Consider the following 144179-nt stretch of genomic DNA (forward strand, 5'->3'; position numbering starts at 1 on the left):
CAAAACATCATGATTCTAACAGAAAAGCACATACAGGTGCATGGAACAGAATTGAGATCCTAGAAATACAACCACACATCTATGGACAGCTAATATTTGACAGAGGAACCAAGAACATACAATGGAGAAAGGAAAGTCTCTTCAATAAATGCTGTTGGGAAGCTGGACAGCCACATGCAGAAGAATGAAAGTGGACCATACACAAAAATTAATTCAAAATGGATTAAAGTCTTGCATGTAAGAACTGAAATCATAAAACTCCTAGAAGGAAACATAGGCAGTATGCTCTTAGACATTGGTCTAGCAGTATCTTTTTGAATACCATGTCTCACCAGGCAAGGGAAACAAAAGAAAAAATAAACAAATGGGACCACATCAGACTAAAAAGCTTCTATATGGCAAATGAAACCATCAACAAAACAAAAAGACAACCCACCAACTGGCAGAAAATATTTGCAAATCATATATCTGATAAGGGTTAATTTCCAAAATAGATAGAGAACTCATTCAATTCAACAACAGAAAAATGAACACCCCAATCAAAAATGGGCAGAGGATCTGAACAGACATCTTTCCAAACAAGATATACAGACAGCCAACAGGCACATGAAAAGATGCTTTAACATCACGAATTATTAGCAAAATGCAAGTCAAAACTACACTGAGAAATCATCTCACATTTGTCAGAATGGCTATCATAGAAAAGACAAGAAATAACATGTGTTGGAGAGGATGTGGAGAAAAGAGAACTCTCATATGCTGCTGGTGGGAATGCAAAGTGGTGTAGCCACTATGGAAACCAGTATGGATAGTTCTCAAAAAATTAAAAATAGGACTACCATATGATCCAGCTACCCACTGCTGGGTATTTTTCCAAAGAATGTGAGAACACTACTACGAAAAGATATATGCACCCCTGTGTTCATTGCAGCATTATTCACAATAACCATGACTTGGAAGCAACACAACTGCCCATCAACGGATGAATGGATAAAGAAGATGTGGTATATATATGTATATATATACACACACACACACACACAATGGAAAACTACTCAGCCATAAAAAAGATGAAATCATGCCATTTGCCACAACATGAATGGACTCAAGGGTATTATGTTAAGTGAAATGTCCAATAGAGAGAGACAAATACTGTATGATTTCACTCATATGTGGAAGATAAACAAACATACAAACACACAGACAAGGAAGATAGATTGGTGGTTACCAGACGATAAGGGGGTGGGGGAGGGCAAAATGGGTAAAGGGGTACATATGTATGGCGATGGATGGAAACTAGACTTTTGGTGGTGAACACGATGCAGTCTATACAGAAGCCAAAATATCATGATGTATACCTAAAGTTAACACAATGTATAAACCAATGTGACCTCAATAAAATAATCCAAAAAAAACCCCCAAAACCCTGCAAATAGTTGTAAGCCCAGACACTCTCCTTTCTTTTCAACCTTCAAGAAACATCTATGAAATCAAGACTATTCTCAAAACATAATGAAAATAAATATATGTTTCAAAAACAATAGCAGACATTGGGCTTAATGGCAAAACAATCAAAACATTTACAATAAAATGAGCAAGAAGACAAGGGTGCTATTATTTAACGTTTAACAAAATTTAAAAAGCTTCTCCTGGATTTTCTCGGTGAAATAGATAAAGAAGTATCCTTCTTTAACACGACTAAGAGATATGTCTATCTCAAATGATAGACAGCATCAGATGAGATACTAAAAACATTCTTTAAAATCAGTAACACAATAAGTATGTACGCAATCATTGCTGTTATTTAATATAATTCTGGAATTGTTAGGCAATGTAATTAGATAGGAAAATGACATGAGAATAAAAGTCAAAAAGGAAGCAGTATACATCATTGTTTGCGGAGGATATTATTGTGTGCCTGAAAAGCCTAAGAGAATCAACTCAAAAACTGTGAGTATTGAGCACTTGATTAAAGAAATATTTGTTGAGTACATACCTCATGCCTGGCATTGAAGGTACAGCGAAGAGCAGGAGAGAGTCCCTGCCCTCATGGAGCATATATTCCAGCTGGGGAGATGGACAATAAATAACGTATAAAACCAACAAGTGTATCAAAGAATGTCAGGTATTGACAGAGCCCACAGAGAAAACCAACCGGGGGAAGAACATGAACGATGGGGAGGCCATGCTAGGTAAGGAAGGCAGGGAAGGCTACTCCCTTAAACGACTTTCAACACGAACACAATGCCAGTCAAAACGGATGCAATTCCTTCCTTTCCCCACCTCTCCCCTCCTTACTTCCTTTTTGAAATTGACAAAATAATGAAAGTTTATCTGGAAAAACAGAAGTGGAAGGATAAAACCTAAACTCTGAACAAAGACAAATGGGGGTAGGACATGAGGGAAGCAAATGTATTGTATTGACATATTTTATGAATCATATTATTGAGTGACAAATATCAAAATGGTGTGGTACTCTTTCTATAAATACAAAGTGAGACCAATGAGATTGACTATGAGGTCCAAGTTTATAAACGAGCCGAATATATAAAAATCTTGGTGTATTAGTGGTAGCAGGGGTAACATAGTCTATGTCATTTCAGCAGACTTAAAGGTGTTAATATATATTAAGCATTTTATTTATCCATATGTTTCATTTTGTACAATTGGCAATTTCATGTTTCTCAGGTACTGCACTTAATGAATCCAGTGATCAAATCCTTGAATGAACAACATAGAGCTCTTTGAATTTAAATACAAGTTTTAGGAGGTGTGAACAGATTTTTAAGATACCTGTACTCAGAAGAACATGTACTTCTCATGAACAGTATTGTGTATTATTTTAAGGTAAAAATTGATGACACATGCTTAATAATACATGTTGTGGAAATTGTGAATTTGGTTGAAAAATTCTCAGTAAATAATTGCAGAGAAATTGTGATAATTCTTATAAAAAGAAACCTTATATGTTGCACCATGTTATCATTAACATGTGTTAATGAACAGACAGAATTTTTAAGAACTCACTGGAGTTTTGTGGTTTCTTTGGTTGAAATTATTAAATTAAAACTATACTGAGCTAAATCTTGGGAGTGGGGGAGTACATAAATGTTTTCTATGGATAAGGTTGATAGATTTGACCACCTAAAGGTTTTAGAAATATACATCAAATTGCACTTAAAATTAAAACATAAATGACAAATCATGAAAAAAATGTTTTCACAATATACCATAAAGCATTAGTAAAATTACTATATTTTTAATCAATAAGAAAAAGACAACATTAATACAAAAATGGGCCAAGGGCATAAACAAGTTGTACTGAACCATCTTCAGTTCTCTTCTTTTGCTTTGGTTAATTAAATGTTTGAAAGCAGAGGATTAGAAATATTGACTGGTAGTCTGTTTATATTCTTTGTCTTATGTTGCAAAATCTTCATAACTAGTCATTTTTAAAACTTAATTCATGGTGTCATTTGCTGTAAAGAAATTTTTATTTATTTTTTAAAATTTTTATATATTTAGTTATTTTTGCTGAGGAAGATTGGCCCTGGTCTAACATCCGTGCCTGTCTTCCTCTACTTTATATGGGATGCCACCACAGCATGGCTTGACAAGTGGTGCGTTGGTGCGTGCTCAGGATCTGAACCTGCAAACCATGGGCCGCCAAAGTGGACGGCACACATTTAAACACTACACCACCGGCTGGCCCCCAAGAAATTTTTATTTTTTATGTGGTTAAAACTATCATTATTTTGTGATCTGCTAATTTTAATTGTATGTATTTTTCTATATTAAATTTACTTACAAAATGTCATTACTTTTATTTAGAAAAAATAAAATTAAATAATTAAAATAGGAGAAAATGTTGGTTATGTAATTTTTGGTGTTTTAAAAGTTTTCTTTGTAAATGTGGATCAAAATTACAGTAATCAGAATCTAAAATAATGACAAAGAGATCACTGAGAGGCAAAACTCATGGGATGCTATCAAGGCTGAACTTAGGAAAATTCAGTTTGTACACTTTCATTATGAAGTCTAAAAGGATAAATATAAAGGAACTAAGTATTAAATGCAAGATATTAGAAAAGAAACTGAAAATTTAGGGTACAAAGAAAAGGAAAGAATATAATAAAGGTAAAAGCCTTAATTTGTATTAAACATTTAATATATATAATCAATATTTGATATATTTAATTAAAAGCTTTTACATATATGATATATGTGTATATATACAAATATAATATTATATGTTATATATGCTAAAAATTTGTATATCTATAAATATACACTTAGAAAAATAAAGGATATAAAGAGACCACAAATCAATATACTATATTATTAATTCTTTGTTTTAAATATTAAATTAACCAAAGTAAAACACGCTATATTTATTTATTTATTTATTTTGCAGGGAAAGATTTACCCTAAGCTAACATCTGTTGCCAATATCCTCCTTTTTTCCTTCCTTTTCCCCCACAAAGCCCCAGTACATAGTTGTGTATAGTTGTAAGTTGCCCTGGTTCTTCTATGTGAGCTGCTACCACAGTGTGGCAACTGAGAGACGAGTGGTATGGTTCCACACCCCGGAACAGAACCTGGGCCACCGAAGCAGAACACGCTGAACTTTTAACCACTAGGCCATCAGGGCTGGCTCAAATTATTTTTGAGAGCAAAAATAAATAAGTAGCAGGATTAATAAATCTAAGTCCAGCTTCTTTACAACTATAGGTAAATTTCTGATATATTTAGCAAGAAAATGAGGAGAAAATTCCCTCTCAAACATGTAAAACAAATTATGAGAAAAATGAGTAATCAAATCCTTTTAAAAATAGTATTTTTACAATTAATAAGTTAACAGAATGTACATATGAATTGGTTGTTTTTTAATAAGAAAAAGTATTACAAAAATCAACTCAATACTATAAGAATCTTGCACAACTAATGTTTAAAAGTTATCCAAAGGTTACTTTCAACAAAAGAGCAAATACAAGATGCTTTTATCAAAAGTGTATTTTTTTATATAAATGGTTTTATAGCACAGGTAACCCCGAAAATACTACCCAATTCATTTTTTTGTTTATTTTATTTATTTGTTTTTTATTGAAGTAACATTGGTTTATAATATTATGTAAGTTTCAGGAGTACATCATTATATTTCAGCTTCTGTATACACTACACCGTGTTCACCGCCAAAAGTCTAGTTTCCATCCAGCACAAAATACATAACTCATACAACTCAACAACAAATAAACAATCCGATTAAAAAATGGCCAGAAGATCTGAACAGACATTTTTCCAAACAAGATACACAGATAGCCAACAGGCCCATGAAAAATGTTCAATATCACTAATTATTAGGGAAATGCAAATCAAAACCACAATGAGATATCACCTCATGCCCAACGTAATGATTATTGTCGAAAATTAGGAAATAGGAGCCGACCCAGTGGCGTAGTGGTTAAGTTCATGTGCTCCGTTTTGGCGGCCCGGGGTTCACTGTTTCAGATCCTGGGCACAGACCTACGCACCGCTCATCAAGCCATGCTGAGGCGGCATCCCACATAGATCAACTAGAAGGATGTACAACTATGACATACAACTATCTACTGGGGCTTTGGTGGGAAAAGAGGAAAAAAGTAGGGAGATTGGCAACAGATGTTAGCTCAGGGCCAATCTTCCTCAAAAAAAAAAAAGGAAATAACAAGTGTTGGAGAGGATGTAGAGAAAAGGGAACCCTCGTACACTGCTGGTGGGAAGGCAAACTGGTGCAGCACTATGGAAACCAGTATGGAGATTCCTCAAAAAATTAAAAATAGAAATATCATATGATCCAGCTATTCCACTTCTGAGTATTTTTCCAAAGAACATGAAAGAACTAATATGAAAATGTCTAGGCACTCCTATGTTCATTGCAGCATTATTTACAAAAACCCAGACTTGGAAGCAACACAAATGCCCATCAACAGGTGAATAGATAAAGATGTCATATACATATATATATATATATATATATATATACACACACACATATATGTATATATACACACACAATGGAGTACTATCCAGCCATAGAAAAGATGAAATTGTGCAATTTGTGACAACATCGATGGACCTTGAAGGTCTTGTGCTGAGCTAAATAAGTCAGACAGAGAAAGACAAATACTGTGTGATTTCACTTATATGTGGAAAATAGAAAAAGAAAACTACCCAATTCATTTCATGAAGCTATGGTAACTCCACTACTATAGCTGGGCAAAGATAGTTCAAAAAAGAGTAGCTCACTTGTGAACATAACATGAAAATATTAAATAAAATATGAAGAAAAAAAATCTGGCAGGAGAATAAAAGAATAATATTATCTGGCTAAATAAGTTTTTTTCCATTAAGGGATTCAAGGATAATTAATATATTTAAATATATTAATATATCAAGAGAGAAAATTTCCACACATCTCCTATTGAAATGGTTTATAATAAAATTCAACACCCGTTCTGATGAAACGAAATCCAAAACTTGACACCTATTTGTATGACAGAAATTAAACTCTCTTTATCAAGAAGGATGCTCTCACTTCCAAAACAATAGCTGAACCACACTTTAGAATGAAACATTAGAGGCATTTCTATTAAAATAAGAAAGGATTCTCACAATCTCTGCCATATTTAACATGATTCTTTAAATTCTGGCCGCTGGAATAAAACAAGAATAAAAAATAAGAAGGGTGACTATTTGAAAGTAGATGACACAGTTATTTTCCTTTACATGTGATAGAGTTGTCTACCTGGAGAACCCAAGGGAATAAACTGAAAAATAAGTATGCTCTTAAGTGAGTTCAGAAATAAAGTTTGGTCAAAATAAACACATAAATAAAAAGTTATAGTTTTTCTACATGCCAGTCATGTAATGATATCAAAAAATACCATTGCAGCATTATTCACAATAGCCAAGACTTGGAAGCAACCTAAGTGCCCATCAGTGGATGAATGGGTAAAGAAGATGTGGTCTATATATATACAATGGAATACCACTCAGCCATAAAAAAGATGAAATCTTGCCATTTATGACAACATGAATGGACCTTGAGGGCATTATGCTAAACAAAATAAGTCAGACAGAGAAAGACAAATGCCGTATGACTTCACTCAATGTGGAAGATAGGCAAAGAAACACAGAGATACAGAGAACAGATTGGTGGTTACCAGAGGGGACAAGGGTGGGAGAGAGTGAAAGGGGTAAAGGGGAGTATGTGTATAGTGACAGATGGAAACTAGACTTTTGGTGGTGAAAATGATATAGTCTATACAGAAGCCTAAATATAATGATGTACACCTGAAATTTATATAGTGTTATAAACCAATGTGACCTCAATTTAAAAAGTACCATTCACAGAAGCAACAGAAACTTAAAATGTCTAGGATAAAGTTCACAAAAAAATGTGTAGAAATGTGATGAAGAAAAGAATAAGGAGTGTAAATGGGAAAATGTGCCATGTTATTGAATGAAAAGAAAAACGAAATATAAGGTTATCAATGCCCTCTATAGTATCTAGAAGTTTAATGGGATCTAAATCAAAATACCAGTGGCGGGGCCGGCCCGGTGTTGTAGCAGTTAAGTGTGCGCGCTCTGCTGCGGTGGCCCGCCATTCAGACCCTGGGTGTGCACTGGTGCACCGCTTATCAAGCCATGCTGTGGCGGTGACCCGTATAAAGTGGAGGAAGATGGGCACGGATGTTTAGCCAGGGCCAGTCTTCCTCAGCAAAAAAAGAGGAGGATTGGTGACAGATGTTAGCTCAGAGCTGATCTTCCTCACCAAAAAAAAAAAAAAAAAGAAAAAACCAGTGGGACTTTGGAGAGAGTAGCGTTTTATAAAATTATTCTAAAATTCATTAGGAACTTTAGAATTTCCATGAACATTTTGGAATAATAGAAAGATGAGGAGGGACTTGCACTATCGAGGAAGCAATGTGCAATGATGTACTTGTAGCTTTGTATATACTTAAGCAGTTTGGTGTAATTGCAGGAATAGACAGCTAAATCAATGAAACTGTACAAAGAGAGCAGAAGCAGGCTCCTGTAAATATGAATTGTATGTAAGATAAATGTGGCATTTCAAATCAGTGGGGAAAAGATGAAGAATTCAGTACGTCAATTGTGTCAATCTGCTGACCACGTGAAAAAAAAAGATCTTTACAGCACAACGTGCACTAACAAATTTCAGATTGATAAAATATTTAAATATGAAATTTGAAAACATAGAAAGATTTTAAGAAAAATACATGAATATTTATCTATGTTATGGTGTGCAAGTACTTTCTAAGAGTATATGTAAAGGCATAATCCATAAAATAAAAGACTGATAGATTTGACTATTTACAAAATGACACAATTCTTTATGTCAAAATGATCATAAACAAAACTAAACGTTAGACCACAAACTGGGGGAAAACATTTTTACAATAAAACTGTTAATATCCTTATTATATATGAGTGCTCACAAATCAATAGTTGAATGACAATCATATAAGAGAAAATGGGCAAAGAAAATTAGCAGGACATTCTATAATGAAGGATAACAGTGGCCAACGAATGAAAGGAAAAAAAAATTCATCCTCGCTGGAAATTAAAGAGTTACCATTAAAAGGAATAATATATGTAATGCATTTAGCTCAGTGCCAGGAACATAGAAAGTTCTTAATAGGTAGTAACTTTTTGTAGCATGATGATGATGATGATGATGATGATAATGGAGATGATGATGAAAGAGGTAATAATGATGATGTTTCCTTCAAACGATAATACTAACTATTGGCATATGGAATAGTGCTATAGGGATTATTTTGTTGGTGGAAGAATAAAATAATACATTTCTAAAGTGTGATTTTGCAATGTAGAACCAATGAAAAAGCAAATTTCTTTTGATAAGTTATTCTCATTCATGTATTTATTGTAATGACACCTAATGAAATCTTCCTCAAGGATTTATTTCGAGGATGTCCATTACAGTATTTATTATAATAATTGCTGTAAAATTGGGTACAATAGAAGATTGGTTGAAGGACAGAACATGCACGTGGCAGAAGATTATGTGGTGGTTAACAGAGATGTTGCAGAAAACTTACTGACATGAACTCAGTCCCAGTACATTAGGTGAAAATGCATATTATAGTTAAAGCATGTGTGTTTATACCCAGAAGAAACCTGCATATGCATTTAAAAGTTATCAGTGTTTATGTCTGAATGGGGGGATCATGGGTGATTTTGATTTTTTTCTGTGTGTGTGTTTTTCAACATTTCCTAACGAGCAGGTAGTAATTTTGTAGGCAGAAAGATAAAAACCCCACTGGTAAATACTACTTTTCAATATTCAGAAGAAGGCTCCTGAGAATTTGAGAGCTGAGATTTGGGGCAAGTATTTAGGATTTGCTCAGCAACCTCCCCCTGCCATAGTCTTTAATTAACAGAGGTGATGGAAAGCAGCTCGTGGGTGGAGTGGTGGGAGCCAGGCAGCTGCCAAGTGCTGAAGAGTGTCGGGAAGCTTAATCCATCTGGGACACATGACGTGCTGCGTGGTGGAGGAGACTGATGCATCCCTCTTCATTGGCATTGTGTCAATAGGGGCAGAGCCATTTAGCAGTACAAACACAGAGTTTGAGCGGCAGCTCCCTAAATGCTTAGCTGACAGATCAGGAATTAAATATAGACCCAGAGACTAGAGCTAGAACACTCTCTAGGGAGCACGTGGTCCAGCTTCCCACATGTGCAGAGTCTTCATTGTGCTTCAAAGTTTGTGCTGCCCTCCTACAGACCTACCTTCCCTGCTATCCAGTGATCCGCACTTGGGTAGGAGGCATGGAGCCCAACACACTCCTTTCTGCTCGGAGATGTTGCTGTCTTAGAGGGCAGGGAAGGTGCACGGAGATATCTGAAGGAAATGGATTCTCTTTGAAGGCTGTCCAGAGAGGTGGCACACAAGACAGCTGCCTGCCGGATTGAACACGTGTGTTTTGGGTAATAGGGTGAGGAAAACCCTGGAAGGTAGCACCCGGGCACCTGCCCATTTTTCTTCTATCTCCCTTAGCTTAGTTCAACCAGGAGCAACTGTGATGTGCCAGGATCTGTGCTCAGGTTGGGCACACCCAGCCCCTGAGTCCTGACTCCAGCCCTGCTCCGCTGCATCCTCTGGCTTAAAGCCTTCAGTGACTTTATGTTGCCTCTAAGATAAAAGTCCTGCAAAACCCCTCATAAATCAGCTTGTTTCTCCTGCCGCTGTTGAATTCTTCCTCCATCATATCCCCCTCTCCACGAGACAATTAATTTTTAACGTCTTTAACACATACTCATACTTTTTTTTTTTTGTGAGGAAGATTAGCCCTGAGCTAACATCCGACGGCAATCCTCCTCTTTTTGCTGAGGAAGACTGGCCCTGGGCTAACATCCGTGCCCAACTTCCTCTACTTTACATGGGACCCCGCCACAGCATGGCTTGACAAGTGGTGCGTCGGTGTGCACCCGGGACCCGAACCTGTGAACCCCGGGCCACAAAAGCGGAGCATGCACACTTAACACACTTAACCACTGTGCAACCGGGCCGGCCCTCTACTCATACTTTTTTCAGGAAGCCTTCCTTGATTTCTTAAGACTTGATGGGTCTCCTTGCCACATGTTATGGCACTTTGCTTCTGGCCTAAACCCCAATGTTTTGCTTTGTAATTTCTCATTTAGTTGTCGCTTTCTCTTAGTTGACTCAGTCCTGGGATGGTGTGTCCATCTTGGCCAGTACCTAGTATGGTTCATGGCCTATGGGAAGTACTCAGTTTATTGGACCAATGAATGCATGATTGAACTTAAAATGAGGAAGATACAGCCCCTCTATGCAAGAAGCTATAGAGGACACGAACCTATGAAAGTGCATTCAAAGGGTGGCCTTGAATAGATGTGCATTCAAGGGACAGTCATAGGAGAGATGTGATTGACTAATGCGGTCTGAGTGCAGGCGATTCTGGGTCATTTTCAGGGAGGAGGAGGCTAGTCAGCAGGTCTCTGGAGAGATGACTAGAGAGTGCTCTGTTAGCAGGGGCCTAGTGTGGAGGGCCTGGGAGTCAGAACACACCCGGCAGACGTGAGTTCTGGATTGCATCGCTGCCATTTCAGACTGAGCTGGCAATTGTGGCGCTCCTACTGTGTCTGGTCCCGGGCACCGTGAAGCCGTGTGGCGGGGGGCAGCCCTCCCCGCACCTGCGCCTGCATCCTCGGTCCACAGTGATCTCTTTCACGGCCTACTGACAGTTGGGAGTGAGGATGTGGGCTGAACTTGGGCAGCCGGGGAGGGAAGGGCGGGCTGGCCTTGCCCACCAGCAGCGCCATATGCCCACGCCTTAGCCTATTCCAGTCATGTCCCTGGGCTGCCCAGCTGTCACTGTCATAATTACCGCAGCCACGGCCGGGGGACGTGTGTGGTTGTGGAGACCCTCTGGTCTCCTTAGAACTTTACTACTATTGTTATAGCTTATCAGGACACGGCCTGCCTTCTGCTGGTCTCTTGAAAACGGCTGTAATTCCCATCCATCACGGGGGCGAGCCAGCTGCTGCAGGGCCAGCTGTCGGGGAGGGGCTCTGTGTGCTCCCTGACATGCTGAGCCTGACCTTGGGGAACTGCAGCTCCAAGCCAAGTGTCTTTCTTGGCCTGGCATTTGGGCCATCTCTTTTCTCTGAACATGAGGGTGATCGCTTCGTGCCGTGGCCCTGAACTGCTTGTCCATTACCTTGTGTGTGCCCTGGACCGTGGACTTCCCAAGTAAAGGGACACTGCATAGGCAACAGGCAATCTTCTGCTATTAAAGGCTTTATCTTAGATTTTAAAATATCATTCTTTCCCACATTATAAAAATGAATATACAATTATAATTGCAACAAAATTAGATCACGTTTATTGGGTGTTTACCATGCTTCAGGCATTATGCTTATAACTTTATGAGCATCTTGTAATTTATTACTCAGAACACCACCATGAGATAAGCATATGATTTCCATTTTTCAGATAAAGAACACTGTCCAGACAGGTTATGTAACTTGTCCAGTGTCACACAGCTAAGGAGTAGGGGGCTGGGATTCAAGACTAGAGAAGTCTCCTCTCAGGGTCCACACATGTGCCTCATTTTAGGAAATTTGGAAAACAAAACCAGAAAAAAATCAACCATGGTTTTACTTTCCAAAAGCAACTCATGATCTTGATATATTTCCTTTCATGATTTTTCTATTCATGATTTTTCCATAATTGTGATTATATGGTGTAATCAATTTCGTCTTATTCTATTAGAGTTAAAATTTATTATCCCATGATCATTTTCTCATAATTATGTAATATCTGTTTTGTGGGTTTGCTATCCTTTACTATTCCCTTTTGTTGCTCATTGGGTTGTATCCAATTTTCCACTAGTGTAGCTAACAAAGTGACGTTGTCATTGTGTGTGTGCATGTGTGTTACTTATTATATGCTTAACCTCCTGTTAAAGTTTGTACATATGGTATCTAATTTATCCTTGAGGTAACCCTTCCTTGAGGTGAGGAAATATTAAGTCCCCCACGTTACAGATCAAGAAACTAAGGTTTAGACACTTAAACGAATCACCCAAGGTTGCAATGGCAAGGGGCAATGCCAGAATTCAAACTGATGTCAGTTTGACAAAGGCCATGCTATTCACCATTAGTCTATACTTTGACTATAAAACTTTTTCCATATTATGTTTTTATTTTTTTGGATATAATACATAAGTGGAATTATTGAGTCAAAGGGGTAACCATTCTTTAATGAGTCGGAGGAATTTACATTCTGTTCTTGTTCTGTCTTTCTCTTGCCAGCATTGAGTGTTATCGTTGAACCCATTGGTAGGGTTATTAACAACCCCAATTCTTAATCGCTTGTGATGACCCAGGTTTACTTCCTGCTCGTGCTCCTTGTCCGTCCTGTGTCAGCTGGGCTCTGCTCCAGGTGTCCTCACTCTGGGACGACTGATCAAGCAGTCACCATCTGGAATGCTGCTTGGTTACTGTTGCAGATGGAAAGAGAGCTCTGGGCGTCTCCCACTGGCAGCTCAGCGATCTGGTCTGGAAGCGACAAATATCCCTCCTGCTCGTAACTCATTGGCCCAAACTGGTCACATGGCTCCACCTACAGGGAGCCAGGAAGTGCAGCCCTTCACGTGTCCTTAAGGACTAGAGGGCTGGAATTATCTGGTGGAGGCCCTAATGACTCACACAGTCGTAAAAATTGCTCATTTGATAGTCGAAAATAGTAACACGCTGTTGCTTTATTTGACAGTATTTTTCTTGGTAAGTCTTAGTATTTCTTCATATTTCCTTGGCCAGTTGGACCTCCTCTTTTGTAACTTGTTTGTCTTGTTCTTAGCCCATTTATCTGCAACATCTTAATGCTTTTCACAAATAGTTTCCTGATGTGGTGATGTCCCTAAATGAGTCTTTGATGAGTGAAAACAAATGGTGTCTCAAAAACCAATTTCCCCCAGATATTTTTTAAACCTATATACATAAATTACCCTATTAATTTACTTCTGTTTCCCCAAAGAAGTGGTCCAGAATTTCTCTTAATTCAGGTAGAGCTAATTTATGTTAAGTTTGGCTTTTCAGTTAACTACGAAAACTGAGGGAGTTTCCTGAATTGCAAGAGGTTTTGACATCTGTGTTTCAAAAACCTTCATATCTGTTTGGGCTCCTTCCTGTCCCTGGCCCCCCACACCCCGCTAGGCACCCGGCTTTGAGTGTCCATTCTATGCCATATTGATCAATGAGTCCACCTTCTCCTCCCCATTCCCACTTCTCTGTCCCCAGTTTCGGGAGGACACTTGGACAATTGTATAGCTTCCTAACTGGTATCATAGATGGTCTACTAGAGGACAGGCCATTCTAACTATATCATCCCTCCCCTCGAAACCCTTCACAGTGGCCCCCTTGCCCCATAGGACCCATTTACCATGGTCATGCAGATTCTTACATGGTCAACGGATTCTTAGGTAGGATGAAAAGGAATAGTTTTTATAGATATAAATAAATTTTCATGTGTATTAGAAAAGTAATTACCTAGCATAGTAAACTTGTGTGTTGACAGATGTTATTGCTTATGATAAGGCTATGAGTAAAAGTGAGTAAAATGTAAACATTGAAAGGAAATATTAAGTTGGTAATATAATAGGAAGTGCATAGATTTGGCAAAGATAATGGGGTAGTGTATGAATAACAGAAATTTGGGAAGACCTCTCTACAGTCTAACATCCCAACTTTATAGTGTCGTGAATCAGCCCCCCTAGCCTGCCCCTCCTCCCCACCATTTCCAGTTCCTAGATACACAAACACTGACCATCCCCCAAGGCTCCTCGACCTTTGTTCCCGGCAAGGGTAGAGTTCTTCTATTTGTCCTTTTTTGGGTCCTGGCTCACTTTTTACCTTGTATTTCCCTTAATTGTTCAATGTCTTACTTACCCTTCTAGATATTTATTTGGAAGCACAGCCTAGGCTTTCTTTTAGTGGCTAGCTTTAGCCCACAGAAGGTGCGTTACTATACAGAAAGTTTCTTTGCATTTATGATCTAATGGCTCCTCACAACAGACCCTTGAGGTAAGCATCTCCTTTTACAGAAGAATTAACCAAAGCTTAGACACTGTCCAGTACCATTCTACTCATCATTGCGGGGATTCAGACTCAGGAGGATGACCTAACTGCCATGCTACGCCGCTCATCATATGGTGCCCCTGCTCCCCCAGTGCTTGGTGTCCTCCCTGGAGAAGCTTGTGTTACTATTAGCATGGGGTCTGCATATGGTAGGTGCTCAGTAAAGGTTTGTGGAGCAAATGAAGGAAGAGCACCTTCTTATTTCTATGACTCCTGTTCACTTTACACTGTGACAACACTTCCACAGACTAATTTTTGAGACACGTTACGTATTGAGGACTGGGAGTTCTTGGGCTATCTCCTCAAGGCGTAAAATCCATGTATTTTCTGGTGTCCTCCCTGGAGAAGCTTGTGTTACTATTAAGAAGTGAGGCTCTTTTCTCCTCCCCAAGTCCTTGTTGGAGAGTGGCTCTTTGGAGACACACGCATCTCTGTCATAGTAAGTATGGCTTGATTGGAGATGCAGGTGGGAGCAGAATAATGCTTTAAGGACAATATTGTGAACTATGGTTTGAGAACCTTTTGAATGAGTTCAGCTATGTCCTCAGAGATACCCAAAAGCACCTTTTATACTTATGTGGAAGACAGAAAGTTGAAGAATTAACCACTGTTTATTTTTATATCTAAAAATTTTTTTCTTTATTGTGACATTTTTGTTGTACATTATTGTTTGTCAGTCAGTATATAAATGCCTCCCTTCACCCCTTGTGCTCACTCCCCACCCCACTTGCCCCTTGTAACCACCGAGCAGTTCTCTCTGTCCATGTGTTAGTTTATCTTCCACTTATTTAACCAATGTTTTTGATGTGAATATCATTACCACTGATGCCTTCCAAACCAACAGAGGCATGCCAAGTGCATAGAATCAGTGAATTGGGGCACAGTCTTTCTGAGCAGCAATGATATACTAGAGAGAGCATGGATGCAGGTGAACTGGATTCTCCTCTGGGCTTTGCTGCTTACTCCTGTGAAGTCTTGCATAAGTAACCCAGTTGGAATGTGCTGGCCTGATGAAAGGAGGAAAGGGATTATGTGCCTCACAACCTAGGCAGCATGTACTCATGGGGACTGGAGGAGCATAACAGGGCTTAGATTCTGAGGGGGTTAAGGAGGCCAGATTAGTGGGTTTGATGAGGGAGAGTTTTTTCAATATTGGAGCACTCTCCTAGGCATGCCAAAATGCCTCTCCCTGACAAAGACCCCAGGAGATGGAAAAAGTGAGATCGAAATGCCAGAATTTTCATGGAAAGTGGTGACAGAAAGAATTAAAAACTTCAGAGAAGTGGGCATGCTTAAAGCATGGACCATGAAGGACTGATCCCCTCCAGGGGGTTATGTTCCATAGGAAGACCCAGAAAGCACACAATTTCCCAAGGCCATCAGGAAGGTGCTAGTGGGAAGGGTACCAGCATCACCAAGAAGTTCAGTGGTGGCATATCTCTATTGGCCAGGGCTGACTTTAGGAGAGGCATTATAAAACTAGTCTCATTGTTAGCAATGGAGGTAATAAGATCCCTTAAAACAAGAGAGGCCAGATGGCAGTGCTTAACCACCAGAAGCCATGTAGATGCAATGATCTTAATGGGTAGCCACGATGGTGGGGCAGCAAGATTGGCCTGCCCGAGGAGAGATATGGAGATGGTCAAGGAACAGAGCTGTTCCTAGGAGCAGCCAACATAGGTACTACTCAATAGTACTACTCAGTTTTTCTTGATTTCAAAATAAATCAAGAATGATTGATCAAGAGACTGGAGGAAATTACCCCCAATAAAATGACACAATACCATACCCAGTTTTTGGACCTGAGCTATTTTTTTGGACCTGGACCCTTGGACTGGAGAAAAGACCATATACCAAGGAGGAAGGACCCTGCAGCACTATGGCAAGTGTCCATGGTTATGAGTCCCCAGTCATTCCCCAAAGAGAATTTTAGCCATACACTTGGGTCACTATGTCCTAGGAAAAGGGATATCGCTAAACATTTCAAGGAATGTGGGACACAAGGTCTGTGGTGACACTGATATTTGGAGGCTTAAGGTGTCATCATGGCCTTTCTATAAGAGTAGGGGTACAAGGGACTAGATAATAAATGGATTCCTAGTCAAAGACCACCCACCCAGGGTTATTTCCCTATCCCTTGATGTGTAATCAGAATAGATGTACCTGGTAGTTGGCAAAACTCTCATGCTGGACCCTTGGACTATAGAGTAAGAGCAATTGATGTGGGAAAACCAAGGGGAGACTCTGAAACTGGCCCTCACCCCAGCTGCTGCCAAGATACTAAAAATAGTATTATTCCAGGGGGAAGGAGATGGTGAAGATTAGTTCCACTCTTAAAGATCTAAAGGATGTTGTAGGGGTGGTGGTTTTTGTCATATCTCCATCTAATTCACCAGTATAGCCTCTGTTAAAAACCAGATGGATCCTGAAAAATGACAGTGACTACCACAAACTCAACCATGTAGTAACTCTGCTCACAGCTGCCAGGCCAGATGTGGTATTTTCTCTAGAACTGATGAACATGGCCTCACATTCTTGGTTTGCAGCATCGATTTGGCAAATGTGTTCTTTTCCATCTCTATGAGAAATGCTCAGAAATAGTTGGCACTCACATGGAATAGACAACAGTATATATCTACACTTTTTCCCTAGGGCTGTGTTAACTTTCTCACCCTCTGTCATAATGTGGTCCAAAATAATCTACCCCACGTGATCATCCAGCAGAACATCACATTGATTCATTTTATCTGGAACAAGCTCATTGGACCAAATGAGCAAGATGTATCTAGCATGCTGGAGGTCTTGATAAGACATATGTGTTCCAGAGGTTGGGAGATAAACCCTATGAAGACTTGGGAGACTGCATGGTCAGGGGAATGTCCATCCAAACAACATTCCACCCAGAGCAAAGAGAAATTACTGCACCTTGCAACTCCCATCACGAAAAACCCTGGTCCCAGAATGTCTGATAGGCTCTTTGGGTTCTGTAGGCAGCACAATCTGTATCTAGAATTACTACTCTGACCCGTATACAGGGCGACATGAAAGGTTGCCAGATCTCAATTGAGCGTAGAAAAAAAGAAAAGACTCTGCAACAGGTCCTGGCTACAGTGCAAGTGGTCTTGCCGTTTGGGCTGTAAAACCCTGCAGACACAATGGTATCAGAGATATATCCCAGTGCTCACAATCATGCCATGTGGAGTTTATGGCAAGCTCCCGTGAGAGAATCACAAGTGTCCTCTACGGTTCTGGGTCAAGGCCGTGTCACCTGCCGAGGAGAATTATACATCATCTGAAAAATGACTTCTGGTTGTGCTATGAGCACAGGTGGAGATGAAGCACCTGACCCTGGGGTACCAGATAACCATGTGGCCAGAGCTGCCCATCATAAGCTCATCTGGCAGACTCACCAACTCATAAGGCTAGTCATGCTTGGAAATAAACCACCATCAGCTGGAAATGGCATACCTGGAGTCAAGTATAAATAGGACCGGAGGGCACAAGTAATTTACATGAGCAGGTGCTTCAAACTCACATGTCATCCTCCACTGTTGTACCAACTCCTCTCCCTTACATTGCTCCTCTGGCTGTATAGGACATCCCTGGTGACCAGCCGATGGAGGATAATAAAGCCTGAGATTGGTTCCTGGAAAGGCTGGTTCTGCCTGAGGGTACAGGCTGAAAATAGATGGCAGCCACAGTACAGTCCCTCTCGGAGATGGCCTTGAAAGACAGTGATAAGGGAACATCTTCCCAGAGGGCAGACCTTCAGGCAATGCTGGTCATCCACTTTGTTTGGAAAGAGATGTTGCCCAAGTTTGGGCTATATATGGTCTCATGAGCTGAACGGTGAATGGCTTGGCTGGCTGGTCAGGGACTAAAAGTAGCAAGAGTGAAAAATGGGAATGGGAGGTCCAGGGTAGAGTCAAGTGGATGGGCATATTGGAGGGGGCACAAAGTGTGAAGATCTTTGTATTGCATTTTAATGCCCAAGGGAAAGCTTTCATCACAATAGAGGTACTTAATGATCATGTAGACAAACTGACTCAACCAGCTGATGCTAGCCGCCCTCTATCATCAAACGCTCCAGTGCTGGCGTGATGGAACATGAGCAAAGTAGTCATGGTGGCAGGGATGGTGGTCATGCATGGGCTCAACAGCATGGGCTACCACTTACCAAGGCTGATCTAGTTGCTGCTGTCATTGAATGTCCAACATGCTAGCAACAGACACCAATGCTGAGTCTCTGATATGGCACCATCCCTGAGAAGACCACCCGGATACATGTTGGCAAGTTGATTACCTGGATCCCTTCCCCCCTAAAAGGACCAGTGATTCCTTCAGGCAGGAGGAGGCTCATATTCCAAGTATGGGTTTGCCTTTACTGCATACAGAGCCTCAGCCTCAGCCACTATCTGAGGGCTTACAGGGTGCTTGATCCCCTGGGAGAGGATCCCGTCTAATATCACACTGGATGAGGACACCTACTTTACAACAAAGGAAGTATGAGATTGGGCCCATGCCGATGGGATCCGCTGGTTACGCCACATAGTGCATCATGCAGAAGTTGCTAGACTAACAGAGGGTTGGAATGGCCTGTAAAAGGCACAGCTAAGGTATCAGCTCCGAGGTGATAATTTATGAGGATGGGGCACCAACCATCCTCCAGGATGCAAAATACACTTAGACTTAAAGATGTTTATTTGATGCTTTCTCCCCATATATAATTGTATTTACTCAACACACAAAAAACTCATGCACCTAGGAAGCAAGGGGTGGAAGCAGGAATGTCCTGCTTACTATCACTCCCATTAACCACCTGGGGCAATTTCTGCTTCCTGTCCCCACAGCTCTGAGTTCTGCAGGGTTAGAAGTCCTGGTTCCCAAAGAGGAAACACATCTGCCGACAGACAGAGCAAGAATAAGCCATAAGTACTGCCTGAACCCTTTGGGTTCTTGGGGCCAGAGGACCAGCAGACAAGAAGAGTCACTACATCAACAATGGGTGGGTTGTGTTGGATATTGTGATGTGCTCCCAGATCCCCCTTCAATGGAGAACAGATTTCTTTGCCTCCTGGGAGTGCAGTTGGCAGGGATTCTTCAGCTGTGACTTTTTTAAGGGATTGCCTCAGCCGCAGATGAGTGGCTCAACCAAGGTCGTGTCCCTTCCCACGGTGGCCCACATCCAGTGACTGACGGATTTAGGATTATAAAGGCCTGGCCAACCTGGGAAAACTCTGAAGGGCCGTTCTAGCTCCAGAGGTCTGTGAGGAGTCAGCCGTGGCCATCGTTGGCCTGCACTGTGTATCGACTTTGCCTGCTGTCCACACCAGCTTCCGTCTCCCCCATTCCCCAGGGCAGTCCCTCACACACCTCCTGAACACTAAACTCCATCACAGAGTCTCTCTGTTTCCCAAGGACCCCCACCTGCAGTAGGTGCCATTCTGAACATTCGAGGTGGGGTCCAGGTATCTTGTGATTTTGTTTGTTTCGTCTAGACTTCCGCAAGTGATTCTAATATCCAGCCAGGCTTGGGAACAATAGCACAGCCTCCCCACTGCCTCCTGCCAGAATTTGTTAGCAAACCCCTTCCCACCTCCCTTCCACGTGGCACAGGCTGTGAGGGTGACTCTGAGGAAGGCCTGATCCTCCCAGTGCTTCCAGGCATAAACCATAGAAGAGATGATCGGAAAACCAGGTGGTGGCTACTCAGGGGCACATGAAGGAGGATGAGGGAAGGCTGGAGACGGTTAGAGGAGAGGCCCTCTGAGCAGTGGAGCATGGAGAGCCATGTGGGCATCTCTGATCCCATCTAGAAAGGGTTGGCAGCTCATCATGTCCTAACTTTCCTAGCCATAAAGAAATAACTTCTTCCCTGAAGCCAGCAAGAGTGTGGTGCACGTTCCAGGTTTGTCTTTGCATGGAAATCCTGGTCTTGGGTAGACTTGGCAGGTAGGTTTCTCTGCTCGCTTAACCCGCTTTGTTCTGCCACAACCCTGGCTCCCGTCTTCCTTCTGTTGGCCTCATTCTCACCCCTGGTGGAGAGGAGGTCTGTGGGGATAAGACTACACTGAGGTTACTCAATGAGAGGAGATGGACATGGACCAGAAAGAAGTTTCACTGTCCAGAAAAGCTTCCATCCTGAGGACCTAGGGTTGAGAAAGATGAGTAGCCCGGATTATAATGGTAGGGGCATAACATGAGCCCTGGGTTATGCTAATGAAATGTTGAAAGGCCGTAGCATGACCCAGCTAGGGCTGGGGCAGGATGACGCTGAGTGCCTTAGAGGAGAGGGATAGGAAAGAGAAGTGGGAGAGAGATAAGGCAAGGGGCCTTCCAAAGGGCTGTGGGGGCAGCCTTGGCCGGAAGGTGAGTGTGCAGAAAGGCATATCTGGACAGATTTGCCACTTTTGGCTAAAAGAAGTCCAATTCATGGAAGATTAACATGATTGAAGTTGAGTATAAAAATTTGTTGAAAGTCTCATGAATTTAGATTAAATAGGAATCATGCTATTGATATAATGAATCTGATATATTTGATGTGGTTATGTAGAACTGCTTGGAGGGCAGCCATACCATCACCCGATGAGTAGAAATGACATAATTCCTACTCCTTCTCACCCAATGAAAAGTTGGAAGAGGTTGTTGGCGGTGACTAAGATTATTCTAGTAATAAGGAATATAAGTAAGTATTTGAAAAATTGGTTAATGTTGGGACCTATAATTGACCACCTAATAAAAAATGCTATTGGTAGAAATATTATTGAGAAGTAGTCCAGTTTGAAGCTGAGTGATAGTTTTAGGGTTTGAACAGTTATTCAGTGTCAGTTTGAAATAGTTATTTCTTGGCCTGAGTAAATGAATATGGTTGTGGGAATTAGGCTGGTGATGTAAGCACATGAAATGAGAGTTTTTACATAGTAGATATATGTAGACGTTAGAGGCAGTTATTATGATTAGCAAAATTAACGTGAATAGTGAAATTAGTATAGACGAGGTGAATAGATTTATTACTTTATTTGGAATTGCACCAATTTTTTGCATTACTTTTATATGGATTTGTGCACAGTCATATTATGGCCAAGTGTGGATAAGATCGGGTCCTTGGTGTGATGGGCAGGGGCCGGGGATCTTTCTAGTTCCTGCTGAGTCACCCACACTGCTGCACCCCACTTTTGTTCTCAGCACCTTGTAAACTGTCGGTTTTGGAAGTGGACCAGCTGGCCTGTGCCAGGACTATATTTATGTACGTCCTGAAGGTTCTGAGTTTGAATAATTGATTATGCTTTGCAAAGTAACACTGCTGCTACGGCATGTAAGAAATTCACACAAGACTGTATTCAACCAACTCGGCTCAGCATTCGCCCACCTCAGGAAAGTCTGCTCTTTTAATTAGTGGTGTGCATGAATATATCTGCTGTGTGGATGCAGTTAATAACAGAGCCAGTTCAGACTACTGGGTGAGACTTCTATAAGGCGCTTAAAATATGGAATGTTGCCGCTGAAGACCTTCCCAGATCTTGGGTGAGTGAGGACCGAGATTGGGCTGTGCTCACAATGTGTGGTGATGCATAAATATTAGCCTTAAATAACTGTGAATACCTTGTTTCCTAAAAAGATTAGTGGCTCTTCTCCGTGTGATAAATTGTGTGAGTTACAGAGCAGACCTGTCTTCCCACTGTATTATCCCAGAGCCCTTTAAATAACCAAGTCCAAATTATGCTCAGCAGGCTGTGGGGAACGCTTGGGCAAGCTTTAGGTGGAAAAGTGTAAATTGGGTTCATTCTTCTTCTGTTTCTACCTCTTCCGCTCAGACCTTCATTTCACCCTCACCTTGGTCTTTTTCTCTAAATCATTCTCTCTCTTACTCTCTCTGTCCCTCTGAATCTCTGCCTTCTCTATCCTCATTTCCGTGGAATACTAATAATGGCTAACTATTGTGAATCGTACCGTACATTGTAAAGTTAATAAAGTTCTAAGCTCTTTACTGCCACTACATCATTTCCCTCCAACAACAGCCTTCAGAGGTGGACGCTTGGAGTCTGTCCATTATGGAGATGAGGTAACTGAGGTGCAGAGAGGTTAAGAAATTTGCTCAAGATCACACAGCTGATAAGGGGGTGGAGCCAGCACTAGCACCCAGGGCTGCCTGAGCCAGTGCTCTTAGCCTCTGTGGTCTCTGCTGCTGCCAAGCAGGAAGATGTCTGGGCCCCAGACGGTACCGTGGAGGGCAGTGCATCTTGCTCCTTGCTGTTCCTCTAAGGCATTCCTTGTGGTGTTGCTTCATTCTGAAGGCACATTTTTAGGGATGTGCTAAGATGTCTAGGGTCCTCAAATGCGGTGATGGGGTAACAGATGCCTCCCCCTCCCCACAGGGCAGGAGAAGTGGAGGGATCACTGCCAAGGTAGGGGGCATCACCTTAGAGTGGACCCTGGTTGCTGCCTTTGGGAGCCATCTGCAGGGTCCTCCCCTCTCTGCTCTCTATTTGCATTAACTGATTCTCTTGGGGCTTGAACAGTAGACAGGATTGAAGCAGACCTGACTGCTTGGTTGTGGGGTGTACCCAGGGGAGAAAGGGGCCATGGGCTTGGTCTTAAAGAGATATTTCATTGAGCTCTTAACACTGTGGGCCCAGCCTGCCATGGGACACCCTTTCCCCAACGGAGCATCATCCAAAGTGTGGAGGGATATTCTGTTATTTTTTTTCTTTTATAATCAACTTTATTAAAATAAATTTACATACAAAAATGCACAGATTTTAAGTGTACAATTGAATGAGTTTTAACTAGTATACACATTCGTGTAGCCAACCCGCCCCGTGAGATCTAGACCATTTCTGCCACCCCAGAAAGATCTGCCAGCTCCTCTCTGTGTCAGTCGCTACTCTTCACTGAGGTGCCCGCTGATCTGATTTCTGTCCTCATGACTTACTCCTGCCTGTTCCGGGCACTTCATATAAAGGGAATCATGCATTGTGCATCCTTTTGTGTCTGTCCTAACTTGATATTTTTGAAATTCTCCCATGTTGTTGCATATATCAGTAGTTTCTTTTTTTCGTTTTTATTTCTGAGTAGTATCTTATTGTATGACTATAAAACAACATGTTTATTCATTCCTCGGTTAGTGCATATTGGATTGTTTCCAGTTTTTGGCTCTTATGGGAATAATACTGCTACGAGCATTTGTGTACAAGGCTTTTGTAAACAAAAAAATTTTTTTTGATGAGTAGCTAGGAATGGCATTTTCTGGGTCAAATTGTGTTTGTTGAACTTTATAGCGGTTTTCCAAAGTGGCTGTTCCATTTTGCATTCCCACCAGCATGTCTGGGGCTCCTAGTTTCTCCACATCCCTGTCTTCGTGTGGGGTTGTTAGTCTTTTCCATTTTTGCCATGATACTAAGTATGAATTGGCATCTCACTGCGGTTCTAGTTTGCACTTCACTGATGATCAGTGAACATCTGGTCACTGATGAAAGTTGAACATCTTTTCATGTGCATATTGTCCATTCCTGCATCTTTTTTGTGAAGTATCCCTTTAAGATTTTGCCCATTTTGTACATTGGGTTGTTTGTTTTCTATTGTTGGTTTGTAGAAATTCTGTACCTATAATGGAATCAAGTCCTTTGTCACATACGTGTACCATACGTATTTTCCCAAGGTTTTGTCCTGCCTTTTCATTTTCGTAATGGTGTTTTTTGGGGAGGGAAACTTTAATTCCTGGCCTTCCAAGAGCTGTTCCTAAAGCATGAGTATCGAGAACTTCAGTAACTGGGATGAATGTCTAGGGTGACTTCCATTTGTTGGAACTGGGACCTGGGCCTGAGTGGACTCAAGTGAGCAAAGCCAGCAGCGGCAGGCTGATGATTCTTCGGGACAGGGAAGATAGCCCCTTGGCGAGTCTCTGATGTATTTGAGGGAATGGGGCAGGGAATGGTTCAGTTCTGCAAGAGACTAGAGTTACAGCATGAGCTGGTGAGGAATTAATAGTTGAGCTATTCTGTAATTAGTCTCAATGGAACCTCACTATTGCCCACAAATATAGGGCTTGGGGAATGTTTATTTTCCTAAACCCCTCTCTTTAACATTTGAAGGCTAGGTGCTTTGCAAACATTTCACTGACTCCTCCCCGCAGGGGATTGAGTTGAGTCATAGCAAAAGTGAGGAACTGCCCAGAATGCCACAAGGTAGCAAGTGATGGAGCTGGGATGGAGCCCTGGCTGTTTGCTCTGGGGCCCAGCTCCTTCCACCATCCTGCACTGCCTACCTCCTTCCAAGCCCTAAGTGTGCTCTCTGCAGCTCTACAGAGCAATTTAAATCCTTCTTCCTCCAGACTCTCTTTCAAATAATTGCTGTAATACCATTCAGTCATCTTTTCCCTCCAGGATCAGTATTTTTAGTCCCTTAACCCAAGCCCTGGATGGCTTACTCTCCGGAGTCCTTGCTGTTCTCACAGTCCTTCTCTGCTCCAGCACGTTTCTCTCTCTGTTGAGGTGTCCAGAGACGAACGCTATATACCGATACTCTGTCTGCACGGCCATGGTGTGGGGCCCCGGGAGGAGGTGCAGGCCCCTAGGTCATCAAGAGCAGACACTGAAGCTGTGGGCTCTGTATGTCTGGGAGATCTGGGCTGGAGATTGCAATTTAGAGTCTCCAGCACAGAGCTGGTGTTTAGCGTTGCGGGATTGGGTGAAATCTCAGGGTGCTGGTGTGGAGAAGAAAGAAGGAAAGGGCCTGGACAGAGCTCTGAGGGGCATCAGCGTTTCTTTAGAGGTTGAGCAGACAAGGAGGCAGTGCAGGCAGCAGCGAAGAGCAGCGCCGAAGCAGGAGGAGAGGCAGAAGCGAGCATTGTCACGGCAGCAAGAGATGCACCCAGCCAAGTGCTGAGGGCTCAGAAAGAATGCTCCCTGGGTCCCCTGCGCTCATGTCTTTAGCCGAAGAGTGAACTTTTACTTTTCACAGCACTCCTTGACCTGGCCCCACACCCGCATGCCCACCACGCAGACCTTCGCAGTTGCGCGGTCCACCCTTGGTCAAATGTTTTCTGAGCAACATGAGGCGGGATTCCAGAGAGCTCTTTGTTTTCAACTTCAGAGGAAGAGGCAACCAATGGCCCATCTCTTCAGTCCTTCAGTGGTCACTTTTCTGAGCTGGTCCCTTGAGGGTGGACAGAGGACTGAGCTGCTGTTCCTCTGACCCTCAATCCTCCTTTGCTTTGCTAAAGCACCCCCCACCCCCTGCCCTCCTTCCCAGCTCTCTCCAAGCGCATCTCCATGAAGAGCTTCCTCGTGAGAGCCAAGTGTCAGATTCCCTCCATCTGGAAACTTCTCTCCCTGTCCTTGCACTTAGGAGTTTCTAAGAATCCATTATATACAGAATCTGCCTACCACTTTCATTAACAAGATGTGAGAGGTTTTCATCAGCAGGTAGAAGGAGAGACCTAAGCATTAAGCATGCAAATCAGTCACATTGTTCCCAACATCACAGGGAAATTGCTACAAGAGCCAGAAGCGTGTGCCAAATGATGAAGGGAGGCGACAAAGAAACTGGCCGACCGCTCGGGTCCCTCCACAGCCAGCACCTCGTCAGGACCTGTGGAAGGCCGTCTCCCTCTCCACACACGGGTCCTGGCTGTCTGGACTTGGAGACAAGAGCTTTAACCTTGAAAGATTAAAATATTTTTATGCAATCAGTAAATTCTGTTATTAAATGTTACAGCAGCTAAATTAAAGGATAAGAATAACTAGTATTTTGAAATTCTGAACATCTTATAATTAGACCAGCCTTTAAAAAATATTCCAAGTTAAGGCACATTAGAATGTATTCCACAACATGGAGACAGCCTGACAAAGAAACATTATTCTTAGATTTACAATTAATTACCCTTATGTCTATACCTTGCATTCAATTTGCATATCTTAAAAGTGCTATAAATTTCATAGGACTCTTTGTTATTTAAGATCAGACCGCTTAGTAAAAGTTTCTTCCATGATAACTTTCTCTTGATTATATAGTTGGGAGGTCAGTAAATCTGGATCTACTTTGCTCTCCAATATGTTATAATTTTTCTTTTTTTGTGTGTTTTTCATTATTTGGCTCCTTGTTCCTTCTGCCCTCTCATTTATTATTCCCCAAAGAACCAACAGATAGAGAAGCCGGCTGGAAGACTAAGTGAGTGGTCAGAGTCTGAGATGTTATCTTTCCCCCACTACGCGTTGGTACTGGGTGTCTGACACGTTCTATACATCTTTCTGGTGCCAACCTCATTAAACAAATACAACTTGATGTATAGCTCTCAAGAAATGAAATTTTATGCAACAGATTTGTTCTTGGCCCGATTGGTGCGCTCTGCCCCTTCACGTGTCCCTCCATCTCTCCTTCTTCCCCTTCTTTGCCGAGTCCCTCACCCCCAAAGTGAGCTGGTGTGTTGTGATTTCTTGTCGCAATTTGTATGGTCATCACTAATTTCCTAACCTTGTTTGACTGAATTTTTCTGCTCACTGTGGATGTTATATTTTAAAAGGACTGCGTTGGATTTCCGCAGTTATTCATAAGGAGCCATGAGCACTGTATAAAATATTGCATATTTTGTAGAATGCCATTAAACATGTTTACCGTGAGCTGACACACATGTAGCACATGCTTTAATCCACACTTACCTGCTGTCACGTGTTGCGCTCTCAGACGTGACCCCGTATACAAGTGCTCTGTGACGGGCGCCATCTATGAGGGGCTGTACCAGCCTCTGAGGAGAGAGGCACGGAGCACTTTTGCACAATTGTGAATAACCATTGGAGGCTGTTACAAATAATTTAAAGGATTGAAAAAGGAAATAAATGTTTCAACAAAAAGCAACCAGTAGTTTAATAAGACCATTTTTTTTTTTTTTTACTGTAAAAAGAGTCACAAACACAAACGGAACAGGTATCACCACTGGGTGGAATTTTGAGTTGCTTTTTTGTTGTTCTGTTTTGCTTTTTCAACATATTTTATTGCAATCATTCGCCCACCCTAGGTTAAGATTTCACTTTGAAACTGAATGAATTGTATCGCAGATGAGTATGTGGTGCCACGCAGTAAAGATTTTGTCTCAGGAGGGTTCTGTTCAGAAAATTGCAACCTGGTGTATGAGAGCACCATCCTTGTGCTTTTGGAGAAATGAAGAGAAAAAACGTCGCCCTCCTCCTTTAATTTTATTTTAAGCACAACCAGGTAATTTCCCATGTCTGCGTCTTCTCACTTATTAATTGGAGGTTTATTAAAGGAATTTTTAAAAAGTTAATACTGTTGTCATTTCTCCATTACAGCTAACAGAGGACTGAGTGGTGAGAAATGTCAGGGCAGGGAGAAAGCAGCTGGCCAGAAGAGAGAGGTCCAGGCAACCTCGCCGGGCACGGAGGGTGACAAGGACGCCCAGCCTTGCTCCACCCACCTCCCCAGGAGAGTGCGACATTGGTGGAGAAACCAGAGCCTCACCTCCCTCTCAACAGTCTTCCTTTCCCTCCCTTTGCCTACCCTCTCTCCCTTCCTGCATCCCCAGGTACCTTCTTAACTGCTTCTGGGAGGTGGGTGAATGAAGACTTGGTACATATTTGTTAATTTCTGACTGACGTTCTTCCTGACAATTCGATATGTAAGTGAGTGCCTGTGATTTCAGAAAGCCCATTTATCCTGGCTTTTGATGGGCTGAATGCAAGTGAATGTGAAAGTGGTTCTCTTCTCGTTGATTATAATATAATATTTCTATTAAAGTCATTTTTAAAAGCCCTCCGAAAATTTGAATAATACTTTTTCAAAGACTATAAGGCTACACCTCAGATTAGCTGTCCTAGAATACCTTGGCAAAAGTACCCAAGAAGCAAGAGTTTTCCTAGTCTTATGTCCTATATACATCTGTTAAATTACTCTGAGATCTCATTAAATAAAGCTAATGTACTTGTAAAACAGTAGGGAGAGACAGTTTATCATTGTAACTGTTCGAGAGAGCCATTCGGGTAGGGAGGGAGCCAAGAAGACTAGGTATATGCTGGTCAGTGTAGATGTTTCTAAGTCATAAATCTTGGCTCTTTCCCGCCTAGTTATTGTGTATTTCTTTAGGTGAGAGATTGATTGTAGCAGCCGAAGATGAATTTGCCCATAGTCCCTTTCTTCTTCTTCTTCTGCTTTTTTTTTATAGTCCTGATGCTTCGCCAAGGTGATAATGCTTTTTTCTCCCCCCTGCAATCATTTGTTTCAGATTAAAAGCATGAAGTGGCACAAAGAAACATGGGGAGGTCGGTCTCTGTGGTCGGGCAAACAGGAGGGCATGAAGATGTATAATGTCCCAGGCGGGAGGAGGCCCTCGCTGAGCCCCTCAGGATTTATCACAGGCTCACCTGAAGGAGGAAAGGGGGGACTCAGACCTTCAGATACCTGGGAAGGCACTGTCATTTCCTCACTGAGGAGTTTGCAAGCAGATGGTAAAAGGGGTTTAATTTGAAAACACTGAAACATTGTGTACGCTCAAAACCATGACAATTGCGGTTTTATTGTCTCCACTCAGGGAAATGTGTGTCTGGATCATCTTGGGGCCCGAATGGGGAGAAAAGGTACTTTTCATGAATATATATAGATGCTGAATTTATAAGGATCAATATAGTCACCAAATGTTGTACAACATGTCAGGATATCATAAAAAGCAGGCAGTTCTACATAAAATACCAGCTTAATCTTGGAGATTTTAAAGCCTCATTAAAATGTGGATAAAGTCCATATATGGAAAGGCAGCCTTCAAAAGGTTGAAGTTATATATCTGCAGGGCAGGAATTGTAACCGCCACTTCTGAATGTCAGTGGTCTTGTGGTTGCAGTGGGTGGTGGTCAGATGCTTCAGACTTGGGAGTGTCCAGGTCTGGGGGGTGGCACTGTGGCACTGGGGCCGAGTGCCTTTCCATGCTTTGGGATTCCTCACCCTCCCCTGCAGGCCGACAGATTTAGTTAGAGAAGCCACAGCGGACAGGTCAAGCCTTGCTATCTTTGGCAAGCTGGCACATTTGTGGATTTAATTATTTGTTCGATTGGAGGTTGGCTCCCTCTGCCGCAAACTGAAGGTGAAGAGGGCTACTTCAGGGTTTGGGTGATGTTGCAGCGAGACATGGAGACTATATGATCATCTGGGGGCCAGGTAGAGAATTGCTCGCTGAGCTGCTCCCTCAATGTCCCCCACAGCCCGGGGGTGAGGTCACTCACTGGGAACTGTTCATGCAGAGAAAACAAGGCTCCTGCTCCTAGCATCTGGCTTTCTATCCTCGGCTAACCCACGACTTCTGATTGATGCTGCTCCTTTTTCTGGGACTGAGAATGAGCCAGTCCTCCCAGAGCAAAGCTGGAGTTTGCACCCTGGTTGGAAGTCTGAGTGGTTTTGGCTTGTTTGCTTGTTTTTCTGTAGAAACTTTGAAAGTCAAGCAAATACTTTTATCCTGACCTTTCTGCAACACTGGCCCATATTCACCGCTTGTCAGCAGCGCAAGTGGCCAGGAGTCATCTGTCACTGCCAGCCGTCACTCTCTCGCCAGTCCCATCAGCCCCATTACTCGGGATCAGCAGAGAGCAGAGCCTTGCGTCGGAAGGATCATTAAACTTGAAGCTCCCAGGTAGCACAGGTAGTCCAGGTGGGCTGTTGTTATTTATAATAAAGGAAAGCACGGCAGAAGCGCCTGACGGTGGCCCAGGAGGCCGGCAGAGGACGCCTGAACAGTGTCATCTCTGAAGGACAGTTAAAAGTGGACTCTCCCCCCTCACTGTAAGCAAAGAGGATTTATTGAACATCTGTTCTGTACATGGCTGGGAAGATTGATTAATTTAATTGCTCACACTTTGCTTAAGTAACATTTGAATACTTAATGTCAAGTTTGAAGGATATTCCACCGTTTGCCTGCACACTTTCTCCTTAAGGTTGCACAGGCAGCTTTGGAAGGGGGTGGGAGAGTGGTCGTCTGGAGCCCCTTCTAAATTCTTCTTCTGTGAGAGCCTGCAGGAGTTGCCAGTGGGAAAAGCTGCCTCTTTTCATAAAAGCAACTAGTTACTTTTCACATTTTCCCATTGTGATAAATCATTAATGTAATGAGGTTGGATCTTCTTCACTGAGTGGTGGTAATTTTCCCTCTGGTATCAACTGTAGAGACAGTTGAGCATATTATATATTTCCGTACCCTTTAACATAATATCGTAATCATATGAAAGTACCAGATGAGTTAAAGCTGTAATAATTTATTGCGGGTTACAGTCAGGCAGCATATTTAGAAGGAACTCCTGAAAGTTCTACAGAAAACCAGCCTCTAAAACAGTTCTCTTCTCATCAGCACTTGCCCTTCCCATCGTTGGTTGGTTCTTCCTCATCTCAGGTGTCAATCTTATCCAATTTAGAGGAAGAGGTGCCTTGGAAACGGGAGACGTTCCTTTAATGAAACTTTGTTTCGGGAGGGCTAGGAAAACCTGTGTATCTGATGAATCAAAACTGTAACATCTAAACCTCATGTTGAAAATCAGTCTGAATTACACACACCAGGACCAGAGCATGGACGTTAACATTGTAAATGTCTTCCACAAAGACCTTCTTTCCTCCCCCAACAGTTCTTACACATCTAAAGTGGGATTCCCTTTACAAAAAAAAAAAGAATTATACCCAAGTTTTCATGAACACATCTGCAATAGCAATGAGGCTGGCTGAGGTCTAGAACAATGGATAGATAGCCTTTGAACTTGGCTTGAAAAATGACTAGGTAGGACTTTTATTTATTTGTAAAAACAAAATATGCCTCTCTATGTTTCATTCTTTTTTGGAGTTCCAATTATTCATTTATCCATTCATTTATCCTTGCATGCATTCAACAATCATTTCTTGGACTCTCAACTCCTGAAGCAGAGAACATTGTTGTTTGTGGGAGATTTCTTTTAGGATTTGATATTAAGGGAGGCTTTTTAGTTTTATTTTTAAAAAATATATAATGATTTTTTTGAGATGGGGGAAGATGAGCCAGAGGTGGGTAATGAGGAGGAGGGAGGTAAATATTCAACTCCAAGTAGAAAATGGTGCCAGCCTTGCATTTCCTGTTGTCAGAGATGCTGTTCACAAAAAGGCTTACATCTCGGGGGGCTGGGACCTTGCAGGCTGCACTCCTAATTTACTACCCAGAACCAGAGAAAGGAAGGAAATCAGAGAGCTGAAGGGCTGGGAAGGACTCCACCAACCATCTCGGCTCTGGGTTCCGGGAGAGTCCTTAACAGGAGCCTGGCATGTCGTTAGGGAGTCTACGAGCAGCGATGGTTCTCAGCGAAGGATGGTCTTGGGCCTCAGCTGATTGAAGGCTGGTGTGGCATGGCCGATTCTTTGAGAGATGCCCGTCTGTCCCCTGCTCTGACCGCACACAATACATCCCACGCGGGGCCTCCGACTGTCAAGGCCAGAGCCAGGTGCCTGGGCTACGCGTATCCTTCTCCATCAGTCATACTGCGGGGAGCAGACAATTAATTCTGGAGCAAAATTGAAAGTCAGAGGCAGAGTCTGAAAGAACAGAATGACAATAATAAAGTGCCCCAGCCTCGCATTAATCTCCCTCACTTCAGGCCTGTCACAGCCGGCCTGGCTGTGACTAATGCCAAGCTTTGCATACAGTGGTCACAGACACAAGCAGCACGCTCCCTTTACGGCGCCCGCGATGCGCTTTGTTGGGTCTTTGACTCCTGTGGAATCGCTGAGAAAACATCGCCGCTGGTCATAGGTAAGGGGGCAGAGTGGCTCTGTCGTGCACCTGGTGATGGATGCCTGGGTCTGGGACCCACTGCAGGAGCAACGGAAAGCTTCTCTCTCTCTCTCAATATGTATTTCCCTCCTTCTCTTTTCTACTTTTCTATCTCCTCTCTCATTCCTACCATCTTGGACTCAATTCTCAACATCTTACCTGAGTCTTCCACCTCTTCCTGTTGGTCCTTGTGGGCTCTCTCTTTGCTTTTCTCAAAGAGCCTCCCTCATCCAGTTACCACGTGAGGAGGCCAGGTTGGAGGGATTGGCTGAAGTGTGGCTGAGTGTGTGGGTTGTGGGGGGCCGTGTTCACCGAGGAGTCTGCAACAAGCACCTGGGATCGGCTCATCCTTACCTGGAAGCTTTGAAGAAGTTCAAATGGGAGATGGTGGCATGTCGGCCCAAAGGTGCAGCACGTCCCCCAGGGCCACGGGACTGGAGGACTCCAGCAGCTCTCTGGAGCCCAGGGAGTCTCATGGTCCCGCTGGTGAGCTGGGAGAATCAGCAGGGGGTGATCAGTCAAGTGCAGGGTCAGTGAGCCCCTAAACAAATCCAGCCCACCGGAGGAAAGGAAAAATGAGTCCTCTAAAGCAGAATCGTGCCTCCCAGATGCAACTGAGTCTTTCTGAGTAAAAGCAAAGGGGATCCAGGGAGCAGGTATAGTGGCAGATTTCAGCCAGCTGTGTGAAGTGTTCCCTCCAAAAGCTGTTAAACACTCTAGCTTTGGGGACATTCGCATCCATATACATTTTTTGGGGGGCAGAAAGCAAAAGTTAAGATTCAACAGTTATTTCTTAGGTGCAGAATTACATTTCCTCAGGGAGTGTCCTGCTGAGCTTATCAGAAAGGCTGCAGGAAAACCCCACAACCAACGTGAGTGACAGAAAAACGGTGGGAGGACTTCAGGGCCGGAAAAGGTCTGGGGGTGGGGTAAGGGACACGGCCCGGTAAAGAGGCTCTTTCCGAAAGTCATCAGCTTATTCTCTTGATGCAGCCACAAGAGGTAACAAAGGACTGGGGTGGAAAACAGACCAGAAGCATGATGTCACCTCTGCAAGACACCAGGCGTGTCCATCTTCCCAAGGGCTTGCCTTCTGTGGATGAATTTGGTACCTAGAGAGGGGTCATTCCATTTGCTGCTGCACAGCCTGCTGCAGAAGGGCCACCCCACGTAGCCCCAGTGACCACTGCGGTCATGCCAGGGGCAGTTCAGGCCTCCGCATTTACAGAGACACCCCAGAGCCCGCCCTGAGGGGACAGCTAAGACTGGCCGGAGCACCAGCGCAAGGGCGGGGCTTGTCCTTTCCAAATGGCCTTTTGTATCCCGTCCTGTACCTTCCACTGTCCCTTGACGCCCCGTCAGTCAGAAGTGGTCTTAGGCTGGACATCTGTGGGCTGCTCCGCCACAGCTATATTTTGCATCTCTCTGGACTCTATCTGTACCTCCTCTCCTGGCTTCCATCCAGCCCACCCATGCCCCACACACATGCCGGGATAAGGAGACAGCCCGGCTGGCCTGGCCCACATGGTGGCCTGCGACAACACAGTGCAGTCTGTTGGCACCACTCTCCTCCTGTTTCTTGCCCTCACTTGGCTTTGTTCCCGCGAGCCTTTCCCACCCTGTTCCTGCCTCTCCAGCCATTGACATCGCAGTGTGATGCTGGTGAATATGTTAAAGGGTGTGTTTGCCACAGTGAATTCTCCAACTGATACTCTGTACCTCTCCCCCCACCAAAATGCCTTGTTCACAGACCTAGAAATGCTGGGCCAGCAAAGTCAACACACTGCTTGTCGTGAGACTTCTCAGGACCTGTAAGTTGCCAGTATACACTGTGGCTGCACAGAATGGAAATTTTTGTGGAGCCCTCCCCAAACTTCTCTGAACATGGAAGCCTTGCAGGCATCTGTGTCGGCCACATGACTGGGAGACACAGTAGAGCCTGCCCTCCTGGCTGAAGGTGTCACTTTGCTCTAGACACATCTATGTCCTAAGAGGGAATGCCACAAGAGAAAAAAAAAATCATCCAATTCCAAAAGCAGAGTGGTGGATGTAATTTTAGACCAGGAACCAGAGGATATAGTTCTGGGTCTGGCTTCACCACTTATTAGCTGTAGGGCCTGGGTGGATCCCTCCCCCTCTCTGGACCTGCGTCCTTGTCTCTAGATGGTGGGGTTGGACCTGTCAGTCCCTATAAGTACCTGCCAGCTCACAGGGTTTATGATTTCATGTACGTATCAATCTGGTCTCCCTCCGCCTCCCCCCATCCACCTGTTTCCTCACCCCAGAGACTGATCCAACTCTTTAGAGTGAATGAGTTTGGCAGACAGGGGTTAGCAGTCTGATGAGAGAAAGAATGTTCTCTTGCTAGAGCTGGGCATCCACTCAGGCCAGCATGAGCTCACACCTCTTAGACCCGCCGGTCCATTAATGTTGTAAAAGACTTTGATGGACTTGGGGGAATTGTGCAACATTGATTTTATTGTCATCTTTTTGCACAAGTAGTAAATAGACTAACATTTTAGGTACAGAGTAATTATTCCCGAAAAGCAAGACATCAAAATAAAGTTTATAGTTAGTGGCCCGACATTTTGACAGGAGCTGTATGGAAGTCCCAAGATGTCTCTGGGCTGCTGAAAAGGTTGAAGATCAGTATGCTGCATGGGCAGGAGGGAGACGCAGAGGTGGCCCTCCTGTGGGGCATGCCTTGGGGTGCAGAGATCCTGGGCTGGCCCCCACACAGGCTCACGTTGGGGGTGTCACTTCATGTCCACAATGGAGCTTGTCCCTTCCATTAACGCTGCACGTCTTCTAAGGACAAGATGTGGCAGGCACACACCTATTGTTGTTCCAACCTTGGGGTTTTGCTCACCCGGAAGCAGAATGCAGAGGTACAGGAAGTGTGTCCACTCCACCCAGGAACTGGGGTTGGGGCGAGCACTACAGTAGATTCTATAGGCCAGGAGGGGATGGCTAGGCTTGTATCCCTGGCATCCAAGGAGGGCTCTTTTTGGACATCTGAGACTATTTAGGCTTTGACTAAAGGTTGTCATGGCTTTGCCTTCCTGGACGCCATCCTTGCCAGTGGGGCCACGTCTTGGGCTTGGTGGTTGGCTGGTGCTACTCCTCTGCTATGCCGACAAGGAAGGGCTTATGGGTCAGACCTTTACATGGCAGATTGTGTGAGGGTGGGCCCTGCATCCTGGGGAGACCGCTGTCTCTGGCCTCTGGACAGCTCTTGGTCTGACTGCCCTTCGTGGCTACAGTGACCCCAAATTCCCTGCCTGTTCTTCTAGATAGATGCTGAACTTGTGTGTTTGCGTGTAGTGGGAGATGTCGAAGGCTTATCTGAGTGGACTTGAACACAATCCCCAAGCACAGTTCTTAAGTGTGGCATCCTTCTCCCTCCTAGAGATGGGAGGGGTAATTGTTAGAGGATTATTTGTTTTTCCTGGGCTCCTTTCAGTGTTCTTCCCCTGTGCACTTGTGTTGGTTGCAGGTCTATGCAGTGTCTGGGCTCCTTGCTGTCCAAATATAGAAAAAAGTGCATCCATATAGTAGCTGGTAGCATCATTTCTAGTTGAATCTTGGCATGGGGCAAATATTCATTTAATGTCGTATTAAGTGAAGGAGTCATTCCAAGAGCACATGTAAAGAAAGCTTCTTCTCTAGCTTCCTGCGTCTGAGTGAACCAGCTCAGAATCTTCCTTCCCTTTGCCCAACTCCTTCAATGAGCTCAACGAAGAAATGGCTACAGATTTATTCTCAAGGAAGAGTGGAAAAAGACTTCCTCTGCAGGCATCCTAAAACTTTGCTTTTTGGAAAGGGCCTTCTCGAATGGCAGAAAGGAGCCCAGGAACTCTGGGCTTGCCCTTGGCCCTGCGATGGTCCGGGGCTGGCCTCCGCAACTCAGAGATGCTCCAGTTCCCTGGAAGACTCCAGGTACACACTCGTCTCTGCACCTTTGCACCTGCTCCTCCTTCTGCCTGGAAGGTCCTCTCAGCCCTGGCCCTGTTCTTCATGTCTCTGCTCAGGCGTCTTTTCCTCCAGGGAGTCTTCCGTTTGACGCAGACTCATGTACGCTCACCAGTTCGTCCTAACCAAGGACTTGCCTCATTGCCTCGTGGAGCCACTTTCCTTGTGCCTCAGCACCCTTTTGCTCTGCCATAGCTTGGTTGACCTTGCTCCCCTCTTGTCCCAGCTCCATCACAGGTCATGGCACTTGACAGGTGAGCATTTTTTGAAGGAATGTCAGTCATGTGCATCAAACGAATTATTCTAGACTGCATTCATGGGTGTGAAGAGAGCACGGTTTTGTCAATTGTCCAGGTATCCTTGTGATTTCTCTAGATCCTGCTTTGAAGATCCTCTTAGATAATCTTTTGTTTCTACCTCAAGGAATTCTAAGGGGAAGCTGCAAAAGTAGAGGCTTTGACTATTTATAATAATAATTTATAATAATGATTATTTAAAATCTCAGCTAGAGGCTTTTTTTCCACATATTTCTTGAGATATAATTGATATATAATATTGTGTAAGTTTCAGGTGTACATTGTGTTTATCTGATACATTAGTATATTGCAAAATGATCACCAGCATAGCATTAGCTAAGACCTCCATCCTGTCATATAATTATGATGTCTTTTTTGTGATGAGAACATTTACGATCTACTCTCTTAGCCACTTTCAAGTACATAATGCAGTATTATTACCTATAATCACCATGCTGTACATTAGATCCCTGGAGCTTGTTAATCTTATAACTGGAAGTTTGTACCCTTTGACCAACATCTCCCCATCTCCCCCACCTCCAGCCCCTGGTAACCACCACTCTCCTCTCTGTTTTTCTGAGTTAGGCTTTTACAGATTCCATATATAAGTGAGATCATACAGTATTTGTCTTTCTCTGTCTGACTTATTTCACTTAGCATAATGCCTTCAAGACTCATCCAAGTTGTTGCAAAAGACAGGATTTCCTTCTTTCTCATGGCTCAATAATATTCCATTGCATGTGTGTGTGTGTGTATATATATATGGAATATATATGTCACATTTTCTTTATCTAGTCATCCATTGACAGACACTTAGGTTTTCCCATATCGTGGCTATTGTGAATAATGCTGCAATAAACATGGAGGTACAGATATCTCTTCAATATCCTGTTTTCATTTCCTTAGGATATATACCAGAAGTGGGATTGCTGGATAATATGGTGGTTCTATTTTTAATTTTTTGAGGGGTCTCCATAGTGTTTAACTTGGAGTTTTTTTTATCAATGCAAAGTGGTTCTTCAGGGATGCCAAGGAGAATTGGAGTGACACACCGTGAGATCCTTCTGCCCCTGAGCGACCTGTGAGGTTCAGGAGTTCTAACCAGGGGAGCCTTTTAGCCGACTGCCTTCTGGGCTGAGGAGGTCCCAACAACTGCGCCTGCGCCCTGAGGTGGCTTCTACTTCCTCTCACCCTGCACACAGGGAGAAAGGCGAGCCCCGACCCCAGCATCACTTCTGACTCTGCTTGGACTCCAGAGGTGTCGTCCCTCCTGCCGGTGAGGTTACCTCAGTTCTTCGTTCTGGTTGGACCACTGTGGGTGGCTTCTGAGGTGATGAGGAGGCAGGGAGAGTCTGAAGGCCTCGTCCTCAGGGTGTACGTGCAGCACGTTGCCAAAGCAACACAACCAACATCCGCCTAGACGTTTTGTCTCCACAAGGCCACGCTATCAAGTGACATGCAATTATTAGATATTATTTCCCTTTTATGACATTACTTTTTGTTCATATTTCATTTCATAATTTTTATCATCATCGTTATTATTTTTACTACCTATTTTTCATATTTAGAGGGTCAACTAGGCCATGAAATATCATTGGTTGGCTTTTAATTCCTGCTCTGCCACTTGTCTCTCAGCCTCAGTTTGACCATTTGTAAATAAGGGAAACATGGAGCCGTGCTTCCTTGGCTGGCTGCTAGCATTAAAGGGGCTGGTGCATGCAGAGTGCTGGGGTAACGCTGCGTCCCTCAGCAGGAGGCATGGGCTTGAGAGGACTCTGGTTTTTCTTTGCACAGCCTGACTTGAGAGTCCTATTTCTGGGAGTTGAATACTGGGATTCTGGCCCTTTTATGTGTCTTGATTTTCTTGAAAAGTCTTGAAGAAGGCCTGGACGAGCAGTATCCCTGGGTGTGAGCACCATCCCAGTTGTCTTCCCAGGCTACGAGAAATCACAGCTAGGACATTCAAAATGAAACACCCCATGGTTTTTCTTCTTCCTTTGGGGAAAAAAAAGAAAAGAAACACATCGCTCTCCTTTTGTGCCACTGAAAACATTACGACATTTTTGGCGGGAAGGGGAAGTTATTTTGTGTATGTGTGAACTAGAATTTTGATAGACAGGGTAAGTTGCAATCCAATTCTAAACTATAGATTTTCAAGCAGATTGATGCAACAAATTGTTAGCAAATAGCAGTTTGCAATTTGATGCTAATTAGACATAAGGCAAATATGTGCCATGACAAATTAGCAGCGAACCATACTGCAGAGGATTAGCGAGAGCTGGCACAGCTCGCGCCCGGCTTCGCACACCTCCCTGTCGCCGTCATCGGCGTCACCATTGGGGCCTGAGCCAGCCTCGCCTTTCTGTGAGCAGGAAGCTGGAGAGGAGACCAGGAGCATCCCAGGCCAACTCTCAGATTGATGCCCTGCATCTTCGCTTTCCACCTGTGCCTGCTCACTGGTCAGCGTGTCCCTTCTGAGAGCCGCAGAGAGTCCTGGGAAGCTCATATGATATACATATATTTATGTTATAAATATAAAAATAATCCTGGAAACATTAGAAAATACACACAAGCAAAAAAGAAAAGAAAAGCAAATAAAAGAAAAAAAAAAGAGACAGAAAAAATATATATCTAATGTGCAATATATTATATACATAATTATTATTTAAAACAAAAAAATGCTCATACATATGTTGTTTGCAACTTCTTTTCTCACTTAATTTTACATTATGTATATATTTCAAAGTCCATGGACACAGATCCACATTTTCTTAAATAGTTACACTGTGTTTCCTTCTATTAATTCACTCAGTAGTTTAGTACCCCCATCCTCTGCTGTTGGACCCCTGAATTGCTTATAGCTTTCTGCTACTGTAAGGACTATGGCATTAGATGGGCTTGGAAATTCATTTTTGTACACATGTGTGATTATTCCTAAGGCAGCCTTCCTAGATGAGGGATGGCTGAGTTACAGCTGAAAGTTTCTATGAAATTTTCTCTCCCTTCAGAGTAGCCGTTTCCCAAGCCCTGACCAACCCTGGTTATTTTCTTAAATCTTTGTTAATTAGACATGCCCCCAAATCTTACCCTGTTGACACTCGCTTGTCTTTGTCTATTAATGAGGTCGATCATTCTCAGGGATCTTACATCACTCACTACTGGCTGGCCTCCTCAGGGTGTGTCTCAGGTCCTCACACTCCCTACACATAATCATTGGACATTGAATTCATGGTCAAAATTACTTTGCTAAGTTTCTCTGTTACACAGCTTTCCATGAGATTTTAAAATCTTGGATACTATGGAGATAATGCTAATAGTGTGGCTATGAGGATAGAATGAAGCATGCAATGTTTCTCAATCCTCATCAGAGTGCCTGCGAGAGTCTTCAAAACCAAGGTTCCCCTTCTTGCTCTGAGGTTCCAGTTAAGCTGGGCTTTGGAGTTGACTGGATGTTCCCCAGTTCGTTCTCATCATTGAGGCATCTTTGGTAAACACTGCTGGAAGGGTGGAATGTGTGTCCTTCCTGCCACTGTGGTAACTGTTACCCTTGGGAGGTGAGGGGGCCGGATCCTGAGCCCATGGGGTACAAGGGAGACTTGCCAGCCTGGCCTTACAGTGGGGAGAAGAGCAGGAACTCCCGTTCCAGGCCCTGGGGCTGTCCCTCCTTATGTGCAATCTAGAGACCTGGGTTCAAGTTCCAGATCTGGATGCTGCTATTGTGAACTTGGGAACATCCCTTCGCTTCTCAGAGCCTTTGTTGCCTTGTCTGCAAAACAGGACAAAAGAGGCATCAATAGTGCACTACCAGGAATAAAAATTAGTAGTACTTATACGCACTTCCCATTCCAATGAGCATGGCACATGGACGTGTGTGATGAAGTTCCATGAGAAGCTATAACGTGATCTGGAGTTCCATCAGGTACTGTAGCGAGTTGTATGGAAATTGAAGATCTCACTATTTTCCATAGTAAGTTTGGAAGCTGTGTTGTTTTGGTTCATATATGTATAACTATGTGCGCCTGTGTCAGTGTTTCTGCACAGACACATTCAAAGCCCATATACGAGTAAGCATAATCCATGTGAGGGTGAGTGTTACCTCTTTAGAGGCCTTACAATTTTTTTTAATTTTAAAATTTTTGTTGAGATATAATTAATGTATCATAAATTTACCCTTGTAAAATGCATAATTTATTTATTTAAAATCTGACATCCACCTTAAAGCAGCTAAATTTAAGTAACTGCTTAATGATTATTCTTATCAGAATGGACTACCTTATTGTAAAACTATATGTGAATCTCCTTGACTATTTATTGCATTTTTAAATTAAAAAAATCATACTGATGATTTAAATAAATAAATAGGGAAATAATCATGGTATGAATATCTTTGTATCTTAGTATGTGGGTGATTGTATATATGTGTATATGTGTATATATGTATATATATAGTATATAGGTATGCATGTTTGTGTCTGGAACTTTCTTTTTACTCTAACTGATCCTAATCATTTTGGTTATATTATTAGTTATGTTTTCTAACAGATCATTGCTTTACTTCAGGAAAGTGATTAATTTTTAATGTTTCTTATTTGGCCACCTCACTAAACTCTATTATTAGCTCTAATAGGTTTGTAGATAGTTTTTGTTTTTTATTTTTTTAGGTAGATAATCATAAATTATGTAAATAATGACACTTTTTCCTTCTCCTTTCTTAAATTTCTATTTGGTATATCTTTTTCTTATCTTATTGCTTTGGATGGAACTTTCAGAAAAATGTTAATAATGGTGGCAATAATGAGCATCCTTGTAAAGATTTTCCCTTTAAAGTGATGTTTGAATGTTTTATTCCTAGGTATAATGGGTGATGACTGGTTTGAAATAGTTTGTTTTTAATCATGTAAAAGAGTTAGTATTTTATTTTTAGTATTCTATGCATTAAAAAGATCAGAAATGACTATTTAATTTTGCCAAATGTCTTTTCCTCAATTATGGGCAATATTATATGTTTCCTTAGTCATATTTGATATCCTGAATTATGTTAATATTATATTTCCTAATGTTGAACCATCCTTACTTTCCTTAAATAAAAGAGGCTTGATAATGGATCACTTGCTATTTTTAATACACTGCTGGGTATGATCTGTTGAAGCACATTAGGCAGAAGGACTAGAAAGTCAAAGCTATGGATATAAGAAAGCATCCGGAATGTTAGCTGAACCTTGAGTAGTGTAGTTGGTTTGGAACATAAGGTATGTGAGGAAGTAGTGGGACATAACACAGGAAAAATAAACTGGGATATAGGGACATAACACCTTAAATCCTGCATCAAAGATCTAAATTATAGATCTGTAGATTGATGATGGCATTTTAAACCATGAGAGGAGGTGAGAGGGTCAGGAGAGCATTTGGAATGAAATAAGAAAACTCTGATTAGAACTTCTTTGAGAAATGTCCAATTTTCAGATCTCATGAAAATGGTGACAAGGGCCTATGAAGTCAGAGAAATAGGAAAAGAACCCGAAGAGAGCAGCAGTAAGGAGAGAAAAGGGGGAAAGAGCTTCAGAAAAGATGAGTGGTCAGCTGTGATCATGTGTGATAAGCAAGAAGTAAATTTAAAGGTGAGTATTTGAAGATTTTGATGGAGTGGGTTTAGGTCATATTAAAAGGAATTAAAGCATTAAGAGATGTTGGTAAAAAGGAGACAGTAATGATATCTTCTTATCAAGATTATTATTATTATAACATATTATTATAGTTATTTGCCCTCAAATTGTTGGCATATGATCCAGAATTTGTACGAAATAATTCAGCGTTATTAAAACATTATGTGGCTATAGGAACACACACAATTATGGGAGCAAAACCAATGAAGTGGAAAGACAGCAGGAAGCAACTCAGGAAAACAATGTTTAATTTCTTTCTTAAGCCCTCTGGGGGAATTCTCCAGACAGTTTTGAGAATGATCAATAATGAATGTTGCTGTGAATTTATCTTCCTTGCAAATCTTTATTTAAACAATATGTAATAGGCTGTAGCCTGCCAGTCGTCTGGCCTGCCTGGGCCACTGGGAAGCCCTGGGGTTTGAGGAGTTGGTTACGAGAGAGAATATCCTCCTGTGCACACCAGATAGGCCAGTCTCTGGCTGCCGTGAGCTCTCAACAAGGTTATCATGATCAGCTAGTGCTTCATTGTTTCTGGAGTTTTGAGAATCATTGCTCACTAATGAGAGTCAAGTAGGTTTGTGAGTGATTTACTTAAAAGATATTAAGCAGATTTATATTTAGCTCTATCGTAATATTGTTTTAAGTTCTTGCTTTCAATTGTTTTCTAGGTAGCAAGGAAAGGGTTGGTGGTATAGCTAGAAACCTAGAAATTAGGCAGAACTCAAAAAATATCCTAGGGACAGTTATTACTAGAATGTGTCATTGTGGTATTTGCAGATGATTTTACTTTTTCACTTTGGGATAGGCATATGGCAGGGTGCCACCTTTTTGACCTTCACCCTCAACATATGTGTCAAGTACAGAAAAAATGGAGGGAATCTTGAATTTGTGGGTATGTCTTTGTTCCTTACAACAGCTGCCCCTTTACAAAATGCCTATCAAGTTTTTTTTTTTTTTTTTTTCGGAGTACAAATGTGGACTCCTTACATCAGTCAGTAATGCACAACTTCCTTTTTGTGTGTTTTCTTCCCTCCAGTCATAAAGCTTGGAGACTAGCTAACCCTCCTCTAAGGCAATGTACCTTGGGCTCCACTTTGCATCAGTCATCTGAATTGTTTGCAAAAAGACAAAACCCAAGCATCCCTCCCCCACATATTAACCCTGAGATTCTGGTTCATTGTGATTGGGATGGGGCCTAGGAATTAAATTATTGACTAGCTCCCTGTGGATTCAGATGTCAATGATTCTCAGATTACTCTTTATTTATCCTTTTAATTTCTACAGGGTCTGAAGTGATGTCCCTTCTCATTCCTGATATAGGTGATTTGTTTCCTCTCTCTCTCTTTTTCTTGGTACATCTGGTGAGAGGTTTATTGGCTTTACTGATATTTACAACAAACTAGGTTTGGTTCCATTAATTTTCTCCATTATTGTCCTGTTTTCAATTTCAGTGATTTCTGTACTTATTATTTCTTTCCTTCTATTTCCCTTGGGTTTAATTTGTTCCTCTTTTTTCTACTTTCTTAGAGTTGAAGCTTAGGTTATTAATTTCAGACATTTCTTCTTTTCTGCACAGGCATTTAATGCTATAAATTTTCCTCTAAGCACTGCTTTAGCTGTACCTCACAAATTTCAGTATGCTGTATTTACATTTTAATTCAGTTCAAAATATTTTCTAATTTCCCTTGACTGTTGTTTAACTTTTAACTGACTTGTGTTTTAAAATTTAGAGTAGGGTTTTTTGAGACAGAATGTAGTTGGATATTGTTTTATTTTATTTTATTTTTTTGTGAAAAGATCAGCCCTGTGCTAACATCTGCCAATCCTCCTCTTTTTTTGCTGAGGAAGACTGGCCCTGGGCTAACATCCATGCCCATCTTCCTCCACTTTATATGTGATGCCGCCACAGCATAGCCTGCCAAGCAGTGCGTCGGTGCGTGCCCAGGATCTGAACCGGCAAACCCTGGGCCGCCGTGGCGGAGTGCATGCACTCAACTGCCTGTGCCACCTGGCCAGCCCCTTGTTTTATTTTTTAAATCTACTCTGACAGAGTATATTTTTTAAATTTACTCTGATTTTTAAATCTACTCTATTTTTTAAATCTACTCTCTGCCTTCTAATTGTGGTGGTTAGGCCATTTATGATTAATGTAATTATTAATACTGTCATGTTTAAATTTACCATCTTGATGATTGTTTTCTATTAGTCTCATCTGTTCTTTCTTGCTTTTCCTCTCTTTTTCTGCCTTCATTTAGAGTAATTGAATACGTATTATGGTTCCATTTCATCTCTTTTGTCGGCACACTAGCTATAACTCTTTGTTGTGTTATTTTAGAGGCTGCATTGGGGTTTAGTAAATAGTATATAGTTTTAGTATATATCTGTCATCAAGGACGTTACACCACTTCTCATATGGTAAAGAACCTTACAACAACTTACTTCCGTTCCTCCCTCTCTTGGCCTTTTTGCTATTGTCATAACACATTTTACTCCTACATATGTTATAGATACCACAATATATTGTTATTGTTTTGCTTCAACCAGTCAATTATATTTTAAAGAGATTACAAAATACCAACAATGTACTTTATTTTTACCTACATATTTACCATTCCCTTCTTCTTTCCTTTGTGTTGGTTCGGATTTCTATTTGGTGTCATTTTACTTCTTCCTGAAGGATTTCCTTTAACTTTTCTTATAGTGCTGGTCTGCTGGTGATGAATTCTTTCAGCTTTTGTATGTCTGAAAGGCCTTTATTTCACCTTCATTTTTCAAAAAGAGTTTTGCTTGGCATAGAAATATAGATGAGATTTTATTTTTCAGTTCTTCAAAGATGTTCCACTCTCTTCTGGCTTGTGTTTTTGTTTCTTCTTTTTTTTTAAATGGTTATGTTCTGCATTTTATTTTTTGAATTATTTTTGAATGTAACTCTGCTATCATTCTATTTATTTTTCTGTATGTAACGTGTCTTCTGTTCTTTGGCTGGTTTTAAGATTCTCTCTTTATCAATGGTTTTAAGCAGTTTGATTATGTTGTATCTTGTAGTTTTCCTCATGCTTCTTGTGCGCAGGTTTTGTTGAACTTATTTGATCTGTGAGTTCACAGTTTTCATGAAAGTTTGAAAAGTTTCAGTCGCCATGTATTCAAATATTTTTCTGCCCTCCCTCCTTCTGGGACTCCAATATTAGTCCACTTAACGTTTTCCCATATCTCAATGTTCATTTTAAAAATATTTTTATTGTTCTGTGTTTTATTTTGGACAGTACACTTATTTTTCTTCTTCAGTCTAAGCTGCTGTTAACATATCCTGTATATTTTTCATCTCACATATTGTGTTTTTCACCTCTAGATGTTCAATTTGGGTCTTTAATAAAATATCTTCCACGTCTCTCCTTACCATACTCATTTATTCTTTTACCTTATTAAACATATGGCATATATTTATAACAGCTGTTTTTATACCCTTTCACTTAAACTTTGTTATGGCAGGAGCAGCTTTTAGTCTGGGGCTACAATTGCTCCAATATTGAGGTAACACTCTCCTGAGCACTCAACCCTTGTCCTGTGTATTATGAAGCTTCTCCACTCTGACTGTGTGATGTGAATTGTTCTTAAATATATGTGACCTTTGACAATTTTTATGCCTGCTCCTTTCTGGTGGTTTTCTCCTGGCTTTGGGCAATTTCCTCACAAATGTGAGGATTGGCCCTGAATTGAAGAATTGAGGGGAACCCTCTCCAGATCTCAAGAGCTCTCTCTGTGGAGAAATCTTTTCCCCTGTCTTCTGCCCTCTGAATTCTGGCTTCCTTGGCTTTCTTAAATTCAAAATGTTGTCTTCTTAACTCAGGGAGCTCACTGGGCTCTGTTTGGATTCCCCTTCCTTGAACTATAGTCTGGAAACTCTCCAGGAAGAAACCTCAAGATGTTGTAGGAGTCATCTCACTTGTTTTTATTCTCTTTGGGATTACTGTGTTGAGCTGCCTATGGTCCAGTGTCTGAAATCCATAGTTTCACACAAGTTTTCCAGTTTAAAAAATTTTTAGGCAGGAGCATAAATTTGGTTCTTATTACTCCATCATGGTCATAAGTGGAAGCTACCTTCACTTTTAAAAGATATTTTCAGTAGTTACATAATTCTAGGTCAATAATTATTTCCTTTCTGACATTTAAATAGCACTTTCTATTTTCTCCTGGCCTCCATTATTTCTCTATAGAGTTATTTGGAAGTCCTTACTATTGCTGCTTTTAAGGTACTATTTCTTTTCTTCTCTGCATATTTTTAAGACTTTTCTTTTTCTTTGTTACTAGCAGTTGGGCTCTGAAGTTCTGACGTAATTTTCTTTGTATTTATCGTGCCTAATGTTTGCAGAGCTTCTTGAATCTTGCCTGGATATCTTTTTGTCAGTTTTTGTTGTCATTTTGAAAATTATTTTCTCAAATTATCCCTGGCCCTTATGTCTTCAAATATTGCTCTTAACCTTTTCCCTTTCTTCTCCCTCCATTATCTTCAATTACACGTATGTTAAACCTTTTCACTATCTCCATGTGTCCCTTACATTTTCTTCTGTATTTTCCACACATTTTTCTCTATGTGCTTCTTTTTGCATATTTTCTATTGATTTTTTTTCCAGCTCACTTATTCTCTCTTTAGCTGTGTTTAATTTGCTACTTAATACTTCCGTTGAGTTCTAATATCAGTTATTTAATTTTTTCAGATCTAGAATTTACATTTTATTCTTCAAAATAAGTTCCCTTGGGAGAACTTCACCTTGTCTATTTTCCTGAACTTGCTTATCATGGTTATTTTAAAACCAATGTCAAATGGTCCTAAACCTAAGGGGATGTCTCTGTCTGAATGCTTTTTTCTCCTACTTGGTCTTGTTTCTTTCTGTGCTTGATATTTTTTTATTGTATAAGTGACATACTCTCTGAAATATTGTAGAGACTTTGGATGGTTATCTTCTTCTAGAAGACATTCACCCTATCCTCTGGAAGGCAGTCAGAGTATAAGCATATCACTTTTGATGTGGTTCAGAACTGAGTTAGTTCCTGTCTGGATTTCAGTCTTTGAAAGGTTGATTTTATTTTTGATTCTATTTTGGTTCTCCAGGTGTACCAACTGAAAACCTGGATATTTACCAGTGTTCTGCCTCATTGGTCAGTTTGAACTTCAATTTTTGTATTTCCAGTGTGATAAGGTTATCAAAGGCTCCTCTCAGCTTTTCTCCCACTTTCTGCTTGGCTTTAGGGAATCTAGCCCCACAAAGCTTTGGAATCAGCAAACTTCTCAAGGAGAAAACTGGTGCAGAGAGCCAGGCACGTGTCTCTGCGACTCCCGACTCTCTGGGAACTTGGCCCCTTGTGTGTAGATGCAGTGGCAGTCATGAATTCCAATTTTTGTCTCTAATCCCTGTGACATCAAGAGGGAATTAAGGTCTGGCTTCTCAGGTCTTTGTAGCTTAGCACTGGTAAGTGCTCCGAGGGGAAATTCCCTAGGTGGAATGTTAGGCTCACTTTTATGGCTGTCCCTTCTTTCCAAGATCATGACCCCACAATCCTAACTGCTTCAGTAGCTCTTTGATTCTTTAAACAGATATTTCTTTTTGTATTTTGTCTGGATTTTCTAGTTCAGTGGGGGAATTTGTGTGCCATAAGCTACTACATCAAAATCAAAAGGGGTCATCTTCTTGAAACTCCGTGGTACACTTTAGACTATAATTTCTTACCAGTTGAAACGATGGGTATGATATTGTGTTGTAAACTCTCAGGAGATGGACCTATGTGAGGAAAGGTCACTAAATCAATCATATTCATCTTTATAAGCAGGATCTGTGTCCATCATCCACCTGAGATTGAATTGTAGGTAATTTAAAACTACAAGAAAACAGAGGTGGCAGCTATTTGGGAAGCTACATCTCTCTTCCATTATTGTACCTAGATTATCTCCTGAAATTCTTATCAAAGTTTGCTCAAATATGCTGATTTGTTGTGACTAAACAGCTTGCTTGCGATTGCCTAAAAAGCAATTTTTGTTTCACTTTTTTCTTTCAGAATTTTATAAATATTGCTCTGTTGTCTTCTGGGATAGAATGATACTTTAATAATATTTGGGGACAATTTCATCCATCCCTTTGCCACTAACTACCATAAATGTCCTTTTTCTTGATGACTAACAACTGTACACTATTATATCCCAGAATCAATCATTATGCATCAATAGTCCCTGCAACATTTAAGCCCTTCTGAAATGTAACTTCACTTCTTATTTCCTTGCCTCAAATAAGTCCTCTAAGCCAAGTATTTCCCTACCCAGAATCCCTAAATCCATAGATATCTTTAAAAATAGAAATGGGTATTTTCCAACTATTTTGAGTATTTAAACATCTTTAATGGAAAATAGTGAATTCTCTTAAGAGGTATCTTAAGGATAAAGGAACCATCAAGTGGATAGTTCTTGTCTTGAAGTGTATCAGTTAAGCTAATCATGGTCATCCAGGATGATCTGCAGATCTGATTGGCAACCACATGTCTTTGATTATAAAATGAGTAAGAAATGAGTTAATTGTTATTTTGCTTTGTGTGATAGACACAGTGTTTCAAAGCATAGGATTCATTGAAAAAATAAAAATAATTAAGAGGTTGCTGATGATGTAAAGTTTGGCAACAGCAGCTCTTTCCAAAGGGAATGGCCTTTTGTCTCATTCTGAAATATATCCATTGATGGGCATTATCCTGAATCCACAGTGATGCTGAGAAAGGCCTCCATTCTTCCCACAACACAGATGTTCTAATTGATATGTACCACTTGGCCACATGGTTCTACTTCAGGATTATCAGATTAACTTTGTAAAGCTCCTTGGTCTCTGAGGGTAAAAGATGATAATGAAGCACATATTTTATTTATTAATAACACATCGTACCTGTCTTGGCATCAAGAAGTTCTCTGTATGAAGCAGTCTCCTTTTGTTGTGGACACATTGGCATAATAATACCCATAGGACTCAGGCATTTAAACAAAGAGCTGGAAAGGGCTGCTGTTGCCAAACTTTACATCATCAGCAACCTCTTAATTATTTTTATTTTTTCAATGAATCCCATGCTTTGAAACACTGTGTCTATGACACAAAGCAAAACAACGATTACTTAGGCCTTGGTTTCAAACTCATTTTGTATTCTTTATACCAGAAAATCCTGTTGGATATCTATGGTGGTTCCCCATGTATAAGAGAAAATAAAGGGTTTGAGATCAGCATTTTTAACACCCTCTACTGGAATTTGTCTTATGTTTATGGCATGATTAGACTGAATAGATTTTTATCATGACTGTCTTGGGTTTTTGGGTAAAGTACAATTTTCAATTTTCATCGCACCCTGTCAAGGGGACATACTATCAACATGTTCACTGTGGATATTGACCTCCATCACCTGGTTAGATAGTGTCTCAGGTTTCTCCACTGTAAAGTTACTTTTTTTTCCCACTTTGCATACCATACTCGTCAGAAGGAAGTCACTATGCATATTACGTCTATGTTTAAGAAATGGGGAGTTATGCTCCCTTTCCCTGATGGTTTAGTATATACATAAATTATTTGGAATTCCTCTGCACGAGAGATTTGTCTTTTTTCCTCATTTATTTATTTATTAAATCATTACTTGTTTCAGTATTCCACTGTATGAATGTACCACAGTTTGTTTATCCATTCATCTATTGAAGGACACCTTGGCTGCTTTGAGTTTTTGGTGATTATGAATAAAGTCACTATAAACATTCATGCGCAGGTTTTTGCATGGATGTAAGTTTTCAGATCAGTTGGGTAGATACCTAGGAGTGCAATTGCTGGATTGCATGATAAGACCATGCTTTGCTTTGTGCAAAACTGCCAAACTCTCTTCCAAAGTGGCTGTATTATTTTACATTCCTACTAGAAATGAATGAGAGTTTCTGTTGCTCTGCATCCTCATCAGCTTTGGTGGTGTCAGGCTTTTGTTTTGTTTTGTTTTGTTTTGGTTATTCTAATAGGTATGAAGTAGTATCTTGTTGTTGTTTTACTGTTCAATTCCCTAATGATAATTGGTGTTGAACATCATTTCATGTGCTTATTTGCCATTTGTATATCTTCTTTTGTGAGTCATCTGTTCAGATCTTTTGCCCATTTTCAACCTGAGTTTTTTGTTTTCTTCTTGTTGAGTTTTAAGAGTTCTTTGTATATTTTAGATACAATTCTTTTACCAGATATGTGTTTTGCACATCTTCTCCCAGTCTATGGCTCATCTTTTTATTCTCTTCAAAGTGTCTTTCACAAAGCAGGAGTTTCTAATTTGAATTAAGCCCAACTTATCAATTTTTTTCATTTTTGGATCACGCATTTGGTGTTGTATTTAAACACTCGTTGCCAAACCCAGGGTAGCCTAGATTTTCTCCTATCTTGTCTTCCAGAAGTTTTATATTTTTTCATTTTTTATTTTGGTCTATAATCCATTTTGAGTTAATTTTGGAAAAAAGTGTAAGGTCTGTGCTTAGATTCTTTTTTTTTTTTTGTATATGGGCATCCAATTGATTCAGCACCACTTGTTGGAAAGAGTATTTTTTTGTCCATTGAATTTCTTTTGCTTTTTTGTCAAAGATCAGTTGGTTATATTTGTGTGGGTCTATTTCTGGGCCCTCTAGTCTGTTTTATTGGTCTATGTATCTATTCTTTCGCCAATACCATGCTGTCTTGATTTATGCATCTTCATAATAAGTTTTGAAATCAGGTAATATGAGTCTTCCAACTTTGTTATTGTTCAGTACTGTGTTGGCTATTGTAGGTATTTTGCCTCTCTATACAAATGTTAGAATCAGTTTGTCAATATCTGCAAAATAGCTTCCTGTGATTTTTATTGAGATTGCATTGATTCAAGTTGTGAAGAACAGATATTTTAACCATATTGAGTCTTCCAGTCTGTGAATATGGAATATCTTTCCATTTATTTAGATCTTCTTTAATTTCTTTCATCAGTTTTGTAGTTTTCTGCGCATAGATTCTATACATATTTTACTAAATTTATGCCTAAGTATTTCATCTTTTGGGTGCTATTGTAAGTGGCATTTAAAAAAAATTCCAATTCCAATTGTTTATTACTGGTATATAGGAAAGCAATTGACTTTTGTATATTAACTTTGTATTTTGTGAACTTCTATACTCACTTATTAGTTCCAGGAGTTTTTTTGGTCATTTTCTGGGGATTTTCTGCATAGATATTCATGTCATCTGTGAACAAAGACAGTTTTACTTCTTCCTTCTCAATCTTATACATTTTATTTCCATTTCATTTCTTACTGCACCACATTGGACTTCCAGTACAATGTTGAATAACAATGGTGAGAAGGCATTTCCCTTTTTTTTTGGCCAATCAAGGGGAAAGCATCCAGTTTCTCACCATTGAGTATGATGTTAGCTGTTGCTTTTTTGTAGACGTTCCTTATCACATTGAGGAAGTTCGTAGTTTAGTGAGAGTTTTTACTGTGACTACGTGTTGGGTTTTGTCAGTGCTATGCTGGCCTCAGCATGATTCAGAAAGTCTTCTTTCTGTTTCTATTTTCTGGAAGGGATTATAAAAAATAGGTATAATTTCTACCTTAAATGTTTTGTAAAATTCACCAGTGAAGCCATCTGGGTCTGATATTTCCTTTTTTTTTTGAAGGTTGTTAATTATTGATTCAATTTCTTTATTAGATATAGGCCTATTTATAGTATCTATTTCTCTGTGTATGAGTTCTGGTAACTTGTGTCTTTGAAGGAGTTGGTCCATTTCATCTAAGTTATCAAATTTATGGGCATAGAGTGGTTCATAGTATTTCTTAATTATCCTTTTAATGTCCATGGGATCAGTAGCGATGAGCCCTATTTCACTTCACTCTCTTTTTTCTTGGTTAGCCTGGCTAGAGGTTTATTAATTTTATTGATTTTTTTTCAAAGAACCAGCTTTTTGTTTCATTAATCACCTTCGTTTTGCTTCTCTTTCATTGATTTCTGTTTTTACTTCCTTATTTTCTTCATTCAGCTTGCTTTATGTTTATTTTGTTCTTCTTTTGCTGGTTTCTTGAAGTAGGAACTTAGATTATTTATTTGATTTTTTTTCTTTTCTAATGTAAGTATTTACTGATATAAATATCTCTCTCAGCACTACTTCAACCTCTTCCCACAAATTTTGGTATTGGCTGCTTTTATTTGTATTATGTTCTATGTATTTTTATTTACAATGAGGCTTCCTCTTTGACTCTGGATTATTTGGAAGTGTGTTGTTTAATTTCCAAGTATTTGGAGTTTTTCCGTTGTTGTCTTTCTGTTACGGATTTCTAGTTCGATTCCATTATGGTCAGAGAACATAGTCTGTATGGTTTCAATTCTTTTAGCTTTGTTGAGGTTTATTTTATGACTCAGGATATGGTTTACATTAGTGAATTATTCAAGGGTGCTTGAAAGGGGCAAATGTTCTATAAATGTCAGTTAGATTCTGTTGGTTGATCAGTTCTTCTATATCCTTGCTGATTTTCTGTCTAGTAGTTCTATCATTTCCAATACTGGGATGTTGAAGTCCCAACTATAATTGTGGATTTATCTTTTATTTCTTTCAGCTCTACCACTTTTTATTTCACATATTTTGATGCTTTGTTATTGGTACATGCACATTTAGGATTGCTAGATCTTGTGAATTGATTCATTTATTATTATGAAATGTCTCTCTTTGTCCTAAATAATTTTATTTGCTCTGAAGTCTACTTTATCTAATATTAGTGTAGCTACATTTTCTTTTTTTGATTAATGTTTCCATGATATATGTTTTTCAAACATTTTACATTCAACATACCTAGTTGCTATGTTTGAAGTAAGTTTCTTATAAACAGCATACAGTTGGGTTGTGTTTCTTTATTTACTCTGCTAATACCTATCTTTTAGCTGTTGTATTTAGACCATTTACATTTAAAGTAATTCTTGATACAGTAAGACTTAATCCTGCCATTTTATTATTTATTTTCTATTTTTTCCCTTTGTTTCTTTTTTCTTGCTTTCCTATAGGTCAATTGAACATTTTTAGAGTTTCACTTTTATTTATTTATAATGTTTTTGAGTATATCATTTTCCATAATTTTCTTGGTGGTTAATCTAAATCTTACTGTATACCTAATGCTTTATCATTTCAAATGAAGTGTAATGACCTTACTTACATTTAGGTCTCTTTGCTCTCCCTGCCTCTTAAATATAATCGTTTAAAGTAATTCCTCCACATGCACTGAGTGCCACATCACATGGTGTTAAACTTTTGCCTCAACCATAAAGAAACTTATGAGGTGAAGAATAATCAATCATGTTTACTGCTATTTTTTACCTATTCCATTATTTTTCTTTCCTTTCTGAAGGCCCTAGCCTTCCTCTTTTATCTTTTTTGTTCTGTTTGGAGAGCTTTCTTTATCCATTCTCAAAGGGTAAGTATGCTAACAACAAATTCTGTTAGTTTTAATTTGTCCACAGATGTCTTTATTTTTTCTTCATTTATGAAAGATAGTTTTGCCAGATATAGGATTTAAGATCGACAGTTCTTTTATTTTCCAGCACTTGAAAAATATTGTGCCACTTCCTTCTGGCCTCCATAGTTTCATTCAAATTGGTGTTTCTTTATAGGTAATGCATTCTTCCTACCCCATTTTAAGGTTATTTTTATTGCCTTTAGTTTTCAGTATTTTAATTGTTATGTGTCTTGGTGTGGATTTGTTTGGATTTATCTCTATTTGGGATTTACTTAGCTTCATAAATCTGCAGGTTTATACATTTCACCAAATTTGGGAAGTTTTCAGCTACTATTTCTTTGAATACTTTTTCAGTTCCTCTATCTCTTTCTTTTTCTTCTGAAATTCTGGCAATATGAATGTTAAGTCTTTTGTTATTGTCCCACAGATCCCTGAGGCTCTGTTAATTTTTTCTCTCTGTTGTTCCAATTGAGTAAATTCTATTGATTTGACTTCAAGTTCATTACTTCTATCCCGTCATCTCCAATCTACTATTGAGCCCATCAGTGGATTTGTATTTTTGTTATTGTATTTTTCAGTTCTATAATTTCCATTTGGTACTTTTTTATAACCTCTATTTCTTTGCTAATATTTTCTATTTTTTCATTTGTTTCATGAGAATTTGTAATTGATTGTTGAAGCATTTTTATGATAGTTACTCTAAAATCCTTTTCAAATAAATTCAACATCTGATTCATCTTGGTATTGGCATCAGTTGATTGTATTCTTTCATTCAAATTATAGTTTTCCTGGTTCTTGGTATGAGGAGTGGATTTAGATTGTATCCTATACATTTTGATTTTTATGTTAGAGGACTCTTGATCCTATTTATTTATTTTTTTTTTTGTGAGGAAGATCAGTCCTGAGCTAATATCCATGCCAATCCTCCTCTTTTTGCTGAAGAAGACTGGCCCTGGGCTAACATCTGTGGCCATCTTCCTCTACTTTATATGGTATGCCCCCACAGCATGGCTTGATAAGTGGTGTGTTGGTCCATGCCCCAGATCTGAACCTGTGAACCTGGGGCTGCCGAAGTGGAGTGCACGAACTTAACCACCACGCCACTGGGCCAGATCCACTTGATCCTATTTAAATCTTCTACTTTAGCCTCTGTTTGGGTTAGTGTGCAGCTTCTGGCCTACTTTTGTTGGCTTTAGTTCTGATGATGGCTTAGTTTTCTGAGACCTTGCAATGCTGCTCTGGTCTGCTTTATTCTTCTGGAGCTGCTGGGTCTCCCAATCAATCTCTGCTGGTGTCCTGTGGGGGCAGAAGGTGCTTCCTTGGGATGCCTGCTGTTGTGGGTGACCTTCTGAGAGGAGAGGCAGAAGCTAGTCATCTTGGGTCTCCTTCTTCCCCTGGCTGGAGGCCGGGGAGGTACAGGACTTTGCTACAGCTGCTGCTTCTTGCAGACTGGACCGTCCATTGATGCCTGGTTCTGGAGCGTGCTCTGGAATGTCCTGGAGCCTTGCTGCTGACATTGAGGACAGATCAGACCATCCTTCAGGACTCTGGTTGTAAAGCAAGCTTTGGGACAGCTGGGCTTTGCTGCTGCCACTGCTGCCTACACACAAGGCTGTTCTTTGGGGCCTGAGTGGTGAAGCAGGGTTGGGATTTCCCACCAGGTCTTTGTTGGTCTCCCCCTTTCCCAATTTTGGCTTCACATGTGTGTTTGTGTGTGTGTGTGTGTGTGTGTGTGTGCGTGTGCCCGTAGGCAGTTCCAGATTGCAGACTTCTCTGAAACCTAGTCTGGGAGTATATTAAAGATAGAAAGAAAACCTGGGGGGACTCATGACATTGTCAATCAAGTTCTGAGGTTCTTGGCTGTTCCACTTTCCTCTTTTCAGCTTTTAGAGTCTTTTTATCATTTCTTTTGAATAGTTTCCATGGCGTTTATTTGTATTTGGAAGGCAAAGGTGGGGAAAAGTGAGTGTGTGCATCTTGTTCCTGACCTGGAAATCTGGTCTACATTTATTTTTATTGAGGTATAATTGACATGTAGCATGATATTAGTTTCAGGTATACAGCATAACGATTTGATATTTCTATATATTGGGAAAGGATCACCATAATAAGTCTAGTTAACAGCCATCATCATACAGAGTTCCAAAATTTTTTTTTTCTTGCTATGAGAACTTGTAAGATTTACTCTCTTAGCAATTTTCAAATATGCAATACAGTATTATTGACTATAGTCACCCAGCTGTACATTACATCCCCATGACTTATTTATTTTATAACGGGAAGTTTATACCTTTTGACCCCCTTCACCCATCTTGCCCCCCCACCCCCCTACCTCTGGCGACCACCAATCTGTTCTTTGTATCTATGAGCTTCCTTTCTCTGTATGACTTATTTCACATAGCATAAGGCCCTCAAGGTCCATCCATGTTGTTGCAGATGGAAAGATTTTATTCTTTTTTATGGCTGAATAATATTCCGTTGTACATATATGCCGTATGTTCTTTATCCATTTATCTATTGATGGGCACTTAGATTGTTTCCATATCTTGGGTATTGTGAATAATGCTGCAATGAACATGGGAGTGCATACATATTTTGAATTAGTATTTTCATTTTCTTTGGATAAATACCCAGAAGGGGAATTGCTGAATGTAGAGCAGTTCTATTTTTAATTTTTTGAGGAGCCTCCATAATGTTTTCCATAGTAACCGCACCAATTTACATTCCCACCAACTGTGCACAAGGGTTCCCTTTTCTCCACATCTTCACCAACACTTATTTCTTGTCTTTTTTGATAATAGCCTTTCTAACAGAGGTGAGGTGATATCTCATTGCAGTTTTGATTTGCATTTCTCTGATGGTTAGTGATGTTGAGCACTTTTTCATGTGCTTTTTGGCCATCTGTATATCTTCTTTGAAAAAATGTCTATTCAGGTCTTCTGCCCATTTTTTAATAGGATTATTTGTTTTATTGCTATTGATTTGTGTGAGTTCTTTATATATTTTGAATATTAACCCCTTACCAGATATATGATTTGCAAATATTTTCTCCCATTCAGTAGGTTGCCTTTTTATTTTGTTGATGGTTTCCTTCCTGTGCAGAGGGTTTTCAGTTTGATGTAGTCCTACTTGTTTATTTTTGTTTCTGTTGCCTTTGCTTTTGGTGTCAGAGCCAAAAAAAAAATCACTGCCAAGACAGATGTCAAGGAGCTTACTGCCTATGTTTTCTTCTAGGAGTTTTATGGTTTCGGGTCTTACATTCAACTTTTTAATCCATTTTCATTAATTTTTGTGTATGGTGTAAGATAATGGTCTAATTTCATTCTTTTGCATGTGGCTGTCCAGTTTTACCAACACCATTTATTGAAGAGACTGTCCTTTCCCCATTGTATATTCTTGGCTCCTTTGTCTACATTTTTAATATCAAAATTAAATAAAAGAATGATCATCTTTTGTCTTTTAATCCAATGGATATGGCTCTTCTTTGCATAAGGAAGGCTTTGGGATCCAAATGGAAGAATTGTTCTCAGCTTACATAAGGCCCTCTTTCTCTACTTCTTGATCCCACTAGAATCTTCTGACCCTTCTGCTTGCATTTAATGCAAATACTTTGTAACTTTGCCTCTTGGCTTAATGCCTGCCTTAACTAGCTCATTGGCTTTATTACTGTCTGTCCCTGGTGAACCCTCACCTCTGCAATGGGGACCTTTTGTGTGCTTAACTCACTCTGTCCAAGCCTAAATTGGAGCTCTATGCAGATGGAGTGCTTCATGAATGGTTTTGATGATGGTGTGGTGGGGACTAGAAATGACAGCAGCAGAAAGACATTTGCTAAATCCTGCAGTACTTCTGTTTGGCCACAGTCCCTGTCTTGATAGTTTTTGACAGTAAAATCTGCCCTCGTCCTGCTGCTGGTTGGCTCCATGGGGTGCAGGCCGGTGTCTAAGTTCACCCTTAGAAGGAACTAGGGCTGCCAGCCCGTCTGAAGGAGGAATATTTATGGGCAGTTCCTTACTCTCGAGAACTTTCCTTCAAGATGGTTGCCCTCTACTGTGAGCCACTTAAGGGAACTCTCCAGGGAATGCATTGATGGCCCCACTTTCAGGTCAGGCACCTCACCTGTTACATTCTCATTTCCCTAGAGATGGTGAGGTGCCAGGATTAGGATGGATATGGGGCAGCAGGCCAGGGCATGCGTGGTTGGGAGCAACACATCAGCCCCTGATTTGGGGCAGGGAGACAATCCGGGCTCCTTGGTGCCTGGATCTCAAAGTGACAGTGAACACTGAAACCCCCCTCCAAGCTCCGTCCCTGGTGGTGGCATCCGGGACCCACCTAGAGCTGGATCACATTTGCAGGGGGCTGGCCAAGCTCCAAGCAGAGTGGCCTTTACTCTGTTAAGGTGTCATGTGAAGTGAGATCTTGTGGGTAGAGGCTTGTGCAGAGACCCCAAGTGTAGCAGAAGGAAACACCTCTTTTCACCAAATGGTCCACAGGGTAGAATCATGCCTACACAGAGGAGCCAGTTCTCCACCTGCTGCCCCTTTGTCTTCTCTCATCTACTCCTATGCCCTCCCTCACACTCAACAGGCTGCTCCAGCCTCAGGACCTTTGCACCTGCCGTCTCCTCTGCCTCGAACACCCCCTCCCTAGATCTTTGCATGCTGGCTCCTTCTGGTCTCCCAGGGCCGACTCAAATATCACCTCCTCCTGGAGGCTTCCTCTCAGCATCCGGCACACCTATCACTCTACAGCCCATTGTCCTGCATTGTTTCACACAACATGATCTCAAGTCAATTTCCTTATCTTTCTTCACTCTCTGCCCACCCCCCGCCCCAGGAATGTAAGCCCTGGAGGTGGAAACTTGGTCCTTCCCTCCCTGTCTCCCCAGGATCTAGACCCATGTTGGGCATCCTTGGTTGAATGAATGAATGTGCCCACTGTATGCCAGGTTATTTTTTTTCCCAAGACATTTTTTGACACAGTAGAAACACTGCGGATAAGACTCTCAACCCTGTCAGAAAGCAGAAGGATTTGTTTGGGAAAATGAAACAAAATATATTTTTAAGCTCCATAAACATATGATGGACGCTAACAAGGTATTTTCAAAATAAGAAGCACATAGAAACAGCTTATGTTTCTGGTCAAATGAAGTTGTAATCAAATCGTTATCAAAGCAGAAAAAAAAATCAAAATGAGTCAGAGGAGATTTTTGGAAAGATTCAGCAACTTAACTGACGTAAAGAGGTTTTCCTTGCTTAAGTCTTGTTCCTTCTTCTAGGGGGACACGATTACTCAGGGGACGCAGGGTGAGGTCCCAGCCCATGGCACTCTGCAAGAAGTCAACATCGCTCGGGATTCACCACGATTGCTCTCTCAGGCCAAAAGAACTTTCACACAAAGGTTTGTCTGCGAGGCCGTGCTTTCCTGTCCAGACCAGCAGAAACAGCTTACCAGCAGAAATGCTTAATGACTGAGCCCAGACTGGTGGAGTCACGTGGCTGCGGCTTTGTTCCTAAGAAGCCAGCCAATTAGCAGGCCTGGTTATTATTTACATTTCATGCAATATATCACTAAAACTGTGTTGATGATTTATCATTTATATTATGGTATTGTCAGCATAATTTATTCAGATCATGCTGAGATACCTGGAAAATTAAGTAAAAGAAAAAGAAATGGCATTGAATCCAAAGATATTTCTTAGCTTCTTTCTTTCTCTCTCTCTCTCTTTTAATGAGGATATATGTTAAGAAAAATCATGGATCACTTAGCTATTAAATTGTTCCAGGATCATCTGCATTAAAAGTTTACTTGGTATTCTTTTTCAGAGGATGACTGGGCTTTCATTTGATTTTCTTCTGTATCATTTGCTTTCAGTCTACTGTTTCAAAGCAAAGAAAAAAACAGTAAATGCAATTGTCTTTGGAGTAAAGTTGTGTAGATTAATATGAGACTGGAGGCTTCTCTTCCAATTTATAAAACATCCTTATCTTCTGCCTTATATTCTATTTGCCCCACCCTCTGGGAAATAATTGTTGCTTATCAGAATTAGAAATAAAATATTCTGGTTGTTGAAGCCATTAATCATCTAGGCATTATAGAAGAGTAGTCATGGAGCGAGAGGCAGGGTTTGGGCGTCGGAGCCCTGGGTTCCAGCCCTGGTTCTGCCCAGGATGCATGTCACACTAGAGTTGCTGAAGCTCTCATGGCCTCCCTCCTTTGCAGTGGGCACGGTGTTTCTCAAAGGGTGATTCGTGGACCTCCAGCATCATGCTCATCGGGTCTGCGCCGGGCCTGTGGGATTGGAACATCTGGGGAAGGTACATGGGGTCTTTCTGACAAGTGTCACAGGTGATACTTCTGCACACTTGGGTTTGAAAATCACTGGGCTAAGATATTCCTATGGTTACTTCCCATTTCAATTTTCCTAGATTTCTAAATACTCTAATTATATGGTGTGTTTTGCATATTCCTGAAACTTTGTATGTGAAACAAACTTTTGGTAATTGGTTCTATTTAAAATGCTTCACGGGATTTCATATTAAAGAGAACTCTGAAATGAATATTTATGGTGTGACTCGTCCTTCATAATATTCTCCCCCACTTGCCACTGATTAATTAATTTGGGGTTTTCTAAAAGTAAGGTCCGTGTCTGTCTCCCAGAACACCTGGCAGGTGTGTGCAAGGAGAAGGATGATTTTCACAAAGTAGCCATTTCAATTTCCCCATGTTGAGCAGGTGATTTGCACCCTGGGCAAATCTGTGGGCTGCAGAGATGATGGTGTGAAACCTCAGGAGTCCCCAGCTGTGACTTTGGACAGGAATGTTTGCTTCTCTGAACCTCCTGAAATTCCAAGTCCAGATTGAACCATCTCCCTGGGAAGTTATATGGGGAATTCTCCTAGGTCTCAGGGGAAATAGCACTACATAGGCTTGCTGGAAGATTCCTATAGGGACAGTACCTTTCATCAGGGGTTTTAGGGGACATGTGGCCTCAGGCTTTGGAGGTGGACTCATTCGCTGCTCCATAAACTCCAGGCGATCTGCAGGCAGGAACTACCCTCTACCCCTTCCCTTTGACTCTGCCATAGCCCCTCCTCTGAGAGCTGCCTATACAAATCCCTTTTCATGCCATCTGCTATCTCCCCACCCTCCTGACTCAGTTACTTGGCTCAGTTACTTGGCAGTTACACCAACTGACACCACAAAGCTTGCCCATTAAATCCATCCTGTCTCCAGCAGAGCTAGGTGTGAATCTCTCTCTCTACCCTGAGACTCCAAGCTCCATGAGGTCAGGGCCATGTCATCCCTTTCTCTCCTGCTGGTCCGTGTTGCAAGGGCTTCACCACTGCTTGCTGATTGTATGAAACCCTGGTTTAGGCTGTCTCTGTGGCTGCTCACCTACTATACCCGGTCATGGGTAACTGAGAGATGCTCACGATTACTGGCAGTGGATGTCTTGCCTGCGTGGAGAGAACACTCTTTGTTTTCTCTGCTTATCCCACCCTTCCTCCCTCCTCTTTTACAATCCACTCCATCCTTTCCCTTCCTGACATTCCTACGGTCCTGGCAGTCAGCTATGATTCTAATGATCATACTGTTGACAGGTCCGGTGGTGGGTACTTGACAGTTGGAATTTGTTGGGTTTGGGACCCAGGGAGACGAGTTTGTTTCTCTCCAGCAGTGGAGACGAGGAGGCATTTGGCAGCCATGGTGCCCACCTCGGCAGAGAGAGGGAGCAGGAAGCAGTGAGCAGAGGGAGTAGTGATGAGAGGGGGAGGGTCCTGAAGGCCCTGCCTCCCCGGGCTCCCGAGAACCCAACCATTCCTGTACTTGTTTACCTGAGACACCCAGAGGGTGTTCTTAATAAATCCGTATATTTTAACTTAAGCTATCTTGATATTGGTTTCTCACTTGCAATGACCTTTTCCAGTTAGCAAGACCCCCTCCTCTTTTCTCCAAATCTCCAAATTTTGGTGGAACCATCTGAATAGATTTGAGCACCTAAAGTTGCTAGACAGGAGAGATGTGTCCTTTATCCCTTATGTTGAAAAAAGAGGACCATCTAGTGTGAAATGCACTTTATTATGTTACGGTTTCAGATGCTTTTCCTAGTGGAATGATAGATGTCGTAATCTCATCTAAATTAGTCCCTTGTATATTTTCTTTTTTGTCTCCTAGACTGAGCTTACTTATTTTCTTTTGCCCTTAAAAGTATTTTAGAATGATCACTGACCATTAATACTTTACACTTATCAGATAGAAGAGGAAAACATTCTGGAGGTGGGGGAATATGCATATAGATAGCAAGAGGCTAAACTCAAGTTCCAGGAGCCGGCACTTCAAAGGCCAGAGGACCTCCAGCATTTTGTTGTCACTGAGCAAGTGGAAGGGACAGCTTCTGCACTGGTCACACAGGGGCCACATGCTCCCATTAGAGAACATCTGGGACATTTTTCCTGCATCCCTGAGAAAGATTTTCTCCCAGAATGCTTAAAGACTAGGGTCTCTGGGCAATTAAACTTTCTGGTTATTCTAAGGATACCCTGCCAAACCTTTGTTTTTCTGACTTTAAATTTTGAAAATGCTTTTTAATATCTGCGTTTATTTTCCTGCTCTGGTGCACAGTAGAGGGTTGTGTGTCTGTGGATCAAGTCCTTGTTCACAGTTGGGAAGGTACATCTTATTTTCTAAGACAAATGGACGTAGACACAGAAGGAGGGGGCAACTGGAAGGGATCACCATGGGCTCTTCTTTAGTACCTAACCCAGAAGTTGACTTTTCGTATAAACCTCCAATACCAACTTCAAAAAAAATGCAGAAAAGGTAATCCTTTTTCTTTGGTATGTTCAGGAAGTCTATTTAATTGTGAACTCCTTTTAGTGGTGTCCGCTTAGTTAAGCAAGATTTTGGAAGGTATACATTAAAATGAGCGTGAGCTGGGGTTTGCTTGATGGATGAATGCTCTCTTTGGATTCAGTGGCTTGTGAAGATCAGTTGTGTTTCTTTTGTACGTTCTGTGCTGGGCAGAGGTGATGACTGGATGGACGTTTTCCTGGCAGTTCATTTGTGAGGTGAGCCTGGTGCCCAGTGGACTGTGGGGCTAGCCTTAGTTGTGGAGGACAGCCTTGCTGGTTTGGGGCAGAACACCGCTTCTGTGTCTACTCAAGATACCAACTCAATCTGATCACTGGTAGGTGTCATGAGTTGTCTCTAAAGAGTGACCAAGACTCTTTTTTTCTCCAGTTCTGAATGTACTGTGAACACCTGACATGCAAAGGAGCCCATTCTGGCTGACACCTAGGTCAGGGACTGGCTGGCCCAAGCAATGAAGGGTGTGAAGTGGTCCAAGGAAGAGTAGGAAGGAAAAATGGGAACCAGATGGGACAATGAAGGGGCTTCAGGGGTCTGGGGCTCAGAGAACACGTGGCTGAGGGAGCTTAGAGAGAAGCGAACGTCATAAGCAGGGAATCATCACTTTGATCCAAGGAGCCACCAGTGGACCCCCGCTGACTTAGGGCAGCCCTTGCCCATCTCATGCCTCAGTTTACCCCAAATGCACATGCAAAATATGGCACTGGGAAGCGATTAAGACGGCTTCCAAAAAGACTATGTGCCCACAGGAGTTTCAGTTCACAAACACAAAGCCCTAATTACAAGGAGACAATGAATCTCATGAATCTGCCTCCAGTCCCTGGGAGATTTGTTCTGCACACACCCTAGCGTCTGAGTCCATTCTCAAGATCACTAGCTACGATCTACAAAAGGAAAAGGCCTTGTGGAACACACTATGTCTTAAAAAGTTGGTCTTTCCAAGTCATGGACTTTTCCTTCTTTTGTAAATTAGCATTATGTTTTTCAAAGCAGAACTTTCAGGTACATAGGAATAATTGCTTCTTATCTTTATAAATATGAAGTGAGATAATTGACAAATGCACGTACCTGTAGCTCCCCTCTACACACACACATACACGCATATACACACATGCACATGCACACACACGTGCAGATGTGGTTAATGGCTATAACTTGGTCAGGTTGGAACAAAAGCAACAAGACGTCTCCCTGTCACCGAGCAGACACCCAGGGCTTGTGCCTGCCCATCAGCCCCGCTAGCAGCAATTACACAGTCCATGGGTGTGATGAGCTGCAAACTAAACATTTGTAAAAAGGCTGTAATTAATGCAATTAGCTATTTACACGATAGCCTATAATGAATCCAAAGGCATCGTTATTGACTATTGAGTAAATAATCTGACATTAAAAAGTCAATGATGTGCAAATGAAAAATTCTCTCTTTTTTTTTAAAAGAGGAAAGATGAAGGAAAGAAAATTAAGGAAAAGAGGAAAACAAGCAAAAAAAACTCGGCAAAGATGTCATTGTGTAATAGTCCATTATGCCTCCAATTGAGCCGTCATGAACTATCAAAGAAATAATTGCACAATAGACCATAATGGCTTAATCGTGTCAACATCTTTGCATTTACATATTTTTTTAATCAATGGAAATTAAGTACAAAAGTGGGTCTTTGGGTTTCCATCCTGATATTACCTTTGTGATTGGGGATAGGGCAAGGGTTGGGCTCCCTCTGCCACCTTCAAGGGAGGCACCAATGCCTGGAAGTCTCCAGATGTGTCTGTTGCCGGCTTCCTTGGGGCACTGGAGGGGTGTTGGAGGGGCCCAATCGTGGCGCTGGGGCAGGAGGACACTCTACAGTGCCTTGCTGGCTGTTGCAGGAGGATCCAAGAGTGGTGAGCTTTGGTGTTGCTCCAGCGCCTGGCATGGACTGACCTCTGACCTTTTGCAGGAACACAGGCTCATTCTCTCTCCCGCACGTGTGCCTTTCTGGTCCCAGCTATTTGTCATGCGTGGGTAAAGGCCTGTAAGCAATGTGCTTCTCTCTGAAGCGAGACCAACCGCTTAAGTAGCTTGACCCTGAGCCGTTCACAGTTACCCTGGCCCACCTTGACTTTCTCATGGCCCTTCCTACTCTGGGTTTGACTAGTATAGCTCAATGGCCTGCTGGGGCTACAACCAGCAGTACCAACTGACCCTCCTCTTCCCCCTTTATCCTCTTCTCTGCAGCCTCTTTTGGGGGCAGGATTGGTTCAGTTCAGTTTTGTAGAGCACCAACCCCCTGGGGCTTTCCTTAAAGAGACTTTACTGTAGGTAGGCAGTCGTGGATCCATCTTTCTCTCTCTTTATCTATATCTATCTATCTATCTATTTATCTATCTATCTATCATCTATCATTCTATCAATCATCTATCATCTATCTATCTATAATCTATCGATCTTCTATCTGTTTATTGTCTATCATTCTGTAAATTATCTATCTATCATCTATCTATCATTCTATAAATCATCTATCTATCTATCTACCTATCTATCTATCATCACCTATCTATACATGAACATGCACATACAAATATATACAATTTTAAATCCTGAAATTTATGTTCAAAGCTGAAGTGGGCAGAGAAATGAAAGGCCAAAGAGGCACCTTGGGACTTGAGGGAGAGAAAGGTCGAGGTCCCCCTCTGCCTGTTCAGGGCATGAATCCTAAGCTGGCTGTGTGGCGTTAGGCAGGAGATGTAGCGGGAACTGGTGGCAGCTGTCTTGGATCCCTGAAAGAGGCTGAGGGTAACCGATTGCCCTTCTCCTAGAGTTTGACCCATAGAAGAAATAGTATTAGCTATTGTCTGCAGAGAGCTTTATACTTATAAAGCCACTAACGTACTTTAATTCCAGTTGCTTTGCATGACAGACTCATTAGCAGTAGTAAGAGTAACAGCACCGTTATTGCTTAGCCCCTCTATACTGAGCCGCACCCTACATAGTTCATACATTTGGTCCCTCCATCGCCAGCACCTAGAACACTGCCTGGAGCTCAGTAAGAGTAAATAAGTATTTCCTGAATGACTAAGTGGCTGAATGAATACATCTTGAGATGTCAATCTCCATTTTACAGATAAGGAATCAAGCTCAGAAAAGTGTATTAACTTGCCCAGAGTTGCACAGCAAGTCAATGGTGGAGATGGGCTTCCAAATCAGATTTTGCTGTCTCTCAGGCCTGGGCCCCCTCTCAATCTATTTCATAGAGGAGGCAACAGATTCAGAGAATTTCCAAGCCCAAGGATGTCGGGCCAGAGTTGTGTTGTGCCTGTACATGTTTGCCTCTGCCGGGGCCCGGGAACAGGAGACTGAACAGCTCTGTGGGCCTCATCTCTGCGCACAGCCTCCCTCCTGGAAAAACTGTCCTTTCCTTCATTCCTGTGGAGTGACAAGGACTGACGGGCAAGATTCCTAGTCTGCGGGGGCGAGGGAGGGGTCTGAAGTTATTAGTGGGGTGCCGCATGTGTCTAGCAGCCCTGGATGGTGGGGGCCTGAGCAGATCTCAACTGTGCACTAGCAGTTTTAGAAAACCTTTTGGCTTTTCCAATGCTTTTTCCCTTGTGAATAGGCACACATTGCTTGCTCTCTGTTAGGTTACCACAGCTTCTTCATTTGGGTGATTCTGATTCATGGGGGGTGTGTGCGTGAAGGACGGGCCGGATGCCGTGAGCGAGATGAGGGCAGAGTTGTGCTTCCACCCATGTGAGGGTGATGGGTAGGCTTTGTCCCTTTCTGAGGAGTAGCCAGGGCTGCTGTGCCACTTGCTCCGGGTACTGGTGGACCAAAGCCAGGTGAGGCGTGTCCAGCCAAGGGGCGGCTCTGGTGATACTGGGCATTTGTGCAGGGGCCCAGGGGCCTCCTATGGTCCACCGTAGGATGCCACCTTTTTCCTGTTCAAATACCCAAGGTGGAGGTAGACGAGCTGTGTCAGCTGGGCACTGGGGCTTCTGAGCAGGGCTGTGAGTTTTTGTACTTTTCTGCCTCCCAGTCCCCTTCAGCATGGGACTATCTCTGCCATCTCTCACTGGCGTGATAGCTTTCAAGCATTGTTGCCTGTGCTGTTGATTAAACACAACGAAGCTGATTGCAGCAGGTGGCTCAGAGGAGACAGGAGCAGGTATTGCTACCAGTGCACTAAGAAACCATTTATCAAAGTTTTATCTGATCTAAAGCTCTGGATTTATCAGTCACTGCTTACAAATGGCATCAAGCCAAGCCCTGTCTGAGTGTCTGGAGCCAGCCACGCTCCTCTCCAGAGCTGCGCCCAGTGGGAACGTGGCCTTGAGTAGCATGGCTAATGAAGCACAATGGGGGCGGGGTGCACAGGGGATTTTGCCCCAAGAGGTAGGAGCATGTAGTGATTTTGGGGTGGGTGTTCTCTTGGTGAGGACTCAGCAGGCATCCTGCCTAAGGAAGTGCATTTCTGATTGGGGAAGAGGAAGCATAAGTCCCAAGAATTAATTACCAGGGGGTCCCCACCTGGTGGAATGAAGGTTCTCAGGGAAGGGGGTGGGAGGACTTTCAGAGTTCTGGCTTTGTTTATTAAGAACAAGTGTTGCCCGGAGGCTGCCTCGAACCCTAAACGAGTGGTGACTAGAAAGCATGATCCCAAGGGCTTCCCTTACAAGATTTCAAACTCAGTAGACAAGAAGATTGACAGATTTGTCTACATAAAAATCAAAAGAAAACTCTGTCTAGGGGGACACCATACACAGAGGCAAGGAAGGAAATGTAATGACCATTTATACACAGCTCCACTGTGAACAGCATTTACATGGTCATAACAACATAACCAGATATTGAACTAATCAACATTATGATACATTACTGCGGGGGGGAGGGAATGAAAAGAGGGTATGTGTGCGATGGGGCTGGGATAAGAAAGAATTAAATTCTCATCTTCCAAAGAGAAAAGTTCATAGATAATGCCTAACTGAAAAAAATCAAGAAGCAGAGATACAGACCTGTTATTTAGAGTCATGGAGGTAAATACCAGAATAATCATCTAGAATAGGTGAAAGTGATCGTCTTTGTGGAAGGGAAAAGAGAGAGAGTGTGTTTCCAGAGAATGCTGCTTTCTATAACAGGCCTATTGTGTTTAAAACTATTATACTTTTTTTTTTTTTTGTGAGGAAGATCGGCCCTGAGCTAACATCTGCCCATCCTCCTCATTTTTGCTGAGGAAGACTGGCCCTGGGCTAACATCCATGCCCATCCTCCTCCACTTTATATGCGATGCCACCACAGCATGGCTTGACAAGCAGTGCGTCGGTGCGTGCCCGCGATCTGAACCGGTGAACCCCGGGCCGTGCAGCATAGCACACGCACTTAACAGCTTGCGCCACGGGCCCGGCCCCTAAAACGATTATACTTTTTAAATGAGGGGGTTGAGCTATAGAAGCTTGAGTTGTTCGTAGGCCAAAAATGATCAAAATATCAGCAATTATGTATGATTCAACCTAATACATGCATCTAAAACTTGGAAAAAAATACACAAAAGAGGTACTAAGTTTGTTTGTTTATTTATTTATTTTTCCAGCTTTATTGAGATCTAATTGACATATAACATTGTGTAAGTTTAAGGCATATAACGTGTTGATTTGATGCACTTATATATTGCAAAATGATTACACCATAGTGTTAGCTAACATGACCATCACATCACATCGTTAGCATATCTTTTTTTGTAGTGAGAACATAGAAGACTTACCATCTTAGCAACTTTCAAGTATGTAATACAGTATTATTAGCTATAATAACCATGTTGTACATTAGATCCCCAGAACTTATTCATCTTATAACTGGAAGATTGTACCCTTTAACCAACATCTCCCCATTTCCCCCACCCCTCAGTCCCTGGTAACCACCACTCTACTGTTTGTTTCTATGAGTTTGGCTTTTTTAGATTCCACATATAAGTGATATCATACAGTATTCATCTTTCTTTCACTTATATCACTTAGCATAATGCCCTCAAGTTTCATCCATGCGGATGCAAATGGCAGGATTTCCTTCTTTCTCATGGCTGAATTATATATGTATATGCACATCATCTTTATCCATTCCTTGGCTGATGAACATTTAGGTTGTTCTATCTTGGCTGTTGTAAATAATGCTGCATTGAATATGGGGATGCAGGTATCTCATCAAGATCCTGTGTTCATTTCCTTTACATATATATACATATATATACATATATATATATATATATATATAATCAGAAGTGGGATTGCTGGATTATATGGTAGTTCTATTTTTAATTTTTTGAGGAAACCTTTGTTTTCCATATGGAAAAGAATTTATATTTACATTTCCACCAATACTGTACAAGGGTTCCCTTTTCTCCACATCTCTGCCAACACTTATTTCCTGTGGTTTTGATGATAGCCATTCTAACAAGTTTGAGGTGATATCTCATTGTGGTTTTGATTTGCATTTCTCTGACGATTAGTAGAGGACCTTTTTGTGTACCTGTTGGCGTTTGTATGTTTTCTTTGGAAAAATATCTATTCAGTTCCTCTGCCCATTTTTTAATCAGATTGTTTGTTTGTTTTTTGCTATTGTGTTGTATGAGGATATTATTGTTGTATTGTATTTTGGATATTAACCCCTTATCAGATGATTTGCAAATATTTTCTCCCATTCCAAAGGTTGCCTTTTCATTTTCTTGATCATTTCTTTTGCCGTGCAGAAGCTTTTTAGTTTGATGTAGTCTCACTTAGTAATTTTTACTTTTGTTGCTTGTGCTTTTGATGTTATATCCAAAAAATCATTGCCAAGAAGGAGCTTTTCCCCTATGTTTTCTTCTAGGAGCTTTATGGTTTCAGTTCTGATTTTTATTGTGGTGTAAGAGAAGGGTCCAATTACATTTTTCTGCATGTGGTTATCCAGTTTTCCCAACACCATTTATTGAAGAGACTATCCTTTCTCCATTGAGTATTCTTGGCTTCCTTGCCAAATATTAGTTGACTGTACATGCATGGGTTTATTTCTAGGCTTTCAATTATTCTGTTTCATTGGTCTGTGTGTCTATTTATATCCCACAACCATACTCTTTTGATTACTGTAGCTTTGTTGTATAGTTTGAAATCAGGTTGTATGATGCCTCTAGTTTTGTTCTTCTTTTTCAGGATTGCTTTGGCTATTTGGAGTCTTTTGTGCTTCCATACAAATTTCAGGATTATTTTTTCTATTTCTGTGAAAAATATCATTAGAATTTTGATAGGGATTGCATTGAATCTATAGATGACTTTGGGTAGTCATTTTAACAATATCAATATTAATTCCTCTGATCCATGAACATGGGATATATTTCCTATAGTTCTTCAATTTTTTCATCAAAATCTTGTAGTTTTCAATGTAGAACTTTCACCACCTTGGTTAAATTTATTTCTAAGTATTTTATTGTTTTTGATGCTATTGTGAGAGGAATTGTTTTCCTTATTTATTTTTCAGGTGTTTTGTTGTTAATGTATAAAAATGCAAATGATTTCTGTATGTTAATTTTGTATCCTGCAACTTTACTTAATTTGTTCATTAGTTCCAACAGTTTTTTTTGGTGGAGTCTTTAGGATCTTCTCTATGTAAGATCATATCATCTGCAAACAAAAACAATTTTACTTCTTCATTTCCCATTTTGATGCCTTTTTCTTTTTCTTGCCTGATTTCTCTGGCTAGGATTTCTAGTACTATGTTGAATTGGAGTGGTGAGAGTGGGCACACTTGTCTGGTTCCTGATCTTAGAGGAAAAGCTTTCAAGCTTTCACCATTGACTATGAGGTGGGCTGTGGCTTTGTCATATGTGGCCTTTATTGTGTTGAGATGTGTTCCTTCTATACCAAATTTGTTGAGTATTTTTATCATGAAAGTATGTTGTTTGTCAAATGTTTTTTCTGCATCTACTGAGATGATCATATGATTTTAATCTTTCGTTCTATTAATGTGGCATATGTTGAACCATATTTTCATTTCATAATTTACATCTTTTTATATTGTGTATCCATTAACACATTGTTGTAGCTATAGCTATTTTTAATACTTTTGTCCTTTAACCTTTATGCTAATGTTAAGTAGTTAACGCACCACCATATTACAGTATTAGAGCATTCTAAATCTGATTATATGCTTGCCTTTGCCAGTGTATTGTATATTTTCATACGTTTTCATGTTGCTAATTAGCATCCTTTCATTTTAGCTTGAGGAACTCCTTTCAGTATTTCTTGTGATGCAGAGGTGATGAATTTCCTCAGCCTTTGTTTGTTAGGGAAAATCTCTTTCTAGCGTTTGTTTCTGAAGGACAATTTTGCTGGGTAAAATATTCTCAGATGGCAGTGTCTTCCTTTCAGCACTTTGAATATATCATCCCACTTTCTCCTGGCCACAGAGGTCTCTACTGAGAAATCTACTGATAGCCTCATGGAGTTTCCCTTGTATGAGAGAATTTTTTTTCTCTTGTTGCTTTTAAAATTCTCTCTTTATCTCTTATTTTAGATGGTTTTATTATAATATGTCTTGGAGAAGATCTTTTGGTTTGAGATTTTGGATTGAGCTGTTAGCTTCATGAACTTGGATGTCCAAATCTCTCCCCAGGTTTGGGAAGCTCTCAGCCATTATTTCTTTAAATAAGCTTTCTACCTGCTTCTCCCAAAGAGGTACTATGTTTAAAAAATACAAGTAAATAAAAAGAGAGATCCTGGTTTAAAAAAAGTTTTCACTTTAACTTCCATAGTTGGGTAAATGCTCAAACAAACTGTTAATTTGGAGTCACCTGAGGAAATTCAAGATATTGGGAAACAACATCTGATTTTGCAACTGCTTAAGGATGCCAGAAAGGAGGGGTAGGGCCTCAAGCAGGAAATAACACAAGGGCTTCGTTGAACAGTCTCCACTATCAGTGGGCTATGTATTGTAGGGCTTGTGCTGGAGTATTGATAACGGGAAACCACATTAATCCTGTCTTTTGATCCATAAGTTGACAAAATTCAGCCTGGGCTGGCTTAAAGTTTCCTTTTTCATGAGGTATGAAGAAGAGATAAGGAGTTACATTTGAACTAGGCTTTACAGAGACATATTTCTTTTATCTAAGTGGAATGCTTCAATGCTACTCTTTGCTTACAAACATTATGAGTTCCTTGAACAGAGGCCCTGTCTATATTGTTCACTGACATTCTTTAAATATTTGGTGAATGAGCTTGTTGAAAAGCACAGGCCCAGAAAGAGCTGAAATAGATGTCATTCTGTCAGTTTCTAGTTTGTGGCTTTCTATTCTAATTGACAACAGTCTATAATCCATTCTTGTCTTCACCTCCACTTGTATGAGTTAGTTAGCTGATATTAGCCTAGACTCGGGTCCCCCAGAGCTTGCTCTCACAGGGCAGAGAAGTACGTTTCTTCAGAGAGGAGTGTGGGGTGTAGAAGCAGCTTGGTGAGTGTATTAGGGAAGGAGATGTGGCTGCTGCTGACTCTTAATAGAGAAAATGTGCAAGCTGTTCCCTTGGGAATTCAAAAGGAATGTTCCCTGCACAGGATGAAGAAATGGAGAGAAAAAGTTTGAATTATCAGAGACTGTAGCTATCATACCAACTAGAACATGAAAAGGGGTGGGAATATTTTCCCTTAAGCATGGAAGCAAAAATTCAAAACTCATACTATATTCCAAACCTCTTTTAAGGGTTCACATTAGGATTCATCTCTCTCTAAAAATTTCCTTATTTTCATATTATAGTGTTCTCCATTCTCTCATTCACTGACTCCTTCCTTCCTAAATATTTTCTGAATGCCCACTAAGTGGGGCATTGGGGATAGGTCCTAGCCCACAAGGGGTTACCTTCTAACAACACCTATGGCGTCGATGCCGGTGTCCTCGCCTGGAAGACGTGTTCAGGTGAGGACGCTGAAGCCAGAGATCAAAGACACACAACTAGTGTGGTGGCACCAGCATTTTGACCCTCAGCTCCCACACCTCTGCTCCAGCAGGTAGCTTTCAACTGGACCATGCTGGTACCTGCTGATTTTTATGTCCCTTGAAATCACTTCTTAGGATTGTCCTGTTAGACTCTGAACTGCCAGGGGCAGCAGCAGGTCCTTTCCTGCGTCTTGTGGAGTGATCAGCACAGTATGATATAGCTCCTTGAGTTGACCTGTATTGATTATGATGGGGATCACTGGGAAAGAGTTCTCCTTTTTGCCTGGCACCAGGCACGACCCTGTTAGACTTTGATCCTAATTCTGGCCATTGCACGCTGACCATAAACAGAGGAAAAGGAGACACTTTTCAATGAGTAGAGTAGCATCTGCTCTGGGCCAAGAGTCAGGCCAGGCCTGGACTGCAGGAATGAGGGAGGCACTGCCAGTGCCAGGCCCTTAGCAGCTTGCTGTGGAACTGGCAGGAGTCCCATGAGCATCTCCCTGGGAGTCACTGGGAAGAGGGCACAGGGCCTGAGGAGTACAGGTGGAGGAGCGGCTGATTCGGGCTGTTCCCCCAAGAGAGGCTTTTCAGCTAGGCCCTGAAGGAGGGAGAAAGAAAGTTGTCCAAGCACTGGACTCATGAGCAAGCAAGAAGAACAAGAATGCAGGGACCGCTTGGGAGGATAGCGTGTCTTATAGTGCAGTCGTAATCTAGGCTTCATGCAAACGTCTAAATGTCAACAAGGGTGCACGCTTACAGAGAGCACGGCGGCCTGTGTGCATACTGGGAAAACGTTTGGACTTTACTCTGTAGGCCATCCACAGCCATTTTGGTAGGGGCAGTGACAAGATCCAAGGTCTGTTTCAGAAAGATCACCCTGAGGACAGGAGAGATGGGGTGGGATTGTAGCAATGGGTGAGAAAGAGGCTAAGGACCTGCACTAGGGCATTTCCCGGAGGGACAGATGGAGGGGACGGAGATGCTTCACAGATGACTAATTGTCTGTTAGGTGAGGAAGAATCAAAAGAGACTCTGAAGACTGCTGGGTGCCTGGTTGCGTGGTGGTGCTGCGGTGACAAATCAGGTAGAAGGCTCCAAGATTCCAGAGAGAGGTTTGGGCCCAAGATGTAATTTTGTAATTACTAGAGTGTAAGTGTCCTAGAAGAGTGGGCATGGATGAGATCAGCCAGGGAGAGTGGAGAGATGGACTCAAGAGTAGAAATGTAGGCGACACCCACATTAAGGCCCTGGGAAGAGGAGCCGCCAAAGTAGGCAGAGAAGATGGAGAGAAAGAGGATTATCTCAGAAGCCAGGGTGGCAGTCTAGAAGGTAGAGGAGAGCAAAACTTCTGATAGAAGTCTCATGCTAGAGCTTGATCCATTTTCAAGAATTTTCTGTTGTGTTTCATGCTGTGACCCCCACTGTAAAAGAGGTGTCTCTTATTAAATGTCCTCTCAGGCTCCCCCAAATCCATGTTCCTGGGCACTACTGGGGTTGCCCCTCAGTGTGCTGAATGGACTTCTCTTTATTGGCAACTGAGGTCATGTCACTTAATAAAAGACAGCAGTCCCTGAGAAGATGGAATCTACTTGGCTGTGCTCAGAGTTGTTAGAAAAAGAAAGGCTGAGAGTCTGTGGCTGGCTCTCAAGGATGGATCCTACTTTTGGGCACCCCATTCTCTGTTGAAAAAATTAATCTGTAAATAGTTTATTAAGGTCAGAAATGCTGCCAATGACCCTTTGAAAACGGATACAACATCTTTAAGAGATTGTAAAGGTGAATCTTATTGTCTGGGGAAATGACTTCTGCACAGTTATTTCTTTTATTGCTCTGCTGAATGTGACGACATTACTCAGTTTAATAAATCCTGGTGTATCTCTCAGTCCATGTAGGCTGATATAAATATCTCCAGTTATGTCACATTGCCACCTTTGTACAGCTATACTGGGCCCTGATGACTGGGGGCTGATAAATGCAAAACCTCATTTGGTTTGTGAGTGATTGAGCGCTAACACTGTTTAGATTTCTTAATATACTTGTATTAGCATGAATAAGTAATGAGCATGCCAGGCATTTTTGAATATTTGATTGTATCTTTGTAATGGATTTGTGTCTCTCTCTTTGTGCTAATGTCATTGTAACTTTGTTGGTGTCATAACTCCAAGCCCCAGCAATTGATCTTTATCACCCCATCTTGAGTCAATCACCCTCTCCTTGCCAAATTGTAGCATGCTTGTGCCTTTATTTCCCGCACAGTTCTGCATATTGTCTTTTCAAGGAGAGGTACTAGTCACCATCCCATCCTCAGGGATTGCCTCTCCTGCTTTGTGTAGAGCAGATTTCAGATTTCCAAAAGAGGTGGAGGGAGCCAAGCCTTGAAAGTTGACAGTGCCCTCATGTAAAACCACCAAATCTGAGCCATGTCCAGACCTTAGCTCCAGCAAAGTCCTGTCAACCTGTTCATTACTGCGAGGTTGATGGGTCTACCACTGTACAAGCAGTTTCGATAAGCTGGAGGCCCTGAGGCAGAGACGACCCCTTTCCTATGTCTAGAAAGGATCTACAGCATTCGTAAAAGCCTCCAACTTTAAAAGGGCTTTCTTGCCTGATGTGAATAGAGCACAAAAATATTGTCCTCACATGCGATGGCCAAATCTTTTACACTTGTGGGAGTTACCCTCTAATGGAAGACTACTTAATATATTAGACCCGTTAGCAACTGATATCCCGGTTCAAACACCTAGCAAGCCAGTTCACATGTTACAAGCCTAAATCCATAGGCAAATGTGGCTACCAGGATTAACGATTCCCTGGGTGCCCACCTAAAACGTCAGTGATACGGCAGCACCACTTGCTCATGAGACAGGGAAAGTGGCACAGAGGTACCACTTTGAATTTGGGAAGAACCATGAGCACATTTAAAGCTCAGGGACCTGCTTTTATTTCCGTTGTCCTGCCAAGTTACATAGTTAAGTAGGAGCTATGGCTTGAACTGAATCCATTAGTGATGATGAGGACATACAAATGTGTTTGGGGTATTGCCATCTTCCATGTCACAGCTGAAATCCAGGCAGGAATGGTACTGTCATGAAATGATAACTATAACGTGTTCATCGGATTTCTGATAAAGAAATCCATAATTATTATTATTATAGTGATCATTATCATAGACCTTGTTTGAACTTTTAATTGCTTTCCTCTGTGCTAATGTTTTTGAGTTTTAGACATAGTGTATACAAGTTGAATAAACAATGTTAGTTTGGCTTTTTGTTTTGTTTCTTCTACAACAATTGTCCTCCCTTGCCCCAACTCTCAGGATCCTCGACCTGGCCCTCTCCATTGGCCTCTTTCTTTATGATCACTCAGCTTCTCACAGGACTCTTTGATGTGCCCTCGGCCTCTGCTTTCCTGCCTCCTGTTAGCTGCTGAGACCACGGGAATCTGGCTTCTGCGCCCAGCACCACCGATGCCATTTTGCAAAGGCACCAGGACAGCCTGATGGCTGGGTCTCAGGACTTTCTCCCTGCTCTCACTCATCTGCCTGCCCCGCAGTGCTCATCTTTCAGGATCAGCCTCTCCCGCTTGGACTCCTCCAATCTTGCCCTTTAGGACCCGATCTCCTCCTCTTCCCCCCCCAGACTGCCTGGGCTGCCCAGGAGCGTGACCTGCCACCTTCCTGTCCTCACTGGGTGCACACCGTTTGGATGATCTCACCTGTAGGTGTGGGCTGAGTTGTTTTCTCCCCAAATTCATATGTTGAGGTCCTAACTGCTAGAACCTTAGATTGTGACTATATTTGGAGAAAGGGCCTTTACAGAGGTAGTTACGTTAAATGAGGCCATTACAGTGGGCCCTAATCCAATATGACTGGTGTCCTTATAAAAAGGGGAGATTTGGACACAAACTGGCACCAGCGATGCATGCTCACAGACGGAGGAAAGACCATGTGAGGACAGAGGAGATGACCACCATCTGCAAACTGAGGAGAGAGGCCTCGGGAGGAATCAAACCTGCCGACACCTGGAACTTGAACTTCCAGCCTCCAGAACTGTGAGAAAATAAATGTCTGTTGTTTAAGCTCCCCAGTCTGTGTACTTTGTTTTGGCAGCCTGAGCAGATTGATACACCTGCCCTCAGAACTCTCAGGTTCTGGGAGGCATGGGAATGAACTGCAGGTGTCTCTCTTGGACCCCCGACTTGAGTATCCAGTGGCCCACTGGGCACCTAGGATGCTGAGTCCAGGGAAATTTTTATGCCTCTTCAAGACAGGGTTAATCTGGGCTTGCCAGGAGACAGGAGAAGGAACCAGTGGGAGGGAGGAGATTGAAGCTGCTGGGGTGAAGGACATGTTGAGATCTGGAGAAAGAGTGAGAGAGGGGATTGAGTATAAGGTAAGAGATTTAGACTGGGAAGGTGGAAAACACCTCTTCTTTGGGATGGCAGCTTCTGCTTGGACTGAATCTGTTAGTGATGAAGAGGACATAAAAATGTGTTTGGAATTTTCTCAAGTCTTCCACTTTATAGCAGAAATCCACGCAGAGATGGTACGCCTACGGAGAGTATAGACGACAGGTGATGGCTCAGATAATTGTGGGAAGGTGGAAGACATTAAGCCTGCTGTCTTTGCTCTTTCCAGGAAGTAGGGTGGGGCTCTTGGGAAGCACAGGGAAAATGTATGTGGTCACCTGGGCTCTGCCTAGGGGATTGACCCTGCTGGAAGGAGGGTCTGAACAGTGTTGTACAGCATGGATGTGCAGAGGACTTGAGTTAGACCCGAGACCTGACAAAACGCTCTGTGGCTCAAGGCAGGACTTGAGGCAGAAATGGGGTGGGGGTGCGTTGGGGTCAAGGAAGCACCACTAACCCTGGTGCAAGGCTGGGTCCCAGAGGGGGCCTCTGGGATGAGAGGAAACCAGCTTTAACTTCCCTGATGGACAAAGGGAGTTAATGGGACCCTGACCTAGAGTCGGGCGAGTCATTGGAGGTCCCAGGGGAATGAACAAGAAGTAGATTGGTCTTGGGCAGGGGCAGAGGTGAATAGTAGTGAGACTTTAGGCAGAGAAGAGGCAAATAATCTGAACCTCTGAGGAGAAGCCACAGAATGACAAAGGCCAAGGAGACAAATCAGTGCAGGAAGAAAGAGAACTTTCCCGAGTGGATCAGGAGTTCCAGGGAAAGAATAGCTGAGGACAGGGGCTCAGCAGGGCAACTTACTTCACGCCTTCAAGTTTTCAAGCAATGGAGGTGATGAGAAGCCCCCACCTTCTAGTCAGATGGTCGGTAGACCCCAGAGGCTGCTGTCTGAAGCCTGAATGCTGCTTTCCCAAAAGAGGCAGGGCCTGGAATCCATCCCTTATTTCTCCTTCAAACCACAGGCTGAATATGTTAGTAAAAGATTCAAGGATCTTTTGAGGCCAATGGGATAGTGTACACGCATATTACATTAAAAAGAAAGCATATAATGACATGACACAAGTCCCATAGTCCTGCTTTGGCATTCCTGCTTTGCATGGAGTAGGAATACCTTTCCCTGTTATTTTAGTTTTTATCATGTAAATGAAAGAGTCACTCTGAACCTTGGTGTCACTCTTTTCTCTTTTTCTAAATAGTCTTTTCCTCTGGTGCAGTTGTGTAGCGGAAACACACACACACACACACACACACACACACACACACACACACACACCATAGCCAGATGCGTTCTGATTTCCTCCATTGTGTTGAAATCAGGCCTCTCCCACTATCTGCCACATGATGATGGGGAAAAAAATGTGTTAAAAAAATCCACCATTTGTGTGTGTCTCCTTCTCCACAAACCACCAGTAGAGTTGAATGCCTATAGCAAGCCAACTGCTCTGTAGATTTTGTCCTGATTATCAAACACTGAATGTGATAAGCTAAGCATATAGAAGGAAGAGTTATCCCCTGGTTTATGTAAAGTCAGCAGTGAAAGTAAAAATTGTGGCATGTACATAGATGTTTATTTGCTTTACCTTACAGTCATACCGCAGAGCTTTGTCTGCTGTGCCAAAGTTTTTTTTTTTTCCCAGCGATGACAATGGATTATTTCTGTAAGCAAGTGCTCTATCCATTATTAAATTGATTATTCAAATCTCATTTAAAAAAGAAGCCAGATGGCAATTTTCCATTATTTGTTGCTACTGACAACCACCAACCCCAAACTGAAAGATTTTCCTTTTTTTTCTTCTCCTGGCTGAAGAGCCTGCTGCATTTCCATGCAGACCAAACCTAGATCCCATATTGGAAACAAATAGCCAATTACCAAACAAGATTGTCATTATTGATTATTTTAGAATCATCTTTGCATTGACAGAGCTGTTGTTCTTTTGATGATTCCATAATTAACTTATCTATATTCAGGCACAATAACTTTGTTCCCTGTAGTCATTCGGATGTGAGCATTATTGTTGTTATTTAGTTGTCATGACAGCAAGAAACATGTTTTTACATGTCCAGCATCCTGGTTATTTTAAGATCCTAATAAGTATGACTTGCTAATGAATCAGAATAATGGCGATCCTGCAAAATAATGATTTTTAAAATTCTGAGGCAGGCTTAAAATCTAAATGTGAGATAATTGCTCGCACTTGTGATAATCATGAAGTATGTGTCTTTCACTACGGGGACTCACGTGCACTCTCACACATGTGACCTCTTCCTCTTCTCTATGTGAATGCATTTGTATATTTCTGTTTTGGAGTTAGCATGCTCTGTGGCGATGGGATTTCCACTGGTGTACGTTTCAAGACCAGCATTTGTCAGATTATCTCATGGCTGGGGCCGTCCTCAGAATCTTTGTGCTCTTAGAAACCTACTATGGGAATCCATCTTCAAATTCTTGGGTAGCTAATTTATAACACTTTTTTGTGTGTGTATCAATCCAGCCCTTTAGACGTTTTCTGCCTGTGTATAAGTGGGATTTGTTTTAAGTAACCGAAACAAGGAAGATCATACTTCTAATTGATGGCATTCTTGCACTTCAGCGTGTTTTCCTTTTTGTGACTCCCGCTTCACCCAATGTTTTGGGTCCGTTGATCTTGCCAGGATGAAGGCATTCCAGTTACATAAAAGAGCCTCACTTGCCTTCTCTATGAAATACAGGGAGACAAAAGTCTTTGGAGGCATCCCCAGAAGATTAAAATTGTGGCCTCTGTAAGTTCAAGGGCATTTTTGAATCTTTCTGATTAAGAGTCAGCTAATTCCCTTGGCCTGGGTAGGAACCTAATACACATTTTGGCCGGTGGTGCAAAATTCAAATTCTGGCCAAAAGAATTTGAAAATTCTGGCTCTTTCTGCCTTTGTAAAATTTGGATTGTTTCCGCTTTCAAAGAATGCCTGGTTGTTAGGGGAGGGCCAGGGTGGGAGATGGGCTAGCCGTTTCTGGAGAACTCCCAAATAATTTAATAGCTAATAACCAGCTCCATGATGAATGGACCTCATGGGCGACTTCCCTCCACCCATCAAAAGAGAAATACCTCTGTAGCATCAAGAGGTACTTCCTGGTAGAAAGACTGTTTACTTATTGTTAACCAGAAATATATTTTGGTTCTGCATTTCAGAATACCTATTCTGGCAACTGTAAAAAACAAACTATTAACATATAAATGCTGTAATGGTAAAAACGTGCTAGCATACATGTTAAGTTTCTAATCAAACATTGCAAAAATGCATTAATCAGTATTTCATAGTTCATTACAGTCTGACTAATTTTGAAATCCCTCATGTAAATTGATTAAATGTCTTCTGCAGGCAGATAAATGGGCTTTTGTTTTAAGCAACCTTTACTGAGAAAACCATAATTCTCTGGAACTCAGTTCTTGCACATTTGTGACTAGGCTAGCTCTAGATAATCTAGAATTTTCCTGTTTGTAACTGGACCTATAAGCAGATTGTAACCTACTCAGTGGGCCTAAGTATTTAGTGTGTATCTACTTTGTTCCAAAGATTGTGCTAAATGCTGAGAGAGAAGGGAGGGAAGCACGAGACACGATCTCCCTGATAGAGATGTGAACAGCTCAAAGCAAAACATATGCACACTTAATCAAGACTGGAATATGGAGCACATCCTATAAGCTTTCTTGACTTTCCAAAAATATAAACCAACTCTGGATAGCCTGTAAAAAAGGCAGGATGGTTATTTATTGGCAGGATTCTGAAGTTGTTTTTATGTTAAACCACGGAGAGGGCAGAGGCATCTGGAACCAGAGACTCAATATTCTCAGGACTTTCTGTCTTGACCTCTCTGACTTGCTTCGGTGAGTGGCAGCCTCCCCACAAGACTGGCACTTCTTTCTAGGTAGCTCTGAGCTTGTCTCCCCACTGGAAAGAAACTTTCCCCACCAGCTTCAGTTAGAAACTCCTCAGGAATGACGGATTGGCACAGCTGGTCACTTGGACCAATCACTGTGGCCTCCAGAAGGATTCTGATTGGCTCACATGGACCAATCACTGTAACCTCCAGAAGGATTCTGATTGGCTCACTTGACTCACTCGGACCAATCACTGTGGCCTCCCAAAGACTGTGATTGGCTTAGCTGGGTCATTTCCTCACAACTTCAGACAACAGGGCATGGGGGATAAATGAGCCCAGGTTCTCCTGCTAACTCCCTGGGGCCTACGGGCAACAATGGGAGTCAGACGTGCTACCAGAAGAGGGGCACTTGGTCATATAACTTTTAAGGGGGTGATCAGGGATTACTCCCTTGAGGAGCTGGGCCTTTAGGGCAGGGATGGGAGAGAGCACTGGGAAATGTACAGAGGTGGCCTGAGCATAGCCCATTGGGGAGTGGTGGAAAGATCCGACCCAGGAGGACAGTGGATGTAGAGACATTAGGAGATACAGATGACAGAACTGTGTGAGGCCAAATATGGTGAGACTTGGAAGTCTGTCAGAAAGCTTGTTCTCGAGTGGCCAGGAAATAGGGAAATGTTGGCTGTTCCAGTATTTCAGGAGCAGAAAGTTGATCTAGGCCAAGTTGGATGGATGAAGGTGAGGTCTGAGAGATGCAGGTTACTGGAGGCTGGTGCTGTGAGCTGGGAATGAAGTGAATAGAGATTGGTCCCAGAGTGGCAGTATGGTGGAAAAGAGAGGGTGGACCCAATGACCTCCTTCCAGGAAGAGACAGCAGAGCTGGGTGGAGGAGAAGGAGGCTGGGGACTGAACTTGAGACTTTTGAAGAATGGGGTGTTTGGAAGGAGATCTATTTATTGGAATCTGATAATAAATAATAACTATGATGATAGCTCACACATATCAAGGATTTTTATGGTCCAGGCACTGTTTATAAGTGTTAACTCATTTACTCGGCCTGACTACTCTATCAGGTGGATAGTATTACCATCCCCATTTTACAGATAATGAAAATAGGGCACAAGAAGAGAAGAGAAGCTAAGCACCGTGCTTTCAGTCACACAGGTGGCAAGCGGTGGGGCTGGCTTGTGAGCCCAGCAGTCTGGCTCCATAGTCTACTCAGAATGCATTCAGTTGTTGCTTCAGGAGAAGTTGGCCCACCCCACCCATGGTGTCCAGGTTAGTAGAGAGAGGTTGGAAGAAGTTGAGGGGAGATGGGAGAATAGATTCAAAGAATGAACACAATTTGGGACTAAGCGGGATTGAGACATGAAAAGTCAAAATGGATTCTAAGTCTCAAACTTGGAGAGCTGAGTGAAGACATCCCAATTCATTAATGCTGATTTGTTTGCCAAAAAAGTGGCTTCATTCAAGTCAATAGCTTTGTCATGGTCTTGCTTTTTGACAAGAGAACGACTGAGGAGTGATTCCCAGTGTGGAACCTGGCTCCTTGGATCAGTGGGTTAAATACTTTGAGGTGGGAACAGACAGACGTGTTTGGTAATATTTTTATTTTAATGTATATCAGAGGAAACATAACTAGCTCATGAAAATCAGGAATTTGATAGAGCTCATTGCTTAGGATGAGGATGACTTTTTTTTTAAGTTAGGCAAATTTTTTAAAAAGTAAATTTTAGAATAGATGGTATGCAGATACAACAAAAATTGCCAAGATGGAGTGAGAATGATAGTTTTGGGAAACATTGGGCAAAGGTCAGATTTCTGCTGTCCTGGCCCCAGAGAGCTGGTCCCATCCTGCCTCTATTTATAATCAGACTCTCAGCTCCCATTTGCGCATGTTCTTTCCATTATGGCAGCCGAAGCTGACTTCTCCCCATTCCCAAACACCCCAGACAGCGCCCCCATCGATCCTTTCAGTCCTGCTTTCCTACTGTCTGCACTGTCTCCATATCCATTTCTTCTATCAGAAGCCTACCTTTCATTTCAGAATCCTGTGCTTTCATTCACTTATTCCACGGGTAGCAAATGCCAATACCTACAAGCCCCATTCAGGTTCCCTACAGGAATAAAGTGGGCCAGCAATACGACTGTAGGGCGTGTAGGATTCTGGGAAACTTGAGAGGGAGACCTCACAAAAAGGCAGTCAAATGTAATTTCTAAAAGTGCTAGCTCTCCAGGGAGAATACAAAGTCAGGCTAGATTTGGTTTTCAAGCTGCTGTTGGCCACTTCTATCTTATGACTATGGGGCACGTGATAAGTGTCAGACACAGGTGACAAAGGAAGTGCATTTGAGCTGGAGAGGGTCACTGTCTGCTGGCGCGGTGGGCACAGACTCTGTAGAGGGATGCAGCCTTTGTGGACATGGGTACCTGTGCCTGGGAACATGTGCAGACAAGCTCTGCCCCTCCTCCGTGAAGCCTTCCCTGATTGCCATTCTTTCCCTCCACTTGGAGCTGGTTTCTGTCTCCTCTATGCACTCAGGTCCAGACGAAGAGGGCCTGGGGTGTGATAGCATCTGAGCTAGTCGGAGAGACTCCCAGGGGGACCTACAGCTACCATGTCGCATGCTGAGACAGAGGGGATCTCCCAGTTTGGATGTCAAGGAACGATCTGGGAGAATCAGGTCTCACAGTTAGGTCTGAATTGGCCCTGTGTTCGAGCCAAAACCACCATAGGACCCCACGAGGTGGCCCAGACCTGTCTGTGGAGCACCCTCCTTCTTGCCCAGGCTGGAGTCTCCTGGCCTTCTCACACAGCCCGTATTGGCTGGCCCACCTGGGATAACACCTGAAAATGGCTGGTAACTGTTCTCCTCGGCCTCTTCTCCCCCCGGGTGGGCTCTGTCCCTGGCCTGTGGGCTGATCCCACTGGGCAGCTTAATTCACTCACCTACCAATGTTCCTGGAATGCAGGAGTCCTGGGCCAGGTGCGGGATGGAGATGAAGACCCCAGGGCTCCAGCACACAGGAGCTCGCAGCCTTGTCGGGGAAGTAGGTGTCCACCCAGCGTGGACAATGAGGAGAGCCACAGTAGATGTCTGTTCCAAGGGTGGAGTCCACACTGGGGGGCAACAGATTGAAAGGGGAGAAAAGGGTGGAAGGGGTTGGAGAGGGAGGTCTGTCCAGAAGAGGCCTCCCTGACCCAGGCTCTCCAGGGGGTAGGACTGTCCTCAGAGACAGATCTGGAGAAAGAAGCACCTGGGGGCTCGGTGACCCCAGGACTAAGGTCCAGACCAAACTATAAAATGCAATTGGAATGTGTCTATGAAATGCAGAGTCTAAGTATGAAATACGGTGTCGGATGTTCTCTTTAACTTATTATCCTTCACGAGGCCCCTCTTTTCAGCCTCCAGTCTGGCAGTAGATGGTCTTTGAAGGCCCTCAAGGATCTTAAATGGTTCTGCTAAAGTCAGATAAACAGTTAGTTAAGAAAAAAGGCATACTGATTCTTAGACTGACTGACTGTGTGCCTGAGTTTTCACTCCTTTCGGCTAAAATTATTGAAGTGTTGATGATTTTTTTTTCTTCTGGTTGTCATGACTGGTCTCTTCAGTATTCAGCATGAGACTCAAGTCACTGGTGGGGCTGCAAGCCACAGCCTATGTGACTTTTGTTCTTGTCACCTGAATTGACTGATGTGGTGGGGACCAGCAGGACAGCCATCTCTGGAAGGGGCATGTGGAAGGGACTGGCTTCCTCTGAACAAATCACAGAGAATCCTGGAGCTGGAATCTGCCCACAAAATGGCCTCTGATTATTTTTTATTTTATTTTTATTTCTGTTTCAGATTCATCTGAGCATATAAAGCCCTGTGTGGAGAACAGGGTCCCAAGTTTACTTTTTTCTTTTCTTTTTTTTCCTTTAGCCTTTCAGTCTGATCTCTTCACTGCCAAGTTCTGAGTCTATGGAAAAATTGATCCAATCCTCCATGTGTCATTAAGAAAATTATGATTTAAGTTTTGTCTGTGAGGATGTTATGGAGAAACCACAGATAATAGTTAAGCCCTTTCATCCTTTGTCTGCAACATACTACTTAGATCTGAATAATTAGCTCATCATCGTAATCTGATGAGGGAACAAACTGCAAAGGTGAGGTTTTTGTTTTTAATGATGTTGTGAATTTGTTGACCTGGAATCTTCCCCAGCAAGCAATGAGTAAGCCCTGGAATGTGTGCCTTCCACATTTAAAATATTCATAAATCCTGGGTGCCAAGTTACTCTCTCTGCGTGTCTCACATTTCCCTTATCCTGCCATCGAAGGGAAGCTTTCATGCCATGCTTCAGTGCCAAGAGCACCTTCCGGGAAAAATGGTCACCTCAGCAGAAAGGATCCTCTCAGGTTGTCTTTCAGGAGCTGACGAATCAATACCTCCCAACCTGCCGGCCCTCATCTCAGCTGGCTCGACGTTTTGCTTTAGCCCCACGGAGGCCATGTTCATTCCTGCGCATCTCCGTGGGTTTATTTTGTAAAGGAGACTTTGGATTATTAAGGTCCAGGGACTTATTTCCAGGTATGGCTTCAACAAGCTCATCTTCGTATTTGGAGGTGAGAATCAAATATGTATGGGGATGGAGTGGGGGGGGAGAAGGCTGAGTTGAGAGGCCAGACTATGTTCTTCTGGGGCAAAGTGAGGAAGTGAGGACAGGAGGGGACCTAGGGGCACAGGTCTCAGAGCATGGAGGATGGAATGATGCTGAGCAGTGTGTGGGGGAGAGACCGCAGTGCCCCAACCTTCTCAGCCAGGAGGAAAGGAAAGCCTTCTCTGACTATGGCCTTCTCCTTTTGTTGGGATGTCAGACCTGTCTAAAGGACAGGTTCTTGTCTGGAAGGCTGTGATGAAGTGGAGAGTGAATCCTGATCTGGTGGACTATTTCTGCTTTCTCTGCTAAAGGATCACACAGCCACTGCCCCAGCGAAGGGCAGACGAGTGAATTCTGGGGCATGGAGTGTGGTGAGCATTTGCCCACTCAGTCCCCAGTGTCCTGTGACTTTTTTGGGGATACCAATACTCCAATTTCCTTTTAGAAAAGACCTCTTCCCTGTCCTCCATTGTATACAGCCTGAATATTCCTGTCTGCCAAAGTGCCCTGCCATTCCACTCAGGCCAGGGGTAAACATGTGGCCCCAGCCCAGCCAATCACTTTCTCTCCTGGGACTTTGAATCTTAGTGGGGTGATGCAAGAACAGGAAAAAAAAAAAAAAAAAAAAAAAGATTGGCACCATTATTTCCAGAGGCCGTGCTCAGACAGGAGCATGGATTGGTCCCCATTACCAAACCCCCCAGATTTGCTCTGGTTCTGCCCTTTGCTGAGCCTGGTTCCACAGTCTTCCTTTTTAATTCTGGAATCTAGAGATGCCTGACAGCATTCTAGAATATTCCTCTTCTTTTTAAGAGTTGATTCCAGTTGCCTACATCCAACCATGGCAAGTAGAAGTAGTTTAAGAGTCTGGAGCAGGCATTTCTGGAATATCTCTTACTTTGGTGGGGAGGGCTTGTTATTAATAATCAGTCTCCACAGAGCAAAGCCTTCTGGTGATGGAGGAGGACTGGTTAGAGGGGTCGGGGCGTGTGTTAGGTTGTGACCAAGGCTGCTTTGCATATGCTGATAACAATAATTACAATAATAGTAGGTGATGTTTGATTACTTATTGTGTGGTAAATTTTGTGCTAAGGACGTTACATTAGTAATATTTTAACTCTCAAAAACCTCTATGTGGTTGACATAGTGAATATCAACCCCTTTTTTAGATGAGAAAATTGAGACCCAGGTGTGAAGGAATTTGACCAAGGTCACCCTGGAAGTGGTGGGGCTGGGACTTGAAGCCAGGTCGGCTGTCTCTGAGGCTCTTGATTACTACTATTTCTTCTGCAGATTTTCAAGTTCGTCTCTATGTCTAATCCAGTCGTTCTCAACCAGGGGCGATTCTGCTCCCCAGGAGACATTTGTCAATGACTGCAGACACTTTGGTTGGTTCCCCAGGAGAGGGGGCTGCTACTGGCATTAGTGAGTAGAGGCCAGGGATGCTGCAAAGCATCGTACGATACACAGGACAGTCCCCGACAACAAAGAATTTTCTGGGCCCCAAATATCAATAGTGCTGGGGCTGAGAAAGCCTTCCTCCACAGAGTTTATGCCAAGCAAAGCGTGCGATGCCTGGGCTAGAAATCAAGGCAGGTGAAACTCAAGAGGGAAAGAATTGTTTCCTTCATAATCACTTGTCTCCATCTCATTGTTCCTCTTTTCTTTTCCTTTCACTTTTTTTTCCTGCTGATTTGAGAAAACCACAACAGTTTCCTCCTCCCTCCTTTCCGCCCCTTTCCTTTAGCCATTAGCCGCTTTAGAAATGTTTTTGCTGGCTTGGAGTCATCCAGCCACTGCTTATTAATAATTTCCCCTTGGCATCTGCTGCTGCCTCGGTGTTAATGGCTCGGATCGGAGCGAGGCCCACCATGAGCAGGAGCATAACGTCAGGAACCGGCTTGTCCAAGGGGTTAAACTCTGTTTTTGCTGCCCAGAAAGAGGCCTAACTAGGTGAAAGGGAGCTAAGTGCTTGAAGATCACACCGCAGGGCTCAAGGCACCGAAGGAGCCGTTATGATCTATCAGATAAATAAATATGCTTTTCTGAAGTTGTCTAAAGCTTTATTTATAGAAGGGGCCCAAATGGCTCGGAAGGAATCAGCTTAAGAAGCTCTTAGCTCTTCTGGCAATCCTCACGGAGTCGAATGAAACACTTTATGGTTGTTTTCTTTGCCTTAATGATGCTGTGAGGAAAGCCGAGATGGCCTCACCTGCAGCGGATGGGAGCATGAGGAGGAAGCCTTGTCTCCTCCTGGGAGATGAGGAGCAAGATGGCCCCAGCTTCTCTCCAGCCTGTGGCATCTTCCCACCCCTGGGCCACAGCCCAAGGATGTAGGAGAGATGGGCACCTGCCACCCTCAGGGAGCTGCTCTCCATCTCCCAGGAGGGAACATATATCCTACAGGCCAAGGGCTGGGTTGGTCACCAACAGACTCTAGTTGTCCAACTCATGCTTACAACTGCTACAGGAGTGGTTGCCAACCCTAGGAGATTTCACCCCAAAATCCTAATTTCTGGCTTTAATTTTTTTTGGTAAAAGAGAACACTTGGAAGCATTGTTCCAACCCAACCACATGGCCACAGCTGCCCCCTTTTGCCCTTCTGTTGGCCAGGGTCCTTCACCCATCCCCCACACTGAACTCCCTGCCTGGCCCACGCAAGAACCCAAGCCTGTGGCCCCTGTCCTAGAGAAGCAGTGTTGGTTTAGCCACTATTCAGGAATAGTTAAGAAACAAAACCAAACAAAGAGGGAGAGATCACGTGATTGTGGAGTTAGGCCAGGAGGTGATACTGGAAGTGACAGTACTGTTGGCCTACACCATCAGGAAGGGAAGGGAGCTGGTGCTTGAGCACTGTGTCCATGAGCATGGGAGGAGGGGAAGGAGGGCTCAGGGTGGATATGGTGGGGCCAGGAAAGGGCATGAGGACAAAGGCTTGAAGGCAGGGATGAGCTGGGCTTGCATGGGGAGACGAGGAGAGGCCAGATTAGGGGGTTCATTTGGGAGAGAAGGGGAGTGCAGGCTCAAGGCCAGGAGCAGTGGCTGAGCTGGTGGTCCAGGCCATGTGTCTCAGAGGCACATGCTCATCTGCATGTGTAATTTCATGGGGACAGACAAGAGCAGGAAGACCAGACGTCCTGGCAGACTTCTCCAGAGAGTCGTCTACTCTCATCTTTTCTTCATCTCCCTTCACGGCTCAACCAAGATCAAGTGTTCTCCTTGGCAGCCCAGTGCTCTCAACTCTGATGAATCCACGTGCTGGAGCAGGGCAGGGTAGGAGATGAATGACATGAGTCTAAATGACCAGGGGAAGCCCTTGCTTGGTCCTGAGGCCCTGAAGCCCTGGAGGTGGCCCCAGTGTGGGCCTCAGCCCTCTGCCCTGGGTCTCCCAGGCCTCAGGCTCCTGCTCTTCATGGTGGCCTTCTTTCTCTTCTTGGGTTGAGCAGCGACTTAGGGTCCTGTGTCTCCTGCTGCTGAGGAATTGCTCCAAAGCCAAGGGTCCCTGGAGAAGAGATTTCTGTCTCGTGGCTTTATCTGCCCAGGAATGGCCAACGGAAAATTTCAGTAAGAGATAATCAGGACGTTCTCACTGACTCAATTACAACTCCACTCTTAATGTGCTATATGAAAACACTTATATCAACTTATAGTTATGTTTCTTTATTTAAGCATCACTCTATTAGCTCAGGTACAGGGCATCCCTTGAATGTAGCCTTGCGGGGCCTCCCACGGTGAGCCAGACTCTCCAGGTACCAGGAGTTCAGGGACAGCACATGTATATTTCCTCCTTCCACTTCTTCGTGCAGTTAGAAGTGGTCTACCTCTGACACAACCACTTTCTTTCTTTTCTTTTTTTTAAATTAGCTAAACCACGTGTGTGAGGCTTCATGGAAATAGTCATTTTCTTGTCAAATTTTTATTAATAAAATTCCCATGGTGTGGCCATCCTTGGAATCCATATGGAGAGGCAGAGGGGGACTTTGTTTCCCCGGTGGTTTGTGCCACAGAACAGAGCACAGGGTGATAAAAAGACCTGGTATGAACTGGGATCAGGTGGGTAATGGTCACGAGAGCCTCGCCAACCTGCGAAACTGTCCATGATGGTGGGGAGATTCAGAGCCCCAGAACCTGCTGGGCTGTGGAGATGTGGTCAACACATCCCACATGTGACCAGCCTGGGTTTGGAGTCTCTCTTGTGTTTGAGGCTACGAGGAACACACGCCTGATTGCAGAGACTGTTTTTGACTGGGGGAATATAAATTGTATGTTCCAGGATGTGAACAGATTAAAAACATTAAAAAATGTTCTGATTCTGCCTCTATTGTATTTTTACTTTATTGCCGGCGATTTCTCCTTTGACTCGCTAACGGGAATGTATTTTTTCTTGGTACTGCCATTACCTCTTCCTGCTACTTTCCAGGTCACTAATTTTTCTGCTTAGAGTTCATTCTGTTTAGACCGATATGCTGTCTCTTTTAATGAGGTTATTTCTGGGTTATTAGCCTTCCTGTTATATGATACCTTACGTGGAGGCCCTAATTGATGTAAATCAAACACAGCTTGCAGAAAAAAAATCAAAGTCATTCTTCAGATATTTGGTGGATCTGAGAGCATCTCAGGATTTCAGGATTTAAAACTACTTTTTCAACAAGAGGTTACATGTAGCTAATAACACAAATAAATCCTTTCTTATTCGTAAATTAGCAGGTTCAAAGAAGTGGAAATTGAAGGAGAGCATTGGCATTTTGGTTTGCTGAATAAGCTTTAGACAGAAATTAGACTGAAAAGTATCGAGTGGGAGGGGTTTAATTGTACAGTTCAATAACCTTGCCAACATATTTTTATTAAGGCATTCTTACATAAGCCATTAAGCTTTAGGTTAATTTTTACAGATATTTTCCGGCCATACTTAACGAAGAGGGATAAAATGAAGCAAAAGAAAGAATTTCCTCTAGATCTCTCATAGGTCTCGTTGGCACGGCTCCACGCGGGAGGGATTTTTGTGGCTATGAGGTCATCAGAGGGGCCCGTTGTTATGTTCACATTAGCAAGAGGAGGTTGCTTTTTTTCTCATTTTGCTCCTGGACATTAGTTCTGTCACGGGAGATTCCGACATGCAGGCATATTATTTTTATCTCGAAAGAAAGAAAAATATGGTTTGCTCTCCCTTTTCCTTAAGGTCTTGTTCATTCGTTATGTTCCGCGCCTGTCTCAGAGAGAAATTGCTGTTCGCCTGGAAAGGTGCGGCCAGCACTGGGCTCTCCCGAGAGAGCACTTGGGAGAAGGTGTTTCTCTGGAGCCTGGGGACTCTGGTGGATGCAGGGCTGGGTGGCAAATGGGGATGGTGGGGGCGGGGTAGTACCTGGCGGCCACACCCACCCTGGGCCGTCTTGGTACAGCAGAAAGTGTAGGCTGTTGGGATCAGAGCACCTGGGTTAAATGCCAACTCTGTCCCTTAAAAGCCATGTGGCCCTAGGAAAGGGCCTTACCTGGTTATTAAAGCATCAGAAACTCAAAGGTGAACCGAGCTGACCCAACTCTCCAGACACCCAAAGTCCCCTGGGGTCCTCCACCGCCTTAGCTCTCCTGAGATGCACACATGCCCCCTGGTTTGGGAAAACGATAATATCCCCCGCACGGGTTTGTTAGTGGGGGTCGTGAACGTGAATAAAGGCAGTGTGTAAGCTGCCGGACACAATATAAACTGTTTGCTGTGCGGTCTGAGGAGAGTCCAGGAGGACAACGCCGCTGCGGGTCGTAGCCCGGCCTCACGGTCGGTGGACGCTCGGTCCAGGGCGCCTCGGGTTCACAGTGGGGTCGAGGCCTGGTGGGTGACCCCAGCCCTGAAGCAGGGCTGCGCGCTGCACGCGGAGGCGGGGAGAGCGCGCAGAGGCCGAAAGAGCGTGCGCCGCGCGGGCGCGCGTCCTCGTCCTGGGAGCCCCGCCCCGCGCCCGGGAGGGAGGCCGCGGGGCAGCGTGCGGCCCGCCCTGCGCCGCCGCCCGAGCCCGGGGCCCTGAGTGCCCGCCCGCGGGGGCGCGCTGGCTGCTCGGACGGCGGGGCTGCGCTGCGCCGATTCCGCCGGTTAGTTCTCCTCTACTGTTAGTATTCATGGCGACTTCCTGTCACAGATCTTGTTTCAGGAAGAAACGCTCAGAATTTGTATCGTTGAATCATGGAGAATAAGAGGATTCGAAATTCCTCCAGCCCGGTGTTCCCCAAACTTCCTCCTCAAGAATTATTCACTTGATGTTTTTATTTAAATAAACTTCCTTTTACAGGTTAAATTTAGTTCTAAAGGAAAGTATACACCAATATGGCACCTGGGACTCCCTATCATTTGCCATAAAGATGGGGTAACTCGGGAACGGCCGGGATGCCGTTCCCATCCACCCGCTCTGCGGCGGCACAGGCTCCTGCCACACACAGTCGCTCACACACACAATATACACACCCAAGAGAGCGTGGCATGGGCAGCACACACCCACCTCCCACGCACTCCTACACAACACACACAATGCACAAACACAAAACGGTACACTACACAGATGACAATAAATACATGACACAAACACACGGTACATGCGATAGATACAACACACAGTCACACACAGCACACGCGACACAAATAGCACACACCACACATGATACACACAACATACACACCATGCACACACACTCACACCTAACGTCCACAGTACATTCACACACCCACCATACATGCACACACACACACACTTAATCCTGCTGCACACAGAACACACAACCACATAACATCTGCAGCACTAACATGCAACACTGCAAGACATGACACACAACTCACAACACACGCAATGTGCATACACACTACCCGCAGCACACTAACACCCAACCACACACACATAGGCACGCATGCACACTTCACACTCTTAAGAAAAAGAAAGTAGAAGGAAAACTGGAAATGTTAGCATGGTAATGTTATCTTTAGGTGGCGGTTTTTTGGGTCATTATCATTTTCTTTGTTGCTCTTTTTTGCATCATCTAAATGCATTTCATACAAGGGATGGGTATTGATTTGTAACTTTTAAAGAGGATCACTATTTTTGTGTATGTGTGTGTGTGTGTGTGTTTGAGGAAGATTAGCCCTGAGCTAACATCTGTTGCCAGTCCTCCTCTTTTTGCTGAGGAAGACTGGCCCTGGGCTGACATCCGTGCCCACCTTCCTCTACTTTATATGGGATGCTGCCACAGCTTGGCTTGATAAGTGGTGTGTGGGTCCGTGCCCGGGATTCGAACCTGTGAACCCTGGGCCACCGAAGTGGAGTGCACGAACTTAACCACTACGCTACCGGGCAGCCCCAGAGAATCACCATTTTTTGAGCCACAGTTCCTATCTGTGGCAGCCCCTGGACCCCGCAGATCAATGTCCCGATGCCCGTCTTGTTGTGTTCCTGGCGGGGAAAGGACCTGTGGCCTGAGGAATCCAGGGGGACCCTGAGAGGGCATCCCTCAGCCGTGGGCCCCTCTGTCTCCCCAGTCCAAAGCGAATTTGGCTCCAGGGATGCCAGGGTCGGGGGAGCCAGGCTCTGGCCCCTGTGTGGCCTCTGGCTCACTGCCCCCACCTTACCCTACCCTCTGCCCCACTGGTTCCTTCCATTTAAGCTATTGTCCTGTCCCCAGTCCTCTCTTGTGCCTTTCACATGGTATGCTTTGTTGCTGACCTGAGGCTGTTCTCGTTTCTGTGCCTGGATGCTCTTTCCCATTCTCTGTGGGCACTGTGGGCAGGTACCTGATTGGAGACTCCGTATTTCAGTAAACAAGCAGTTGCCAGGTGTGCCTCAGGCACTGTGCTAGGCTCTAGGGATATGGGGGTAGGTCTGGTACCCTCAGGGGGAAAGGCAGGCTCTGAATTCCTGAAATATATTCACTGGTTAAAATTGCAGAAGGCTGACCTGATATCAGAGGCTTAATGTGAGCCACGGTGATGCATAATATTCAAAGAGAATTGCAGGTAAGGATGGCAAACTTTTGTCTTCACATTCTCACACGTCACCTCTACCAGGCAGAAGAGCACAAAAGACTAGACATTCACATTCTGGCTTCCCAATTTGTTCTGTTTAGTCTGTACCCCAACTAATTTCTTCTGGTCACCCGGGGCCATGCCGCTCCACCTTCTGATGGGAGCCCAGACTCCCTGAGAGGTAGCGTCCCTTTGGTAACTTGAGACCGCCCAAGCTCCATGCTGCCTTTTTGAGGCAGTGGTGCTAGGCGTGGATTCTAGAAGGAGCTAAGGCCCTGGGGCTGAATAAGCATTCTTGTGTTGCAATCATGAGGTGAGAAGCCAGGACAAGATATTTTAATACCAGAGTTTCCAAAATCTTTGCCATGTTCCCTCTCTGAGTGAGGCTTGAACTTTGTGTCATTCTCCACTGAGGTGGCAGATGCTGTGTGACGAATAAAATCAGGTATCTTATTTTGTCTGTGTTTCCCCAGAACCCAAGGACATCACAGCCGTTGGGTGTTTGGAGCTGGTACTGTTGATTTCATAAATAAGCTATGAAAGTATAATTAGCAAGGAGACTCACACACATGGGATGTATCCACCAGACGGACTTCAGTGGTCTGGCGGAACAGGGAAGCCTTCTTTGGAGTGATACATTTAAACTGGAGCCTGAGGTTTAAATAAGGTTGGGCTGAGCAAAGATGGGGTGAGGAAAGTATTTCATGCCAAAGGAACAGCGTGCATGGAAACCCTGAGGCAGGAGAGGATGGAGGGTGCACGGGAGCACAAAGGAGCTGAGTGGTGACAAAAGGGCAGCAAGGGAGTGGGCACCAGCTGAGACTGCAGAACTGGGCGGGATGCAGACCAGGTGGCCCTACTAGGTTGTGGTGTTTATGCACAAGGCAATTTAACACATGAAAGAGATATTTTAAGAATGTATTCAGCAGCAGTTAAGGCATTCAAAAGTGTGAAAAATAATACAACCCACACCAACTGTGCTCTATATCTTCTCTTTGCCTCCAAGTCAACTCTCTACCCTTCTCCACCAGACCTGTGCCCCAGAGGGCCGACTCCTCTGGGCCTCTCTCTTGCTCCCTGTTGGGTTTGGCCACGGGAGCCCCAGCAGGAGCCTGGAGGAAGCCTTGAGAGAGGGCAGGGTTTATGCCCTGGCTCCCTCCCTTCAGCCAGGCTCCTCCTGGCTCCAGGTTCCTATAACTGCTCCCTCTCATTGTCTCTTTAGCCCAGCCAGTGGGAAAAATCCTGAGGATCCCCAGCACCCTGACCTCACCTTTGTAAACAGTTCCTCAGTTTACCCAGTCGAGTGTGCCTGCTGTTTCCTGCAGGTATCCACCACCTGGTCTAAGAAATCAAAGGACCAGCACATTTGTGTCTCTCTCCTCGGTTAAACCCTTTTCTTATCTCTCAAAGGTAATCACTATACTTCATGCAGCATTCTCGTTCCCCAGCTTGGGTTTAAACCCTTAGCCCATTGTATACAGCAGCCACTGTCAGAGCTCTGCCCACACCCCCTGCCCTTCCCGTTTCAGTGCAGTCTTGGGACCACCTCCCAGTTTCCAGCAAAAGCATTTTTTTTTTGTTTTGCCTGAGGATATCCATGTTTTTCTCACAAAACAGGACATATTTTTCTCTGGCCATCAAAGTCTACTTTGTCCCCATTGTAGCAGGCCAGAAGTACCAGGGAGTTAATGCCTCATCTCAGCAGCCCTCAAACAGAGATCCACAGGAGTTGGTGCATAAATACTCCAGCTCCCTCACCCCTCTGGTGAGATAGCCTGGGGCATAGAGTGTCTCTGCAGAATGAAGCTTCAATTATTGATGGCAGCACCTCTCGTTGGCTGTCTTCTCTTCCCTGTTGCCTCCCCTCTCCCCTACTAGTGTTTGCTAGGTCACCTCCCAATAAACCAGCTGCACTTAAGTCCTTATCTCACATTCCCTTTTTTGGAAACTATGATAATAAGCATGTGTCTCTAAGCAAATACGGTATTTTTCTTACTTCTAGGCTTTATGAAATTGATATCACCCTGTCTGAAATTTTCTGTAACTTGCATCTCCTCTACATCGTATTTGTTAGATTCATCTATAATGATCTCCATTTCTGTAATTCATTCTTTTTCACTGCTGCATAGTATTCTGTTGTGTGAATAGTCATTCTCCTTTGATGAGCCTATAAACAGGTTTTTTTTTTTTTTGCTGTTATAAGCAATACTGCTGTGAACATTCTTACATTTAGATCTTTATGTATGTATGTAAAAGGTTTTCTTGGCTAAAAACTTAGGAGTAAAATTTTGGGGTTATAGGGTGAGCAAGTTTTCAACTTTGGTTATTCTCCAGTGTGGTTGTATCAATTTAGGTGCTCTCCAGCAGCACATTGTGATGCCTATGGTTCTATATCCTGCCTACAGTTGATGTTGTCAGACTTGCCAATACTTTCCTCTTTATGGGGAGAGAATTGGTTTGTCATTATAGCTTCAAATTGCATTTTCCCGATTAATGAGAGGTAGAACATCTTTTCATATTTTTATGGGTCATTTCTGTGAATGGCTGGTTTATGTTTTTTCTATTGGGTTAATTTTTTTTTCATTTTGAATTTTTAAAATCCTTTAAATATTCTGGATATAATTATCTGTTGATTATATATGTTGCAGATGTCTTCTCTCAGTCTGTGGCTTTTCCCCTTGCTCTTTTATGGTACCTTTGAATGAACAGAAGCATTACAAGATTTTAAGGTTAAAAGAAGTGGTGTGATGTGGTTGTGGTTTTCTAGGGGTTTCTCTGGTGCCCTGTGATGAATAGACTGGGAAGTGGTTCAGACAAAGCGGGTAGAGGAAAACCTATCAGGGACACTGACTATAGAAAATCAGGAGGAGGAGTTGATGATTTAACTAAAGAGAAGACAGTAAAAATGAAGAGAAGTCAGTACATCCAAGAGATTTTGGAGATGAATTTATGGGCTTTTATGGAGGTAAGAAAGAAGTAGCTATCAAAAATGACTGCCTGGAATTCAGGTTCTAGCCAAGGTGGAGTAACAGAGATTGGACATATTTTCCTGCCTGAATAAAAGGACAAAATATATATGAATAAATGACATTGGATATTGGGCAATAAAAGACACCGATTCCTAAGAGATGGGAAACAAGTGAGATGAGTCCTATGATTGGCCCAGCTCACTTCCTGGAAAGAGGTCCAGGCCGCAGTGAAGGGAAGGGGAACTGTAAGCCAAAATGGACAAATCCGCAGTTATGATCAGAGGTCTCAACACCCTTCTCATGAATTGATAAAAAAGTTGAGTGAAAATCATTAAGGATATAGAAGATTTGAACAACACTATCAACCAACTTTACCTGATTGACACAGAACATTACATCCAACAGAGGAATACACTTTTTGTAAATGTACATGGGACTTGACCAAGATAGAATATATTTTGGAGCACAAAAATAAACTCAATAAATGTGAAAGGATTCAGATCATATAGAATATATGTTCTCTAACCGCAGTGGAAGTAAACTAGAAATCAATAACAGACAAATATGTGGAAAATTCCCAAATATTTAGAAAATAAACAACACACTTCTAAATAAACTGTTTGTCAAAAAAATTGAAATTTGAAAGTTTTGAATGAAAACACAGTATATTAATGTTTGTTAATGCTGATTAAAGCAGCATTTAGAAGGAAATTTATAGCACTAAACATCTATATTGGAAAAGAAGAAAGATCTCAAATCAATGACCTCAGCTTCCAACCTAAGAAACCAGAAAAAGAGGAAATGAAACCCAAAGTAAGCAGAAGAAATGAAATAATATCGATCAGAATGGAAATCAGTGAGCTAGAAAAAAGAAAAAAATACAAAATAAATAAAAGCAAAACCACGTTTTTTGAGAAGTTGAATAAAATCAATAAATCTCTAGATATTCTGATGAGGAGAAGAAAAAAAGTGAAGGCAATAATTACTAATATCAGGAATGAGGGTACAATTTCTATAGCTATCAAGAGGATGATAAGGGAATATTATAAATAACTTTATGAAAATAAATTAGTCAACTTAAATGAAATAGAAAAAATTCTCAAAAGACAGAAACCACCAAGGAATTAGATAACCCGAATAGCCCCATATGTATCAAGGAAAATGAATTTTTAGTTAACAACTTTCCTACCAAGAAAACTCCCAGCCTTCCAGCTTCACTTGTGAGCTCTACCAAGCATTTAAAGAAGAAATAATATCAATTCTACCCAAACTTTTGCAGAAAATGGAAGAGGAGAGAAGACTTCCCAACTCATTCTATAAGACCAGAATAATCCTGATACTAAAAATCAGAGAAAGACAGTATAAGAAAATTACAGTCCAATATTCCTCATGAACATGGACGCAAAGGTTCTCAAAATTTTTTGGCAAATCAAATTCAAGCAGTAAAAAGTGTCACATATCATGAGGAGAGAGCTGGGAGATAGATAGATAGCTGATAGTTGAGGTGGTTGAGGGAGGGATTTGTAGTGGGAGAATTAATTGTCTCTAAATACTTGATAGAAATGAACCAGCACCCACAGAGGTAATAGTGGGTTGCACAGTCTTTTCTAGATCAGAGTTTCTCAACTCTGGTTGTGCATTCAAATTGCGTGGAAGACTTTGAAAAAACGCTGATGTCCCAACCACTATCCCAATCCCCTCCCCCCCTAAAAGCTCCCTTCTGGGGTGAGATTGGGGCATTTCATTTTTTTAAATACAAGCTCTCCAGGTGATTCAAGTGTGCAGCCATGGTGATGAACCACTGTCCTAGAAGATGCGGGTGCCGGGGGTTGCGATCCCAAGTGCAGGTGGAGCAATCGGCCTTAGGCATGAGGAAAGCTGCTAACTGTACCAGGAAGAAAGGAAGGAAGATGGAAACACATGCGGGGAAGTTTGAAATTTGATGGGGGAACATTCAGGTGGGTTCCCTTAGTTGGCTTATATGTTTAGGAATCTTTACACAAAGTGATGCTGTAATTCTTAGACTCACCAACCCCAGACTGTCAGACAAGGAGAATGAGAGTGATGGACTTGCCTGGTGACCCAGTGGTTGAGTTGGGACGGGTAACTAGATGTCCTGGATCCCGTCACACCGTGACGTTGCGTGTCTAATGGAACCTAATCTCCCCAACCCCATCAGACAAGCAGCTGGCTCTGGGGTGGGTTTGGGAAGGGGGCAGTTAGAAGTGTGTTTGTCAGTCTTGTGGAGTTCTCTCCTTTAGCAAACTCCTATGCATTGGACCCTAATTCATTTCAAAGTGGCAAGGATTGATGAAGGCTAACAGGTGGGCTTCCCTGAGTGAACATAATGATTTCTTCTGATCACCATGTCTTCATATTGGTTTTAACACGAAATTAATAGTTTTCATTCAACTAATACTAGAGTTTGAGGGTAGTGGGACTTCCAGGCCTAATAAGGTAGATTGATGTGTGCTACCTACATGTTTGTCTTTTGAGAATAAGTGATGACATTTCACTGAAATTTCAACACAAGCAGAACATCATTGGTTGCATTTTACTTTTCTTGCTTAACAATTTAGAAACAGACTTCTCCAGTCTTTTAAAATTATTGATTAGCATGGTTGAAGAACTTGTTTCAAAGAGACCCAAACGTTGATGTTACTGATCCAAACCCAAACATGACTTTCCAGCTCCCTTTCACTAAAAAATTTTCCTTTTTTTTTTTCATAGTCAGGAAGAGAACCATGAAAACACACACCTGGAGGTCGTGAGTTTCTTGAGACATTTATGCCTCTCTGCTGAGAGATCTCTGCCCAGGGGCCACGGAGTTTGAGAATCCAGAGAGGGTTTTGACTAGGCTTGAGGAGAAGATTGGAGGGACTTTTGCTGACCAAATATATTGAACAGTTTTAGCATTTGCTATTTCAAGTGTATGAACCAGCTAGAATTTACAGACAGACAGAACAGATGAAAATTCAGCGAAAACTTAATAAACTTTCAAATCAGAGAAGTCTTGAAACTATTCAGAGAGGTAATTAAACTATTGTATCTGTCTGTCTATGAAAGAAAGGTGGTACTGCCATTCACCTGGGAACTATTTCAGTAATAAATCTGGATGAGGTTCCATCTGGTTTTCTTATCTGTTCCCTTTATATGGTGCAAGATTGCAGGCGCAGGGAAACGTGGGTGGAGAAAAAATGCACGTGGAACTACATCAGACTGGAGTTTGCCATTTCATTCTCTTGGCAGGTTAGCAGCTGCAAAACAAGATTGCGGGGTCTTGCGGGGGTTCATTTTGAGGACTGCAACTAATGAGCAGGAGTTTGCCAAAAAGAGATAGGGTTATCAGTTAAGATTTAAAAATTTTATTGACATATCATTAACAGACAGTGAAATGCACAGATCCTTAAATATGAAGTTTGATCAGTTTTGAAAACTGTGCACATCCACATCCATATCAAAATATAGAACATTTACACACTCCAGAGAGTTCCTTCATGCCCCTTTCCAGTAAATTCTTCCTGCCTCTCTCCAGAGATGACCACAGTTCTCATTTCTATCAACATAGATTACTTTCACTTGTTTCATATAAGTGGAATCATACAGTATGTATTCTTCTGCTCAGAATAATGCTTTTGAGATTCTTCCATATTGTTGCATGTATTAATAGTTTATTCCTTTATTGCTGAGCAGTACACTATTATATGAAGATACCCCAATTTATTTACTTATTCTATTGTTGGTGAATATTTGGGTTGTTTCCTTTTTGGTTTTTTGGCTTCTATTAACATTGTTGTGCAAGTCTTTTTGTGGATATATATTTTTATTTATTTCTCTTGAATAAATACCAAGGGGTGGAATTCTGGGTCAGGGGTAGGTATATGTATAATTTTATGAGAAACTGCCAAACTAGTTTCCAAAGTAGCTATACCACTTTCTTCTAGCACCATCGGGGTATGAGAGTTTCAGATGCTCCACATCCTCAGCAACATTTGATGTGGTCATTGTAACTTTGGCCACTCTAGAGTTTGAAGTGGTATCTCACAGGGTTTTGGTGTGATGTCCCTGAGGATTATCAATGCTGAGCACTTTGGTATGTGCATATGGGCCATTTGTGTATTTTCCTTTGTGAAGTGTGTGTTCAAGTCTTTTGTCCAATAGTATTGGGGTCTCTTCTTATTATTGCATTATTGGACTTTTGCTATATATTCTAAATACATATCATTTGCTGTATTTCTCCTAATCTTGGCTTGCCTATTCATTTATTTATCAATATCTTTTGATGAGCAGAAATTTTTAATTTTGGTGGAGTTAAATTTATTTTTCTTTTATATTTAATGTTTTTGGGTTCTCACTAAGAAATCTTTGCCTACCCTGAGGTCATGAAGATACTTTCCTCTCTCTTCTTCTAGGAGATTTATAGTTTTAGCTTTTAGGTTTAGGTCTGCAGTTTACATTGAATTAATTATTGTCTGTGGTGTGAGGTAGGAGTTAAAGATCATTTTGTTCCATACAGATATTAAGATATTTTAGAAGATCTTGTTGAAAAAACTATTCATTCCCTATTGAATTACTTTGGTGCCTTTGTCAAATGTTTGTTGATTCTATAGATGTAGATCTATTTCTAGACTTTATTCTGTTCCACTGATCTTTTTGTCTTTCTTTATACAAAAAGCAGAGTATCTCTTTCACTATTACTTTGTAACAAATCTTGAAAGCTTTTGTTTTGCTTTCTCAAAATTACTTTGTGTCTACTAGATGTATTTTTATGTAATTTTTAGAGTCAGCTTTTCAATTTGGATTCTTGGATTGAATTTGGCATGGAATTGAATGAAAAGATTAGTTTGGGAAGAATTGACATCTTGGAAGAATTGAGATTTTCAATCCAAATTGTAGGTATAGCTCTTTATTTAATTATATATCTAAAATTTTCTCTCAGTGATTATATATAGTTTTTAGGGTCAATTTCTTACACATCTTTTGCTAAATTTATCTCTGAGTATTTTATGTTTTTCAAGTGGTATTTTTAAATTGTATAATCCAATTTTTTATTGCTAATATGTAGAAATATGATTGTATTTTGTATATTCACCTTGTGTATTGTGACATTGCTAAAATCACTTATTAGTTCAAGTAGTATTTTTTTTTCTGTCATTGGCTCAGGATATTTTCCATTTATAATGATGTTATCTATGAATATGGATAGTTTTACTACCTCCTTTCCAGTTGTTACATCTTTTTCTTTTTCCTTTGCCTTATCGAATTGGTTAGGACTTCTAATACAATGAGAGCAGACATCCTTGTCTTCTTCCTGAACTTAGTTTGAAATCTATGAGTTGTTCACCATTAAGTACATTTTTAGCTGTAAGTTTTCTGTAGAAGTTCATTATCAGATTGAAGAAGTTTCCTATTATTTCTGTTTTGCTGAAAACTGGTGGTGTTAAATTTCATCAAAGGATTTTGCTCTGAATCTATTAGAAAGATCATATGATATTTCTGCTTTATTTTGTAACACGGTGAATAACAAATGGTTTTCACATGTTAAACCAGCTCTGCATTTTGAGGATAATCTCACTTGTTTGAGATGTATTATATTTTTTGTATATTGCTGGATTAAATTTTTTAATACTTTGTAAAGGATTTTATCATCTATGTTAATGAGGGATATTGGTCTGTACTGTTCTTTTCTTATAATGTCTTTGTCTGATTTTGGTAAGAGGATTATAAAATAATATGTGAAATGTTCTACTTTTTGAAACAGTTTGTGAAAGGTTGATATTATTTATTCTACTATTATTTGAGAGAACTTAGCAGTGAAGCCATCTGGTTATGGAGGTTTCTTTGTGGGAAGGTTTTTTATGACGAATGTAATTTCTTTAACAGATGTAGGACAAATCATATTTTCTGCTTTTCTTGGATGTGCCTGTGTGTTTCAAATAATTTTTTCATTTATCCAAATTGTCAAATTTATTGGCATAATATCCCTGTATTATCCTTTTAATGTCTGTAGGATCTGTAATAATGCTTCCTCTTTCATTTCTGATATTGGTTAATTTGTGATTGTTTTTTCCTTGATCAGTCTTGCTAGGAGTTTAGCAGTTTAATTTATCTATTTTACTGATTTTCCTTGATATTTTTATTATTTCCTTACCTCTCTTTACTTTTGGTTTAATTTCTCCTATTTCTAGGCTTTTTAGTTGAATAGATCTTTAATTTTAAAGCTTTCCAATTTTCTAATATAAGCAATTGCAGCTATGAAATTACCTCAAGGGCTGCTTTAGCTGTGTCCCATTTAATCTCTCAACAGATTGTCTATTTTGGTGAATTTTCCATGTGCACTTGAAATGAATATGTGTTTTATGTTGGCTGTAGTGTTTTATACAGCTCAGGTTAAATTTTTAATATTCAAATATTCCTTTTTCTTAAAGATTTTTTTTTTTGTCTACTTGTTCTACCAACTACTGGAGAGAGGTGAGTCTTCAGTTACAGTTCTAAATTTGTCTGTTTCTCCCATTAGTTTGTCTGTTTTTGCTTCATGTATTTTGAGGATCTGTTGTTATGTGCACATTCATTCAGAATGTCTTCTTGATGAATTGACCTTTTGTCACTATGAATATTTATCTTTAGGAATGTTTTCTAACTTGAAATCTCCTTTGTCTAATTTAATATAGCTGTGTTACCTTTCTCATTCTTATAGTTTGTGTATCTTTTTTTATCCTTTTACTTTTAACTTATCTCTGTCTTTATATTTAAAGAGCGCTTCTTGTAGACACCGTATAGTTTAGTCTTAATTTTTCAGTCTAACATTAATAACATTTAGTATTATTACTTATATGGTTGGCTTTCAGTCTACTATCATATTTATTTTCTATTTTCTTATTGTTCCTTTTTTCCTACTCTTGGGCTAATTGAGAATGTTTTAGCATTTCATTTTTGTCCTCTATTTTTTATGTGTGAACCCCTTTGTTGGTATTAGTAGTTAGCATGCTTCCAGTAATCACCCTCCCATCCTTTCTGCTGTTGTTGTCATACATTTTACTTCTACATATGTTGAAACTTCACAATACGGTATTATTTTCTTTCTTCCCATAATCAAATGTTGTTTAAGGAAATTAGTAAATGAGGAAAATATGTTTTATAGTTAATCCACATATTTGCCATTTCTAGGCCTCTTCATTCCTTCATGTAGGCTTAAATTTCCATTTTGTGTCAGTTTCCTTCAGCCTGAAGAAATTCCTTACACATTTCTTGTGTAACAGATCAACTGGTGATGATTTTCTTACTTTTGTTTAGTTGAAAAGGTCTTTATTTTATTTTCAATTTTGAAGTGTTTTTTCACTGGATATATAATTCTAGGTTGACAATTATTTTTTTTAACATTTTTAAGGTATTATTCTATTGTCTTCTGGTTTGCAATATTTCTGGTGAGAAGTAAACTGTCATTCTTTGTTTTTCTACTACTAAGAGTCTTTTTCTCTCTGGCTTCTTTTAAGATTTCTCTCATTACTATGGGTTTCCAGCAATTGTAATATAATGTTCATTGGTGGGACTTTCTTTCATTTTGTCCTACTGGAAGATCATTGAGCTTCTTGGATCTGTGGGTCTGTATTTTTTTGAAAAATTCTCAGCCATTATTCCTACAAATATTTTTTTTCTGCCTAATATTTTTCTCATCTTCTTCTGGGCCTCCAGTTCCACATATTTTAGAATACTTGCTATTGAATCACAAATCCCTGAGGTTCTTTTCATTACCCATGACAACAACACCATATCTCATGTAATTACTATAGAAAATTCAATGAATGCAATAGCATTGAATTGTATGAATGTGTAATAATTTACTTATTGTTGTAGGTAGGTAGATCTGTTCTTCTGATATAGATCCTCAATATCTCTGCCTCCTGGTATTCACACTCTTAAGTAAAAGTAATCCCTTCCCCTTGAGTGTGGGCTGGATCTAGCAATTACATTCTAATGAATAGAATACAGCAAAATTAATGGGAAGTCACTTCTATGATCAGGTTATAAAGGACTCCTAGCACTTTCCTACACTCTCTCTGCTTGATCATGATGATGAAGCAAGCTGCAGATGGCGAGGCCCACATGGCAATAAACTGAGGGTAGGCTCTTACCAACAACCAGAGAAGAACTGAGGCCCTCTTCCCAAGAGCCTGCAAGGAGCTGAATCCTGCCAACAACCACACAAGTGAGTTGGATGCAGATCCTTCTCCAGGCGAGCTTGCAAGAGAAAACTTCAGCCTCAGCTACCACCTGAGAGCAGTCTTATGAGAGACTCTCATTTAGAGGACCCAGAGAAGACGCAGACAGATATCACAGACATTGTGACATAACACATGTGGTTGTTTTAAGTTGCTAAGTTTAGGGTAATTTGTTACACAGCAATAGATAACTAACTCATTTTTCATATCTACTATTTTTGGGCAACCCCTTCCCCCAATTTTATTTGCTGTTATAAATAATGCTGCACTAAATAGCCTGGGACACATAATTTCATCTTCAGAAATAAATTTCTGTAAGTGGAACTGATGAGTCCAAAGGTATGGGCAGTGCTCATTTTGGTAGTGCATATAATAAAATTTAGAAATGATACAGAGAAGATTAACATGGCCCCCGCGTAAGGATGATGTGCAAATTCACGAAGTGTTCCATATGTTTTACAAAGTATTCAAAAGCAAGGAAGGATAGCCTTTTCAACAAATGGTGCTGGAGTGATGGGACATCCATAGGTAAGAAAATGAAACTCAATCTAAACCTCACACCTTATACAAAATTAGCTCAAAATGGATTATGGACATACATTTAAAACATAAAAATATAAAACCTCTAGGAAAAATAGAAAAAAAATCACTTTGGCATCTAGGATTAGGCAGAGATTTCTTAGACTTGACACGATGGATAAATTAGACTCATCAAAGTTAAAAACTTTTACTCTGTGAAGGTCCAGGTGAAGAAGATAAAATACATGCAATAAACTGGGAGGAAATATTTGCAAGCTACATATGCAGCAAAGGACTAGTATCTAGATATATAAAGAACATGAAACTCAATAGTAAATAAAGGAAAACAATCATATTAGAAAATGGGAAAAGACAACCAGATTTTCAATGAAGATGATATGCAGATGGCAAATAAGCATGTGAAAAGATATTCAACATTATGAGCCATCAGGGAAATGCAAATTAAAACCATAATGAGATATCATTATATTTGGATCAGAATGGTAAAAATAAAAAAAACAGTGACATTACCAAATGCTGGCAAGGATGCAGAGAAACTGGATCACTAATACCTTGTTGATAGGAATGTAAAATCATATAGCCACTCCTGAAAACAGTTTGGCAATTTCTTATAAAACCGAACTTGAAATAGCCATATGACCCCGAAATTGTACTTTTGGACATTTATCCCAGAGAAATGAGAACCATGTTCACACAAGCACCTGTATGTGAATGTTTATAGTGGCTTTATTCACAATAGCCCCAAACTGCAAACAGCCCAGATACCCTTCAGTGGGTGAATGGTTAAACTGTGGTACATATATACATGGAACATTACTCAGCAATAAAAATGAGAGAACTATTGATACATGTAATAACTTGGATGCATCTCCAGGGAATTATCCTTAGTGAAAAAAAATCCAATCTCCTAATGTTACATACCATGTGATTTTTTTATGTAACATTTTTCAAATGACAAAATGTTATAAATGCAGGAATTAGAGACAAGGGATGGAGAGTGGTGGGGAGGAGGGTATGATGGTAAAAGGGCAATACGAAGGATTCTTGTGGGGATGGAACTGTTCTGCATCTTGACTGTATTAGGAAATATGTGAACCTATATGGATGATTAAATTGTATAGAACTAAATGCACACACGCGCGCAAACGAGCACAAGTAAAACTGGGGACATCTGAATGAGATCAGTGGATTGTATCAATGTCATTATCGTGGTTGTGATATTGTGCTGTAGTTTTGCATGATGTTACCACTGGTGGACACTAGGGAAAGGGTACGTGGGATCACTGTGTAATATTCCTTTTAACTGAATGGGAATCTATCATTATCTCAAAGCGAATTTCAATTTTAAAATACAATGAGCATTTTTATAATTTTAAATATACTGACAAATTTCACCCTAGGAAGAGCACAATAATTTATAATTCTACTCACTGTATAAGCGAGCTAGTTAACCCATGATCTCACTTATGGCTCTATCAATTCTTGGCCCATGCCAATATGACAGGAAATTCTATTCAACCAAGATTAAGCAAGGTAAAGAGAGTTGGTTTGAACTGACAAAAAATTCAATTCACCAAGAATATATAAGAGTTACATAATTCTTGTATAATTAATTAATTCTTAATTCCTTGTACGACATGGCACAGACAAATACCAAGTAAAAACCCATGATAATAACAAAGCATTCTCCTCTCAGAAATTAACAGATCAGGAAGACAATAACAGCAGAAAAAAATTTTAAAACACTACTGACAAAGTTGATGCTATATCTAAATCTAAATCTACATATATTTGTATCTATAAATTTGTGTCAAACAAAAATGTACTCTTTTCAAATATCTGTGTGATATTAAGAATTAAACACAACATATGGCTTTAGAAAACCTAAAGAATAAAAATAATTTAAGCCAAATTATCAGACCAAAATATAGTAAAAGTAGAAAAAAGAAAATTTTAGACAAAAAGTCCAATCTAATTACAATTTAAAAATACTTTCCTAAATATGTGTATACTAAACAGGGAATCAAAGCTGAACTTGTGAATCATTTATAAACACTAAAAATTGAAAATAAATGATTGAATCATTCTATCATAAAGGCTATAAAAATGAAATAACAAAAAACAACAAAAAAAAAAACAACTGTGGCGGATGCAAAAATGGCCACAAATGTCCGCCCTTCCAGCCTCCAAACTTCTTAGGTGGTGCCCTCCCACGCTGACTCTGGTATTGGCTATGGGACTTGCTTTAGCCACTGGGACAGTGGAAAACATGTTGCAGGCAGAGACTTGAAATGCACGTTGGGCATCACTCTGTTGCTGTGACCACCATGTGAAGAAGCCAGGGCTAGGCTGCTGCATGATGAGAGCCGTGTGGCCCAGTCACCCTCGTCACCCCGGCCAACAGCCTGCCAGCTGCCAGCCAGATGACCAAGGCCATCTTAGCTCTTCCAGCCGCCAGCCCACTCACTGGCTGATCACAGACGCAAGAGTGCGCCTAGCCGTGGTGAGCTGAGCCAGCCTGAAGCAGAAGAACCACACAGATGACACACAGAAGCGTGAGCTAAATGACAGGCGATTGTTTTGAAGATACTAAGTCTGGGGTGGTTCATTACACAGCAAAAGTTGCAGCTTGAAAACTTAAGGTTAAGAAAAAGAGGCAGTTGTCACATGAAGTCACAAGTTTGTCATTGGTCTTCCATCATCCGTGCTAATGAAATCAAGTACCACACAAACGGTCTTTAATGGTATGTACAGGGCTGCAGGATTCTAAGAAGGTGCCTGGAGTCAGGCTCAGAGCAGGGAACGCCCCCAGCCTGGGCTCTCCTTATGAGCATCACCTCTTCTCTCTGCCCTAAGGCGTAGCCGTCACTCTGGTGGCTTCTATGTCATTTTTTACACCAGGTAACTTCATCTGAAGAACCAGGCCACTTCATCTGAAACCAGGAGAGTCAATGTGGGGATGGTTAGAGGCCTTACAGCCCTCGCTGGCTGGTCAGGGCCCTCACTCAATGCGGGGGGTCCTATGACAAGTGGACACAAGACCAGACAGTGGAAGCAGGCTGTGCAATGAGGAATCGGACTGAAACAATGGTCAGTCCACAGACCTAACGGCCAAGCGGCACGTGCTAAGGTGCCTAGGATTATCCTGTAGCCGATTCCTCCAGTTTCTCTGGGCCTAGAGTGAATGCGTGCAGAAGAACCAGGAATTGTTTGCAGACAGTGTTGCTGAGCCGGCTGGTTAGTCTCAAGCCATCTGAACGGAAGTCAAGGATTTCTGCAGGGACTTGTTCTTCCACAGGTGCTCCTGCAGCATCGTAAACAAGATGGAAGGGACAAGCTACATCTGTCCGTTTGCAATAAAAAAACCCCTTAAGAACAGACAAGATGGTGCAGAGGCGCCACATCTGTCACAGTGGGACCAGCAGTTTTTATTTGGCTTTGTTTGTGCAGCTGAGAGGCGGGGCTGGTGGGCGGGGATGGCGCTGGCTTTCCCAGTGCCAGCAGCACCAGGACAATTAGAGCTGTGTCTGGCCTTGCAGCATCAGGAGCTATACTGTCCCTTTCTGAGGGGGCTGGTGACCTCTCCCTGGCCTGTGATGATCACTGCCTCCAGGGCACCGTCATCCCTGCCTTCATGTCGTACATGTGCTTAGGAGATTGGTAAAGGCCCTGGGAATCTGAAAAGATGATGACACATGCAAAATTCAAAATAAAATTCTCTTTTCCCAAAATGACAATGAATTGTAAGTTGGAATTTGTCTTCTTTCTTGCTTTTAGGATCTGGAAGTTCTGGATACAAGTTCACCAAAGCTACGTTTTCCTCCTTGGTTGGGGCCTCAGCTTTATGTTCCCTCTGCCCGCTGGGCCTTGCAGCCCTGTGTGGCCCAGTCATCCACAAATGGAAGGTCTGGGGTGCAGGACCTCAGCCTGCTTCATTTTTGTGTCCCCACCCCAGAAAAATTCTGGAACACCATAGCCCTCAAGTTGTTCACTCATAGTAACTCCACGGTCTGTAAATCCAATTCCAGAAGATTTCTAGTGATTCCTCAAAATGGGCAGTGTCTCTTGCAAAGTCTTTGGATTCTTCAAAGATCTGTGTTTGTGCATCTCTGTGGTATGGGCATTCAAAGGGATGATCCACAAGATGACTCACACTGTCAGCATTTGCCAATGTTTAGTTTTTTGAGTCCTATATTGAGTTTGAGTTAAAAGACTTAGAAACCAGGATGGGCAATTGTAAAAAAAAAAATAAACACATAAAATAAATAAACAAATAAAAATCTAGAAGTTCATTGCGCAGGTTGGGTGGGCATGCTGCTGCCACCTCGTAGGGGAGATGTGTCTGCTGCCTCACCTATCCCAGGAATAGCACATCTTCCCTTTGCAGACCTTGGTCCTCCTACTTCCAAGCTTTGTTGTCAAACCTGAACAGTGGCTTCTTCTCATGGCTTCTCCTCCAGCTTCCAGCCAACTGGCTCTGGGGACCTGGTAAACCATCCATTCATCTGCCCAGCTGGTGAATGGATGTTTTCTGTTTTCACGGGTGGCCATTTTCAGCCTGGCATAGACTGGGAGACCACTGGTGCACGAAGCTTCAAGGATGCTTGTCCCAAACTGTAGTATTTGTGAATGCTCTCATTGTCAAGATGAACCCCATTGACACATCTGCTCATGAGAAGAGGAAAGACAGCACCTTTCCCTATCTTTGAGTTGAATTTATTTTTGTTCTATGAGACTGCAGATGTCCGGACCCATGATGCCTATCTAAAAATCTAACCATATCAAAAGAAAACCTTTGCTCTATAAATGAGATTAGCTATCTCCCAATTTTGGTGTATAAATTGGCTCTCAATTTAGACTTCCTCCTCTGCAGTACTCCTTCATTACAAACCATCATTGCATCAGGATAACATTGAAAAAAGAAAAGCAACACAACAAAATACTTAATTTCATTAATCTGTTTAGCAATACCAATATAATGAGGCATAATATTGATTTTCTTACTTAGGATTTAAAATCTCTACTTCTTTCCACAGAATTAAATGCTTCAAACTGATATTCCACCTCTTTACAGTCGCATCTTTAATTTAGTTGTTATAATTAGGCATTAACGGGTGTCAGTAGGATAGCCAGTTAGAGACCATTCTGTTCTGCTTGTCTTGATTATCACAGTTTAGATGTAAAGTAAATTAGAATGAAAGACTATACAGTCCAATTACAGATAAAAGCAGCAAACTGCACTGTTGTAATTAGATGCCAGGACTATTTTTCTTAGATTTTGTATCTCTGAGGGCCCTTCTTGTAGCTACTTGGCTGAAGCCACTGCTGAAAGATTGCAGAATGGATCTGAGTTGTTGCAGCCATATTGTCTCTTCCAAAACTTAGACTTCTGACTGGGCTTTCTTCCTGGGAACCTTTCTGGCCCAAAAGCCAGAGCCCTTGAGGACTTGCTGGAGTGTTTCTTCCTTGGGGCCAGGGCTTTGCAGGCATCCCTGCCTTTCATGGGAAGCTCAGGTAGCTGGTTGAGGCAGGCGTCAATTTCTTTGTGTGTCTATCTGGCTGCTCCTATCCCTCATCCTCCTACCCTTCCTCCTTCTTTTCCTTTCCTCTTCTTCTTCACTGATGTTGAAACTTGGGTATTTCTCTGTCTTTTGGGCCCAGAATAGTGGTCAAAACCATGCTTTCAACCATGGTGTGGAATTTTCTAGAAGTGGGATATGCTGGGTGGTGACTTCCTGTAAGTGCTACTTATCTTTGAATAGAAAATTGACCAAGGACAGCCAGATGTAGCCACTGAAGAGTGACTTGGAGGTAGAATGACCCATTCATTCATTCAATGTTTATTGACTACCTACCCTTCCAGGCATGAGGCTGGACAATGGGTTCACAGACACACACCTGCTGGGGGGTGACTGAAGCCCTGGTGAACGTGGGGCAGCTGTGTAGTAGATAATTATAACACAGCGTGAGGATGACAGCTCTGCATTCTGTGAGGAACAGAGCAGGGACGCCCATCCCATGTAAGAGGTGAGAAATCCCCTCTCCCCCGTAGACTGTGATGCCCGCGTTATTTTGAAGGATGAGAGGGATTATTATTTAGGTGGGTGGAGAAGTAGCAAGGAGGGAGTTCCAGAAGGAATATCATGTTTCAGTCAAAGGCACAGTGGTGGTCTTAGATGGCTCGAGTGTGGTGGGAAATGAAGCTACATGCAGTCGGCAGGGTCAGGCCATGAAGGATCCTGTGAGCTAAGCTAAAGGAGATGACTCAGGATCTCTGTCATGGGAAACAGTCCACAGGGACCTGCCTGCATTGGAGTAGACTCCCTGGGCCTCGGTCCTATCAAAGTCCTGATGCAGACTAGTGTCTCTGATCTCTATTTCCATGAGATTACTTTGAATTTACCCCAGGAATCCCCATGGGAAAGACCTCCTCCCCATCCTTGGTTTGTGAGACTGTTAGAGGGACCCATACTGTCTTGATAGGGTGTAGATGCTCAGATAATGACTTGTTAGCTTGGATGAGGGGAATAGTAAGGAAGACCTGTCATTGCAGGCAGAATAAATGATTAATGCATACCCAGATAATACCCCTTATGAGAAGAGCCAAACCCAAAACCAAAAAATGCTTCTTACCCCTGGAGGACTTCTAGTTTCCAGTCCTGTGGTGAAATTTCTAGTGGTCAGAGCCACCAAGTTGTGACAGTCTGAGAATCAGTGAGCTTCTTGTCACTCTACACATTCTGTGACAGGCCAGATAACCATTACCAAGGACCCATATGGTGAAGGGAAGAGATGGCCCAGAAGAGCCTGTGCTGGGCCTCTTTTCTCACCACGTGAGTACCCAGCATCACTGGACACATGTGTGAAAGCTATGGCTATTTCAATCCACCAAGCATTCTCTGCGAGTTGGAGGGATGCCAGCCTGTACTGCACATGCACACATGAGAGAAGACTAATCTTCACCCTCTTGGTGATTCACATATCTACTATTTCCTGGTGTATTTTGTAAAGACCCTCCTGGTTGGGCATGCAGTAATCCATGTTTTTTTCAATGCGTATTCCCAGCCATTTGGCCTCCTATTTTCTTACTATGAAATTCACTGGTATGTCTTCATGCAAATTTGTGCTGGAGACACTTCTACTCCAGTGGCGCTAACGGGGAATCCATGATCTACATGTTTAAGTCATGCAATTTCAAGTGCTCAGCAAATGAGAAGAAAGGAATAGCCTGAATAGTGTGGTGACCTCTCCACCAGAGGGCTGTGCTGTGGGGGGGGGCTTGGCTGTGAGTTTGATCTTCTGTTATGTAGGTCTCAGGGCCATGTGTCTCTGGGTAAGCCCTTGCACCTCTCTGAGTGGGTTATTGGGTTTAAAGAGCTGTGATTTTTGTGCAATATGGCCCACAAACATAAACCAGGTACTTCAGCTGGCAGTCTCCTATAGAAGCAAGAATCTGTGCCAAAAATTGAAGACTAATTGAGAGATGAATGTCACTTTCCAACTTGGTCCTTACCAATAGATCTCAAGGGTAATTCGACTATACAAGATTTAGCCATGGGTGGTGACCTTGGGACTCAACAGCTGTGAAAGGCGTGATTCCACTTTTGTGAACCTCAGTCTGCAAGGCATCTGCGTCATCATGAGTCTGTCCTCTATGGCGACATCAGTCAAATTTGCATGGCCTCTGTACTGGCATCATCAAATGTTCATCCTCCATGCCAAAATGATGCTTCAGAGGAAAACACCACCATGCTGTCCAATCATGTTTTTGCTGGGAGATATTTTTAAAGTAAGCTGATCCTATCCAGGAGAGGAGGATTGAGCTGGACAATGTGTGAGCTCTCAAGGGAGTAGGATGCAGCAAGTCTCATGTCACCCCCCTCCACTCCCCAACTCCAGGATGTACGTGCACACATGCATGCATGTGCGCATGCGCACGCATACACACACACACACACACACACACACACACACACACTGGGTATCCAACAAAAACCAAAACCAGAGGAAATCTTATTCTTGCAAATATTGTAGGAGAGACCCACTGTTAATTTAGGGAGATTCCTTATTTCCATGATGAATTATTTTCCTAGAGATCATTTAAGGTGTGATCCAAGCATATATTTTCTTTTGCTACCAAATGGATCTGACCTCTCACTAATTTTGCCTACAATTAGTTTGGTGTAATTACCACCACTTACAATTCAGTCTGCTTTCACTAAAAAAAATTATTGTTCATGGGGTCATAAAACTCTTTAAAAATTGCTTAATGAAAAATGGAGCCTTGGGAATGTCGCACAAGATAAGCCCAGCCATTAAATCCAGGACTTCCTGTGTGCACGAGGTAGTAGTTTGTGCCGGAGACTCTTCTGTGTATGTGTGTGTGTGCGCGCGCGTGCACACGCATGTGGGGCAGTGTGTGGAGCAGCAGTGTTTGGGAGGGAAGCCCTCTTTCATAGGTGCCCTGTGTGACCCTGGATGTGTGCTTTGTAGCCTGGCAGGACCTGCAATACCAGCTTAAAACAGAGGATACTCCGTATGCTCTGTTTTTATCTCCTGCTTCACTCCTGATGGGTCAGAATGGACAGATCTGACCAGAATGAAGAAATAATGAGGGAGGGAGCAGTATAGAGGAATGAGTACCAGCCTCCAAGCAAATTTCATCATTCACAGGCAGATGCTGTCTGAGCTCGGCCCACTCGGCCCATCATGTCCTTTGATGGAGACTTCACATTTGAGGTGTTCACAGCCTGATGGGGCAATGGACAACCAACGTCCTCTTTCTGGCCTCATTTCCCCCTGACAAGCCTCCTCTCATGAGCCATCCCTGATTGGAGTGACAGTCTATTCTTAGTTATCTCAAAAGGACTCAGCCTCTCCCCCTTGCTCACTCTCCTCTTCCCCTCCTAACTGGGCTGGAGAAAAGTGAAACCAACAATCCTTGAATTCTCTCCAACAGTGCACGTCTTTGAAGTGCACCAGCCAACTTTGTTCTGATGTTCTAGGTGTGTCCACACATGTTCTGATGTTCTGGGTGTGTCCAAACATGTTCTCATGTTCTAGGTGTGTCCACACATGTTCTAGATGTGCACACACCTGTTCTCATGTTATGGATGTTCACACACATGTTCTGATGTTCTGGGTGTGTCCACACATGTTCTGGATGTGCACACACATGTTCTGATGTTCTGTGTATGTCCATACATGTTCTGATGTTCTGGGTGTGTCCACACATGTTCTGATGTTCTGGGTATGTCCACACGTGTTCTGATGTTCTGGGTGTGTCCACACATGTTCTGATGTTCTGGGTGTTTCCACACATGTTCTCATGTTCTCAGTATGTCCACACATGTTCTGATGTTCTGGGTGTGTCCACACGTGTTCTCACGTTCTGGGTCTGTTCACACATGTTCTCATGTTCTGGGTGTGCACGCACACATTATCATGTTCTGAGTGTGCACACCTGAGCCAAAACAGTCTTGTAGTATTCCTTCAAATTGGGACAGGGCGAGGGGCAGAGAGTGAGAAGACCCTAAGGGTGAAGAAGACATGTGTGAGGAGAATTAGGATTCCAGTCCATGGGGCTGCCTAGATGGTCAGTCACTGCAGGGTCTTCAGAGCTGGATATCTGAGCACGTGGCTGAGGGGGACAAACCTCCCCCTGGACTGAAGCTCAGCTCGCTCCCCAAGATCTGAGTAGTGCCCTGAGCCCACTGAGCAACCCAGCTTTGCTTCTTCAGCTTAGAATTGATGGTTTCTGCATAGAAAGTGAGTGAGAAATGGAAGGCAAGATTCCAGGTGAGCCATGGTGCCAAGAACACAAAACCCGGAAGGATTTGGATGCTGGGCGTTTGGGTAAACAATTTTTGTCAGTGCAGCATCGCGTATTCCTGACAAGCACCGGTGTTACCTGGAAGGAGATACAAGTTGCTTGAGATATGGTCCTTGTTCTTGGAACTGCACAGCTTAGTTGCAAAGACAAGACATAAACCATTGAATGGCACAGGAGAAGAAGGAGGTTCAGGGGGGCAAACGGTGCCTGGGGTTTCGTGGTGGCCAAGAAGTGTGTTTGCCCCGTGTGCATCATCCTTTGTAAGCTCAGGAATTGAAATTGGGATTTGTGGCTTCCCTTGAAAACTTGGGAGATCTGGCCGTAAGCAACCAGAGCTTCGTGGCCGAGGCCTGTGCTTGAGGTTTGCCATGGCCCCTCGCTCTCCCTGTGGCTTCACATCTCATTCTCTTCACGATTCTCCTTTTCTGCCTGACCCCCATTTGCAAGAGTGGTCCCTAAATTATGGTCTAGGTTCCCAACCTGTTTGGCCTGTGAATTAGAATCTAGTGAAGACCTAAAGATCATGTTAGCACCTTCCTCAAAGGACTTCCCATCTCATTCAAAATAAAATCTCCATTCCTTGCAGAGCCCATGAGGCCACCGGGATGGGAGCCTTCCTGTCCTCTAGGCTCATCTGCCCATCTCTGCCCGCTCATCTCACTCCAGCCACGCCAGCCACCCCTGCGAGGAGCCCAGGCTGCCCTCTGCCTGGAGGCTCCCTTGCACCTCTTCATGACTCTGTCCTGTAGGGGACTCTCAGAGAGGCCACCCTGCTCACCCTCTGCCCTCCCCCATGGCTCCCTGGGCCCTTGCCTGCCCTCATTTTCGTCGTGGCACCCGTCACTCTTGACCTTACATCATTCATGCTTTTACTGACTGTCCCTCCACCTGAGAATGAGCATGGTGAGGGAAACCACTGTATCCCTTGGCCCCAACACAGCAGCCCTGGGCACTTGGCAGGTGGTCAAGGAGTATTTGTTAGAAGACACCCAGGACTCTCTTTCACTGGTGTATCTCCAGCACAGGGAACAGTTCTGGGCATATGGAGGTGGTCAATAAATGTTTGTTGTCCAGGGACAAGCTGAAAAAACACTAGACCACTAGACGTGTCAATGCCCAGAAGTGCCTGGCCAAGGACTCGTTTGTTGCCACTCGCCTTCCAATGGGTGAATCAGGAATTTCTGGAGTGAAGGTGAACCCGGAACTCAGCTCTCTCCTTGCGGCCTTCCCTAAACCAATAGAATACTGCTGAGACCACTTTATTTCTGAAACCCCTTTGTTTCTTAACAAAGTGGGGGGGTAGGTGATGCTTTAAAACCCCACAAAGTTCACTTCTTCATCAACATTGAATCACTAACTCAATTTATTGCGTCTTTTGATTCATACATGTCTCATTGCACAGAACATATTCTTTCTAAACAAGCACTTTAAATAAGGATTGAAATGGAATACTGAGCACAGTTTAACAAAATCTAAGCACTGATTTCTGGAAAGAAACTCCACTTAACAAAAGATGCTGTTCCCTTCAGGAAAGTGAACACTGGATCTAAAGAACTGTTTTTTTCATAAAGACAGTTTGGAAGGAGCTCTTCTACCTTGGAGAGAATGCTCAAATTTAAGTTATGTAAACAAAAGAAGTCCATTTATCACGACTCACACCACGTGCCAGGGCTCGGTGACATACTGAGCACCAGACAGGAGGTCGCCAGCTCTGTAGACTGGCAAATTGTCCTTCCAGGGTGCAGTTGTGAATTCCACAGCAAATCAAATTACATTTCCACCAGAATACTGGATATGGGGCCAATCAGTCAGGCGGTTCTTGGTTTCAGGCGGGCAGACTTTGCTTGGTTACATTTGCCAGATATCCCTCACCTGCAAAAAGTCCTGCAGGAGATAACAAAGCTATGGGCCATACATTTATACAATGAAATATTCAGCACTCGTCATAATTGCATGTCACTTGGCTGGTGAGTTTGGATCCTGTGGTCCAATCCCTGGGTTGAGCTGCTGGCAGGCTTCTGCATTGGTTCTCCAGGAATAGCAGACTACTACTAATTATTATTACATACTAAATGTATATTTTACAAGTTATATAATTATTATATAAATATAATCATAAAAATGATCATGGCCAACACTTGGGTACTTTCTCTCTGCTGAGTGCCGTCCTAAGCCCTTTCTTCCCAGGTGTTACCTCATTTAATCCTCACACCCACGACACCCGGCAGTGCTGTCATCTCTCATTTCAGATGAGGAGAGAGGGACACAGAGCGGCCAGGTGGCCCACTCAAGGCCACAGAGCTGGTAAGTGCCAGCATCTCATTTGAACCCCGGCTTCAGAGCAGCTAAGGTCAGGAGTGACAGGGACCACAATGAAAATGAGGGCAGGAGAGGGCCCAGGGAGCCAGGGGGGAGGGCAGAGGGTGAGCAGGGTGGCCTCTCTGAGAGTCCCCTACAGGACAGAGTCATGAAGAGGTGCGGGGGGAGCCTCCAGGCAGAGGGCAGCCTGGGCTCCTCGCAGAGGTGGCTGGCGTGGCTGGAGTGAGATGAGCAGGCAGAGATTGGCAGATGAGCTTAGAGGACAGGAAGGCTCCCATCCCAGTGGCCTCATGGGTCTACAAGGAGTTGGGATTTTATTTTGAATGCGATAGGAATGCAGGGTAGCAACATGATCTTTAGATCTTTACTAGATTTTAAGTCACAGGCCAAACAGGTTGGGGACCTACAGCATACTTTAGGGACCACTCCTGCAAATGGGGGTCAGGCAGGCGAGGGGAATCAGTGAGGAGAATGAGGTGTGAAGCCACAGGGAGAGTGAGGGGCCGTGGCAGACCCAAGCACTGACTGATCTGGGCCTCTCTGCAGAAGATAGATGCTTTCTTCAGTCATAGTGGAGAGCAAGCCCAGGAAGAGCGGGAGTATTGGCCCACAAGTGGGGCAACATGAGGCCTCCATCAGGCAGTTATGGGCACTTATGTGTCCAGTGCTTTTTCAGTTTTTCCCTGGACAGCAAGCTCACACGCTCCATTTCTAGTGCTAGATAAGGAACCTAGAAACCTGCCTTGCCCAAGCCCAAGCGGTTGCCGCAACTTCTGGACTTGCTGGGCAGACTTTATGGTCTTCCTTCCCCCTTCATGGGCAGGAACAAGTGTCCACTTCTGGCTAAGTGTCTCTGTGTGTTACATCTGTGAGGTTTTACAGGCGTCCAGTATGGAACTGGGCGTCAGGGAAGTGTGGTTGTGGGCCAGTAACATGCTGGCCCATGTGGGCTTATCTACATCGAGACGCCTTCCAGCCTTTTCTTTACCTAGTGAGCCAAGGAGGCTCGGAGCAGAAGTGACCTGGAGACACGTCTGGTGTTGCGCCTCTCTGCCCCGAGGGGCCCATGCCCTTGGATCTGTCCCGTGTGCCCTCATCAGTAGGGCTGTGCTGTGGGGCTGGGCGGCCCCTGGGTTCCAAAAGCATCAGTATGCTGGTGCTTTTCCTGTGCCTTGGCCTTTAGCAGAAGCAAACCGCTGAGGGGGTGGCTACTGGAGGCCTCCGAGCACCCTGCGTCCCTGTTATTATGGCAAACTTAAGAGTAGTAAATAAAAGGAACAAACGAAATAAAAACACAAAATGAAAAAATAATTAAAACAATAACTATTCTATTCATTCTGAGCACATCATCCAAGATTGCATTAGAAAAAACTACAATAAAAACATGCTTTTCATCTGATAGTAAAAAAGCCCAATAAAATAAAAATGAGCTCCATTAATGAAAATAATGGCTCTCACCCCAGCCAGTTAAAGTGCTGAGCTTATGTGTTTTGGGGTTTGGGGGAGCTGAGGACCGTTTTTTTCCACAGCTGGTGATAGATTTGCTTTTGTTACAGACTGGAGATTGCCCCAGCTAATTAGTATTGCTCAATCCGGAAACTCACCTTTTGTATGGAGCCCAAAGAAATTGTGCAGGAAGACAACGCATTCCTGGGGAAATGGGCAAAAGGAGATTGTGCTCTATTTAAGGCTTGGACTTCAGAAAGGAACTCAGATACGTAACTGTGCGCGCGCGTGTGTGTGTGTGCGGGAGTGTGTTTCTCTTTCCCCCTTTCTCTCTCTCTCTCCTAACTTCCCTCCCTCTCCCCTCCTCCTCATTACTTCAATTTGCTTTTGCCCCTTTTAGGAAATGACTTTACTTTTCTTGCAGATGACAGGTAAACCTCACCTCAGACTCTTTTTGGATGAAATGGAGGTATAAATAGACAAGGCCACAATGATAGGAGACCTTGGCAAGACCCTTTTCTTCTATTTTTGCTAGAAAAATTTTATGGTGGAGCTGAGGACTTCCTCCTGCGCCGTCAACCCGCCGTCTTGGAGGGCCTTCCTCACTGTGGCCTTCCCTGGGCTCGTTCCCCGATGTTTTTCTAGCAGGTACTACGAGCTGTAATTTGTAATTACTTGTATGTTTACTGCTTAATCCTGAATCTGTTGAGTGTAGCTACAAAAGAATAAATGACACCGTCCACGATCCATGTCTTGACCTCTAAAGACTTCGCTGTGAGCCGACTTCACCAAACCCAGGATGAAACTCGTTCAAAGAAACTCTCCCGTCCATTTAATCAACCCCTCCCCTGCCCTCCCAGGGCCCTGATGCTACTACTACAAGTACTTATTTGTTCAAATGAATATTACCATTGTAATTTAGTACCTAATTATGCTTCTCTAGTCGTAACTGGAAATGTGGTATTAAAATCCTTACATGCTCTTTGGTTATCAGCGTGGACCTTTGTCAATATCCTGGAATTGCCGGAGACTTCTTTAATGTACAATCTTTGTGCTCATATCTCTCCCTGTCGCCAATCCTCCCTCGTCGCTTACAGATTTACTCTCTGCCGCAGTGGGTCGTGTGGGACGCTGCAGTCTTGCTTGACTCAAACAGGACATCTAGAGCCCAGCTCCTTCCTAAGGAAGAGCGTGCATCGATGGTTCTCAAGGCAGCCTCATCTTCTCTCTGATAATAGTACTCACCACAGAGCATAAGATTTTAGGATTCCACCACCAGGAATCCTCAATAAGGTTTTGCTTAATTAATGCTTCTTGTCTTGTCCCCTGTCTCTAGGCTGGTGGTCCTCAGTCCTGACTGCAAATAAGAAAACGCATATCTTTAAAAAATCCTCATGCCCAGTCTCATGTCAGAACAATGAAGTCCGCGCCTCTATGGATGGGACTTCCAGATGGTTCCAACAGTCAGGGAGGATTGACATCACTGCTCCAGGCATAGCCAACATGTGCATGTTTCAAAGAGCCACTGTTCCCTGTGTGACCAGTTCCAGTGTAGCCCTTGGCAGATGATTGAAAGCTTAGTTTCTGCTTGGAACTTTTCTATGAGCTGATTAGCCAAACCTAAAATAGAGTGGTAGTGGAAGAGAGACTGTAGGTTTTATATTGGTAAAAATACTTTAAAAAAGAGATTGATCTATTAAAAAAAAAAGACTGTCCTAATAGGAATTCTTTGTGTCTGAAATGACACTTGGCTGTTCTAACCTCCAAGTGTTTTATGCAAGTTCTCTCAAGCCAAATCCTCCCTCTAGGCAGGACGGATGGGCATTTATACAGGATACAGATGGCTCATAAACAACAACCCTGCTAATAAGAGTGAGCATCTACAGCTTCTGTTTTGGAAACATCTATTTGCAAATGGGGAGAAAAAAGAACACAATTGGTGTGTCAGTAAGTCACCTTCTAAGAAAATGTGCATTTTCTGGAAACTCTGTTGTGTTTAGAGATAGGCTTGCTGAGCAAAGAGGACCTGTGTGCTGGAGGATCATGGGGTAGCATGGGGGTGGCATGGGCCTCCTGCAGGCCGACTCCCAGCCTCTCCAAGAGTCTACACCCATGTCCTTGGATGCCCCAGAGAGCCCTCTCACCCTGGCAGAGCTGCTGCCTGTGAAATTCCCCCAGCACGGAATGCAGGCTGGTTAGCTTTATCCAGCAGCTCCTGCACCGGGTCATGTCAGGAAAATGTCACTAAGTGGCTTTGGGTTAGAGGCATCCCATGCATGAGCCTTTGCACAATTGGAGCTGATTCTGCCCGGGGTCATACAGCAGATTCACCTGGTACACTCCCCACACTGCAGTGCAGGGCCTGGAGTCTGGAGATTCTGGTTCTGCGAGTCTCTCAAGTGAGTCAGGAGCCAGGCTCCCGGGAACCCGGCTGGAGGCAGTAGTGCCGAGTGGAGCCTGCCTGCTTGGCTGCATGAACATTCTTCTTGGGCACTGGTTACTCAAACTGGCCTCACAGAACTTCACACAGGTGCCTCAGGGGGTCTCTGGGTTGGGGATCAAGAAGGGGGATCTCCATGCCCCCTTCTCCTTCTCAGATATATTGGGGTCCTAAGTTAAATTTCATCTCAGTGGACAGTTCTGCCAAGGACTTAGTTTATGGTCACAGATAATAACCTAGGCCAACATCTCCCACAGTGTCACTGTCACCACAAGGTGGGTGAGAGACTGTCCTCACGATCCTCACCACTGGAGAAAAAGAAAAGTGAAATAAATAGACTAAAACAAGACAAAACTCAACCATTCCTGGAGCCCATGTGGGCTGTGGACATGATGCCTTGGGCGGGCCATCCTCACCAGTGAAGGACATCATTTGCCTTGCCAGGCCATCCCTGGGATGTTTGCTCAGGCCTGCCATATTCTGAGCGCCATGACTGCATCTGAAGGACAGTGGTTTGGAACTTTGGTCCTGAGGTTTGAGGGAACTACCTCCGTACCCCACCTCTCGTATCCATTGTATTTGTTCTTCTGGTAGGAACCATTCTCCCTTGGTTAAATCACAGGTAGTACACACCATGAAGCAGACAGCGTGGCCCACGGGGAGGGGCTGGGATAGGAGGAAGAACTGGGCTCTATCACTAAATAGTGACCATGTCACATCACTCTGGCTTGGCCTCAGCAACTTGGAGCTCCTAGGATTCTGTGATGCTTTGACTAGTGTTGCTTTGTTTAGGTGACATAGAGATGCAAGAATCAGAAAAAATGGCGGTACGGTATATTGCTTTCTTAGGAAGTCTTCTCCAACTCTCTGTCCCAGTTTTCGCTTAAAGGGCAGAGTTTTGGTTGAGCTGTACGAGCCGTTTGGATCTGTTGGAGCCCTGAATGTGGGAAGCACCGATTCTCACCATCTGGACTTCTGATTCCCAACACTCCACCCAAACTCACGGCGTCATGTGGGCTCCCTTAAGACAGGCAAACAACAAAAACAAAACTCTAAGTATCCATTGTTATTATTATAAAAGACATGAGCTCATGGCAGAAGTGTTATAGAAGACACAGAAAAAAGCAGAAAATGAAAGTTACTGTTTCCCACCACTCTCCACTAGGATAACTTTCCAGCCATTTATTTGATGCACAAGTGTTATATTCATTATTTTTAAAAAACAGGATTATATTATTTTATGATCTGATAGTTTTCATTGAAAAATATACTTGAACATCTTCCTCTGTTGAATATTGTTCTAATATGTCATTGTAAATATTTGCATGATATTTAATTATCGGAATGTATCAATGGACTCTCCATATTGGATATTGAGTTTGTTACCATATTTATATCCTTTTTATCCTATTTTTGTACAGTTAAAATATCATAATAGCTAAATATTTAAATATATTCATGATTATTTACTTAGGATTAATTTCTAAAATACCTGAGTGTACTTTTGATGGGTTTGAATCTGGAAGCATCTGCCAAAATTAAGAATATTTCAGCCTTTGATGCTTACTTGTTCTGTCAAGGGTGAGTATTCTTCTGATCCTCACCGCACACTGGCGTCAGGGGGCCACTTGACAGTCAGGAGTTTACTCCCTGGGGATGTAAATTATGTAAGATGTGTGGTTAGTGCTGAGGAAGACCTTTGGTGTTTTTAACACCTAACTGGGCATCTCTCCACCAGGATGCACTGCCCTGATGCTCACAGAAACCTCTTAAACTTAAGGACAATAAGAGACACTCCTGTTCCTTGATGTGCTGCTTCCCCGTTAGGAGGAGGACAGGTCACCAGTGTTTGTTCCTCGCTGTTTACTCCCCCATGAATGCTGGTGCTGGTGCCAACAAGGCTGCCTAGTGGGAAAGGGTGCAGGGGCCCCTGGGATGAGCCTGGCCTTGTGACTGAGCCACTGCAACCCTAATAAGCTGAGATTTACATTGGTGGGTGATGGGTACTGCCAGCACCTGGGCACTTTTCACCTGAATGTTATGGGCTGAGGACAAATGCATACGCCCAGGGCTCCGAGGAGGGTTATAGGCTTCCAGATAGGCTTCGGTGCTTATAGGCTTCTGTGCTTCCAGACCCTCCCAGAAACCTCCAATCAAAGACCACCAGGAGCACAGCTGTGGCCAGACCAAAGGAGCCTACACACCCCGGGGAGCTAGGGGACGGTCAGAAGAGAGTGCTCAGTAGGAGGGGCTTCTTACAGGGTTGGAACTGCTGCTAGACTGATGCTAGAGACTGCAGTTCAAGGGGGCCTCAAGGGCTGCTTGGGATAGGGTGCTACCATGAAGTGGGGGCAATTCCATGACAGGCTGTCTTAGTCTTCTACGTGGAGGAGGCAGGAGAAATGGAGTGAGAGTAAAAATCAGCCAAAAAGCATCATTCATTCCAGCTCATAGGGAGGGGGAAATGCTTGGTCTTCACGTGGTTTGTGTGGTGCTCTTGTTTTGGTTCTGCTCAGACATGACTAAAGAGGGCCTTGTTTTTGTCTCTCTCCATCACGGTCACAGAGTGACCTCTTCTGATGTCCGTGTTGGTTGAAACTGTCTATATTCAACAGGAGAACATGTGGCCTAGAGTGCCCGGCAGCTCCCAGCTGACAGCAGCCAGAGGCTGTGTCTGCTCTTACTCAAACCTCTGCCATCCTGCTCACTTGTTCATTCACTCATTGAAGAAATATTTGTTGAACATCTGTGCTGGGTCACACTTTCCACCTTTCTTTGCCCATGGAGGCCAGTGTGACTCTAGAACTTTCTCCTTCTTGCCCATTATCAAACATGCTTATTTTGCACACCATGATTTTATGCCCATCTTGGTGTCAATGTGTACAGTTTCTACAAAGTTCTTTGTCTTCGTTTCATGTAAATTGTAAATTATATGTCAGCTTCATTGAGTTTTAATTTACCTTTATAATTTACCAAAGTAAGAGCTACTTCAATGAGTTGGTAGATGTATACAGTCATGTAGGCATTTACCTCCTTAGTCATGGTGTAGAACATTTCCATCACTCCCCCCAAGTTTCCTTGTGTTTCTTTAAAGGAGACCTCTTTCCCACGCCTCATCACTGGCAACAACTATTTGGTTTTCTGTTGCTGTAATTTTGCCTTTCTAAAATTTTACATAAAATGAATCACAATGCACAGTCATTTGTGTCTAGCTTTTTCACTTAAACTGCCTATTATAATGCATTTGAAATTCATCTGTTTCTTGTGTATCAGTAGTTTATTCCTTTTTCACCACTGAGTGGTATGCTGTTGTATGCAAGTATCATAACTTATTCATTCACCAATTGATGGACAATTGTATTATTTCAAATTGTATGAAATTATGAATAAAGTTGCTATAAACATTCACATAAAGCTTTTTCCTAGATATATGTAAATGCCAAGGGACGCGATTGCTTCAACGGGCATGCTTAAATTAGAAGAAATGCTAAATTATTTCCAAAATGACCAGACCATTTTATATTCCCACCAGCAGTTTATGAGATTTCCAGCTATTTCACCTCCTTGCCAGCACTTGGTATTGTCATTCTTTTTAATTTTAGCCATACTCATAGGTGTATAGTGGCTTCTTATTGCGGTTTTTATTTGCATTTCTCTGATGATTAATGATATTGAGCATTTTTACATGCTTAGATGCCATTTATATGTCTTCTTTGGTGAAACCCTTATTCAAATCTTTTGCCCATATGTGCTTTTTTTTTTTAATCAGCATGGGGGAACTTGACATCTTTGTTTTGTTTAGTCCTCCAATCCGTGAACATGGCATGCCTCCCCATTTATTTAGATCTTTTTTGAATTCCTTCATCAGCATTTTGTAGTTTTCAGATCTTGGGTGTTTTTTTTTTTTTAAGTTTACACCTCAGTGTTTTCTTTGGAACAGTTGTGAATGGCATCATATTTTTATTTTGGTTTGCTCATGTTTGCTTTAGCATGTGGGAATGCAATTGATTTTTGTGTGTTAATCTTCTATTCTGCATCCTTGCAGATTTCACTTAATAGATTTAGCTGTTTTTGTTTGTTTGTTTTTGTTTTAAGATTCCTTGGGATTTTCTATGTAGACAATATGTTATTTTCAAATAGGAACAGTTTTGTTTCTTCTTCTCCAGTCTGTGTGCTTTTTCTTGTCGTATTGCAGTGGCTAGAATGTCCAGTACTAAGTTGAATGAGTGGTGAGAGTGGACATTCCTGCCTTTGTTCTCCATCTTAGAGGGAAAGCATTCTGTCTTTCTCCATGAATATGCTGTTAACTGTAGGTTTTTGTGGATGCTCTTTATGAGGTTGAGGAAGTTCCTTTCTATTCTTACTTTGTTGAGAATTTTTATTATGAATGGGTGTTGAATTTTGTCAAACGCCTTATCTGCATCAATTGATATGACCATGTGATTTTTCTCTTTAGTATGATGAAATGATAGATTACATTGATTGATTATTGAATGTTGAACCAACCTTGTGTATCTGAAATAAATCCAACTCGCTCATGTTGTCTAATTCTTTCTTTTATAATGCTGGGTTGATTTGCTAATATTTTGTTGAAGATTTTTTGTGCTTAAATTCATAAGAGATATTAGTCTGTAATTGTCTTATTTTGTAATGTATTTGTGTGATTTTAGTATTAAGATAATATGAGCCTCATAAAATGAGTTTGGAAGTGTTTCCTCCTTTACTATTTTTCTGGAAAAGATTTTGTAAAATTTTGTTAATTCTTCTTTAAATATTTGGTAGAATTTTCTAGTGAAACTAACCATTTCTTTTTTATATTTGTCATGACAAATTCAATCTATTTAATGGTTATAGGACTAATTGTGTTCTCTATTTCATCTTGGTTTTGGTGGTTTGTGGTTTTTAAAGAATCAGTCCATTTCTTCTTAAGTTGCTGGAGTTGTGAGTATAAAGTTGTTCATAGTATTCTATTTTTATTCTTTTAATGGCTGCAGGATCCCTTTAATATCCTGTTTCATTCCTGATATTGATAATTTGTATCTTATCTCATTTTATCTTGGTCAGTCTTGATAGAGGTTTATCATTAAAACAAATTTGTTTTTTAGAGAACCAGCTTTTTGTTTTATTGATTTTCTGTACTGTTTTACTGTTTTCAGTTTCATTGATTTCTGCTCTGATCTTTATTATTTCCTCTCTTTTGCTGGCTTTTGTATACTTTGCTATTCCTTTTCTATTTTCTTGAGGTAGGAACTTAGGTTATTGACTTGAGACTTTTGCTCTTTTCTAATGTATGTATTTAGTGCTATAAATTTCTCTCTCAGCACTGCTTTAGCTGCATACCACATATTTTGATATATTATATTTTTATTTTCATTTAATTTTATGCATTTTTAATTTCCATTGAGACTTCCTCTTTGACCCATGGAGTATTTAGAAGTGTGTTGTTTAATTTCTAAGTGTGGGGTTGGGGGAGAAATTTATTGGCTCTTTGAAACAGAAAATTGCCAGTTTTGCTTCTGAGCAGGTAATATGGTATGTGCCTTCAAGCTCACATCAGGAGTTTTACATACCTTTGAGGAATCTATATGAATATAAGAATGCCTTTAAGAGAAATTTAAGGGAAACATTTGCTTTCTTTATACATTAGACATCACTTAATTAGGAGCACTAATAAATTCGCTCATTTGGTCATTCATTTATTCAAAAAATCCCTCATATTTCTCAGAACAACATACTCTGTGTTCATGTGCAGGATCTTTCTGGACCCACAGCTCACAAATCCCTTCACTCATTGTGTTATTGTCTCTCCCATTCTGAATCCTGCCCTGTTAGCATATGCTGTTGAAAACAGATCTTCTTATAGGGTATGGATGGTGCAAGTTATGAGATTGCGGTGGTACTTGGCCATCGACTCAGAGATGGGAGCATTTGAGCTATATCCACAACCCAAACAGAGTTGATTATTAAGTACGATTATGGTTACATCTTTCTTTACTGAAAGTGGTTTCTTTTGGCTATAGATATTTAGATAATTGCCTCTCTTTTTCATTTTATGGGATTATGAAAATATTTGGATCATGAAGAGGAAGAAAAGAAGGATGAAGATGTTCTGAGACTCTGAGTTGATCCCCTATTCATATCTATTATTCATTCACCCACCCATCCATTGATTTTTCTATTTTTCTTTTTTATTTTTTTTTTGCTGAGGAAGAGTCATCCTGAGCTAACATCTGTTGCCAATCCTCCTCTATTTTGTATGTGGATCACCGCCACAGCACGGCTGACAAGTGGTGTAGGTCTGCACCTGGGATCCAAACCCACAAACCCAAGCTGCCAAAGTGAAGCACAAGGAACTTTAACCACTTGGCCATGGGGCTGGCCCCTCTATCTATTTTTCTTGGTCATCATACGTACCAAGATGATTGCCACCTCAGGATCTTTGCATTTGCTGTTCTTCTTTCTAGAAGATTCTTTTTATGACTTTTCATGTGGCTATCTCCTTGTCATCTCTTCAGCAAAGTCTTTTCTAACCACTCCATCTCAAGGAATTCTCCCTTAGTTACCATCATGTCACCTTGTTTTATTTCCTTTAAGATGCTTTTTACTCTTTGAAGTTATCTTATTTATTTTTATTCACTTATTTATTTTCAATCTTCCTTGCCAGAATATCAATTTCATGAGGGCCAAGATCTTATCTATCTTGTTCCCACTGTATTCCCAATGCCTAGATGAGCACCCGTACAGTAGACAATCCATACACACATAGAATTATTTATTAATTAAATAAATATGTTATTTTTATGACAATATAAAGTAGTAATTAAGAGTGCAGGCTCTGCATCCAGACTACCTTCATTTAATTCTATGCATGCAAACTTTGAAACAGCATGCAGTGAACTTGGACAAGTTATTTATCATTTCTGTGCCTCAGTTCCTTCATGAAAGAAAATGGTATGAATAGTTTCTTAAATGAGAATAGTACACAACTTATAGAATTGTCATTGTCAGGAGGATTAAATGAGTTAGAAAAGAGGTAAAGTGCCTAAAATAGCATCTGGCAACTGCATGCATTTAAAAACAACAACAACTAGATAATACCCAAGGGCCATTTTGGAAAATGGAATAAAAAAATACAATAACAAAAGAAAGCACTCTGAGCCCATAGTAAGCACTCAATAAATGTCATTATTGCCTTGAAAATTTAAGTGTATTGAATATTTTTGGGGGTCCGTCAAATCCTAGTTAAGCATTCATGAAGAAAGGAAGCTGTTTGGACTTCACCACATCACTAATTGGCTGGGTGACCTTGAGCTGGTTCAGAGACTTCTCTGAGTCTTCATTTCTCCATCTAGAAAAGTAAGGGTTTGGACTAGATAACCTCTGGGGAGCTCCCAGCTTTAAATATTCACGTTCCAGGATGCAGGTGGTTGAAGAGTTGCTGCTGCCTTGTGTCTGGCTCCGGGCTGGACATGTGTAGGAAGGAGCTTCTGGGCTGCACAGGTGGGGATCTTCAGAAAGCCCAGACTCTCCTGCACTGGAGGCCCTTAGGGACAATCCATCTGCCTCTGCATGGGCATCCCAAAACTGCCGCAATGCCAGACAACGCTGGTACAGACAACCAGCGTGGAAGGTGGCCTCAGCCCTTTGACAGGTCAGCCCCAGAAGTCACTGCCAAGCTCTAGATGCCAGCTTTTGGTTACCACCCCATAGGTGCGACCTTTGTTGTGATGAGGGAGTTGCGGCAAGAGGTACTCCCATGTGCACACACAAGGCATTAATGAGAATAATTAATACGCCCCTGGCAATTATACCCAATGATGTGTAAGGTCAGGATAACGTGTGCTGTCAGTCAATGGTGGCACTGAGAGCTCGTGAGTGGCAGAGCCAAGAGTGAGTACCACCTAGTGCAGAATTAATCGCCCATCCGAGCAAGGCTGTCACTCACTCTCGCCTGGCCTGGTGCACAGTGTTGTGAGGCCTGTCAGTCCCCTTGGATAGGGAGGTGGGAGGTGTCTGATGGCAAGCCCGACTCCCTGCACGGTGGAACTGGCTCAGCTCCCCTCAACGCCTGGGGGCCCCTCGTCCTGTGCAGCGTGCTTGAGCTGACAGGGAGAGTGGTACCCTTAGTTGGAGGGAGGTTCCTCTCCCCTAGACTCACCCGGAACATCCACCTGGGGAAGGAGAAGCCTCCTTGCTCTCTTTGGTGCTTTGATGACACAGAGGGAGTCAGCAATGCCTTACCCTGGAAGGCTCACCAGGGGAGGGTGGAGGCAGGGGCAGAAGCTACTAAAGATGTCACCCAGCCCGTAGAATCCTAGCTCCTATGAGGGGCCCTAAGTTCTGGTCCAAATTCTGCCACGTGCTCACTCCAAGACCTTAGAAACTCAGAATTTCACTGTTGTGGGATGGTATCACCAAGACGTAACTATTTTTTTTTTTTTTTAATTAACCATTAGTCCCAGCAATCTCTTTCATTCCCCACCTTCCACAAACACACCTACAGCAGGAATTCAAAGGCAAACACAGAGTTATGTTTATAGCTTTTGAGCTTCCAAGGGCCTATGTTTTGGCCTAAAAATAAGTGCAGGAGAGTACTTGCTGGGCCCATCCCCAATTCTCACTTCAAAGGAGAGGAGGTGACCACTCTCCCTGGGCTGTGGGAGAGAGCTGTGTGGAAGGGACAGGATGTCCATCCCCTTCTCCCGGGCTGAACAGGTGACAGAACCTCCAGGGAGACTTGGGGATCTGAGAGCAGAGGATCCCTGGGCCTTGCTTCCCATGCAGGTCTGTAATGTGGAAGGCCCAGAGTGGCCCACACCCTGGCACAGGTTGACCATAGTGCAGTAGGCCTGGTAACAAGGTGATTTCAGAAGAGGGGCAGCCCCTAAGCTTCTGCCATTGCCTTGAGGTGTGGGGAGCTGCCACCTTTCCAGAGCCCCAAGAAGGGCTGAGATGATAGACAGGGGTGAGCTGGCATTCCTGTGGGGGGTCTCATGATCCCAGTCAGCGAACAGATACTACAAAATCCTGCAGCATGGGGGACATGGGGTCAGGCACCAGAGGAGATATGTAGACATCTCCGCTGATGTTTAAGTGGACTCTGGGACACCAGCAAAGAACAGAAAGAAATCATGCACAACACAGCAAATATGCATGGACGGAGGCTGACTGAGGTCCAGAGACTGCCCTGTCTCCCTCTACCCTGATGCCTAGGGAGAAAGAGCAAGGAGAAATCCTGAATGGGCTGAGTTTGAATCTGCACTGACTATTGATTCACCATTTAGGCTCAAGGTAGGATTAACTTGAATTATAGATGAATAAAGAAAGTTGCTTTTCTGCACAAACAGTGTCCTGAAAATATCAGCCCCATTATACCCAGTGACCCACTGCCTTCACAGTAAAATGCATGACTGAATGAGCTATTGTGAGGCTCCAATTCAATTATGGAGAACTTACTTTACCACCTAGGAAGGACCACGAGAGACCTCAGCTGTTTGATGTTGTCAGAGGAGGGCAGGGTGGGGTTTCCAGTCCCAGTCAAAGCGTATTGGTAACTTTCTGAAGATGCCTAAGTTTGAGCGCCTCTGAGCCAGGTGAAGATCAGAATCACCTGGGGGCATTTAGAAAGACTGATCCCTGGGCAACATCCCAGGGATTCTGATGAAGTGGATCTGGGTTGGAGCTGAGAAGTTGATTTTTCTAGCATGTCTCAGGTAAGTGCAAGTCAGTAGCCACTGCTCAGAATGAGCGGGATGCAGAGATTACCTCTGAGGAGCAGGTGAGGTCTAGGCATGTTTCTGAAACTCAGTGCTGCCCTCTGCCCAAGGCGAAGGACAAAGGCAGTTTCCCCGCTGGTCAGACTTGTTCAGGGACCCCAGTAGAATGAAGCATCCCTGTTGTGCAGAACTTAGAGGGAAGAAACTAGGGGTTCAGAACGAGAAAGACTTCCTTCCAGCTCCAGGGGAAGAAGTTAGCGTCTTTGGGTGGAGTGAGCTACCTGTTAATTGAGGCTGATTGTCAAGCGGAGGTTGGACTGTCACCTGTCAGGGATGCTGAGAGAAGGGATTTGAGCAGGAGCTGAGGAGGTTGGACTCTCTGAAGCCTCAATTTCTCTATGACCACAGGGTCATTGGTAGACTGGGGGGAATACGGCTCTGGTCTATGGTGTCAGATGGTGTTAGCGCTCCTTACCTGGCCCGCAGGATTAGGAACACCTGGTGGGTGGGTTGTCTACTTCGATGGGCGTTGTAGCGACCCGTGTCCTGCCTTTTCTTTTGCTTTTCATATTTGAGATACAGATTTTAATTTGTATGAAGTGAAACCTACAATATTTTCCTCAGGATTTTGTTGTTGTGGCGGTGGTGGTGATGGTGGTTTTCCCCTGTGTTCTGAGAAACCTTGCGTAGGCACCGGAAATAAAGGAGAGACAAAGTAGGACAGAGGTCTTCATTGAGAGGTGACCTGTGCCTCTGTTCTAATGTTGTTTTTCTCTGGGTTGTATCTTCTGTAAGTTTCCTCTTCATCAGTGCTCCTTATTTGTTAAAATTGGCTTGTTTGTCTTTTTCTAATTAGTTTTCATGAATTTTTTGTGTGGTATGGAAATTAACCTTATTATAAATATTATTTTCTAGCTATATCATTTGTATGTTGACTTATATTTTGCCAAACAAATGTTTTATATTTGTATAGGGTTAGATATAACTCGTTTTACTTTTTAAACAAAAAATAATAACATTTTATTTATTAAATATAAGAAATAAATGAGTTTCCATTCTTATTTAGGAAGGCTATGTTAAGCCCTGGATTGTATGAGCCATCTTCTGAGTTTCTTGTAAGGTGTATTTGTTTTATTTGAGCCTCTTATGTAGTTGAAATTTACTTTTTGCCTATGGTTATGGGATAAAGTCTATTTTAAAGTTTTATTTCATATAGATAACCAGTTTTGCCAGCATTATTTATTAAATGGTCCAATTCTTCCACTGAATGAAACACTACCTTTGTCAAATATAAACTTCACATAGACATGGATCAAATTCTGGATTTTCAATTAATTTCTATGGATCTATTTGTCTACTCATATGTCAATACTGTGTTGATTTTTATTATAATAGCTTTTGAGAAGATTCTGGTAAGTCATGAGATAAGTCCCCACTCATTTTTTTTTTCCATATTTTTGGAGCAGGTTTTAGGCATACTCTTCCATATGAATTCAAGGATTATTTTAACCTTTTGGGATGCCAGTTGGAATTGCATTAAATGTATAAATTAATTTTAGAAGGATTGACATATATGATAATATATATTCTCATCCAAGATCATGGTATACTTTTCTAAGTATTTGGTTTTTACTCTTTATTTCAATTTTAAATTTGTGTCATAAGTGTCCTGTGCCTTTCCAGCTAAATTTACTCTTTAATGTTTTGTCATTTTTGTTGTATTGTAAATGGAATGGTTTTTACATAATTCTATTCCATGTGCTTAGTACTAAGTAAAGTAGCTATTGATTTTTACATATTTAGCTTATATATAGTTACCTTACTATATTGTCTCATTACTTCTAACAGGCTTTTTTTTTCTTCCTGAAATATTGAGTTTTCTGGGTACACAATCAGCAAAAAGACAAATTTGTGTGCATATTCCAATGTCTGTAGCAATTATTTTAGCTTTTTGTTTTGCATTTTCTATAACTGTCCTATCCAATATGGTAGCCACTAGCCACATCTGGCTATTTGAATTTAAATTCAATAAAATTAAAAATTCAGTCCCTCATTCAAACCAGCCACATTTCAGTTGCTCAGTAGTCGCATATGGCTACTGGCTATCATATGGAATAGCACTGAATATAGAATATTTCCATCGTTGCAGAAATTTCTATTGGACAGCACTATGCTAGAACATTCAAGAAAAATGTATGGTAATAATAGTTACAGTGGAGACTTCTGTACAATTCTTGCTTTTAATTGAGATATGTTTTGTTTTTCTACCTAAAGTATTTTAATACTAGTCAAGGAAATACAACTTAGATTAATGATGAGATTTCATATCCTAAAACAAAAATGATCTATTATTAACTAATATTGGTATGGATGAGGAAAAGGGATACTCTCATACATTGCTAGTGAAAATGTGAAATGTTACAACCTTTTGGGAAGGCGTTCTGGCAACATTTGAAAATATATATACCATTCAACACTGTAATTATCCTCCTGTAAAGTGACTGCATAGAACTGAAAGGACCAATGCAGAAGGACGGACAGATATACAAGGGAGTTTACTGCAGTGTTGTTTGTACCGGCCGAAAACTGAAAATAGAGGAAATACTTGCCCATGAGAATGGTGGCAGAAAGTGGGGAATGACTTTACTATGGAACAGCCTGCAGCCATTTAAAAGGAGGAATCAGAGCTATATTCAGCGACTTTGAGGAACTGCTGTGAGGCATTGTTAAGTAGGAAAAATAAAATGCACAAAAGCGTGTAAGATATGCCATTTTGGTAAATCAAACAATGAAGAATGCTGCGAAGAGTACATGTATGTGAACAGACACATAGATATAAATAGGGCTGTAGAGATCTCTGTATAGGCGTGTATAGACTTATATGAGTATGGAGAAATGTTCAGATTGTTAACATGGGTTACCTGGCAGAGCATACATGGGGTGAGGGGTTGCGAGAGGATGAGTGAGGAAAGGGCATATGTGATATTATTATTTATGCAAAATATATATGCCTAACTGTGTATGAGTAAAGAAAATCTATAAATGAAAAGGAAAGATGATTCCAAAGGTTGATAATCGTCATTTGAAGGTTGTGAGACTTTATATGACTCCTACCTTTTCATTTGTAATTTCACATATTGTTGAATTCTATACAGAGAGCAAGTGAGGCAAGATAAAAAAAAAAAAAAAAAAAACTCTTTTATTGTGGAATCCTTTCCCCAAATGCTTAGGCAATGCCTGGCACATCAATATGTGGAGAGAAACAAACAAGAAGGTTGAGAAGGATCACATTTTTGCCATCATTCTTTGAAGTTAGTCTACATTCCAAGGTGAGGTAAATATTTACTTTATTTCCTGACATTTAAAATAATTTACAACTCATCATGTTATTTCATCCTGTTACTTTGGGTAAAGAGGTTTTTTTAAATCTTTTTCTTAAAAATTTAAGCCCATTTTTTTCTTTCTCAGATGCATAAAAGAATCTCCTCATCATTTAATGTATAATTTATAAAATATATTAATTTTTGAAAATTAAGTACTTTGTTTTTCAATTGCATTCTTTTTCCAGAGAAGTTCTGCTAAAGTTTACTCCTTTCTTCAAACCATGCTCGTAACCTCCAACAAAACAAATACACACAGCTGTGTGCACACACACGCACACGCACACACGATCCAGGTTGAAAATCACTCCTCAAGGGTGTGGAGTAAAGCGGTTTCCCCTCACTGTTTTCTTTTTCTCTGTTTCCTCTGGCATCATCAGCAGTTTATTTTTCCGGATAAATTTTAAAGTCATTTTGTCGTTTCGTTCTCTCTCCAAAAAAAGATCTGTTAGGATTTTGTTTAGGATTGCATAAGCTGACTACATTAATTTGGAAGGAATTAGCATCTTTGAAACGTTCCGTCTTCTTATCCAGAAACATTGGGTTTACATTTTTTCTCAAAAAAACTTACAAGTTTTCTTTATATATTTCTTTTAAGACTCCTCTTTAAAATTCAGGTTTATTGAGTGTACTTTATACACAGCAAAATTCATCTTCAATTTTTAGGTGAACATTTCTGCAGCTTTTGACAAATGTATGCAGTTGAGTAGCCACCATCAGAATCAAGATAAAGAATATTTACATCACTGCAGAAAATGCACTTGTTTACCTTGTAGTCAACCCCTCTCCTTACTATTGTCTCCTCTTTTTGTTTCCCCCCAGAAAGCCATGTAAATGGAATCATACAGTGTGAAGTCTTCTCTCTCATTTAATATGATTTTAAGATTCATCTATATTGTTTTGTGTATCAGTTCATTTATTCAAGTTTATTAATTGACACAATTTGTCCATTCACCTGTTGATAGACATTTCTGTTGTTTCTAATTTTGGTTACTACAAATAAAACCGCTATCAACATTTGTGTATGAGTTTTTCTGTGAACACATATCTCCATTTCAACTGGAAATGTTAAGAATGTATTTAATATGCTGGGTAAAATGTATTCAGTAAAATATACTGGGTTTATTATGCTGGGCATCTGTTTAATTTTATAAGAAACCACTTGGTTTCCAAAGAGATTGTACCTTTTGCATTCCCATCAGCAATGTATAAGAGTTCCAGTTCCTCCTTGTTTTCTCCAACATTTGGTATTTCTAGTCTTTTTAATTTGAGCCATTCCAATATATGTGAGGTGATATGACATTGTGGTTTTTCATTTGAATCTCTTTGTTGTCCAGTGATGCTCAGCTTTTCCCCTCTGCTTATTAGCTATTCATATATCTCCTTTGAGAGATATCTGTTCAAGTCCTCTGCCAATTTTTCTGTTGTGTTGTCTTTTTATCATCGAGCTATAGGAGCTCTTTATATATTCTAGCAAGTCCTTTATTGTGTATTGGGAGTATTTTCTCCCTGTCTGTGACTTGCTTTATCATTTTTTTTAAATTGTATGTTTTGAAGAGAAGTTTTTAATTTTGATGAAGTACATTTTGTCAATATTTTCTTTTGATTTGTATTTTTTGTATCCAATAATTCTTTGCCTAGTCCAAGGTCACAATAATTCTGGCCTATTATTTTTTTTCTAGAGGTTTCTTTTTGTTTTATCTCTTACATGTAGCTATACAATCCATTTCAAGTGAATTTAAGGGTTGTGACTTTTTTACCATATGGATATCCAATTGTTTAATTACCATTTGTTGAGACACTATCCTTTCTCCATAAATCACTTTGGTCCCTTTGTCAAGAATCAATTGACCATCTATATCTGGCACTATTTTGTTTCACTGTCCTATATATTTATTCCTATGCCTGTCACTGTCACAATTACTCCTGCTTTATAGTAAGCCTCGAAATCAGGTATGGTGAGACTTCCAAACATGTTCTTCCTAAAATTGTTTCGGCTATTGTATGCCCTTTGCTTTTACAAGTAAACTTTAGAATCACTTTGTCTATTTCTATTAATTTAAAAAGCATTCTAGGATTTTAATGGAAATTGTATTGAATCTGTAGCTCCATTGGGGAGAACTGACATCGTAACAATAATGAGTCCATGAAGATGGTATATCTCTCATTTTTGTTAGATCTTTAATTTTTCACAGCAATGTTTTGTAGTTTACTGTTTATTGATCTTGCACATATTTTGTTAAATTTATATTTATGTATATTTGATGTTATTAATACAACTATAGATCATATTTTAAAATTTCAATGTCCAATTATTTGATGCTAATATCAAAATACAATTGATAGTTTGTGTATTCATAATGTATCCGTGACCTTGTTAACTCACTTATTCTAGTAGCTTCTTTGTTGATTCCTTAGACTTTTCTATCTAGAAAATTATGTCATCTACAAATAAAGACAGTTTTATTTCTTCATTGTCAATATGTATATCAACAGAAACTACACTACCAAAATGTTGTAGAAGGTTATATTAATGCCAGAACACATGATCAGCTTAAGTGAACTGTGACCTGGGCTTGGGGATTTACTCAAAATAGCAGTGTCCTCTCCATTTCTCCTCTCTTCCCTTTTAGATAAAATTAAGGTCTGTGTCTATTAAGAATAGAAGCAATGGTCAGATGAAGAAACTGGGTCTGGGAAATTATCTGGTGAGTTCAAACTGGGTAGACACGTTAGAATATTCAGACTAAAATATATGTAAATAAAAAAATTTCTTAATTTATCTGCATATATGCTTCATCAGAGTCCTGCTTCTGGTGTACCCTGCTAGGTAATCTTTGAGACTAATGCGGGTAATTCTTGTTCTATGCCTTTGCTCATAGAAGGCTTCAAAAAATATTTCTGTGTGGGATAGATATATCTCATTAGGACTCTTCCTATCACAGAAAACTTACCATCCTGGCATAAAGAGACAGATAAATGAAACTTGGTGAGCTATTATATTTGCTCAGATAACTAATGAATTATCTATGCAGGGCAGCATCTTCAGGCCTGGTTGGATCTGGGAAACCATCTTTCTCTGGCTCTTGGCTTTGTTCATGAGCAGCCTCTTCCCACATCGATGCAAGATGGCCTTCAGCAGCTCCGAGCTTGTCTTCCATGAGCTCAGCAACCCCGTGGGAAGGGAGTTTAGCTTCTTCACTAGCTGCAACAGAAATCCTGGGCTTGAGTCTCACTGGCCCAGGGGTCATCATGTGCTAATCCCTGAAGCTCCTACCTGTGGCTTTGAGCCAGAGAGGTGGGGTTAGCTTCATCCAAACCACAAGGATAATCAAGGATCATTACCAAACAAGGAGAAATACATGGCGAGCAGACATAAACAATGCTGCCCATCACCACACTGTGGCAATATTTCTGTGTAACCGATCTTCATCTCCTCCTACGGTCCTATGCTCCAGGCAGGGACAGAGCTGTACCTTGACATTGCCATCACTGGGTACCCCACCTACCTCCTTTCTTTCATGTCTGACTTACAGTTTGAAAAGCAGCTTTAAAGAAATTTGCAACCTCTCCTCTTCCATTTAATAGTTTGAATTCACCTGATAATGTTCCAGATGCAGCTTCTTCATCTGACCCACTACTTTTGTTCTCAATAGACACAGATTTCAAATTTCTCTAAGGGGAAGAGGGGAGCAGTGGAGAGGACACTGCTCTTCTGAGCAAGTCCCCAAGCCCATGTCATAACTGACCTGAGAAGATGATCATGCCCCTTCAATGCTCTTTCCTGTCAGTAGGACTACTGATGCTTCTCTGAGCCATCCTGTCTTCAGCTTCCCTACCTTTGGGATTTCATTGGGTCTCCTATGGGCAAATGTCCTTCCCTTCCTCTCTGTCTGTTAAATTCCCACTCAGCATTCAAGCCCAGCTCAGGATCCATCTCCTGCATTAAGCCTTTCTGATTCTGCTCTCCCCAGCTTGGAAAAAACCCTTCTCTCTCTAGGGCCCTCAATTGCAGCACTTTTGCTCTTACTCTTACTAGAATTGGGGTCTGGGGTCTATCTCTCTTACTAGCCTGTAAGTGGTCCCTGTCCTCCTCCACGGTCCCGTTGGCCTAGCACAGTGTTTGGTGCCAACCAAGTGCCCCTCCAGTGTTTGCTGAGTGGAATCCATGATCTCTTGCTCCTCTGCACATTCCTCAGCATCTCCCCTGTATGGGCCAACGAGGGACTAGACCAGCTCCCAGGCAACAGTCCAATGTGTGTATGATAGGAACTAGGCATGGCACAATAGCCAAGAGGTGGAAACAACCCAAGTGTCCATCAGCACATGAATGGATAAACAAAATGTGGCATATGCATGCAATGGAATGTTATTCAGCCTTCACAAGGAAGAAAATCTTGACACATGCTACAACCTGGATAAACCTTGAGGACATTATGCTAAGTGAAAAAGACCAGTCACAAAGGACAAAAATTATGTGCTTCTACTGATATGAGGTACCTAGAGTAGTCAAATTCAGAGACAGAAAGTGATTGAAAGGGGGTGGGGTGCATGGGAAATGGGGAGTTGTTGATTAATGGGTCTAGAGTTTCAGTTTGGGATCATGAAAAAGTTCTGGAGATGGATGGTGGTGATGGTTGCACAACAATGTGAACGTACTTAATGCCACCAAACTGCACGCTTAGAAATGGTTAAGATGGTAAATTTTGTGTTATGTATATTCTACCACAATAAAAAAAAGACACGACTAGGCGTGGCAGTTTGTCTTTTGAGGGAGATAGCAGAGTGGCTGGAACCAAGTCTTGCTGTAAGATGTGCTTTGTCTCTTACCAGCTATGTCCTCAAATTACCTGCCTCAAGTTCCTCCTCTGCAAAGCAGATCTAACGGTGACCACCCCAGGTGCCCTTGTAAAGGTGATATGAGATAACACACACAAAGCCTGTAGAGCATCGCCCGGCCACGATAAGCACGGGGCCAGTGCTGGTTATGTAATTATGTTAATTATGATCTTCATTCCCTCTACCCAACTGAGGGCCTTCTTCACCAAGCCTACTCATTCCCAAGCCCTGGCCCTGGTCACCCCCCTCACGCAGTGTTCTCTGACTACTGGTACACACCTTCTCCAGACACTTCCAGCCGAAATGTGTCCAAGACACAATCAAATACAACATGTTACATGCGTCCTCATTCCACCAATGAAATTGGCAAAATAACAACATCCTATTACTAGAAATCTCTGCCATCAGAGGCAAAATTTGGTTCCTAATTTGAAAGTTTCCTAAATTAAAAGCCCTAACAAAGTACACAGCACATGAACAGTCAAGGTGATTTAAATAAAAAACCATACACAAACATCTAAGGCATCTCAGAAGAATATGCAGAACACTATCTTGAAAAGAATCTCAGGTGTAGTTAGTGACAGTTTTATTATTATTGTTATTATTGATAATTTTATTATTAACTGGTAATAACGTCAGTATTTTCAATACCAATAATATCATATCAATACTATGATTACCAATGCCATATAATTATTAGCATTTTATTTATATAAGTTGATTATTGTATTTGTAATGAACATACAAAAGTTCCCTTTTTAACCTAATAGCAATAACCAATTAAAAAATAAAAAAATATAAATGTCCAGGAAAAATTTTAAGAAGAATGGTATAGACTCTAGTTGAAGAAAATTGAAAAAGTAGTGGTACAGATTAAAAAAAAAATCTTTTGATTAGAGAGAGCTATAAATATAGCTGGACAAGGAGACTGAATGTCTAAATTCTCTTTAAATTAAACTAGGGTTCAATGTACTCCAAGCCAAAGTGTGGAAAGGATTTTTTGGGGGTAAGGAAGAAAATGTTTCTAAAGTATACATGGAAGAAATTAGATGGGCAAGCAACAGTTAAAAAATGAAAACCAAAAAATGATTGGAGGAAGTGGGACTAGTTCTGCCAGATAAAAATGTATTACAAAGCAAAAGTCATTAAATTGATTTGATACTGGCACAAAAATAAATACATAAATCGAAAAAAACAGAATAGAGATATCCAAAACAGTTTTGTTAGAAGATCTTAATATTTGAGAACAATTCCCCAAATCTTGCTGGAGTAGACGGAAACCTATACAGGAGAAACAAGCAGGTTTCATCCTTGCAATATATCCCAAGTAAGTAAAAGGATTGAAAAATTAAATATTAAGTAAAAATCAAACTATAACAAACTAGAGGAAAACTCCGGTACATACTGAAGTAATCTCTCGGCTGGGAGATGACTAAGCTCAACACTATGGAAGAAATCACAGTGGATCCTTGGATTTGGCTACACAGGATTGAAATATTTTATCTATCAATGAGGTCACAAGAGAACTCATAACTGGGAAAATATTTTCTACTCATATAACAAAGTGTTTTTTTTTTTTTTACATACATAAAGAATTCATATATATAAATTAAAAAAATCAAGATCCCAAAAGAAAAAAACATACAAAGACCACACAGAGATAGATGAATCATAAGACAATATAGAAAGGTGGCTAATGAGCCATTATAATAAAATTATCAATCTCATGAGTAAATTGCAAGGATAATAATTAAAACAATGACATGATACCATGTTAAACCGTCCAATGTATAGATTTTTCAGGACTGCAGTTCCCAGCACCAGCAAGGGCATGATGGACAGGAAGTGGAGTTGGTGGCAGAGTACATTGTTACATCTGTTAAGGCATTTTATCAACATGTATTAACAGTGTGTAACATCTTTGTATTTTCAATTTAATAAATTTACTGTTAAAATTCTTAATTTTAAATTTACTAAATTGCCTCATAGAAACAGCATAAAATATGGACAAACAGAGGTTCCTACATTCTTCATAGTATCATAGAAAGAAAGAGGGAGAGAGAGAGACATCTGAATGTCCAAAAATGTACAGGGAATGGTTAATCAACACCTTCATGCTTCACACTCTGGCATATTATGCAGGCATCTCAATTGTTTACAAGGAGTATGGGAAATTGTGTGTGACATAATGGTAAAGAGATTGACAAAAATATTTACAACAAACACCTGGCAGATAAGGAGTTAATATGCATAATACGCAAAGACTATCTGCAAATTGGGAGAAAAAAAAAAAAGATGTGACCCAACTAAAAACATGGCAAAGCTGTCAAGAGGCAGTTCAGAGACAAGAAAATCCAAATGGTCAATAAACTTATGAGAACATAGGCAACCTCTGAGAATTGGAGAATAACAATGAAAATGAAAAAACACTGTGTTTTACTCATCAGGCTGACAAAAATGTACCAGTGATAACATCAAGTGCTGGCAAAGACGCATGTTGCTGGTAGGAATGCAGCTTGCTTCAGCCTTTTGGGAAAGTGATCTTACAGTATCTATTAAAATTAAAATATGCATATCCTTTGACCCAGCAATTCCATTTTATGGCTCTATCTTATAGAAATAAAAGCATTATTTTTAAAGGGAGGAAGGAGAAGAAATCTTCTGAATGTCCATTAATAGGGGAATGACTGAATACATCGTTTGTGTCAGATATGAGAGACACACAGTTGCCAGCGAGAGAGAGACATAGCTGTTTTCCCAAAGGGATACCCGTGATAATTCACTGAGAGGAAAACAGGTTACAGAAAAACGAAAATGTGTGATATATGTATAAGAGTAAAAACCTATTTTTATTAAATTTTTCTTCTGTTTCCTTCTTAACTTTTCTCGTTTCTTTGTTTTTAAAATTTTTGTTAAATCAATTCCTCCCTCCCTCCCTCCATCTCTCCTTCCTTCCTTCCTCCCTTGCTCTCTCCCTTCCTCTCTCCCTCTCGTTTTCTGTCATACTTTCTTCTCTCTCCTGTGTCCATTATGCCTTATGGACAAAGCCACTAACGGAAGGGAGATGTGGGTTTTGCTTTTTTGAAGGTGTCTCCAGGGATGAACTGCCACACGCAGTCCCCAAGCAGTTCGCCGGGTCTCCGGGCCCGGGGAGCCCCCGCGGGGGAGCAGGGACCCGCGTCCCCACCGCAGAGCCCAGGCTGCGCCCGCTCACCCAGGGCGTCTTGGCAGTGGCTCGTCTCAGTGAAGGGGCAGTTGTGGGTGTCAGTGTCCTCATCCTGCGTCGGCGGTCACGGCGCGCCATCGTCGGTGCTCCTGTCGGCCCCGGGAGGTGGCCCCGCCGGTTTTGGCCATAGACAGACAAGGGGCCCACTCCAGAGGCGGAAAAGCAGTCAGGCAGCATGCGGGGAGGCTGAAGGAAGAGCCGCATGGAGGAACCTTTGCGCTGTGTGCGTCTGGGCCCGAGCCTGTCCTGCGGGGGCTGAGTGGGGCCAGAAACTTCTGGAGAGATCCCACTTTGGGGACCTTCTGTTCTGGGCATGGATGAGTAGGTCTTCCACGCTGGCAATAAAGCGGGGAAGGAGACAGTAAATAAGCAACGGGCAAAATTAAAACCAGTAATGAGGCGTATGAATATTGTGGTGTGATAATGTCGGAGACATTTATTTGGGAGCACTGCATGTTCTGGGAAAACATAACGGCGTTGTGGTGGCGCGGCCTCATTTTCCTCTGCCGCGTTGCCGCTCGTTGGCCCCGGAGGCTGGCAGGGCCGCACCTGTGCCCAGATGCTTTTACAACCTTGGCAGGGGAGGCGTGCCCGTCACAGAGGGAGGCCGGGGCTCCAAGTGCCTCCTCGGAGGGCGGCCAGGAAGGCTGGGGAGGCGGTCCCCTCCACCCGCCGGCGCCCACCAGAGCGCGGGAGCCAGGCGAAGTCGACCAGAAGGCTGCCCGTGACAAGGGTGTGGCCCCACCTCCGGCAGGGGGCTGCTTGTCCTGAAACGTCGCCCGGCGGGGACACCCTGCCTGTGAGGGATGCCTCTGTGTCTGTGCTCAAGAAAGGGCTGGAGCGTGACTACGTTCGCTGCTCTGTCTAGGGAGCTTCTCCAGACTTGGGTCAGAGCTTTGACCTGGAATTGCTTCTGCCACAGCGCTCTAGAAATGCCCTTCAGGTCCCAGTGCCCTGAGGCAGAGAGGGAAGACAGTGCACAGCTGTAAGGAGCAGGACTGGGGGGCTTAGCTGAAGGGGCCTTGGGGGAAACCTGGTGAGGGGAGAACCTGCCCAGAGGTGTTGGCTGTCCGGTCCGGTTATAGGGGAAGGAGCCCTCAGAGCCACCTGCCCTACAGAAGTGCCAGGGAATCAGGGGGCAGGGCTTCTGAGGAAATGTGGCATGTACCACAGAAGGATTCCCAGCCTCCCACTCCTATTTTAGGGAGAGGGAAGTGAGGTCAAGACAACATTCTGCAACATACTTGGAGGCTGGCAGAGTGGGTTATTAAAGCAAAGACGGACGGCATCCTCAGATGGGCTTCTCTCCGCTCTGTGTGATAAGAACCTGGGGTGGGGGTGGGGGTTCTGGGGCTCCCTGCATGGCATTTTGTGGCTTTCCTACCGTGGGCAGGGGCACGTTCATGCCTGTCCATTGCTTCTGAAGTTACTGCAAGAAAATACGTTTCTGCTGGAAATTTTTAGTTAGATCACTCTCAAACTGGGTCACAGGGTTTGAGCCTGATCAACTTGTTTAAATGCTGTACAGTCATATTTCTTCAATGCATGTATATTTATGAATTAAAATATACATGCTTGGCAAAAAATAAATAATTTAAATAGTACAGTGCATTCATATTTTACATATGTACTCTTCGTT

At 42.1% G+C, this 144179-nt stretch overlaps 1 non-coding gene across 1 annotated transcript; it reads left to right on the forward strand.

Moving 5' to 3' along the window:
* Positions 1-105150: 105150 nt before the first annotated feature.
* On the forward strand, positions 105151-105259 carry LOC147912922 (U6 spliceosomal RNA). The gene has a single exon (XR_015549669.1). It is a non-coding gene; the product is annotated as a U6 spliceosomal RNA (small nuclear RNA).
* Positions 105260-144179: the final 38920 nt, after the last annotated feature.

This window comes from Ceratotherium simum, chromosome 33 (assembly GCF_057802395.1).
Source record: "Ceratotherium simum simum isolate JZ-2026a chromosome 33, ASM5780239v1, whole genome shotgun sequence".
NCBI lineage: Eukaryota > Metazoa > Chordata > Mammalia > Perissodactyla > Rhinocerotidae > Ceratotherium > Ceratotherium simum.